Source organism: Malania oleifera, chromosome 3 (genome assembly GCF_029873635.1).
Source record: "Malania oleifera isolate guangnan ecotype guangnan chromosome 3, ASM2987363v1, whole genome shotgun sequence".
NCBI lineage: Eukaryota > Viridiplantae > Streptophyta > Magnoliopsida > Santalales > Ximeniaceae > Malania > Malania oleifera.
The window spans coordinates 54,100,765-54,244,943 of NC_080419.1; the positions used below are offsets into that span (position 1 = coordinate 54,100,765).

Sequence of the window (144,179 nt, forward strand, 5' to 3'; positions counted from 1 at the left end):
TATTAGATAATTTTTTTGTTTAAGTTCTCTCTCTCTCTCTCTCTCTTGTTCCTTTAATTATTATTTTTTTGTTAAAACTTAAATGTCATGTTAATATTTAATGGAACTTATTATTGATGGATTGATTTTCATTTAAGCTCATTTTAATATGGATTTAAATTGTTTAAGCATTTGGTTGAATTTAAAACTTTGTTTAAGTTATTTTATTTTTGTTTAGGCCTTTGTTTAAGTGTAGTTTATTTTTGTTTAAGACATTGTGGAGTAGGTTTATCTAATTGTTGAATGTCTTTATGAGATTAATGAAGTCTTCTTTCTTAGTTCATCATTTTAATGTTTAAAGAGGTGGTTATTTTGCTTGTTTAATCTCGTACTGTTTATTTGAATGATTGAATGAATTATTGAATGAATTGTACTAGGTTAGCATAGTTGGTTGGTTTGTTTAATTGCATGGTAGTTATTTTTCTGTTTAAGCATGTTATTTCTTTTTTTTAGGATTTACCTTGTTTTAATTCCATCACAAACTCTCAAAAATCCAAGAAATTGAATCTGAACTATGTTTAGTAAACTGTTTTTTTTTCCTCTTTTTTGTTTTAACGCAAGTTTGAATTTAATCTGCATTCATTGAGGAGACAATCTGGTCTTTTGGACTAATTATTACACGACAGAATTCCTATACTTAGGATAACCTTTGCGCTGCTCATTTTTTAGTGAGTCAGTCATGTTGCTTAATGTCTTGATTTATCAACAATTCTAAGATACATCGAGTTTTTCATGTCTCTTGCCTTAAGAAGAAGTAGCGAGTAATTTTGCAGCCCCACTTGCCTAATACTTGAGTGCGGTTCAAGTGCAGTCACAAACAATTTTGGATTTGCTGAGTGATGAAACGTACAAGTTAAGACATTGTAGAAGTTTTAGTTTATTGGTCTCACTTACTAGCTAAAGATGCAACCTAGGAAACTTATTGGTTCTTGTAGGAGAGTTTTTCGAAGGCAATTGCTGCTTAACCTTGATAACAAGGCTAACTTGAAGGAGTTAGGAAAGTTAGGACTCTTAAATCAATTCAAATTTCTAACTATTAGGATTTTCAAATCAATTAGAATTTCTATTTAATGCTATAATTCTCAAATCAATTAGGATTTTTATTTAATCTGTTAAGATTCCAAATCAAATGTGACTATTTAATATTATGATTCCAAAACAACTAGGATTTTTATTTACCCTTTGTTTGGTTTAGGAAATTAGGCCTCGAGTAGAATCACAATTCAAGAATGGAATCATATTCCTGCATTTGGTTTGCCGAATCAAGAACAGAATTATATTTTGCCTAGAATACTAATTCAATCATTTGGGGAATTATGGTTTCTCCCTAAATGGGCTAGAATTGTTTCTCATTCCATGAAATCAAATTCATTTCCCATAACATCCTCCCATCTCCTCCCCCTCTCCCTCCTCCAAACCCGTACCCATCAAGTTATCTTGCCCCCCTCCCAATTCTAGTATTGTGGCGAGCCATCACCCGTCACCCATCTTGTCCCCGTCTCCATTATATGGTCAATCCATCCTCATCACTAAAGCTCATAGATGACTAAAGTTCCACCGTCTTCTTCAATAAAAAGTAGTTTTTTTTTAATTGTATTTAAAAACAAAATTTAAAGTAAATAAATTTATTTATTTAAAAAATAAATTAAAATATGAAATGCAGTAATCAAAATAAAAAAATATGAATTTAAAAGAGTATTTTTAGAAATTATCATATCTTTCGTTTAATTCTTATGATCATTTTGGTAAGTAGCCAAACATAGCAGTAATCAAAATAAAAAAAATATGAATTTAAAAGAGTATTTTTAGAAATGATCATATCTTTCATTTCATTCCCATGATCATTTTGGTAAGTAGCCAAACATAGTAATGATATTCCGATATTGATTCCATTTTAGTCTCGCTTCTATTCCAATATTGATTTCATTCTAACTTTATACTCATTCCGCAAACCAAATGGGGGTTAATGTGTTAGGATTCTCAAGTCAATTAGGATTGAGTCCATCAAAGATACAGACTTGGATTGAGATTTTTTACATTCTTAACATGAGAATGGTTCAACACCTTATATATATATATGTGTGTGTGTGTGTGTGTAAATTCATTAGACCTTTCATCAAACTAATAACATAATTCAAAGCCTTTGGCTAATTTGGAAGATCTTAGATCCCCTTGAGATGATCAACCCTATTTTTTCTTTTTATTTCTATAATTTCAAATTTCCTACGATAAACCTAGGGTCTCCTTATCACATTCGATGATTAATTAGTTGATATTATAATAAAATCAAACGTTTATTAGTTTATTTATAAATAAGTTAGTCAAATTGAATTGAGCAATGGAATGTTTAGGTTATTAAAAAATTTTACATTCTACTAGTATTACAAAAGTTTTAAAATATTTAAAATATAATTTTAAAAACTTTATAGAACCCAATTGAATTTTGTAATCCCAAGGTAGAAAGAAAGGCATACAAAATAATAACTTTTATATTATTAATTTCAAATTATTTATATTTAAAATTTAATATTTTAAAAATAATATATCTAAAAAAGTATTTAATGAGATACAATATTACACATTGCTCAAAATTCAAATTGTACTTTAACCCAATGATAAATTATCAAAAGAACTGCGAGACTACTCAATCATGCCAAGTTTTGCAATCAAAAATTATTTTTCATATTAAAATTTATATATATTATAAATTCAAATTTTAATATTAATATTTTTTAAAATTAATTTATTTTAAATAGAAATTAATAATATCTTGGGATGAATCTCTTTTCTGTAGTTTCTTAGACCATACTATTTTTTTAAAAATTAGTTTCTAAATTTATTATTCTTTGATTTTATCAGTTTTATCAACACATCAACATTTAAGTTTGACTGTTAAAATTTGAAAATGATTAACTGCTTACATATTAGTTAGAAGTTAGAAGAATGCATTGCGCGTGGTGGGTCACTAGTCTTCTTCAGGAAAATCGAGAGGCCAGACAGGCGCAACCTTCACTCTATTTCCTCCCACTCCCGCCCAACTATTCCAGCTCCACAGCAAAGAGAACGATACCTATGGAGGACTCCGCTCACTCAGACTGAACCTGTCTACTGTCATTCCATCATCATCATCGTCGACGTCGTCACCATCGCCGTCTCCATTTCAGAATTCGGGGTGGGTCCGAATAATAGTTAAAAGAACAGCTACAAGATGAGCACAGTGGACAAGATGCTAATAAAAGGCATCCGGAGCTTCGATCCGGAGAACAAGCACGTCATTACCTTCTTCAGGCCGTTAACCCTAATCGTTGGCCCCAACGGCGCTGGCAAAACTGTATATCCCCTCCTATCCCACCTCTCTCTCTCTCTCTCTAAATGATAAGTACTCAAATGCTTTGCTCATTAATGATCTCTCTTATTCTCTGCGTTTGTATCATTTTTGCAGACAATTATCGAGTGCTTGAAGCTTTCCTGCACCGGGGAGTTGCCTCCGAACGCAAGGTCTGGCCACAGCTTCATCCATGACCCCAAGGTCTGTTCCCTCTCTCTCTCTCTCTCTCTCTGGCTTCGACTTGGGGTGATTGGATGTTTGCACGTGTGTCTAGGTTGCAGGGGAGACGGAGACGAAGGGACAGATAAAGCTTCGATTCAAGACTGCGGCGGGTAAGGATGTGGTGTGTATTAGGTCATTTCAGCTTACGCAGAAGGCATCGAAGATGGAGTACAAGGCTATTGAGAGTGTGCTTCAGACGATTAATCCTCATACAGGAGAGGTAGCATTACCAACAACTTTTTATTTTTATCTTGTTTTGGTGTTTTGTGTACGTGGCTTATTTATTAGGGTACACTGTGTTAATTTGACGTTGTTTGTTTTTAATGCTGTCGTTGCCATGGTAAAAAATTATATTCCATTTGGTTTTAGTGAAATTGGGTCTCTAGAGACAAACGGACGCCTCAATTCAGATTTTTTTTTTCCAGTTTGTTTGCTTTACAGCAGTGATTTTAAACTTGAATTTTAGTGTCATGAAAGCCAAATATGCAGTAAAAGCAAATATTTTTTTGAATTCCCTAGAAATGGATTTTTTCTGATAAGTAATATATATATAAATATATATTTTTGCACTACCAAAGCTTTAAAATTTTAAGCTCATCTTGAAGCGCTAATGTATTGTATTTTGTGGCATGAAATTGTTTCTTGAAGGTGGAAGGCAGACAAATAGGCAACCTCTCATTTTTGTGGTTTGTGTTAGGATATGTTGAAATTTATACATTGGGTTCAGTTGGGTTGCCCAGTGCATAAAGACTTGACTTTTTTACATTGTTTTTGTTGGAAGCTAATTTTCTGGCATACATGCATGTACACATTTGCCCTTGTGTGTGAGTTTTTAGTTTTGGTTTTGCCCTATGATTTAGGTTTGGGATTGGAGCCCCATCTCTAGTGCTCCAATGTCTTGGTTGGAAAGGCCCTTTGAGGAGGAGGAGGAACTGAGATTAGTCATGTTGATTTGGAGAGAGACAAAGCTCCTTGTCCGGATGGATGTAACATTGCAGCAATTTTCAGGATTGTTGGGATGTCGTAAGAGTGAATTTGCTGAAGAATTTTGAAGAGGTTTTAAAAAATGGGGATATGAGGAAAACTATTAATTCTACATTTAGGTCCCTAAGAAGAATCGCGGCTAGTTTGGTTCATGGAATAACTATTCCTTGGAATAAGATGGAATATAGTGTTGGGATGTAGGTAATAGCTATTCATTATGTGTTCTTTATTATTTGATTCAACATGTAATAAGAAAAGAATATACATTCCCGTGGTGAAATTTGAGAATGATTATTCCTTATGTATTCCTTTTTAGAGACTCAAAAGTTTCACATTGTTATTTGTTTTATGGTATCAACATAATATTTTGTATAACTAAATGTAACTAACCTATCATAGCTAATCTATTCCTACAAATAGACAATCCGCGAACCAAACTTTGGGTCATTCTATTAAGGTTTCGGATTTTCCTCCTATTAGCTTAGCCAATGTTTATAAGATTATTGCTAAGGTTCTTGCGTATAGGATGAGTTTGAGACCAATTTAGATGCTATCTAGTAGATAAGTGGTGGAGGATGTTTGTTATATAAAACTGGCAGGGATTAACATTAAGCTGGATTTTATAAAAGCAATGATCACGTCAGTTAGAATTTTCTTGATGAGGTCCTTATCAAGAAGGGTGTTGGTGAGGGGTGGTGGTCTTGGATGAAGGGGTATGTTTCTAATGCATCTTTCAACTTGATTTGTGGTAGGCCTTTGAGAGGTGTTAGCAAAGGAGATCTGCCATCTCCTTTCATATTTTTTCTTACGGTAGATGCTTTGAGTAGGTTAGTAAAAGGGCAGTGGATAGGGGGTTTGTGAAAGGTATTGGGACAGGAACGAGGGGGAGGTTGTGTCTCATTTACAGTTTGTGAATGATGCATATATCTTTTTTGATGATCACTTAGAGTCTTTTTTGAAAATGTCCTTTTTATTATTCAAAAATTTGAGTGGGTTTTTGGGCTAAGAATTAATTTGGATTGGGTTATTAATCTTAGTTTTGATTGGGGTTCTAGAGTTGTCTTCTTACTTGTTAGCGGGGTGTGGGGTCTTAAGAGTGGCCCATAGTGTATTTAGGAGCTCCTTGAGGGGTTATCCTAGATCTTTAGACTTTTGGATCTTGTCGTAACTAAAGCGTCTAGGGGATTCAATGGGTGGAAAGGTGTTTTATTCTCTTTAGGTGCATGTAATCACTCTCATTCTAGTGTGTCTCTCTACTCTCCCTTTGTTCTATTATCTTTGTTTAGAGTTTTTGCTGGAGTAGTTAATAAGATTGAGAAAATTATGAGGGATTTTTTTTGGTTATGGGTAAGAGAAAAGAGGGATCATTTGTTTCGTTGGAAGGTGGTTTGTTGGACTAAGGTGGAGGTTTGCTCGAGTCTTGGAAAGTTGATGCCTAAAATATGTATTTGTTGGTAAATGGTTATGGCGATTTTCCTTAAAGGTGAACTCCTTGTCGACACAGGGTTATCAAACAAGAATTTGGCATGCAAGTTAATGATTGATATGCTAACTTGGGTATGAGATTGTTCCTTTAAGAGTCCTTGGAGGTTTTATTTCACAATTTAACCTTTTATTCTTTCCTTGCACTGAATATAAATTGGGCGAGGGGTCTCATATAGGGGTGAGCAAACGGTTGGTTCGGTTAAATTTGGGTAATTAACCGAATTAACCAAAAAATTCGGTTAATATAAACCATTAACCGAACCGACCGAATTGACGAAAGAAACCGAACCGACCCTGACCGAATTGCCCATTCAGGTAATTCGGTTAACCGATTTTAATCGAAATCATTTAAAATTAATTGTTAGAAATATAATACAATTATAAATTTTTTTTAAAACCAAATCCAACTTAATTAAATACCTTATTTATTAATTTTATTAATGAAAATAATATTTTACCATAGAACAAAGAATCCAAATAGGTTAATTAAACTCCTTAATGCACTTACATAAGCAAAATTTATATTCATAAATTATATTTAAAATCTAATTAATTAGTAATTCAGTTAATTTGGTTAACCGAAATTTTTTTTACCCTTAACCGAACCGAAACCGATTAACCGAAATTTTGTAGAATTATAACCGAACCGACCGAACCGGGATTTTTACCCGAACCGAACCGACCAATTTCGGCCGGTTAATTCGGTTAATTCGGTTTTCACCGAATTTTGCTCACCCCTAGTCTCATATTCACTTTTAGGAGGATATTTGCTTGAGGGATTCAGCTTTATCTATTATTTTTCCCCGTTTTTATCGTCTTTCCGTGTTTCACGATGCTATCATTTGTTCCCTTTTGATCTCTAGTGGTAATACATGTTTTTGGGATTTTCATTTTCAAAGAAATCTAAATGATAGGGTGGTAGAAGAGCTCTCTTCTTTGCTAACTATATTGGAGCATGTCACTCTTCTAATAAGCAAAATGTTTGGACATTTGGATTCTTTGTGAACGATCTAGAAGTGGGTGGGGAAGAGATCATGGTGTCACAGCTTCAATTTGCGGATGATATTATCTTTTTCTTGGAGGATCATAAGCCTTTTTCCTAAATATATTGGGGCTTCTTCAAATTTTTGAAAGGGTCTCGGAGCTTAAGACTAATATGGGAAAGAGTGGTATTGTGGCTATTAATGTGCTTGCAGAGAGTGCTAGGGAATTAGCCTTGGAAGTTGGGTGTGCTTCATTGGGGCGGTTGTTGTCCTATCTTGGGCTTCCTTTGGGGGGTAATCCTAGATCAACTAGTTTTTGGGATGTGGTGGTGGAGAGAGTGTCCAAGTGTTTAGATGGGTGGAAGGGAGCCATTTTTTCTTTGGGAGGAAGGATTACTCCAATTCAGGCTTGTCTTTCTAGTATTCCATTGTATTTCCTTTCTATCTTTAAAATTCCAAAGGGAGTTGCTAGTTAGTTTGAGATAATTATTAGAGGTTCTCTTTGGTCTAGGGTAGGGGGTTTTAGGGATCAGTTGGGAAGTGGTTTGTATGGCTAAGAGGGAGGGTGGGGTCTTGGAAATTTGGTGCCTAAGAACACGATTCTTTTGGCTAAATGGCTTTGGCTGTTCCCTCTAGAAGTTTCTTCCTTGTGGCATAAAGTTATCAAAAGTAAATTTGAACTTGATGGGAATGGGTGGGATCCTAATTTGGGTTCCACATGTTCTCCGGAAAGCTCGTGGAAAGCTATTTCCCAAATTTACCCTCTCTTTATTCCGCCATACCAAATTTGTTTTGGGTAAGGGCTGTAATTTTTTGGAGAGACCTTTGGATGGGGAATGTTGTATTGTCCACCTTTTTCCCTCGCCATTTCGCTTGATCTCAAGGAAAAATGATTTCATTTCTTCTTTTAGTGTAGACCCCGAAGGTGTTTTGCCTTCTTGAGATTTTCACTTTAAGAGAGCCTTGAATGACAGTGACTATTGAGTTATCTTCTTTGTTGGTTATGTTGAATAATTGTAGGGTTTCTTCCTAAAATGATAGTCGATCTTGGTTATTGGATTTGGGTGTTTATTCTTATAAAACTTTCTATGAATTCTTGGTTGGTACCAATTTCTCCTTTCCACTCTACAAAGTTATTTGGGAGGTCAAAATCCCCCCTAAAATCAAAGCTTTTCTTTGGTCGGTTGTACTTAATAGGATAAATACTAATGACTTGTTGCAATATTTTTGCTCATTCTTCCTTTCAACAACTCTTTCATTCAACTAACTTCCTGCTTTAGGAAAGGAACTCTCACTTCATGATAGCTAAGTGGCTTTATTTCAGGACTATATTGCCCAATCGATTCAAGTGCCACTGCAAAGCTGCTCAAACGTACAACATTAAATGGTATTCCAGCATCATACATCCACCTGGCTAAATCTGCCATTGCCTTTTTTCTTAATTCTTTCTTGCATGCCTCATTTATTGATGTTTGCTTCATCTTCCCTTCTTTCCTAGCTTGAATCGCTTTCTTTGGATCAGAAGTAAAAAACAAGTCTATAGGTCCCTTCTGTTTTGATTTCTTCAAGTTGGATTGGTATGAACTTTGACTTCGGCTTCTACTTCCATCAGTAAGCACTCTCTTGCCATGAGTGTCAATTTCATGAACTTCATCTTTTTCATCTTCACCATAATGATCTATGTCATCAAAGTTGGGCAATAACTCATTTTCCTCTTTTTCTATGTCTTTCTTCAACATATGCTCCTTAATATCCTCACATACATGAGCAAGGCACTTAGAGCATTCTTTTACATTTCGAAATCCTCCAACAATATGTTGTTTTGCTCAAAATATTCCTCCCCTTGTGACTCTGCCACAAAAATTGCAAGTCAAATTATTTTTATTTTTGTTATCAGCCAAATGTGCATACTTCCATGCAGGATATTTCATTACAAAGGTACAATTTCCACTTCCAGAATCCATTTAAGATTTAAGACTTGGTATCCTAACTGCAAAAACAATGTATTATATATTTTAGAAAAATGTATAGTTTGTATGATGCATTTTCAAACAACTTACAAAAAATAGCTAAATTCAGTAAACAAAGTATTATGTATTAGTTATAAACTTGCAGGCAGCAGGCGGAAGGCAGCAGGTTCAAAGGCTTGCTGCTGGCTCGAAATGTATGAACTCACTCACGAAGACGAACTCACGCTGCTAGTTTGAAGGCTCTTAGACGAACTCACGAAGGCTCCTGTTGGTTTGAGTTGAATGAGGGCTAGGGCTTCGGTCTTTGGCTATTTCTTTATTTTACACTAAAAAATTTCCAGGCACGCCTCCCGTCGCCTGATGCCCCCTGCGCCTCATCGCACCTCACTGCGACTCTTGCAGGTCGCCTCGCCTTGCGTGGGATGAGGCGCTGGCCTCCTCGCCTCGTGAAGGCTCCTGTTGGTTCGAGTCGAATGAGGGTTAGGGCTTTGGTCTCTGGCTATTTCTTTATTTAACAGGCTCAAAAATTTCAAGACGTGCCTCACGTCGCCTGACGCCCCTCTACGCCTCATTGCGCCTCATTGCGACTCTTGCAGGTTGCCTCGCTTTTAACAACTATGTTTACAACGGCGGCTCCAAGGAAGAGAGTCCCCTCGAGCTTCTACTACCATGCCTTTGGTTTGCTCGTCTAATGGTCATATTTCCCATGATGTTGATCCTCCCATTGCTGTGTGGAAAGGTAAGCACACATGTACTTAACCTCCCATTTCCAACTATGTTTTTTATGACTTCTTATCACCCTTCTATAATTGTTTTGTTGCTGCCCTATCATTTATTGCCCTTCGTAAATTTGTTTCGAAAGGCTTAGCCCATTCTGGGTCATAGTTGTAAAAGGCGCGCTTGAGGCACGAGGCACAAAGAGGCGAGGAGGCCAGCACCTTATCCCATGCAAGGCGAGGCGACCTGCAAGAGTTGCAGTGAGGCGCAGAGGGGTGTCAGGGGACGTGAGGCATGCCTTAAAATTTTTGAGCCTGTTAAATAAAGAAATAGCCAGAGGCCAGAGCCCTAGCCCTCATTCGACTCGAACCAATAGGAGCCCTAGCCCTCTTGGACCCTTCCAAGCCCCACGACCCTTCGCGAGTTCGTTGTGCACATTTCGAACTAGTAGGAGCCTTTGCGAGCCTTCGAACCAGCAACATGAGTTCATCCAACTAGCAGGAACCTTTGCGAGCTTTTCTTCAAGCCTTCAAACTAACATCGTGAGTTTGTATTCAACATTTTGAACAAGCACGACCCTTCGCGAGTTCGTCTTCCACATTTCAAACCCACTGGAGGCTTTGCGAGTTTGTCTATGAGCGTTCAAACTAGTAGCGTGAGTTTGTCTTCGACATTTGGAACCAGCAGTGGGCTCTTCTTCTTAGAGAAGGAAGATGAAGCAAACATCAATAAATGAGGCGTGCAAGAAAGAATTAAGAAAAAAGGCAATGACAGATTTTGCTAGGTGGATGTATGATGCTGGAATACCATTTAATGTTGTATGTTTGAGCAGCTTTGCAGTGGCACTTGAATCGATTGGGCAATATGGTCCTGAAATAAAGCCACTTAGCTATCATGAAGTGAGAGTTCCTTTCCTAAAGCAGAAAGTTAGTCAAATGAAAGAGTTGTTGAAGGTCCATAAGGAGCAATGGGCAAAATATGGCTGCTCGATTATGTTTGATGGTTGGAGATATTCGGTTGCTAATAAGGACATAATAAACTTCTTAGTGAATTTCCAAAGGGATTAGTGTTCATCAAGTCTATTGATGCTTCTAATCCTGCCAAGAATGCAGATAGAATGTACAAATTGCTTAATAAGATGGTAGAGGAAATTGGAGAATCAAATGTGATTCAAGTAGTTGCAGTAGGGAGATTGTTGGAAGCAAAGAGGCCACATTTATATTGGACACTATGTGCTGCCCATTGCCTCGATTTAATATTGGAGGATATTGGGAAGATGCCTTCAATTCATACAATTGTGAAACGGGAAATGTTTTTGAATGGTTATATTTATAAGCGTGTTGGTGTGGTGAACTTGATGAGACAGTTCACTGGAGGAAAGGAGTTACTAAGGCTTGCAGTTACAAGATTTGCAATTGTCTTCATCACCCTTCGTTCAATCCACCTTCAAAAGAACAACTTGAGGAAAATGTTTACTTCTGAAGATTGGAATATTACTAAATGGGCAAAGGAGGCAGTTGGCAAAAGAGCATTTTTGTATTGTTTTGATGCCTACCTTTTGGAGTACACCATCGTCTATGCTCTTAAGTTGACAGGCCCACTTGTTTGTGTACTCCGTTTGGTTGATGAGGAAAAAAAACCTGCAATGGGATACATTTATGAACCAATAGATAGGGCTAAGGAAGCCATAGCTAAGGCTTTCGGTGAGAGAGAGGATAAATTCAATAAGGCATTTGAAATTATTGATACGAGGTGGGGATGCCAACTCCATCAACTGTTGCATGTAGCTGCACACTACTTGAGTCTGGAATTTTTCTATTCAAACCCCAACATTTTGCAAGATGAAGAAATTATGGCGGGTTTGTACAAATGTATTGCAAGGTTACTGCCAACCCTTGAAATGCAAGATAAAGTTGTACATGAGTTGGCAAAATACAATTGCGCTAGTGGCGTCTTTGGAATTAATTTCATAGTGAGACAAACGAAGATAAAAGCACCGGGTAAAGTGGCATTTTTACTACCTCTTTCTTTTTAAAATTAATTTTGCTATTTACCTAGTAGGTATTCATTTAAAAATTATTTTATAACAGCGCACTGATGGATGTCATTTGGATCATCAACTCCAAACTTGCAAAAGTTTGTTGTGAAAATTCTTAGCTTTGCGTGTAGTACTACTGGCTGCGAAAGAAATTGGAGCATATTCCAACTTGCAAGTCATTAGTATATCGTGGATTAATTATTAAAGAATATGAACTACCAGTCTATTGCTTTTTAGAATCATTATTTACCATATTACTTTAAACCTTTTCGAGCTTTATAGCAAAAGGAGAAATAGGCTATCCCAACAATGCTTGAATGATTTGGTATTTGTGAAATATAATCGAACTCTAAGGCGTTGATATGACAAGCGTGACACCATTGATCCCATCCTCCTAAAAGACATTGATGATGGTAATGAGTTGTTGATTGGTAGGATGGATGGCGATTCCGATTCCGATGATGAACTTGTGTTTGAAGATGATATTTTGACTTGGGATTCTTTTGCTAGAGCTGTTGGACTAAATAGCCCCCTGCATCACACTAGATCAAGGATAAGTGCAAATATGTCACGATCGTCTAGAGGAAGAGCTTAATCTAGCAGTGCAACTAGTGCTAGGGGTTGGACCGCAATGTTGGAACTTGTAGATGAGGATGAAATCCAAGTGGATAGCGTAGAGGAGACAGAAGAGGAAAAAGATGTTGGAGAAAACAATTTTGATGATGAAGAGGACGATGATGATATCTTGGCAAACTTAGTTGATGATGAGTGATGACTGATGATTGAGGAGGATTTTTAGATTTTATACTTTGAAATCTTTTATTGTACTCTTTTATTTTGATGTTGAACTATGTTGAATTGTTGATGCTTTTGGCCTTTGCAATTTCATTAAATTTCCAATTTTGCTATTGAATGTTTTGGCATTTTAAATTCTAATATTACTAGATATTCATATGTTCATATATCAATTACCCCAAATAGGCATTTTACAGCATTTTAATAGTTGTGCATCTCTCCTCGCGCCTTGGCTTCAAATACCCTGTGCACCTCGGCTTGCCTTGCACCTCTGACTACTATTCTCTGGGTGGAGGGATTCTATAGTGGAAGAAAAGAATGCTTTACAGGACAATGGCACTTGGGACTTGGTATCTCTTCCTCATGACGAGTCTGTGGTTGGTTGTCACTAGACATATACTATGAAAGTCAACAGTGATGGTTTTGTGGCTTGTTCAAAGGCTTGTCTAGTTGCTAAGGGGTATACGCCGGTGTATGGTTTGGATTATTTTGACACCTTTTTTCTAGTTGCCAGACTTACATCAGTACGCCTATTCATCTCCTCGGCTACTGTTTGTCATTGGCCTCTATATCAGTTAGATGCAAAGAATGCCTTCTTGCATGGTGATCTTGAGGAGGAGGTCTATATGGAGCAACCACTAGTGTTTGTTGCTTAGGGGGGGTTGGCTTAGTGTGTTGGTTCAAGAAGGCACTATATGGTTTAAAATAGTTTCCTAGAGCATGGTTTGGTCGTTTTAGTGCTGTAGTACTTGAGTTCGGTTTTTAGATGGTGTGCAGTGGATCATTCTTTGTTTTATCATCATACTTCATTGGGTAATATTGTTATTAGAGGTGATGATGATAAAGGTATTCAGAGTCCCAAACTTGTTCTACAAGCTAAGTTTCAAACCTAAGATTTGGGACCGATGAAATACTTTTTGGGTATCAACTATCTGGATCTCATATTGGAACTATTTTGTCAGAGTGGAAGTACGTTCTTGATTTGTTGGATGAAACTAGATTGTTGGGATCTAAATCGGTTGATACACCCATGGATCCTAATAGCAAGTTAGTGTTAGATAAGGGTGATTTGCTGCCTAATCCTAGACAATATCGGAGACTTGTTGGAAAGTTGAATTAACTCATCACTCGGCTAGATATATCTTTTGCAATAAGTCTTGTGAGTCAATTTCTAAATTCTTCGAGAACAAGTCATTCGGACACAACAATTTGCATCTTGAGATATCTCAAAGGTGCATCTGGGAGAGATCTTTTATATCGTGATCAGGGTTTCACTTATATTCATGGATACACAGATGCAGATTGGGCTAGATTGCTTTTCAACCGGAGATCCACAATCGGAAATTGTATCTTGGTTGGTGGTAATTTGGTTTCTTGGAAGAGTAAGAAACGCCAGGTTAAGTATTGAATTAGAATATAGGGCTATGGCTCACACTACTTGTGAACTTGTTTGGTTGAAGAACATGTTGGAAGAGTTGAGTTTTTCACATTCTCAGCCTATGAATTTAAAAAAAGGTCGTACCCAGTGCACAAGCCTATGAAGTTGATGTCTGATGATCAAGTTGCTTTTCATATTGCCTGCAACTCGGTCTTTTATGAGCAGACAAAACAAATTGAAGTTGATTGCCACTTTGGGAGAAACTTGTGCAAGAGCTCATTACTACCGCTAATGTGAAGTTTGATATGCAGCTCACTGATTTGTTTATCAATGTTTTAGGGGGTGCTGGTGTTAAATTTATTTGTAGCAAGCTAGGAGCATATTACATTTATGCTTTAGCTTGAGGGGGGCGTTAGAGGTTATTTATGTCTTTTAGTATTATTATAAGTGTTTTAGTATGTTAATTAGTGAGAGTTAGTAGGGGTATTATTGTCATTAGAATGTATTTGATTTGAATTATAAATAGAGGAAGAGACCTATCTTCAAGTTAGGTCATTCATTTAATCAAAATCTCGACAGTGATAATAACTGAAATCAAAATTTCTAATTATCACTTTTTGTGGCAATTTGTGTGCTTTAATATTCAAAAATTTATTTGTGTGGTTCAACATTATGCATGTATATATTTTTTTGATGTGGAACAATTAAAATCTGAAGAGAAAAGAAAAATAATCCAAGACATATTTTCACAATTTTCAGCCTTCATATAAAATGGGATTGTTCTTGAAGTAATTCAAAGTGGGTTTTAAAGTATAATTTAAGTAAAGTAACTGTTGAGTAATTCATATTTTTTCTTATATATTCTAAAACTACCCTTGTTGATTTGGGTTTTGCACTTATTTTTTTATGTTTGATTTATTTTTAATAAAGAAGAAAAATATTAAGAGAGAAATTTCAATTTGGGTTTTGACTCACAAATTTCAAATTCAAGGAAATTTTATTGCAAGGTCGATTTTGTTTTCAAGAGTTTCGTTGAAATTTTGAGATTTTGACAAAATTTGGATGATTCTTGGAAATTTTGACAGAAATTTTGTTAGATAGAAACTGATCACCAATTTGAATTTGTGGTGGTGAAAAGCATAAATTTTGACAGAAATTCTTGGAACATTATGGGAGAGCCCTAATTCACATCACATAATCCGCTATGGTCCAATGTGATAATGTTGAGATATTTGTGGTCCATTACATGCTGTTATAGTTTATTACAGGGTTATGCCCCTAGACTTGTTTTGTATTGTATAAAACAGTTTTACACCATTTTTGTACTTCTTGAGAGCATTTGAAGCTTTTAAAACATGAAATATTTACCATCGAGGAATCAAGAATTAAACTCAAAATTAAAACTAAGATTTATACCAACAGATTGTCAGTTATTTGGTAGTGTGAAAATCATATTTAGAAGTTTTTCCTTTCATTTTAAGAAATTATATCTATAAGATACATCTTCACCCTTCCTGTGCTTAAAAAAATCAAAATTAAAACTTGAATTTGAAGGTAGGTAGCCTGTCGTCTTTGTTCCATATATCTTGCTTATTTGTTGATTAAAAGTTTACACATTTATATGGTTATGCTATAAATTATGAAATATGCATATGTTCTAGCATTTATGATTTCTTAGTTTAGATTAGATTTATACTCAATAAAATATGAACAATAACAGCCACCAGGCTTTCTTCTCTTTAGCGACAAAAAACCAAATAGCAGTCTATATGTTTAGTAGATGTTATCTGCCACCTGATTTAAAATTTTAGTAAAAATCATATACGGCATTAGTATATAATATTTTGGAGTCAAAACATGTAAATGTATGTGCTTTTGGCAAGTTTGCCAATTTGATAAATATATTCATGAATGTGGTACCCACTACACCCTCCTAACATCGACTGTGCGAGTATGGGTTATGTAACATCACTACTGCAACACCCTGACCATCACTGTTATGGAATCACCATCGTTTTTTAAAACTACGTGAATTTTTTATTACATTATTTAATCCAAAATTTGTCGTTCATAGTAGTTTTATGCTTGTATGCTCATTTAAATAATACAAGGGGAATTATTTTGTTTAATCTCTACTTCCAGAAATAGGCGCCTTGCTAAAGTAATAATTTTTTATGCAGCATGTTGATTGGACATCTACTTCATCATTTGCTTTTTTTTTTTAATTTTTTTGTTTTGCTGCACTGCAGAAAGTTTGCCTCAGCTATAGATGCGCTGACATGGATAGGGAAATCCCTGCGCTAATGGGTGTTTCAAAGGCTATTCTTGAAAATGTTATATTTGCACACCAAGATGATGCTAACTGGCCGTTGCAAGATCCTTCCACATTAAAAAAGAAATTTGATGACATTTTCTCTGCCACTCGGTAGTTTTTCTTAGACTACTCTATCCTATGAGCATGCATTTTAGTTTGTTTAGTTTTGTTGAAAATCTGCCGCATATGGAAAGCTACCATTATTGGCAACTCTAAATATAGAGTGTGCTGAGAATCATAATTAGTGTGTCCTAAATTAGATTTGCCTTATTAGCTATAATTTCCTAGAATTAATTGTATAGAGTGTGAGTTGATTTCTATCTATTTACAGGCACCTGACTTTATGTATAAAAGCAGCAGTATGTAATGGCATTACACACAACATAATACAAAAAAGTCATTCATTAGTTTTCTACTTGGTATCAGAGCCTAAGATTCTTAGCACCCTAGCATCCCATCCCTAGGAAAACCCTAGCTACCATCAGCTTCTCGAGCACACAGACTCAGGCCAAGAAAGAGGTTCAGCTGCCACCCTATCAGGCCCAGAAAGTCCAGCCACGAGGTTCAGCTGCCACCCTCTTAGGCTGAGAAAGACATTCAGACGCCACCCCCTTCTCAAGCAAAACCCTAGCTGCTGCACGTCCCTACCCACCTGCAACCAAGAGCCTCACAAATCACCATGTCTGTTGACAGTAAACATCTTGTGTCAGCTATGAATTCAACAGCCAACATGATCAATCCAACCTCCCGATGGTGTTTGAGAAGCTGACTTCCACCAAGTATGTCAATTGGGCACAATCAGTCAAGATGACCATCAGAGGGAAAAGAAAATTGGGATATCTAGATGGCTCTAAGAAGCAGCCAGAAGAAGATGAAGCTGCAGTAGAGGGATGGGAAGATGAGAACTCACAGGTGTTTGCTTGGCTGATCAACACTATGCAGCCAAACATTAGGCATAACTACCTATTCATGGAGAAGGCAAGTGATCTATGGGCATTTGCGAAAGGGGAATTTTCAAGTGGAGGTAATAATGGTTCAATGTATGAGTTGGAGAATTAGATCCGAGACACTAAACAAGGTGATTCCGATGTTAACTCCTATTTCAATACTCTAAAGGGATTATGGATGGAATTGGATTATTATCAAAATTTAGAACTTGAGAGTACTCATGTGCCAATTAAAGTTACTTGCCTTATGGAGAAGGTTACGATGTATAAATTCTTGGCTGGTTTACAATCTGAATTTGATAATGTGTGCTCCATTGTGATTAGTAGAACTCCTTTTCCTTCCCTTAGTGAAGCTTTCTCGATGGTATGAAGTGAAGAGACCAGAAGAAAGCCCATGACTAAGGATTGGAGCGGAGAATCTTTGGCTATGGCAGTCAACAGAGATTGTAGGCCTTCAAAAAAGAGGAAGTAATAAGACAAGGACAATCTTTGGTGTGACCGATGCCATAAATGGAGGCATACTATTGACACTTGTTGGGAGATACATGGAATACGTGGAGCTAACAGAGATAAAGGTAAAAAGGTGAGTAAAACACATATGGCTGAAGGTGCTCAACAACAAGAAGAGACTGAGTCATCTTTTACCAACAAGCAGCTTGCAGAACTAATGAAGTTATTAGAAATCCGTGCCGAGAATGCTAACTCCTTAGGGGGTGGTAAAACTTCCTATGCTCTCTCTACTATTTCAAATAACTGCGATGCTTGGATTGTTGATTCAGGTGCTTCAGACCATATGACAGGAAGTAGCTATGTTTTTATCTCATATAAACCTAGCCTTGGTAACCATAAAGTTGAAATTGCTGATGGTTCAGCATTAGTAGTTGCAGGAAAAGGGAAACTGACATTACCTAATGTTCTGTCTGTGCCTCAACTATCAGCAAACCTAATCTCTGTTCAAAAGTTATGCAGGCAACTTAACTGTTTAGTGTGTTTTTCTGAATCTGGTTGTTTTCTTCATGATCTGACTTCAATGCAGAAGAGTGGTTTGGGTGAGAAAGAAAATGGATTGTACCTGGTGAAGATGCACAATGGGCACCAACAGCAGATACGATCCATAAGTTTTCATGGAATGCAACATCCTCATAATCCTCCTGAAGCTTGGCTGTGGCGTATGAGACTTGGTCATCCATCTTTTCTTGTTCTTAGTAAAATGTTTCCTAGCCTATTTAAGCCATTTGATGTATCCCAGTTTCATTGTTTTACTTGTGAATTAGCTAAACGTCATAAGAGTGTCTTATCCTTCCAAGTACTAATAAAGCATCTACTCCTTTTTCAGTTATACATTCAGATGTGTGGGGACCTTGTCGCATATCTTCTGTCTTTGGTCATCGTTGGTTTGTAACATTCATAGATGAGCACACTAGACACATGTCGGTGTATTTGATGCGTGACAAATCTGAGGGTTTTTTTTTTCCACTATTTGTTATTTTTTATAACATGATCCAAAATCTCTGACACAAAAATCAGAATACTTCATAGTGACCAAGGTAGAGAATATGTCAATAATGACTTCAAAACATTCTTTACCGAAAAAGGCATTATTCACCATATGTTGTGTGCACACACCTCCTCAGAATGGTATGGTAGAAAGAAAAACCCGGCACCTTCTAGATGTCACTCGCATCTTACTCTTTAATCATAATGTTCCTAAGAATTTTTGTGGTGATGCTCTTTTAATTGCTACCTTTCTTATTAACAGGATACCTTTTAGAGTTTTAGACTTTGAATCTCCACTATACAAACTCAAAGCTATTTACCCCACGGTTCAGTTCTATTCTGATCTCCCACTACATGTTTTCGTGTGTGTTTCCTTTGTTTAGAATGTGTCCGACAATATTAGTAAGTTAGAACCTTGTTTTCGTGTGTGTTTCCTTTGTTTAGAATGTGTCCGACAATATTAGTAAGTTAGAACCTTGTGTGACAAAGTGTATTTTCCTTGGGTACTCGATGTTTCACAAAGGGTACATGTGTTATTGTCCGCGGACTCGTAAGCTGTTTATTAGTTAGATGCCACCTTCCACGAGTTGGTTCCATTTTACCTCCCTACTGCTCAGCAAGGGGAGAATAAAGTCAATCCTGAGCAGTTCTGGAGTCGTAATCAAGGTCTAGATCAAGTTTCTATGCTAATTGTTATGCCTACTAACATGCAGGAATATGAAACTATCATTGAATACCTTGACCTGTGGACTGAACAACTTGAACCTGCAGCTTGAACACCCTAACCTGTGGTCTGAACAGCCTGACCACCCTGACTTGCGGCTCGATCTCCTGCAATCTGAACATGCACCTGGAGACATTCTCCCACTAGACACTTTCCGACTTGAACCTGAACCCACTGACAGCCTGCAACAAACTGACTCTTCTAAATTGCCAAAAACAGCATAGTTTTGACATACCAAAGAAGGAGAATGACACTACCGATACCATACAAAGAACCAGGCACAACTGAACCCATTTATTCCTCATAAGATCCCTTGGATGCAATAGAGGAAAGTATATCTGAAGGTACGAACTCAACTTTAGATTTACATAGTGAACTTGATATGCCTAAAGCTTTTAGGAAGGGGGTTCGAACATGCACTAAACACCCACTATCAAATTATGTATCCTATCATAGACTTGGATCAGTGTTTAAAGCTTTCACTACCAGCCTAACAATTCTTTCTATTCCAAAGAATGTCACAAGAGGCACTTCAACAGGACAATTGGTGGAAAGCAGTATTTGAAGAGTTGGGAGCATTAGAAAAGAGTTAGACGTGGAAGTTGTGCACACTACCAAGAGGAAAAATGGCAGTTGGTTGCAGGTGGGTATTTGCAATAAAGTATAAACCAGATGGAAGTGTTGAGAGGTTCAAAGCACACGCCTAGTAGCTAAAGGATATACTCAAACTCCAGGTGTTGATTACTTTGAAACTTTTTCTCTAGTGCCTAAGATTAATCAGTTAGAACCCTACCGTGTCTAGTAGAAAATTTGGATTGGGAATTGAAACAGTATGATGTTAAGAATGCATTTCTTCATGGAGAGCTTGAGAAAGAGGTCTACATGGAATTTCCACTAGGTTAACATGAGAAGATGTGAAGGGGAAAGTGTGTCACCTTTATAAATCCTTTTATGTACTAAAGCAGTCACCTAGAACATGGTTTGGGAGATAAAACAAGGTTCATGAGAGGAATGGGTTTTAGGCAGAGTCAAGGTGATCATACTTTATTCATCAATCACTTTACAGGTAACAAGATTGTTGTCCTGATTGTGTATGTAGATGTTATTATTGTTAGAGGGAATGATAAAAAGAAATGGAGAATCTGAAACTAAGGATGGCACGAGAATTTGAGGTCAAAGACTTCGGAAATCTAAAGTATTTTCTGGGAATAGAAGTTGCTAGATCTAGACGATATATTTTTATCACCCAAAGGAAATATGTTCTTGATCTATCAAAAGAGGTTGGTATGGAAGGAAGTAGACCAATAGGAACTCAAAATGAAGCAAATTCCAAGCTAAGAGTGAATGAAGGGGGTGAAGTGATAAGGGAAGATATCAGCGGTTAGTTGGTAGATTAATTTACCTATCACATACTAGCCTTGATATTGCTTTCGCTGTAAGTTATGTGAGCAGGTTCATGCAGTGTCCTGGTAAATAACGTATGGAAACTGTGAATCGAATCCTAAGGTATTTGAAGTCATGCCGAAGAAAGGGCATCCTATACAAAAAACATGATACACTGAATGTAGAAGTCTATACTGACTTAGATTAGGCAGGATGTTTGGATGATAGAAGATCCACTACAAGATACTGTGTGTATATGGCGGCAAACTTTGTTACATGGAAGAGTAAGAAGCAAAATGTTGTTGCTAGATCCAGTACAAAAGTAAAATTCTGAGCCATATCTAAAGGATTAGATGAGATACTGTGGATTATACTAATCCTGAAGGACTTGCGAATGAACATCAATGGAACCATGAATCTCTACTGTGACAACAAGTTAGCAATCTCATTGGCTCACAATCCGGTACTACATGAAAAAACTAAACATATTGAGATTGATAGACACTTTAGTAGAGAGAAAATTGAGTATGGAGAAGTGTGTATGTCATATATCCCTAAAACTCAACAAGTGGCAGATTTGTTTACTAAAAGGTTAGACAGGAAGACTTATAAAGCTTTGGTGGACAAGCTTGGAATGTTTGACATCTATTCGCCAGCTTGAGGGGGAGTGTTGAAGATCTGCCGCATATGGAAAACTTGGTGAAGATCCGCTGCATATGGAAAGCTACCATTCTCGGCAACTCTAAATATAGAGTGTGCCGAGAATCATAATTAGTGTGTCCTTAATTAAACTTGCCTTATTAGCTATAATTTCTTTGAATTAATTGTATAGAGTGTGAGTTGATTTCTTTCTATTTATAGGCACCTGACATTATGTATAAAAGCAAGTAATGACATTGCACACAACATAATACAAAAAAGTCATTCGTTAGTTCTCTACTAGTTTAATACTGTAATTATTTTTGAACTTGGATCCCTGATCTTGTTAATCTCAAGATCATATATCGGGTATGCCGTTAGTTGTTTCTACATCTGCACATTTTCCTTTTACCAAGATTATTTGGCATTGTACAATCTTATCTTAATGGGAACAGTATTACCATGACAATCAAAACAAAAGTTTGAGGCTGTTTCTTTTTCTTATTGTTTATTTTCATAATTGGTTTTATACACAGACTTATCATCTAGCTGCATGGTCGAGTGCTTTTGTGGCTAGGAGTTTTATTTATTTATCAATTTTCTAGATTGGACCATAGAGCATCTTTCTATTTTAACTAGATGCTTGACCTGGCTTGGGGAAATTTCCTGGACTTTAATTTTGTGATTTAGTTCAGTTATGAACGTCCTCAAAGTTATTCTCAAGCTTTGGTAATCAAACCTCATTAAGCACCTTGTGTATGGGGAATATGGTTCGCAAGCATTGGAACTTGGCACCAGATATTCCCAAGCATAAAATGTGTTTAAAAGGGTGAGTGCACTAGTGCAGTTGAATTGAGGATATTGTGTAGTTGAAATAGGCGTAGATTCAGGATATTGGGATGTTTGATTTAGACTTTGGCCTTGTGTTTGATTTAGACTTTGGCGTTGTGTATTTTTCTGTTATGTAACTTATGTTGGGTTTATTTGTAATTATGTGTTTTAGATAAATGTCATGTATAATAAACTGGTATTTTTAAGTTGGTTGCAGTTTCTGGCAATTTGAATTAATTTTCAGAATCTCTTCGCGCTGTCTCTTGTATGAACAGCCCCCTTTCCCCTTCTTCTTTTTCTTATTCTTCTCTTTTTTTTCTCTGTTTTTCTTCCTCTCTTTCCTTTGTATTAGGTCTATTTTTTTTTTCTCGTGAATCCCTGCTCTCTGGCATTAGTTTGTTGGCCTATATGACACTTGAGGTGGGGGTGGGGGAGTTGAATTGGGTGTGATTTTACAATAGTGTTTAGAAACAAATTTTGAACCAAAGTTTGGAAGCAAGTAAGTGATTCACATTTCGCTTTTATTTTATGGTTCCAATAACCACATTAAGTGTCAGTTGTGATTGTTTACTTTCGACATTAAGTGCACTTGGTGGTTATTTATCCAATGAGTGCATGAATTAATAGTCTTATTAGTGATAAAGTTACAAACTCTTCATATTTGTTCCTTGATGGATGGAACTAATGAGGGAGCTCAAAAGTCATAAGAGTTATGTGAAGGGTCCCTAGTCTTACCTATAAAAGGGCCTCTGTATTCCATCAATCTATCCCATCAAGTCTAAGGTAAAGACTAGAAGACACTTCATAGAATTATAGTTCTAATTTTCTAGAGATTGAAATAGTTCTTAGTAGTATATTTACAAGTCAAGCACAATGGACGGAGGTACAAATTTCTTCCACTGCTCATGTTTTTAACATGTTATTCTGTTTGATATTCTTTCATTTGGTATCAGAGCCAAGCCTCTTAGCCTATGCTTGATTTGTAATATTGACTCTATTTGGAGTTGTTTTTGGGCCAAAAGTTTTTTCACCCAACAATTCCTAATCAATCTTGGAAGTCAATATAAATGTCATGTGGCTTGATTTAAAATTTTGGGAGTAGCCATAGCATCCCAATAAAGCAAGTCAATTTAAAAGTTTGTGCCACAATATGGTTATTGATATTAAAAATTGTAATTAAGTTATGAAGTCAGTGACCCGGCCCTATAGGGAAGTTGTTGATTTTATAATTTAGTTTGCATGAGAAAGTAAATTTATCAATGTGGTGAGGTTGCCCTAATGCCCTTAGGATAATGGGTAACTCTTTGTCATATTGATTAAATTTATTTGTCTTACTAGTAAATTCATGCGTTTTGCAATATTGGCCCATAGGAAGGTGGAATTTACTATATAAAATTTTAATATTTTATTTCATGGCATTAAAGTCATTTCTTGGTTTTGCAGTTTTTTCTTTAGTTAATAGTGCACAATATGTTCCAATGCTTGAAGATAATAATTTTTCTAATTGGAAGGGTTCCCTTATGTTTACTCTTGGGCACATGGATCTCGATTATGCACTTCAGGAAGTGAAACCACCTACCCCTAAGGATGGTTACGCACAAGAAGTCTTTGATAAGCATGCATGGTGGGAGCAAACCAATTGTTTAAGTCTAATGCTCATAATTTCCCGTATGGGAAAGAGCATTAGAAATGCGATTGGTGAGCATGAACATGTTAAAGATTTTTTGAAGGCAATTGAAGATCAGTTTGTCTGTTCTGACAAAGCTCTTGCTAGTACTCTAATGAAGAAAGTCACTAGAAAAACTTTTGATGACTCTAAAAGTGTTCGTGATCACATGATGGAGATGAGGGACTTAGCGGCTAGATTAAAATCCTTAAAGATAGAGATTGAGGAACCATTTTTGGTTCACTTCATTCTGAACTCTCTTCCACCAGAGTATGGACATTTCAAAATTTCATACAACACTCATAAAGAAAATTGGACAATAACGGAACTCATGACCATGTGTGTTCAAGAGGAAGAGAGGTTGAAGCATGACAAACCAGAAAGTGCTCACTTGGTGGCTCATGCGAAGTCAAAAACCAAAAAGGGCAAATTTGACCAAGGCAATAAGAAGCAAAATTTGTCAATAAAGAGAAATGACGATAAGGCACTTAAATGTTTCTTTTGTCGCAAGAAGGGTCATATGAAGAAGGATTGCCTGAAATACAAGAAATGGTTAGAAAAGAAAGGTAAACTCTTATCTCTAGTATGTCATGAATCTTTTTTGTAGAAGCTCCTAAAAATTCTTGGTGGATTGATTTCGGTTCTAAAATCCATATTGTTAATACCATGCAGGGATTTCTCAACCTAAGGAAGCCAACGGAAAATGAGCGATTTGTCTATTCAGGAAATAAAGGACAATCCTCGGTCATGGGTGTTGGGAAATTTATAATAATTTTGTGATCGGGCTTTGTTTTAGATTTAAATAATGTATTTTATACACCAGAATTTTCAAGAAACTTGATTTTTGTTTCGAGGTTGGCCATAATGGGTTATGGTTTCTTATTTGAAAATTTTGTTACTATACTTAAAAATAAAATTCCTATTGGTACTAGTATTTTAGTTGAAAATCTTTTCAAGCTTGACTTAGATCCTGATTTTGAGCAAAATTATTTATGTTTGAATGTTATTGTTGGGATTAAAAGGAACCTTTTAGATGAAAGTTCCTCTTTATTATGGCATAAGAGATTGGGATATATCTCTTTAGAGAGGATTAAGAGATTAGTAAATGAAGCAACATGCATGGAAATGGAGCAGATGAAAGACATTCCATATGCATCTGTTGTGGGAAGTTTAATGTATGCTCAGGTTTGCACTAGACTTGACATAAGCTTTGCCGTTGGATTGTTGGGTCGCTACCAGAGTAACACAGGATTCCAACATTGGGTAGTTGCAAAGAAGGTGATGCGATATTTGCAAGGAACCAAGGATTACATGTTGACTTACAGACACACTGATTTTTTGGAAGCAATTGGGTATTCAGATTCAGATTTTGCCGATTGTGTAGACAGCAAAAAGTCAACCTCTGGATATATTTTTCTTCTTGTTGAAGGAGCTATATCCTAGAAGAGTGTGAAACATAAAATTTTTGCTACGTCTACTATGGAGGTAGAATTTATAGCCTGCTATGAAGCATCAACACTGGCCTTATGGTTAAAATTTTTTATCAATGGTCTCAAAATTGCTGATTCTATAGAATGATTGATAAAGATTCTCTGTGATAATTCTGCTGCAGTGTTCTTTTCTAAAAACAATAAAAGCGGAAGCAGAAGCAGAAGCAAGCATATTAGCATAAAGTATCTTAGTGTGAGAAAGTATATCAAGAAAAAATTGGTTATAGTTGAACACACCACTACAGACTTGATGATTGTGGATCCAATGACCAAAGGTTTACTGGTTATGCAGTTTAAGGGTCATGTGGATAATATGAGCCTTTGTGGCATTTAGTTTTTTCTTTTCTTGTACTTGTTGACATTTTGTCACACAGAGAGTTATTTTGATGAATTATTCAATTTTACGCGTATAAAGATGAATTCATCATATTTATCGGGATATTAAGGTTGGACCTGAATGATGTTGATCATTCATGAAGTTTTTCCTAAAGTGCTTACTTATGAAGTATTATGCATTGTAACACATAGAAGGGAATGCTTGATAAATAAAGCGCTACCGCTATGGTTCCTTGTGTAGTATGACTTAAGTGAGTGAGAGCAATCACTATAAGGATTATGTGCATGCAATTAAAGTTATATCATGACTCATTTAGATAAAAAATCTGTGTTATGTGGACCAAGTGGGAGAATATAAGAAATATTTATATTTTTTTTTAAATATTCCCTTAAAGTGATTTACATTTCGCCTTTATTTTATGGTTCCAATAACCACATTAAATGGTAGTTGTGATTATTTACATTCCACATTAAGTGCACTTGGTGGTTATTTATCCAATGAGTGCATGGATTAATAGTCTTATTAGTGATAAAGTTACAAACTCTTCATATTTGTTCCTTGATGGATGGAACCAATGAGGGAGCTCAAAAGTCATAAGAGTTATGTGAAGGGTCCCTAGTCTTGCCTATAAAAGGGCCTTTGTATTCCATCAATCCATCCCATCAAGTCTAAGGTAAAGACTAGAAGACACTTCATAGAATTATAGTTCTCTTTTTCTAGAGATTGAAGCAGTTCTTAGTAGTATATTTACAAGTTAAGCACAATGGATGGACGTACAAATTTCTTCCGCTGCTCATGTTTTTAACATGTTATTCTGTTTGATATTCTTTCAAGTAAACGTTCATGAACAAAATGCAAGCAAGACGCGAAGGTTTATTGTGGTTCAGTCTAATGTGACTTATGTCTCTTTAAGAATTGGGTATTCACTATACCAATTACAATACAACTGCTCTCATCACACAGACACTCCGCTCACAATAAACTTGCTATGTAAAGCCAATGGACAACATCAAGAGATACATGATTCAAGTTCAATTAATTTAACAAACAACAATGAGTCTAAGCTCAAGTAGTTTAGAAAACAATAATGAATCTAAATCATGCAAGTACAGGATACTCATAAAACATTATATGTGAGATCAGAGCTTTCGATGTAAGAATTTTAGCACAGCAGTGAGTAACATCATCAGTAGTACTGTGAGTCAACTTACGGCTGTCTGCAGAGTGTGAATCGACTTTTGCAGTAACTCAGCGAGTCAGAATATCAGCACTTCAATTAGTTCAACACCAAACAATGTTTTGAGCAAGGATTACTGAGCAAGAGTGGGAATATGTCCATGAGCTATTCAACTTGTAAATTCGTGTTGTCCATTTTCAACTGTCATGCAAATATCAACAACAAATTGTTGTAATTTTCCTCAGGTTTCCCAATCCCAATAAAGTCGATAGGTGAAGAATAATCACACGTTGGAAGATGATTCAAGGCTTTGGGCCTACGTCATAAGCTTATCACAATTCAACAATTTCATCCTCTAAAAAGATCTTGTGTTGAATTGAATTCCCAATTTTAACATTGAATTTTGCTGCCTGCTCCTTGAACTCTTCTATTTGCATTCGCTTGCCCTTCAAGGAGAGCATCATGTGGTCTACCATCTATACAGTTGATGGAGCTTTTATTTCTGCATTGATAATCCATGACAACCATAAATTCAGGGTCACTTGAAATTTCTTTATTTCTGGGATCATGTGTAATGCATAACAACAACAATTTCTATTGCATCCTTGATGGGCTGTTTTTGGATTTCAAGTTCCCTTGCAATTTTCTCTTTTCTGTGATAATATGTGTAGTCCATAACAATTTGTGCTTCATCCTTGCTAGGCTGTTTTGAGATTGAAAACTCATTTAGTCTGAAATAAAAACTCTTTGCTCTTGAGATGGTAGATGATCCCATCATAACAGTCAGGGAAGAATTCTGATATAAACAAACTTTTCATCCTAAGCCAGAGGGACCTTTGAGTTTTGTCTTATTGTCTTTGGTAGTATCTTATTCTATCCCACTACTCAGCCGCATGGCTCAGAAGCTTACAAGATGCAAGTCTCATCCTTCTTGTTTCTGATATCTCATTGTATTCAAAATGAATATCAAGATAAGCAGCCAATATATGAATTCTGTCTTCAAAGAATTTTCATTGAAACAAGCAATGTCCTCGAGAAAAAGCATAGAAGCCCTCTTAAGTTGTAACATTTCCCAAATTCATATCTTGTCAAGAATTTGCTGGTCTACCAGTTCTAGGCTGTCCTATTTCTCAACAATAATTTTGAATATACAGCGTAAATTCCAAAAGAAATTCAGAATTAAACTGGACTCTAGTTGTTCGCAGTGCTGAATTTTCCTCGAAATGGCTCCAATTCAAATTTCTAAGTTCCAAGCAGTATTTCTGAATTTCTTGTTGATACTCCAAGAAGATTCCACTAATAAACTTGAAAAAAGGTGTGCTGGCACACTGATATTTTCCTCGAAAAATATGTATCGAAAAATCAAAGCTGAAGCAATTTCTAAATCTCAACGTCTAAATCTCATGAAGGAAAACTAATATAATGCAGTTAATCTCAAAACACTGCAGCTAGAAGCAATTTCTCACTAGTCTGGAGGTTGCAGAGAGGCCTGATGGTATTTCACATGTGCATTGCTGGCATATGGGGCACATGTGTTGCTGGAAATGCTCTTCTTGTGATGTACCTCTGGCCGGTAGTAGATCAAGGGGTGGTGGTTTGGGTGATGATGGTGGCATGTCAAAATAAAATTCAGGACGGGGCTTGGGAAGGGTGTTGGACAGATGATGTTTGGCCGGAACATGGTGCTTCTTCAGTGATTGGGCAGTGAAGGACTTCTGGGGATGGTGTTTTGGGGGGTTCTGTCTTGGATGGTGTGGGTGGTGTTATGACATGTTGGCTGCAAATTAGGGTTTGAATTCGAGGGGCACTGCCCAACTGTATTTTTGAAAAGTTGCAGATGAACATGGCTTCGAATTTCCAGTTTTGTGTTTGTTTTTTTTTTATGTCTTTGCATGAATGATTGGAAGTATCTGGTCTGAAGCAATGTGAGAAGAAATTAGAACTTGGATTGTTCGCTGGTTTTGAAATTGCGGTTGTTTTGGTTATTGGAGATCGAATGTTTGGATAATTCTTTAAGGGATACGATGTCAGAAAGTTACATATGTAGGACGGAGGAAGATTCTAAGTGAAGTGAACCTGCTTTGATACCAAATTGATATAGGTAAGAAGTAGAAATTCAGAAATCAGAGAGAGAATTATGGGAGAGAATCATAAAGAAGAGAAGAAGAGAAGGAGAAGAAGAACAGAGAAGGAGAGAAGGTAAATAGGCTGCTGGACAGCAGAGAGCCGGACAGAACAGATAATGAACAGAAGAAGCGAAGAAGGAAGAAGAGAAAAGGGAGCAGAAGAAGGAAAAAGGAGAAGAAAAGAGGGAGAGGCTGGTTGAAAGGGGGGGAGGGCAGTTTGGAATTCTGGGCTTCAAATCTGATAACTGATTACTAATAGAGAACAAACAAAGTATTTATACAGCCTCTATAAAAAAAGTACTTGTGCACCCAGCAATACAACTGAAACAAATAATTACAAATAACCCTAACGAAAAAAATAATTACAAAATAACCCCAAAATACTTAAAAGACACTAAATAACACTAGACAAAGTGAGAGCTTGAAGAGAGATCATGAGAAATTCAAAAGTACCGCAAGAAGTTGGGGGCTGAGCTTCGAACATCGCAGGGGTAAACTAAGATTGGGCGTGGGTTGTGTTTAAGTTACTTGCCTAATCCCTCTCGTAACCTTAAAACAACATTTAGACTCACTATTCACTAAAACCGAGTTGCTCACATTACACAAACAGCCTCAAATCAAATGCTGCCATCTCTCACCAAACCCTTTCCTCACAAAAATCTTATCCAGGAACTTCCAATTCAATCTATCATAAGCTTTTTCAAAACCCAACGTAAAGATGATTCCCTTCTTCCTTCCTTCTTTGAATATCCTCAACAACCTCATTGGCAACCAAAATGATAGCAATTATTATTAGTGTAATTATTATTTTTATTGTTGTTATTGTTGTAATTATGTCATTATTTTTACATTAATTATTATCCTTATAATAGTAATGATATTTATAATTATTTTTTTGTTTTATCATTAATGTTGTTGTTTTGTTATTATTGTTGTTGTTTTTATACTTTGAATAGTAATAGGTGTTATCATAATAATTATTGTTCTTAATAATAATTTCAAATCCATTCTAATTCGACAAACCATACAAGGAGGGTGGGGTTAAGATTTGATTTGATGAGTGTTAAAAAAGGTCAAAGGGAATTTAATAATTTAAGATCTTGCTTAATTATGATGGGAAGGGTTTGAAAGAGTTTCTTGAATATGCTATCTTAATTCCTTTGTTATTTTTCTTTTTGTTTTATTTTCTAGTCTTGTCTTGTCGTCCTTCAGTTTTTATTTTTTTTCTCACAAAAATTTTCTTTTGCTAGAAAAAACTTGCAGTTAATATTAATACACTTTCGTAGAATATTTAACATATCTTTAAAGATGTTCGTCTATGATTTAAGATGTAGTATAAAATGGATGTTTTTGTTTTTAAACCATTATAGAATTTGGGACAATATTTTGTGAATATAGAGGTCGTGCATAATCATTTTATGTACCAATCAAGTGTAAGAGGCTTTTAAAATGGCTTGTTTACGTAATCATTCGTATGTTGAGCAGGCAGTTATTGCCCAAAATCTTTTTGGAATGATTTTCATCTATGTTCTATTTGTTGTCCTTATGTTTCAGCCGTTTGCTAATCAGTGGTTACTGTTATTCATTGTTTCTATGCACAATATAGTTAATGAGTTGAAAGAAATTGTTTAATATTTCAACTCAGATACACTAAGGCTCTGGAGGTCATTAAAAAGCTTCACAAGGATCAGGCCCAAGAGATAAAGACCTATAAACTGAAGTTGGAGAATCTTCAAACCTTGAAAGATGCTGCATACAAGGTTTCTTCTTTTTCTCATTTTTTTCTTGTAGGGCAATTTTATTAGTTCCAGCATTAACTTGTGTGATGCATAAAAAATGCATATAAACTAAATAAAATATGCAGTCAATTTGATAATGATTGTGAAATGTGTGCATTTAATGCTATTGTAAATATTTATGCGATAAATTTAAGCATGAAAAATTTGTACAGCTGTATGAAAAGCTGTACAAGCTTGATCGTTGTTACATTGTCATTAGAATATGGTTTTACATTATCATTAGAATATTAGGTAGTTGGATATAATGAGATAAGATGCTTGACTAGGCAATACTAACCCCAGATGAGCACTTTGTTTCTTTTACACTCATTGTAAATGTTGAATAACTGGGTAAAATGGAAGACCCAATCACAATGATTGGTCTCTCCCTCTATTCACAATATATGTCAAAAGAAATACCAATGACCATAATACCTTTACTAATTCTCACTTGTTAACATAACACTCACGCACTAGCAATGCTAAATGACTAAGACAACCATCAACACTCTCCCTTAAGTTGGAGTATATATATATCATATGTTCCTAGCTTGTTATAAATGAATTTAACATGAGCACCCCCCAAGGCTTTAGTATATAAATCAGCAAGCTGCAAATTAGAATTCACATTATTGGTGGTAATGAACTTCTGCACAAGTTCCTTTAGAACCAAGTGGCAATAAGCTTTAATGTGTTTTGTTCGCTCATGGAAGATCGGGCTGGAAGCAATATGAATGACAACTTGATTATCACACATCAGCTTCATAGACTGAGAATATGGAAAACCTTGTTCTTCCAACATGTTCTTCAGCCAAACAAGTTCACACGTAGTGCAAGCCATGACCACGGTTTTAAATCGCAGTAGTAGGTAGCGTAACGTAACAGTAACGGCTGTAACGGGAAGTGGGAGTAGAGGATGTTACATAACGGGAAGTGGGTGTAACGGCTGTGAATTTTTTGAAGCACGCTTGTGCATATTAGCATACTTGCATGTTTTAAGCTTTTAGCCCTTCTTAGAAATAGTTTTAGTGTATTTTGGATCCTTTAGTTCAAGTAACTAAGTTATTTGGTAAGGGCAACAAGTTTACATTTGTTTTCAACCACCATGGATAGAAATATTACATGTGTGCGCATATTTATACTTCTCATTGTTCTTATCTGTGATAAAATTCTTTTGTGTGCTAAATTAATTAATAAAACAAAATACATTATACACTCCATTAATCTATTAGACACATAAGACATACGAATAAAACAAATATAATATAACTAGAAAGGAACGAAGGTTGAAGTTGAAAAATATATAACATAAATATCACATTACTAATATTATCAAAATGAAATATTTTCCTAACAAGTTAGTATTTTCAAATTGTTAATTAATGCATCTCTTATGAGTATTTAAAGAAATAGTAAATTTTGTATCATTGTCATCCTCATTATAATCTTTTCTCCCCCCTCGCCACATGGTATATGATTTATGAAAAAGAGGGAAAAAGTGAGAAGAAAAAGTAAAAAAATAATATAATTTTTTTGGTGTTATAGTCCTGTAGCGGTTACCTAACGGCCGTAGCGGCCTTTATGTAATGGTCACAGTCCGTAATGGCTGCTACAGTCGTGATTTTTCTTCCCACCAATTTCGCGGTGTGTAACGGTATTGGTATCCCATAAAACCGTTACATAACATCGTTACGTAACAATCGTAGTCGTTAAAACCATGGCCATGACCCTATTCTCTTACTCAACACTTGATCTGGCCACCAAAGTTTGTTTTTTACTCCAACAAACCAAATTTCCACCAACAAAGTAAGTAGCCGATTGTGGATCTTTTGTCGGAAGGTGACCCGGGTCGATCTGCATCAATATGTCTCTAAATATGAGTGTGACCTTTATCCCTGATATAAGAAACCTCTCCCAAATTGCTGCATTCTAGTGACTTGTTCTTGGAGCATCAAGAAACAGACTTACAACACTTTTTGCGAAAGATATACTTGGATGAGAGGCTATGAGGTAATTCCCCTTTCCAAGAGGTGTTTGATATCGTCTTGGGTTGGGCAACAAGTCACCCATATCTGATACTAGCTTATTGTTAGGATCCATAGGTGTATCAATGGGTTTGGATCTCAATAGTCTAATCTCATCTAAACGATCTAGAACATACTTCCTTTTCGGACAAGACGGTTTCGATACAAGATCTTAAAACTTCTATACCAAAGAAATACTTCAATGGTCCCAAATCCTTTGTTTGAAACTTATTTTGCAAGGAATACTTTAGGCTCTAAATACCTTGATCATCATCACCATTAATCACAATTTCATCCACATAAACAATAACCAGAATCCTGTTGGATGGAGTATGACAATAAAATACATAATGATCTACTGCACACTATTAAAGACCAAACTTAAGTACTATAACATTGAAACGACCAAACCATGCCCTCAAAGACATTTTTAAACCATAAAGTGACATCTTGAGCCAGTGCACTAAGCTTGACTCCCCTTGAGCGACAACTCAGGTGGTTGCTCCATATAGACCTCCTTCTAAATATCACCATGTAGGAAAACATTCTTCATGCCTAATTAGTGTAGAGGTTAGTGATAGGTGGTGGCTAAGAAGATGAACAAACGTACTGAGGCAAGTTGGACTATAGGGGAGAATGCGTTTGAATAGTTCAAGCCATAGACCTGAATATATCCTTTAGCACCAAGGTGGGCCCTCAATCAAGCGAAGGAACCATCTGGGTTAAACTTTGCAGTATACACTCAATGACAACCAACCTCGGTCTTATTAGGAGGCAGATGTACCGATTCCCAACTATCATTATTCTGTAGAGCATGCATCTCTTGTATCATTGCATTCATACACCCAGAATGGGATAGGGATTCAGAAATAGACTTGGGAAGAGCAGTAGAAGACAAGGTACTTACAAAACAGTAGTATGAGGTTGACAAGAAATAATAAGAAACAAAATTAGAGATTGGATGTTGGGCACAAGTGCAGTTACCTTTTCAAACAACAATAGTTGTATTTAGTGAATCAAATTTGAAGGGAACTTTTTTGAATTTTGTTGGAATTGGTGTATTCACAAGAGGAGGAGGAGGAGGAGGAGGAGGAGGAGGAGGAGGGGGGGGGGGGAGGGGATGAATTGGGTATTTAAAAATTTATGCTTAGGTTCGGTTCAAAGCATAATTTAGTAAAACACAACCTAGGGTCTGTCAAAGTATTTCCCAATTTCACATATATTCTATTGAGCAGATATTTAAGTAGATAAAGCAAACTCAATATATGAAACAATTAGAGCAATAAATAATAACATACATGTGCAGTAAATAAAGTGCGGAAATTGAAAAGTGCTAATACTGCCTTCATCCTCACCTCAAGTTAACAAGCAAGAGGATTCCACTAGTTGCTCACTTGTGGGTGGAGCGACACCATTTACAACCTCCCTTTCTTTACTAGGTAAGGGAATACCTCAGGTTAGATTAACAGGGCTGACTCAACCTTTACAACACCTTACCAGGATTGTCCTCCTAGTTCTCCTAAATGGGTCTGAACCAGTCCGGTGCTCTCCTAACCGAGCCTGAGCAATTCGGGACTATTCACAGGGCTAGTCTTCCTCTTCCGACCACCCGTCGGGAATACAACAAATATTCAAATAATTTTTGTGTACAAGGAAGTGCTTTTACGACAAGCAGATGTGTACAACAATAAGCACAAATACACTCATGTATGATATGCAAATAAGCTCAATGTGAGAATGTATATTTTTCACTCAAAAATATTTCTCAATAAAGACTGAGTGTGAAAAATAATCTTCTTACAAACAAAGAGTAAGAGACCTTCCAAGTAAAGATATTATAGTTTAAAATACGCTCAAGGCTTTTCTCAATAACCCATAAATTTTCTCAAAAATGATTTTTCAAACACAAAGCTTAAGGGAAGCAAGGGTTTTTGCTTTCAAATGAACTTACAAAAATAATATGTGTGTGTGTAAGCATGGTTGCAATAAGACTTTCCTAGCACAAAATATATGTGCTCAAGTCTTTCAAAGTAACTAATATAAATTTTATCCCAATTATATATATCAATAAAATATATGAGAGATTCAAGAAGCTTACTCTAAAAAAGAATGATATTCAAAGTATGAATATTGAGAGTAAATGCTTTGAATAAAAATGCCCTAAATAAAACCTCTCTTCCAAAAGAGATTTTTCAAATGAAGAATGACAAGAGAGTATGAGTAGTATGCTTTGAAAAGATAGAAAGAATTTGAGCAATAATAGGGTTATGAGTATTAAAAATTTCAGAGAATTTTTCTTAATTTTTCCTAATTAAGACAAATGAAGAGGTACATATAGTTTTTGCAAAAAATTTAATCGTGGGGACAGCAAGGGCATTTTGGAAATTGTTTAATTATGAAATTTTGCCAACTTGAGAGGTTCTGTCGACCATTTTCAAGGTTTGGTCGACCATATTGCTAAGTTTGGTCGACCGTGGCAATTTTGAACTGAAGATATGGTCGACCGTCTTAAGGCGATTTTGAACCCTTAGTGAGTTTAGTTGACCATGGCTAGAGGTTCGGTCGACCATTCATAAGGTTCGGTTGACCGTGGCCAGTTTGAACTACACAAACGGTTGGCCGAACAGTTGGGGGGCCAGACATGTTCCAGTTCGGTCGACCAAGGATGATACGTTCATTTTAGAACGGTTGATCGTGAGAAGTCAACTTGTTGACTTCTCTCCGATTCGGTCGACCAATGCTTATACACTGCCAGGGATTCGGTTGACCGAGGCTTAGTCAACTTTGGACTTTTCAGCCATCAAGGTGTTTGGTCGACCAAGCTAGTTATTACTAGAATGGTTCGGTCGACCGGGGCTATTCAAAAACACATTTTTGGCCCTAATTATGACCCTAAATTTATGTGAAAAACCTATATGATTTTAGCACTTTTAGAAAAAGGTTTTGTGTGAAAACTGTTGGTCCCTAGGGTCTGTCTACAGTCATTGAGCTTACATCCACATCATGCATGTCATGCATTTATTACAGACCAAATTAAAAACTAAAATGCATTTACAATCAGAATAAATATCTCCTTCTTTGCTCTTCCGTCTTTTGTGGAAAACGCCAGTTGATGTGAGCTTTAAGGTCTTCTGGCTTCCACTATCCATTCCCTTATGTGTGCGCTAACATATTAAGTCTGCTCAAACACTAAATAGACACATAAGAACCTTGCGGTTTGTCATTATCAAAACCAGGGATTGGACTCAAAAAGTCAACAAATTTGGTGGGAAAATAATAAGAGATCTTTAGAAGAAGGAGATTTAGTGAGATTACAACATGGGATGAGATGAATTGAGCCATGTTGGAGCAATTTGTACCTTCCAATCACCAGCAGCATGCTCATCTGCAACTCTTTGATTTGAAGCAAAAAAAAAGACAATGGTACACTACACTAATAAGTTGTATCATTTGGCTACTTGTGTTGACATAGACTGGAAATAGGATGTGATGATGGCTTTGTACATGTAAGAATTGGAGCGAGCTATTGCCTCCATGCTTTCTGCATGCCATCACATTACAGTCATGAATGCAGTACAAGTTGCCACTCTTATCAAGGACAGTATGCATCACAATCCTCCTAGAGCTACATCGACCCTTGGTTTGAGAAGACTATTAGTGGAGTTGTGTGTGACAAGTCAGCTGAGCAGTTGGGTAAAGAAGCTCAGCACACCACATCCTGGAAGACTCCTAAGCATTTAGGAACACCTTCTAAGGGCCATCCATCAATCAAGTGCTTCAAATGTCAAGATTTTGGGCAAAGTGCTGCACGATGTCTTTACCAAGTCACTGCTATTGCAGAAAAAGAAGATGATGATTATACCATCCAAGCAACTGAAGCTGAGATAGAAGTCCCAAGTGACTTAAATGATGATGGCAGTGTGAAAAACTATTTAGTTATTTGACCTATCCTCACTTCCTACAAGGTTGAAAAAAAAAAGAAGATTGGATTTGGAGCACACCAAAATCTTCAGACTCAGGTGATTTGTCATAAGCTGCTTTGTGCTTTGGTTGTTGATCCTAGAAGTTGCACAAATGTAGTTTCTAAACAAGTCATGAAGAAATTAAATTTGGGAGTTGAACCTCATGCAATCCATGCAAAATCACTTGGGTGAACAATACCAACTGGAAGATCCATGATTGTTGCTTGCTTTCCTTCAAGTTGGTCCAATTGTTGGGACAGTGCAGTGTGTTATCCTTCCTCTTGAAATTTCTCATACCCTTTTACCAACTGGAAGGTCCATGAGTGTTGCTTGCTTTCCTTCAAGTTGGTTCAATTGTTGGGACAGTGCAGTGTGATATTCTTCCTCTTGAAAATTGTCATACCCTTTTGGGCTATCCATGGTCATTTGATATGAGGGTTAAGCATGATACCTACGAAAATTTTTATACCCTTCTCATTCACAAGAAGAAGTACAATTGGTGCCATCTCGAGTTCTTCCACTTACGAAATTAAAGCATGCTGCTGGTTTCTTTCTTGTGAAGCAACATTATTTTATTTGTGGTGATGGACTTCTTGCTGCTCACCCCCACTTGACAGAGTTGATGGGGTTGAGTTTTTTTTTTTTTTGGAGGAGGGAATTAATGTAGGATTGGGTGAAATGGGCATTTGGACATGGAGTTGCTGTTCTGCATCATAGACTCTCCTGAAATTTTTGTCCATGATATTCTACTTTAACCCACTAATTTTTGTTTAATCTTTAAGTCCACCATGCTAATTTCCAGTAATCCAGGGTTTATATATAATCACATTTTAATGGTCATATTTGGTAAGCCTAAATTTTGCTGCACCATCATTATAGGGATTAAGATTCACCTCAATGAACTTATTCTGTGTCTGAATTAACTGAAAGACCTGCAATCTTCTTCTCTGCACTCAATAAGGAGACCCAAAACCTAAAAAAAACTCTCCAGATCAGCATCAGAATCATGAGCCACATTGCCCACATCAGCCTTGGAATCACTGCTACCAGAGTCCGGCTGAATCAACTGTGATCACCAACCCTTAATGCACCATGTATTGTTGAAAGGACCCTGTGAATTGGAACCTTCCAAGTAAACTGGTGTTTGGTTCATCATATCATGAGTTCTCCAAAAATTATCCCACCATCACCGGAGCTAGCCTTCATAGATTTCCCTTGATGGAGAACAAAATTTTCCTGACTAGTTCTTGCCACCTGAATGGACTGGACTCCCTTAGAGCCAGAGTTTCTTTTGTTCCCTTGACAAAGAACAAGGCCAGAATCATGAGAAAAATTTCAGGGAGCAAGGGATGCTGCCCTCTAATCCAATTAACTTTGTCAACTGTAGCAAATTTCTCTCCTGCTGTGTGGCCTTTGGGTCCTCTCAAACTCAAGATAGCTTTGAACAGCTCCAAAGCTCTGGTCTGGCCAGTCTAAAGGTTGTCCTGCCCATCACCTAATGCAATGTGGACTGTGGATTGTGAAAAACACCCTTTGAACAGGAACCGCAGATTAAGCTGGTATTTGATTCATCCTATCTCGGGGCTTCCAAAACAATTGCACCCATCAAACTGGAAATTCCCCCCGTCACTGGAGCTAGCTTTCTAACATTTTCCTTGATGAAATACTAAGTTCTCCTGGTTGGTTTATGCCACCTGAACAGATTCCCTTCCAGAGCGGGAGTCTTCCTTTTAAAGGAAGCAAATTTCTCACCTGCTGCATCACCTTCAGGTCCTCATCAACACAAGATAGCTTTTAACAGCTTTGGAACTCTGATTCATTGAAAGGCCTCTTTGATTTGGGCTCATTTCTGTTTAGAGTGAATGCCTGTGACAATATCATACTTCAATCTGAAATAATGGCTCTGATAATTATTCTGTATGGTCCAAACAAGTCAATCACTTGACCTATCCACCCTTACTTGGTCCATAATGCTTTAAATTTGAATTGGAGCTGAACTATTTTGGGGCAGAAATAATGTCCCTAATTGTTATCCCTTCCAAGCTTAGTACCCTTAGAACTATCTGATAAATATTTTTGATCGAATCTGTGAGGGACCACCATGGATGCACAGAATGACCGCCACTCTTAGAAAGATCAATGCATTGAGGCTTATCTTGTGTTCTCAAGTGCTCAAAAGATCCCTAACTAACTGACAATGATTAATCATGACCAACCCACAGCGTCCTCATAAACAGAATGATGATAAATTGTTGGGCACCCATAATGAAAAATTTTAAGTGTACAGATAGTGACTCCGTTGTTGCCATGAGATGAATATGCAAGAAATGACTTGAAGAGCAAAATATTCTAACCTAAGGATTATCACCCTTCTCAAACTAGCCATTTCTCATATTGCTCCATCAACCACCTAGATTCCCTCCTGTCGTAGCAACAGAGGAAGAACCAGCCTTTAATGATACAGGGGTTCAAATTTCCATTACAGACAAATTTGGACCTACAAACCTTTCTGTCAATAACTTCCAACCTATGGTTGCTTTTCATTGCGATCGATCTTGACTCACTGTAGTTGCTTCAGAGGAACCTCATAACCGAGACCACCCATGCCAGAAAGCTCTAGGAGTATAGATCAATTTCAAGGTCATTTAGCGTGATCTTAAAAATCCTTAGGGAAGTCCATTGGAAAAAACAATGGGTGTCCCTGGGTTTCAAGGATCCCTACTTTGTGAGGGTAGAGAAGTCTATTGATATTCATTTAAAATTGTAAGTCATTATTTCTTTATTTTTTCTCTTTATTTGTGTATGGTTTAGGATATTGGAAGAAAATCAAGTTTTGGGAAGTCCTTTTATGTGGCAGTCTGTCTCTAAAAATACCTTATATCAATGTTTTAAGAGGTGATGGCGTAAGGCGAGGTTTTTTAACCCTTGGGAGGTGAGATGTCACCCTTAAACCATCGATGTGTGAGCCTTTTAGGAAATTTTAATTTTTAGATAAGAATATGTAAATAAAAATCACTTTTTTTAAAAAAAAAAAATTAAGAAAATTACAAATAAAAATTTTAAAATAGATATAATTTGTAAACTAGTTGTTGGTCATTCCAAGAATACTAACTTCATTAAGTAAATTATGCCAAGAGATGGTTATATGATTGCATAGTCCAAATTATTTTCATGATATATGATCATAGTTCAAATTTTTTTCATGATATAAGACACAACTCTCGATTGTTTCGGAAAGGTTAAGGTTCAAGAGTTTTAGAGATCAATTCATGTTAGGGCATTCCTTTATATAAACACGTGGTTACAATTTTGTAGTTGAATCTAACTTGAGATTCACACATCCAAAATTTGTAAGTCTTAACTAAAATGGTGCTAAAGAGGTGGATGAAGGTCTCTAGTGGAGAATTTTGGGCATAAAATGGGGAAACTTCCTTTGAATTTTTGGGGCTGCCACTTGGAGCAAAATTTGAGGAGAAATCCTTATGGATGCCTGTAATTGAGAAGCTTGAAAGGAAATTAGCAGATTGGAAAGCAAGTTTTGTACCATGGGGAAGGCTTACCCTTATATTTTTAAGATAGAGAGAGAAATTTATTAAGGAAGAAGAAAAGAGATGCAAACTAGTGGAATGAGAAAAACTAGCATAACCTAATTAAGAAATCCCCTTCTTTGGTCCTCTACCACCATAAATCACAGAACACAGAAAATTAGCTAATTCCCTCTAGCCTTTCTTTCCCTTCTTGGCACCACCATCAAAATGAACTTCATTTCCTCCCAGATCAGATAGTCATAACCCCATTTTATCCAAAAGATGTTGAGCTGCCACATCCTTCCCATCCATTTTTCTCCATATGAATAGGAAATATCCCATCTTGCTATTTTTCCTAGATCAATTTCCTCAAAAAGAGAAATTCCTTTTAACCCCTCCTCCAGAGATTGAGGCATCTACCATAGGTCCCCATGTAAATCAGATGACTTAGACAAATACCCCTGCTGTTACTGGATTTCATCTAATAACAAACCACCATCACATGCAAACTCACTAGAGACATCACTTTTATCATCCATGTATCTCCCTATTGCATTTTCCCGTTGCGTATTCCCCTTACCATTAAAATAATTATCTTTGGAATTCCTCTTGTTCCTGCCCTGCTGCAGATGATGATGAGCCATAACATCCCTAAACTTAACATTATTAGTTCCCACATCTCTACTTCAATCCCCCACAACTTCAAGATCAATCTGGGCTTCATCCCCACAAAATGTTTTAGCCTTCGTGTCCCTGCCTTCATCAATATTACACAGAGGGTAATTGTGTGCCACTCTCCCAACATTCCCACTTAACACCCATTATTGAATTAGAAACATTGTTTGTACCCAACGTACTACCTAATCCATTCCTGCCCTTTATCAAGAGTTGCCTTATGTTACCTACGGTTCCATGAGGTTGAGAAGACGAAGCCATCCCACTCTCTGATTGCAATTCAATCTGTCTAGGATGATTTGAGATTTGAGACACCCTTCTAGGAACTTGAGGAGCCACCCTATGTAGAGAGGCTGTCTTCTACTCATTAGTACATTTTGCTCCTGAAAATGAGCCTGAATATTTTGAGACATAATAGGATGCAAAAGCTTTGGGCCTTTGTGCTCTGTGCTAATTGAATAAAGCCTATTATCTACATAAATGCCATTTTGAATACCCAAGATGTTGCTCAAATGATGTGTAATGTTTATAATGCCTGACCCAACCCATTTTAGCCCAATAAATTTCCATTTAACTCGTCAATCCCACTATTTGCGAGGCCCAACTCTTTCCTATCCATCTTCTTCATACTGCCATTTTTAGAAATCCTGGTTGCCTGTGCATAGATTGTCACTGCCCTAAAACAAAGCCCAGGCATCGCAATTTTGATCGCATTCCTATAACGATAATAAAATTGCTTCCTTCTTGTCGTTACCACCTTTGAACCCCTTGCCAACCTCACCTTTACCATAATTATTTGCCATCACTTGAAATCCCTTTGGTACCACTCCAAATTTCAGAATAAACCTTTGCCACCCCTCTCCTTTAGTCCCATTAGGAATGGAAATAAAATATTTTCCCCTTCCATCCCAACTTGTCTCGAAAAACTTCCCGATCTTCTTGTAATGAAGAGACGGCCAATCCTTGACACTTCTAACCTTCATGCTTCAAAAATCTCTTCCCAATCATCCAAAAATACCGACAACCCTTCTAGAAACGATTTTATTGACGATGTTGACAAACTAGAGAAACTAATTGATTTTTCTTAGGGTTATGCTTGAGCATGAGTTGAAATTCCCTCTTCCCCACTCTATCCAGTCTCAAATGGAAAGTTTCCCTTCGATCTTGACTGATATTCTGCAGTCTCCTTCCCTCATGGTTTAGAATTACCATAGCAGTAAATTCCGATGAGCATGGAGAGAAGGGGATAGGTTTTATCAGACGTCATTTGTTCTGTAATGTAACTAACATAAATGCTGGGTAGTTTCTAATCAGTGATAGGATCTTAGGAATCACATGCAAGAGATACGCATCATGGTCAAGCCGCCAATTTTTTCATGTCTTTCTTTCCTTTTCTCAATGACTAGAAGGTTAGAAGGTATTAAAAGAAAATTTCATTGGGGCTAAAGTGTGAGGGATTTTTAAATATTGCCTTGTTAATTGGGATCCTATTGAACGACCCATTACCCAATGAAGGTTGGGGGTTAAAGATTATGTCCTTCAACAAATCTGTCCTTGGGAGGTGGGTTGTGTTTTATGGAGGAAAAGAATCATTTATGGCAGAAATTCATTGAGTATGGGCTTGATAGAAATGGGTGGTCTACTAGAGAAGGTAGAGTACCATATGAGATGGGGTGTGGAAGTAGGTAGGAAGGGGATGGGAATATGTGTTCATTCAAGAAGAATATAGTGTTGGAAAGGGAGAAATTATTAAATTTTGGGAGGGAATATCATTGCAATCTATCTTCCTGGATGTTTTTTTTCTTCCCCCTATGGTTTCAAACAAAGAGATTCCGTTATATGCTGGCACTAAGACTTTTTGGGCTGTCAATTTTGAGAGGATGGCACACGATTTGAAGATGAGGCTATTTTCAAGTTTCATGATTCTCTTCGTGGCTATGATTAGAGAGATGAAGTAGAAGATAAAGTAAAGTGGTAGCTGGAGGGCAGAGGCAGGTTTAAATCTTATTGTAGGAAGATCTTTTTTGCAGTGGGAGTTGGGGTAAGGTCTTAAATATTGATATTGACTAAAATTTTGAGGCCTCAAAACTACGGAAACCAAATGTTGGTGTCAATTTAAGAAACGATGGAAAAAACATGGAATTCTCTTATGAACCTTCGGAGCCTATTAAAATACAAAACAACGAAAGATGTAGAACTAATATATTACATACAAAATCCATTAAAGACATCCATATGGTGTATAAGACGCAACTAATATATTATATATAAAATATTAAGGACATGGATGTGGTATATAAGACGCAATAACTGTAATGTAATAGTGGTATTAAACATATTAAATTAATATAAATGAAATTCATAAATAAATTAAATATTATTTATTAAACAAACACAGTTACTTCAGATATAAATGGTCAAATGAAATGGTGTAGCTAACATCTAAGTTTAATTTTTCATATAATTTTAGAAGTCGGAATGCCCTTTTGTGATAATCTTTAGTTTCAACAAGAAAAGAAGAGACAGAAATTTCAATTTAAGTTTTGAATCTCAAATTTGAATTTTAAGGAACTTCCATTCTATTGATAAAATTCTGAAATATCGAGATTTTGATACATTTTGGGTTATTTGTGGACATTTTGGCTAAAATGGAAATCAACTGCCATTTTTGATTTTTTGAGGGTGGTGGAAAGGGAAATTTCAACATTTTTGTTGAAGTTTTGAGACCATGGATTGGGGGAACAGCTGCATTTTCCTTGAAAGATGATTTGGAAAACCAGCAGCTCTACCTGGTGGGGCTCGAGGCTTCATTGTTGTTGCATCAGCTCAACTAAGGTTGCTTTCCTGGCTTGGTAGGGTTAAGCTGGCGGAGAGTTTTAACTTTAGAGAATCTGCAGAAAAGAGAGCATCATTTGGCAAATAGATGCTTCTTGTGCAAGGAGGAACTGGAAAATGTTTGTACTTGTTCCATGAATGTAGGTGGCCAATAAGGCTATGTAATGTTGCTTGGAGCATAATTAGGCAAGAATGAGTTTCTGTTAAGTCAGTTTCTAAGGAACTATTTGCCTGGTCTGAAATTAAAACTAGAAAGGAAAGAAAAAGTAGCCTTTGATCTGATCACTTTATCTATTTTTTGGAAAGTTATGGAGGGACAGAAATAGGAGAGCCTTTGAGGGTATAGATTTTGTAGGAATTTTGCAGATCAATAGCTTAACTTTTATATTATTGGGATAAAGCTGACAGCAGTGAATGTGTAGATGAACTTTTTCATATTGTTGATTTCCTTTGTTGTTGACCTTTCTTTTTGGGTTGCCACCCCCTCGGTGCTCTTTTGTATATAATTCTTATTTACTTATGAAGAAGAAAGAGATATTGATGCTTTAGTTCCATTTGACAGTTCATTGGTTGTTGTAAAGCTCACTGACTGTCGTCGGTTAAGAGTTTAAAGAATAATTCAATATTTAATACCTGATTGGCGTCTGCTTCAAGTTAATGTTTCCAATGATTTGAGTTTGTATTATTACAGCTTCGTGAAAACATTTCTCAAGATGAAGATAAAACGAAATCACTAAAAAGTCAAATTCAGGAGTTGGAGAAAAACATTCAAAATGTTGATGGTAATATCCATCAAACAGAGATTACACTAAAAGACTTGCGAAAACTACAAGATCAGATATCAACCAAGACTGCAGAAAGGAGGACTCTGTTTAAAGAGCAGCAGAAACAGTATGCTGCTCTTGCTGAAGAGAATGAAGGTCTGTCAATGTATGACATCATTTAGCTGATCTTTGCCTTGATTGTCTAGTTTTGTTTTTATTTTGTAACATAATGTTTGCACCCAGGGTATCTTATTGTTGTTTGTACAATAATCTCTATGTGGCACTAGGCAGAGGCTGCACCATTTAAGTGCAGTATTCAAAGATTTTAGTCTGTAACTATGCATTTTCTCTCTGTTGGTCAGACACCGATGAAGAATTGAAGGAATGGAAAGCTAAATTTGAGGAAAGGATTGCACTCTTGGAATCTAAAATTAGCAAGTTGGAGAGGGAACTGGAAGACACAGAGAACAAAAGTTCTTTTCTCATGCAGACAATCAATGAAAATATCCGGGAGATTAGCAAACTTCAAACCGAAGCTGAAGTAAGTTATTGATATTCTAACAGTACCTAATATGTGTGAATTTGTTACTAATGCATTCCAAATTTGGTATTAGGCTCATTTGTCCCTCAAGAATGAAAGAGATTCAACCATACAAAAGCTTTTTGCGATAAATAATTTGGGACCTCTTCCAAATTCTCCATTCAGTAATGAGGTTGCTTTGAACCTAACTAATCGAATCAAGTCAAGGTTAATGGATCTTGAGAGGGACTTGCAGGATAAGAAGGTGAGCTTCTTTGTTGCTGTAGTTGTAGTTGTCTTGAATTTTCTCCTGTTTTGTGCAAGACTGGCATCCATCTCTATTGCAGCTCCATATTATGCTTATTGATCAGGTAAAGGCCAAATATTCAAGGATTGTCATTGCCTATTTTGATGACATTATGGTGTTGAAGATGAAATATTTTCCTGGGCATTCAACCACACGAAAAGATACATGAGTTGATTAGATTGAACATCCAGGACCTGTTCTCCATTTATTGTATAAACATGGATGTCTTTTGGATTTTTGCATTATAAATACATTTTAACATAATATGATCACCTTATGTTTGCAAAAACTAATGCTTGAGTTTATTTTTATTTTTCTATTTTTATTTTTATTTTTATAATGCTTATGATGTTGGTTTGTGATCTTATTGTTTCAGGGGTATTTTTGTTATCAATGCTTCATATATAAAATGGATGGATGGTTTATCGGTCTATTGAGAATCATACTTTGTCTACTGAAACTTGTCTTATCTTATTCTCTTTTTCCTCATCATTCTCAGAGTCTAGCAATAATTCTCTTTGTTGATAGACCTTTCATCTTGCAGCACGGTATCAGAGCCAACTTCATCAATCCCATGCGTTTTTTTGTTTTTTTTTGTTTTGTTTTGTTTTTTTCATTGTATGTGATCACTTTTCAAAGCTAGTGTACAGCTGTACTGTTTGGTCTTTGTCAGCATTGTTCATCGTCATTGTTCAGTCACTATTTATTGCAACTGTTCACATACTTTTCTTGATTCTGTTCACTTTTACTGTTCTTTGCAACTTTTAATTGATACTGTTCACAGTCTCCTGCCTTTTTCTCTTCTATCCCTGATCTTTAAATTACAAGTTCCCTGGTTTTGGGCTCATTTAAATTTTTTTATCACTTCTTTTCAAGCATGTATCAGTGCTGTGTCTGTGATTCCTATGTTATGTGAGGGCAATTGCTTAGTGTTATTGGGAAAACAGATTCTTTGTCATGATGCTTGCTTGATTCATAGTAGCTGTGGATGATCTTGTGAGATCCAGTGGGCTTACTGCCTATAATCCCTCTTTTTTGCTGGTAGATTGTTGGGGTGTGGTGTTTCATTCATTTTCATTCCTCGTTTCTGGTGGATTCATTTTGCACCATGCAGTTGCTGCTGTTTTGTGGTTGTGACTAATTTTTGTAGGCCTAAACTGCCATTTCAAGCCTACAATTTACCCTGGCGTGCTGGTGCATGTTGCCATCGCCACTGTGTTTTCTTGCGGGGTTGCACTTTTTTGAGTGTTCTCTGTATTCTTCAAATCTTTCTTGCCATGGGCGCTCTTTTGTTTGAGTGAGCAGCATATTTTGTGTCTTGTGCTCTTTAGGTGGCTTGCCTTTTTTTCATGGATTTAACTGATATAAGTTCAACTGATAGTGTTAATGTTGTGTGTGTGTGTGTTTTTTTTTTTAAATATTAAAAGATTTAACCAATAAAAGTTCAAATGATAATGCTAATGTGATTTGCAAATCACAACTCTAAAATTGTTTTGGGAAGGTTTTGGTACAGGTTCTAGTTATTGTGGTCCTTGTGCTTGTATTTACTGCAGGAAAAAAATAACATTGTTAATGGTTTCAGGGATCTCTAGAAAAACCGGCCTGGGCTTGCATTCTTTTTGCTAGTGGTGAAAGTAAAGGGAATTCTTCTAGTACAATTGGTCTTTCTGCTAGGAGGATGAGCACATCATCCACTGTGTCTTGGGAGGAGTTTGGGGTCTGCTATTGTTTCTGTTTTAGTATCTGTACATTGAAGAAACAGGCTATGACAATGCATTTGTTAATGTCGCCCCTTCTGCTGTTAATTTTCAGTTGTTTTGGGAAAAAAAAAAAAAAACTGAATACCAGATTTCATCTGTTGTTTTGGCAACCTAGCCAGAATACTTTAAGAAGAGAGAACAAAAATAGCCTTCAAGAGTGAACAAATAAAAGTCAAATAGATTTTTGCTAACTAGGAGGGTAAATCCTGTCATGTAGGGATTGTAAAGTTATTCAAGGTGAAATTTTGGACTATGCAACAGAGTTCTAGGGTTAGATATATGTTTTAAAAATGAAAGAGAAAGGGTAGCATAAGTCACTGCAAGAGAACTAGGTGGTGGAACCTAAAGGGAGAAAATATAATAAAAATTTAAAGGTATAATGATCAAAGGCGGTAATTGGACAATAGAAGATGGTGTAAACTGTAGATGCAAGCACTCTTTGGAGTAGGATAGATAGCTCGATTAAAAAACATTTTAGGTGAATCTAGAGGAAGATTCTCGGCTAGTAAAGAAAGTTGGTGGTGGGATCAAAGCCCTAAAGAGAAAAGAATTTGGTATAAAACATGGCAAACATATAGAAATATGAAAAAATTTTGAAAAGTATAAAGAAGCAAGAAAAGATGCAAAAAGGTCTGTAAGCTAAACGCATATACTACTTTATAAGCTAGATTAGACACAAAAGGAGGTGAAAGTGAGGCCAATAGTGTCTTGGTTAGAGAAGACAGCATAAAAATCGGATAGTGAGCTTACTTTATTAAGCTATTTAATGAAAAACCAAGTTGAAGGCTTAAACCAAGGTTTGGAAATTTGGTGTCTAAAAACACAGTTCTCTTGGCCAAATGGCTTTGGCGGTTCCCTCTAGAGGATTCTTTTGTGGCATGAAGTTATTAGAAGCAAAGTTTGAACTCAACGGGAATGGGTGGGATACCAATTTGGGTTCTAGATGCTATTTGGACAGTCGTGGAAGACTATTTCTTTGATTTACCCTCTATTCTCCATACTAAATTTTGTTGGGTCAGTGGTGTAATGTTCATTTTTGGGAAAACATTTGGTTGGGGAATGTTGTTTTCTCCACCTCTCTTCCTCACCTATTTCATTTAAGCTTAGATTAGAATGATACCATTCCTCATTCCTTGTTGTGCTGGTTGGTCCTTTACCTTCTTGAATTTTCATTTTAGAAGATCCTTGAATGATAGGGAAACAGATGCGTTATCTTCATTGTTGGCCCTGTTGAATAATTGATGGGGTACCCTCAAATGCTGATAGTCGATCTTGGTTGTTGGATCCCTTGAGGGTTTTTTGTGAATTCTTGGTTAGTACTGAATTTTTCCTTTCCATTCTAATAAACTATTTGGATGGCCAAAATCCACCCCCACCCCCACCCCCACCCCCCCAAAAAAAAGATCAAAGCTTTTCTTTGATTGGTTGTTTTTAATAGGATAAATACTATTAACTTGTTGCAGATTAGGAGAACGTTAAAGGCTCCCTCTCTAGATATATGCGTGCTTTGTTTTTAACTGCTTAGAATCTACTCCGCATCTTTTTGTGCAGTGTAATTTTGCATGGAAGGATTGGAGCGAGTTATTTTGTTATTTTGGAGAATGTGGGTCTGTCTAGGGATAATATAGGAGTTTTTGCCTATATCTTTTGTTGGGCTTGGTAGGAAGAAGGAAGGAGTAGTGCTATCAATTAGTGCTTAATTGTAGTATTTTAGTCTTTATGGAAGGAACGAAACACATGTATTTTTTTAGGGAAGAAATTAGCATTTTTTTTTTGTTTTTTAATGTAGGAGAAGATTCATTTTCTGGCTTTGCTTTGGTGTGTGGTAATGATAATTTCAAGGGGATATGCGTTTTAGATATTTAGCACGATTGACATTCTTTGTTGACTTCTTGGGCTGTGCTGATTTCCTTGGGTTGTTATTTAAACTTTTTGGTTTTCTTTTGTTCTCTTTGGATTTCCTATATTTTGTTGAGGAGATGTCTCTTCTCCTGATTGTACATTCTTACTCTTTCTAATGAATTTCTTTTGCTATCAAAAATAAATAAATGAGGACAAATCTAAAAATTTGAGATTTGTTTGCAAAATTAGTTAATGAAGTTAAGATTTGCATTAAAAAAAATGAAAAATGAAAAGCTATATGACTGGATGACGTCCCAACAGAAATTTTGAATTGCCTCGGTGATAACAGTTATATGGTTAATTAATTTATTTAATGCAATTATAAAAATTAATATGAATGGTGGAAAATCACTTTAATACCTACATATAAATAAAAGAGATATTAAAAATTGCAATAACTATTCTGGAATTAAACTTATGAGTTATGCAATGAGACTATGGGAAAAAGGGTAATTGAACAGACTAAGGTTAGAAATGAGGTTCTTAAAAAATTAATTTGGTTTTATGCTTTGGAGATGAACTGCAGAAGCTATATATTTTTAGAAGATTATTAGGGAAGTTTAGGGAAACTAAGAGGGACTTGAATAGGTTTTTTATTAGCTTATAGAATGCCTATGATACGGTACCCATGTAAGTTTTATGGTGGGTTTAAAAAAAGATTATGTAGTAGGTTTATTAATGTTATTAAGGATATATATGATAAGTAATGACTAGCTTTTGGACAATAGTGGGAGAGTCTAGGGAATTTCAAATTACAATAGGTGTACATCAAGGATCATTTTTAAGCCCTTATTCTTTTGCACATGTGATTAATGAACTTACTGAGAGTATCCAAAATGAGATTCTATGGTGTATGTTGTTTTCATATGATATTGTCTTGATTGATGAATCTAAAGGTGGAGTAGAATCTAATTTAGAATTATGGAGAAAAGATTTAAAATCAATGGGTTTTAGGATAAGTAAAAATAATATAGAATATATGAAATGTAATTTCAGTGATAGGAGGCATATTGGAGAAAATATTGAACTTGATTGTCAAGAAATTAATAGTACTACTAGATTTTGATACATTGGATTTATTATGCAAGCTGAAGGAGAAATTGAAGGTATGTTATAAGAGCTAAAGTAGAGTGAGTAAAATAAAGAAGTGCTTCGGGCGTGTTAAATGATTGTAGAATACCCTTAAATTAAAAGGAAAATTTTATAGGACGACTATAAGATCAACTATGCTTTATTGATCAAAATGTAGAGTAGCTAAGAAACAACATATCCAAAAGGTAAAAGTTTGCCAAAGTGAGAATGCTAAGGCAGATGAGTGGTATAATATTAATGATAAAATTGAGGAATTAACATATTCGTCGTAAGTTAGATATTGTACTAGAAGAAAAGATAATGGAGGACAACTTAGACTATTTGCAACATAGGCCAAATAATGCACTATTGAGGATGAGTGAGCTAGTTATCCTTAGTAGTAGTAGAAAGGGTAGGGGTAGACCTAAATAACTCGAAATGAAATAGTGAGTGAGGATTTAATGTCCCTTAAATTATTGGAGGAAATTGTCCAAGTTTGTATAAACTATGGGGCAAAGGAGGTGATTTAGCCGAAGGGGCTGTTGAGCTGAATTGAAGTCATATCAAAGAGAGTTGGGAAATACTAACAGCACCAAGAAACTTTCCAACCGAAGGCTAATTGTATCCCTTTTTAAGGAGATCGTTGAGTTGTAGGGAAGAGGCTTGTAATTCTGACAATAAATTTTGTTCTCTGGTAAGGTTTGACTTTTGGGGAGCACACAAGGGTGTGGATTGTGGAGATGTAGAGGAGGTTTCACATGTGGAAGACAATTTAAGAATCTTCTACAATTCTGAGAAGGGATTTTTGGTTCATTAGTTGAGAGCCAATTTTGATTTGGAAGGATAGGATGTCTAGGCACAATTTTCAGAGGGACTTTGTGTGAGTGAAAGAGAGGAACTGTTAGTGAAAATTGATGATTCTTAACAAGAAATTCAATAGCTTAAGGAAGAGTGTCTTTAAATGTTATGACATTGTGCAAGGGGGTGTAGATGCTTTGTGGCATAATTCTTACCAGATGAAAGTTTTGATTGATAGGATATCTTTGTCACCCGTTTATGACCCTATTCCTAAAATGATGGGCTTTGTTGATATTCCTTTTGATGTTGGGAGGGATAAAGATGAAGAGGTAGTTGTACCTATGGTTGATCCAAATTCTTTTGAATTTGAAAATGGTATTCTTCCCCTTCTTGTTTAGACCATATTTTCTTTTGACTCTTTATGCCACTAGAAGGGTCCTAAAGGAAGTAGTGCTTTTGAATTTGGCATGCGGGTTAAAGGAGAGAGACTATAGAGACCCAAATAAGATTTTGAATGACCTAAGTTTGATATTAGTGTCTTGCTGGAGTTGAGGTGAGGTTGGGCGTGAGTCCTAGAATCTATAAGCAAAAGAAGAAGAAGGTTCAGACAGAGTTAAAAAATTTGGCCTCTTCCATCAATTATGGGGGTTGGAACGGTGCAAGGAGGGCAAGTAAATGCATTAGATTATGAAGGTTGTTAGTTAAAATGTTAGAGGCTTAGGAAATTTTATGAAGAGAAGCTTGATCAGGGAGGTTTTGTTTAGATATTCATCTGATATTGTGTAGATCTAGGAGACCAAGCTTGGTAATGTTGGCTCAAGGGGTGGGGTTGTTAGAGGGATTTGGGATGGGCATTGTATGGATTGGGCTTTCATACCTTCTTGGTGGTTAGTGGATGGCATTCTTGTGGGACACTTCTCTATTTTTAGAATGGGTAGTCTTGTAGGATTTTTCTCCCTCTTTGTTTTATTAGAACTGAAAGGTCAGGGTCAATAGTGGGTCTCTTCAGTGTATGGTCCTTCTAGAGAAACTCTCACGAGGTTTTTTTTTTTTTTTTATTCTTTATTTTTATTTTATTTTATTTTTAGGATGAGCTTTATTTTTTGTTTGGTTTTTGCACCCCTAAATGGATTGTAGGAGGTGATTCTAATGCTGCGAGGGTTCTATGGTAGAAGAAGGGGGGAAGCAAGGTTGCTACAAATATGCATAATTTTGATACGTTTATTAGGGAGTGTGGCTTGACAGATTTTGGGGAATGCTAATTTTACCTAGTCGATTGGTGGAGCTAGGGCGTTTGCTAGTAGGCTTGATAGATTCTAGTGGGAGGATGAGATCCCTAATCTCTCCCATATTGTTTTACCTAGACCCACATTAGATCACTTTCCTATTTTGTTGGAATCGAGTAAGGTTTCCTGGGGTCCTACTCCTTTCAATTTGAAAATATGTGGTTGGATCACGATTCCTTCTAGCCTTTGATCAGTAATTCTTGGGTTGAGGAAGTGGAGAGGGGCAAGGAAGAGTTTAGATTTATGAATGAATTGAAGAGGTTGAAAGAGAAGTTGAAAGGGTGGAAGAGGGGGGGGGGTGTTGTTTGGTGATATAAGGTTTATAAAGGCAAGTATTTTAGGTGAATTGGGCACATGGTTCGAAATCGCGGTCGTGGGTAACATCGCGTAACGGTTGTTGGAGACGCGGGTGTTACGTAACGGGAAGCAGGCGTACCGGTTGTGAATTTTTTTCACGCATGCACAACCATGCCAAAATCGAAAAATAAGCATGAAATCCATTAATACATGTTTTTTTAATGAATTTTGAAGGCTTTCATTCAACCTACAAATGCTTTTTAATAGGCATTATGATTTTTATATTAATTTTAGTACGCTGTTTACAAAAAAAAAATCATATTTTTTTTATAGTTTACCTTACTTTAATGAGTATAATGATGTAGAAATGTAATTAAAATGAATCAAAGGCTTAATACTCAATATAGACATTACACATACATGGATTTAAAAAGTGATTAATATTAAATATCAATGAATAATTGAAAATACATGAATACAATATTACAAATTTATAACATAACACATCTCACCACCAAAAAGAATGACGTGAAGGGTCTTCATAATTTGCATCTCTATCTTGAGATTGGGATTGAAATTATCTCCCCATCCTTGTGGAAATACATAGCTGAATAAACCCAAATTTGCGTCATTTCATTGTTACTCTTGAAAATGTACTGGTGGTGAAAATCTAACTGATATAAGGGGTGCATAATCACCTATTTGACCATATCCTGAATAATGTCCATAAGTTGGGGCTGTGGTTGGCTCTGGGTAGTGTGTAGAAGAAGACTCACTAGATCTTGAGATTCCTGATCCACTAGGATAAAAACATGAGTCATGAGATGCATGATGTGGATATGCTGGATGAGATTCATATGATTGTGATGATGAACCATCTAAACCAAAGTCGCCAAAACTACGAACCACACCATATGAATCTTCAGCAGAATCACTAGGGTCACCACGAGCACTCCTTCTCATGGGTTGTGAAGATCGGTTCCCTGGAGGAATATCCAAGTCATAATTTTCAGGTATGTCATGTAGTCCATAACGATCAGAAGGATGTATATCCTTTACAAATGATGTCCTTGTGTCATATCCATAATTATATTCTACACCGCCGCCTCCACCACCACCACTACCACCCCCCCAACCCTAGCTCCAGCGTCACTATTGCCATCATCATCACTTGGTGGGCTCAAACCAAGATTGTCATCACTTTGTCTACATTCAAGGCTTGAACTTGAATCATCATGCACGTTTATTGGTGGTTGATTACCTCCTTCTGTAGTACCACCAACTTCTTCATTTAACCAATTTGAATTGTCCTGACCGTCGAGTAGTGGCGTCTCTCTCTCCTTTAACCATTGACTTAAAAGATCATCTTCTTCGAAAATGTAGTCCAAATTGATAGGATTGAAACCTTCTTCAATTTCTCGTTGGCTTCTTCTCATTGTACGTCTTAATTTTAACTTCATGTTGTAATGTACGAAAACAAGTTTTTGTAGTCTCATGTACTATAATATATTTCTTGTTTTCGTATGGATGAGGCTAAAGGTGCTCCAATTACGAAGTTGATGTGGTCTAACTAAGAACTCTGATTGCTTCTTTGGAGCTCAGGAGCACACAAGCCATAATGAATCCACCATTCAGCTGCATGAATAATTAAAAAGAGTTTTATGTCAGTATAGCGTATATTTCAAAAGTCAAATTTGAACATAAAGAGAGAAAATAGAGCCATTGATCCATTATTTAGCTATATAGCCTATATTTACAAGGATTTGTTTGTTTCACTGTCGTTTGAGCCAACAGGGTTCCAAAAGTCTCCTGCCTATCTCGATATAGCAACAACTAAAAAAGGATGATTGTGAAATATAATTAATTAATTAGATGTGTTAATAATTATTCTTGAAAGTATTACAGAATACTAGAATAATTCATTATTCAATTTAATGGAACCAACACTTGATTAATAGCCCGAATTTGAGTATCTATATCGGGTACCAACTTGGTTATCACTTTTTTTACGCCATCCATGACTTCTCTAGCAACTTCAGGAAAAGGTGGGGCACCATGAAGAAATTGTGCGTTAAAAAAATATCCTACAATTAAATTTAGAAACATATTAATCAATAGTTTTGTAATGCAACTATGCATAATTTAAAAGTTAAAATAATAAGAAATTGTATTTGATTTACACTTACCAGCAGCGTGCAAATCTTGGTGCAACTGAAAACTCCACCGGTTGTCAATAACTTTTCAATAGTCTTTGTAAAATCGATAATCTTTTTCAATGGCCAACTTCACCCTATCAATTGCCTCGTATATGAAACCCATGGTTGGTTTTTCATTACCATCAACCAATTTAAGAACTTTTACTAAGGGTTCTTGCACTTTAATTATATCAGAGGCCTTTTGCCAAAACTCTTTGTCTAAGATTATCTTCTTCGAATCATATGCTGGGCCTGATTTTGCCATCCCAAACCTTGAGTTTTTCCAGGCATCAGATATAAATATTTTCCTTAATGCTTGTTTATGCCTGAAAATAGTCTTCAAAGTAATGAAGTTGGTGGCAAATTGAGTGATGGCAAGGTGAAGTAACTTTCTATTATTTGTGAATTTCTTCATGAAATTCACTGTCTATGTGTGGCTGTAAATAAAAGAGGTTATTATTCTTGCATCTTCTAAGACTTCACGTTACTTTTCTTACCAATATTTTCAAGAATAAGGTCTATGCAATGAGCTGCACATGCTGTCCAATAGAGATTGAGCCTCTTCTGCATTAATAATTTTCCTCCTGCCTTCTTGTAGCTTCATTATCAGTCACTATTTTAACAACATTCTCCTCTCCAATTTCTTCAATCACCTCGCCCATTAATCTGAAATGAAATTATAGATTCAATAATTACTATTATTTAATTAAAAACATGCAAGTCCATAATACTATATGCATATAAAATTAAAATTAGAAAATTACGTGAAATAATATTCAGCTGATCTGTTTGGCACATCAGAGGCATCGACTGATTTATGAAATACGGTGCCTCTATCGCAATAAACTAAAAATTTTATAATGTGTTTTCTAGTTGGTCCTGACCAACCATCCCACATAAGGGTTACATCTCTCTCCTTCCAAATTCCAGTAAAAGAAGCTATATAATTTTTCATTTCCTGATACTCTTGCTCCAAATAAATTTTAGATATCTCATAGGGTGATGGACTCTTCACCCCCTTTACAACCTCTGCAGCAATATCAAGTATAGGCTGCACAAATGGAGAGTCAGCCACATTCACTGGAATTTGATTATAAATTAGGAATTTTTCAACTGCTTTTCCTAATTTACTTCCTAAACCTTTCAGTAACTTAGTGTTGATTTTTGGTTGTTTGACACTCTTACTTCTTTCTAAAATAGGATTCATTGCCTTTAGTCTAGCTTCAAGGGCATTAGGGTTGATCCATTGTTGTCCACTACCTCCAACTTCTCAACCACTATAAGATCGAGCTCCTGCTCTATTGAAACCACTGGTAGCACCACTACCAGAGCCACCTCCCTCTTCATAAATATTACCCCCTCCAGTTGTTCTTGCTCGAAATCTTTGTCTCTCTTCCCATTGTTGCTATGATTGTATGCTTTCTTGTCGAGCAAATCTCATACTTTCTTCTTCCAAGTCTTCTTCATCGCTCAAATTCTCAAAATCTCCTCTAATTTGGGCTTCTGCTTCTTCTTGCCTTTTTTCTTTATCTCGTTTCTCCTCATCATACTGTTGTAGATGTTTCATCATTTGTTCTCTTATTTGTGTGGTCACATTTGAGCATCCAACTACTTAACCCTTTTTATGTGCCAAGTGTTGTTTCAAGCGTGTAATGACCCCTTTAATTATCTTCCCACATAACTTGTACATAATAACATGTCTATTACCGTCCACCGCAGTACCAAAATGCCATCCAATATCCTCACTAGGTAAGTTCCCATTTTATCTATCATGTGACTTAATTTGATGATCTCTACACAAAACATAGAGAAAATACAAAGTTACAGCCTTTTTAAAAAAATGAAAGGTATAATATAATTAGTAATTTAGTAAATATTAAATAATAAGTACTAAATAGTCCTTCTAATTTTAAATACTTATTACGTAAACATAAAATATAATATTTGATTAAAAATAATAAGTATATTTAAAATATTTAAATAAACAAAATTATAAAATATTAGATATTTTATTACAAAAAAATATATTCCTTTTATCTTTAAAAAGATATTTTCATTATTTTTTATAACTTGATTTTATTTTCATTTATAACTATAAGAAATTAACATTGTAATTTTAAAGGTGAAAAAGACTTTTGCTCTACTTTCATATACATCATAGCGTCACTAATAGAGATCCATACAATACAAATTGACTATTTAACTTTTTAAGCATTTTCTCAGTATATGGCTTGAAATAAAATTTTTCTACAAATTCCAGTAGTAAAAATCAGAATTATTAATGTATTAACTATTAGGTTAAAATTTTGCTTATTAAATTATCAATTTTTACTTTATCTGATAACTAAAACCAAAAAATAGATTATGTAAAGATTTATTTTACCTAATTTTAAATTTAAGGTCAAAATGATGTTTTAAAACTTAAAAAATATTAATAAACAGGAAATGATGGAACAAGATTTTCATAATTACCTTTCAAAAAATTAAAGACAATTGAAATATTTATAAATTTAGAAAATTTTATTTTACATAATTGTTATTGATTTCTAATTTTTTACTCTATTAAATTACCTTTTTTAAAATTGAATTTAACATACATAATTTACAACAAAATATAATTTAAAAAAAAAACATAATGAAAAGTTTAAGACTAAAGTGCAGTGGGTGTTGAGTGTTGACTGATTTTTTAAAGCTGATCTCATACGCTAGAGATGAGCAGAGAGTCTAAGACTGAGAGAGGGGACTTGGAGGAGCCTCGAAGCCTCGAAGGAGTCGAAGCACGAACGGCCGATGACTCCAAGCTCCGAAGCCGAAATCGAAGGGCTGGCTGGTGGCGAGTGACGACGACTGGCGGAGGGAGCTGCCGAAGGGCTATTGGCGACTCGCAGAGGTAGCGGAGCTGCTGCAAACCTATCGTCGGTGACTCTCCAAGTTGTTGCAAGTCTGCAACTCCTGCAAGGCTGTGAAGATGAGTAGATCTGCTCACTCTTAGGCTTCGAAGAAGTGAAGCCTTCTTATTTAGCTTCGGCCAACAAAATTTCAAGGTAAGTTTTTTACTTTGTAGTTTGCTCTTTGAATGTTAGACTTAGATAGTTAGATTGAATGGCAGATGGGTGGTTGGGAAAGGGGGAAAGCAGCGCTGCAGCAGAAAGCCTGCTTTAGGGATTCAAATTTTTGCAAGCTGTTGGCCATGTAATGGTCCGTAACGGACCGTTACGAAGTGTAACGTTGGTTAACAGCCGTTACGACTGTGAATTTTATCCGAACCGCATTATTGGCTCGTATTGGTTTCAGAGCCTTCAATTTCCATTACATATCGGCGTAACGACTGTTATTTAAAACCATGGTTGGGCACGTTTAGGCAGGAAAGAAAACGATTTTAATCTCTTGGAGGATGGGGAAGTGAAAAAGATGTTGTTCAAAGATGAATTTGAAGAGGTGATTTTCAAGGAAATGAGAAGTAGGAGGTAGAAGACAATGTTTAAGTGGATTAATGACTTAAGACGATGACTGCAATTCTCGATTTTTTCGTAGAATAGCAAATGGGAAAATGAGGAAGAATTTGATCAGTGATTTGGATGTGGGGTACAAGGGAGATTATTTCTAATTCTAGTGGGATTGCTTATGAGATCATTAAGTTTTATTATATTTTGAGGAGGATGTTTGTAGACTGATGGTTGAAGGCTTAGAGTGGGAATGTGGGATCCTTTATCTAGTGATTATGGCTTAATTGGAGAGACCTTTTGAGGAGGAGGAAGTGAGGGGTCACCTTCTTTAGGATGGAGAGGGATAAAGCTCCAGGGTTGAAAAAATCAATTTAGCCTTCATTCAAGATTGTTTGGAGGAGGGAGTGACTTGTTTAACGTTTTTAACGAATTTTATTGGAATGGGATTTTGAGCAAGAGTATTAATTCCACTTTCGTAACTTTGGTGTTGAAGGAAAGTAGGTCTATCAAGATCATTGACTATGGAACTATTAGTCTAGTTTCCAGTGTTATATGAAATTATCACTGAAGTACAAGCTAATAGGTTGAGTGTGATGCTTGATAAGATTATTACTAAGGCTCTAAGTGTGTTTTGGGCGCCGGGGGAACAGATTGTGGATGCCATTACGATTGCTAATGAGGCCATTAAGGATATTTGGAGAAGAATGAAGGGCCTAATCTTTAAGCTGGATTTTGAGAAAGGCTATGATAGGGTGAGTTGGAAATTTTGGATGAGATTTTTGTGAGGAGGGGTTTGGGAAAGAGATGGTGTCGGTGGATGAGGAGTTGCATGTCTAATGTGAGCTATTTGGTTTTATTAAATGTTGAGGCTAAATATTGGTTTAGGGCTTCGAGGGGGACCGGTTTTTGTTCGTTTTAGCGGCCGATGTTTTGTGAAATGGTTGGATGTGGGGGAGGAGGGGGTGATGGTTTCACACCTTCAGTTTGTTGACTATACTATCTTCTTGTTCTTCTTTTTCTTCGTCTTCTTCTTCGTTCCTTAGAGAACCGCAAGCCTTCATTTTTAAATATTTCTGGTCTTCTCCATATTGTTGAGAGGGTTTCTAGGCTTAATATTAACATGGGGAAAAGTGGTATTGCGGCTATTATTATGTTTGATGAGTGGGTCAGGGAGCTGTCTTTGGAGGCAGGGTGTGGTGTGTTGGATTTGCCATTGCCCTATTTATTGGTTCCTTTGGGGGTAATCCTAGATATGTTAGCTTTTGGGACTTGGTTGTGGAGAGGGTGTCCAAGCGTTTAGATGGGTGGCGGGATGCTACTTTTTCTCTTTGAGGTAGAATAACTCTTATTCAAGCTTGTATTTTTAGTATCCCTTTGTATTTTCTTTCTATATTTAAGATTCTTGTTGAGGTTGCTAGCAAAATTGAGAAAATAATGAGAGATTTCATGTGGTTGGGGGTAGGGGTTTTAGGGATCATTTGGTGAGTTGGGAGGTTGTCTGTAGGTCTAAATGGTAGGGTGATTTGGATCTTGGAAATTTGGTGTCTAAAAACGTGGCTCTCCTGGCCAGTGGCTATCATGATTCCCCCTAGAGGATTCTTCCATGTGGCACTTATTTGTTAAAAACAAGTTTGGTCTAGTTGAGAATGGGTGGGATAATAATTGGGATTTTGATTTTCTTTGGAACATCCGTGGAAAGCTATTTCTCAGGTTTATCCCTTCTTTATTCCCTAGACTAAGTTCCTGTTTGGTTAACTTGTAAGATTTGTTTTTGGAAAGATCTTTGGTATGGGGATGCTCTGTCCACCTCTTTTCCTCATCTCTTTGATCTGAGCTTAGGGCAGAATGGTACCATTTCTTCTTTTGTTGTTGATCTGGGTGGTCCTTTGCCTTTGTGGGATTTTCAATTTTGGAGGCCCTTAAATGATAAGGAGATGAAAGAGTTATCATTTTCGTTAATTTTGTTAAATAATTGTTGGGTTTATTGGAAGTGATGGTTGGTCTAGGTCCTTGGATCCTTCATGGGAATATTCTTGCAAATCATATTGTGAATTTTTGATTAGTTTTGATTCTTCTTTTCCTCTCTACAAATCTATTGGGAAGGCCAAAGTTCCCCCCTAAAATCACTTTTATCTGGTTGGTTGCACTTAATAGAATCAATACCAGTACTTGTTGCAGATTAGGAGACTGTTGAAGGCTCTCTCTCCAGATGTTTTTGTGCTTTGTTCTGTTCAGATTCTGCATCGCATCTTTTTATGCAATGCGATTTTGCCTGGACGGTATTGAATAAGTCATTTGGCTTTTTCGGAGAATATTGGGTTGTCCAGAGATAGTAGAGGATTTTTTGGCAGTTTTTTTTTGTCGGTTTTGGTAGGAAAAAGGACATGGCAATGCTCTGGAAATGTGCGTTCCTTGCAGTAATTTGGGGGTATGGCTGGAATTAGATGCGCATATTTTCTCAGGGAAGAAGTTGTTGTCTCTGCTGGTTTGTGATAAGATTCATACTTGGCTTCTCTTTGGTGTTTGGGTCATGGGAACTTTAAGGGGTGAGATTTTTGGATACAGTGCGATTGACGGCATTTGTTGGATTGATGATCTGTGCTGGTTTTTTGTTTTGTTCTCCTTTATTTCTTTGTTTCTTCTTTGTTTTTCATTTGTATTGCCCCAGATTTTGTTAAGGAGATGTCTCATTCTCCTGGTAGTATATTTTTAATCTATCAATGAACTTCTTTCTTTGCTATAAGAAAAGGATTCATGTAGTTGCCTAGTGGAACTTAAGGCTTGATTTGTTGTTATTTTATTTTATACATAATTTTCAATTAAAGTAAAGATAAAATGATTATGTGAATTAAAATAAAAAATATCCATAAAATTTCTAAAAATTGAAAAATTGATTTAAAAAATATTTTTGTTAGTTTTCAATTTTCATGAACAATAATATTGTTCTTATAGCACTAAAAAGTGAATTTGGAAATAGAAATAATCAGGTACAATAATTATAATAATTTGTAATTTTATTGTAATATTTTTTTAATTTGCATTTTTATGATTTAAATCATATTTGTTAATTGTTATTTGTTTCAAGGACAAAAATGAACATTTGTTCAATTAAGTTTTTAATTTGTTTTAGTTTTATGAATATTATTGAAACAAGTTGTTGGTTTTCAGTTTTTAGTTTTCATTTTCGGTTTTTATTTTCATTATTTTTGTTAGTGAGACCAAACAACCAATTTTAATAATATGGCCCCAATGTTTACTCTGACCTATATAGGTTTGGAGGTGCTTCTAGCTTCTTAGTCATTTAATCCTTGGGTTATTGATTTTGGTACCTATCCATATGATTGCTTCAACACAAGTACCCCCACTTCCTTTTGTTTCTTTTTCCTTTGTACTATATGCTTCCTTTAAGTTTGTCATTTGTTAGTGTATTAAGTGAGTTTTTTAATTGCTCAGACACATTCCATGCATCTTGTTGATGAATTAAAAGATAGGTGGAGGGCTTGATGCCTTGATGTACTGTTGGGGTATGTATGACTCTTCCATGCTGTCTTCATTTTTGACGCATGATGTTTCTTTGGGTTAGTGGAATGCACGCCTGGGTCACCCATCCCTTGTGAAAATACGAGTTCTAATTTTTAAACATCTACCTGTCATCTTGAATGCCAAACCTGTTAGGTAGGGAAGAATGGAAGGTCTTGCTTTTGTTCTAGGGTCCTCATTTTCTCTTGTATATTCGTACACCTCCATGCAGGGTCAAGAATCATCTTACCAATATTTTGTGTCTTTGGGGTGATTTTTCTTGTATGCTGGTAATATATGTTAAAAGATAGGTCGTCCGACTCTTCCTTAATGTTTTGTACAGTTTATAATGAAATAAAGAACTGATTTGCATCAGTTGGACTCTTAATTTTTTAAAATTAGAATTCTTGCACTACTGATGGATGAACTACCAATGAGTATCCAAAATGAGGTTTAATGGTGTATGTTGTTTGCAGATGATATTGTTTTGATTGATGAAACTAGTGGTGGAGTAGAATGTGAGTTAGAATTATGGAGCTTTAGAATCTAGAGGTTTAGGATAAGTAGAAATAAGACAAAATATATGAAATGTAATTTTAGTAATAGTGAGAGGAATATTAGAGAAAATCTTAAACTTGATGGTCATAAAATTAATAGCACTAGCAGATTTCGATGCCTTGGATCTATTATGCAAATCAAAGGAGAAATTGAGGAAAGGTGTAACACATAAGCTTAAAGCAAGTTGGGTAAAATGGAGAAGTGCTTTGGGCGTGTAGTGTGATTGTAGAATACCTTGAAATTAGAAAGAAAGTTTTCAAGGATGACTGCAAGACTAGTTTATGCTATATAGATCAGAATGTAGAGCAACTAAGAAACAAGTTGCTGAAATGAGAATGCTGAGGCGAATAAGTGGTATGAATTTAAAATATAAGTTAAGCAACGTTCATATTTGCAGTAAGTTGAGCATAGCTCTTGTAGAAGTTAAGATAAGGGAGCTATTTACTGTCATGGGACGTAGAAGTGATAGGGGGTAGGCCTAAAATAACTTGGAATAAGATAGTAAGGATGTAATAGCCTTGAAATTGTTGGATTAAATTGCCCACGATCATGTAAATTGGTGAGAAAGGATTCATGTAGCTGACTCCCACCTAGTGCGACTTAAGGCTTGGTTTGTTTGTTGTTGTTCTAGGCAATATTCATCAAACTACCAGTGTCTATATTTAGCAGAATGATGTCGTTGAAAAGAAGAATAGACATTGATATTGTCTAGTCCTGGCTTTTTTATGGGTATGTTCCAAAATAGTTTTGGGCTGATGTACTTCTTTCTGCTATATTTCTAATCAATAGGATGCCTTTAGGTGTTGTAGGGGGGAAATTTTCCTTGTTTGTTGTGTACCTTGCTGCACCTATGGTTCCTATTGTTCCTTGTGTTTTTTAGTGCAATAGTTTTGTTCATATTTAGCATGCTGGTTAGGATAAGTTGTCTTCTGGAGCTATTGAATTTATCTTTGTTGGGTATTCTCAAACCCAAAAGAATATGGTGTTATGATCCTTAGACTTGGAATGCAATGTCAGTGCTAAAGTGACCATTTTTAATTGGGCACCCTGTTTTCCTAATGTTGGATATTCTTTGGATGATACTGTTGCTGGTATATCAGCTATTAGTCATTCTACTTTTTGTCCGGACCATCTTATTCCTGTCTTCATTCCTTCATAGGATACCTATAGTTCCAAGTGAAACATGTCACTGCTTCAGAGAAACATTTGAAGGTGCATGAATGTTGTGAAAGGGGAACTGACACCTGCAGTCATCCAGCTGCCTCTTCACCCCTCTACTGTATCGGATTTTGGTTCTTGTGATCAGTCTTAACTGGAATAGGATTTTCCAGTTGCTCATCGAAAACCTACCAGATCTTGTACTAAGATTTCCTCTTTGACTTCTCCTATTGACCATTATGTTTCCATAACTCGCCTGTCTCTTTTTTTGTGCTGTTCTACCTTTATTTACATCATCTGCTTACATCCCTTCTTTTAGGTCCTCTCTAATCTTGGGTTGAAGCATGCTATGGATGAGAGGTTGTCTTGATGCAGCCCTTGACTTCTAATCTTGGGTTGAAGTATGCTATGGATGAGAGACTGTCTTGACATTATGGGATACCCTGATGCAGATTAGATTGGTTAGATTGACGATAGGAGATCAACTACTGGGGAGTGTACCTTTGTGGGCAGTAATTATTTTCCCACTTGGAGTTGGAAAAGCAAGAATCAAACTACTGTAGCAAGATGAAACAAGATATTTGAGCTTTGAAACATAGAGTCTGAGTTATTGTGGTTGAAGTCGCCTATGTTATAGATGGATTTTCTCATGATAAAACTGATGAATGTGTTTTGTGAGACTCATGGTGCTATCTATATTACAAATAATCCTATGTTCCATGAGAAGATGAGCTGATGAAGCATATTGAAGTGGACTATTTTGTGAGAACTGCTGTAATGAGAAGGCTTTGACTTCCAAGTAGGAGATTTATTCACAAGGGGCTTGTTTAGATCTGCTTTCTCTGTCGCGGTTGGGTGATATTAATACATGCCTGACTTGAGGTTGAGTTTTTGAGTGGTGGCAGCTTCTTGTATAGAGCATTACTATCTAATTCTTTCAGGTGTTCTTTTGTCATCACAACTTCATATATAATGAATAGTCTGCCAGAATCACTGTCCAGACTAAAAAACTTCTCTAATAAGCTCCTCATTCTTCTCTTCTATTTTATAACAATAGACGTAATTCTCAAATCTCTTAACCAAGTTAGATCTTTTACGTTTGCAACATACTAGTTATATTAATTAGTTATTGTTGGTAAATGGTAAACTAGTTCCCTTTTAAAGAAGGTAGTGTTTCTTTGAACTGGGATGAATGAGTTTTTGTGATATTGAGGTGTCAGTAGGTTGTTCTATGGCGCCTATTGGGAATCTTGTGGTCGTAGGGCAGGCTCATGGCACACAAAGGTTCCTAGATTCAAGGTTGTGTGTTTTTAAACAATATTTATTTTTGCAGCTAGTTTGTTTTTAATGTTTAATTTTTTTGGCATTTTACAGCAGATTTTCATCCTGCATATATTGTTTAACTTGTGGAGGCATTTATCTTTTATTTAAAGTTAATAAATGAATCATGAATATGTCCAATTATGACATAATAAGTTTTATTACCTCCACCTAGTGGCCAAAATGACTGGCTTGTGCTTTCATTTTTTGCATTGAACTATTAAGCAATTGTGCTTGGTGTGATTTTCCTCATTTCATATAAAAATAATTTTTTTATTTTTATTTTTATGCATGGTTCCATTTTGGTTTTTTAAAGTATGTTTACTTTGTGTATTATTTGCATCTATGATTTTCCTTCTTATTCCTGTAATTTTCATAATAAATTATTGTCAGTTTATTGGCCATCATTATGAGCATTGATTCAGAAGGATTCTATTTCAGAAATCAAATGAAATAGAGCTTAAGGCAGCCTGGGATCAGTACATGGATGCTAATGAGCGGTTGAAAAATATTGAGGCTGAAAAACATGCTAAAATACAGATAAAGGTTTGTATTTGGTTAAGCATGGTATTCATCTTTGTCAGCAACAATTAGTTTATATGCCCTATGCTGAAATTTAATACTTGTAATTATTGCAGAATGGTATTATCAGACGCATTGAAGATAAGGAGCGTGAACGTGATTCATTTGAACTTCAAATTTCTAATGTTAACCTGGCTCACCTTGATGAAAGAGAATCGTGTTTGGTAACTGCTTCCATCACTTTCTTGGATTTTAAAATTTTAGTTTTATGATATGATATCTGAATGCATGCAATTGAAGCTTCTTTATCGCAGCGAATTGAGGTTGAGAGAAAGACAAATCAGCTTGCCGAAAGAGATTTTGAATCGAACATACGACAAAAGCAGAGCGAGCTATTCGGCATAGAACAAAAATTAAAAGCTCTGAATCGAGAGAAAGACATCCTGGCAGAAGATTCTGAGGACAGAGTGAAATTGTCTCTGAAGAAGGCAGAGTTGGAGAACCACAAGAAGAAATATAAAAAAATGTGAGCTAGTCCACTTTGCTTGATAGCAAAAAGAAAAAATCCTTTGGTTCTGCTTTTAGCATTGTGTGTGTGTTTGTGAAACTGATGTGTTATTTTGTTTTCAGAATGGATGAATGCAAGGACAGAATCCGAGGAGTGCTCAAAGGGAGGCTTCCTCCTGACAAGGATTTAAAGAAAGAAATCATGCAAGCTCGAAGGTTGTCTAGTAACTAATTCACAATTACACCCTGTTATATCATCATAAGAGGTTTTAAGTACTATAATGCCTTCCACTCTAGAACATACTATTAAAATGTGGCATTTAACAACTGCATATATTGGCCAAGCTTTCTTGGTTGTTCACAACTTTGGCTTTGAATCATCTGGGCCTCAAATCCATTTTTTGACTTTGTACTTGAGTTGATTTTTTGTTCCTAGTGCAGGGCTGTTGGAATGGAGTACGATGACTTGAACTCAAAATCACGTGAAGCTGAGAAGGAGGTGAATCTGCTACAGATGAAAATGCAGGAAGCCAATAACAACCTGTCCAAACTTCACAAGGATGTGGAATGTAAGTCTTGTTTTGTTGCTTGCTAAATTTAGTATTCAAGGGTGTAATGATTAATTATTTTAATGATTATCTGTTGAATAACTTGATAGGCATTGTTGGCTCATCGGCTAATCGGTTAAGCTTTTAGGTAGAAGTGGTTGCGTAACATGGTATTAGAGCCATGGTGACCAGGTGTTCCTGGGCTTTACTCTTGTTGCCAGCATTTGTTGTATAATTGTTATATATTATCTTATTCCCTATAATGGATGTTATTTATTGTTTGTTTATCTTTCTTGTGCAATTGGCAGCATGTGCAGGGGAGTGTTATGGCTTGATATGCATTTCTGATCCACAACCTATCAACTTAAGCTGTTTTAAATAATTTTTAATTATGTATTTGATTCTTTTGAAGCCTTCATCCAAGTACTACTTCTGCAAACAACATATGTTATATTATTATATCTTCAATAGTTACTAATTTTCATTTTTTAACATTTCACTGTCCCTCATCAAAACAATGATGGGCAAATGTAATGTATTACTGTGAGCAGGAGTTATGATCCAACTCGTCCTAAAAAAGCATGAAGGTAATCAAGCATTAATAATGCAATGTCCAAGGATTGTATTGAATATTTGAATCTAACTTTCTTATTATGCCAATTTAGTTGGAATAGTTGAGTCATGTTTGACCTTTTCTTTTCAACGCTTAAATATAATGCTAATTGAATTAAGTCAAAGTGTATCATCATCCATAAATTGACTGGAACAACATGAGTACTCTTTTGAGACCAGTGGAGATGGAATATGCTTTTAAAGTGGAGCTCTTGCTCATTTGGAGGGACTCTGAGAGGTTCTTCCGTTGCTTTGGGCCTCTCAAAGATAGTGAGAGAGAGACTCATTTATTGTTGTTTGTTGGGGAAAAGGAAAAAACTAGTTTTTATTGCAATTTGGTGATATGCAGGAGATTTGGATTGTTTCCATCAACAGGAGTTGGAGGTTGTTTATGTTAGTCCTCAGACAATGAGTAGATGGAACATCTGGCCAAAAGAGGCAACATGCACTGAAAGTTCTGTAGGCAGTTATTATTCTCCAAAGAGGTGCCATTTAATTTGTTTTTGATTGTCATGCAGCTAGGAAGAGATATATTGAATCCAAACTCCAGTCCTTGGACCAGCAGTCTTCGGATATTGACTCCTATCTGAAAGTGTTGGAAATGGCCAAGGAGAAAAGGGATGTCCAGAAAAGGTTTTGATTTTGACCTTATACACTGCTATTTATTTTCCTTTTGATAAGTGTACTGTGTGTAAATTTATAGATGGACAAATCGAAGGTGTAATATCATCTTTATGGATATTAATGTATGATCATATTGTATCTTTGGTTCATTTTATGCAGCAAATACAACATTGCAGATGGTATGCGGCAAATGTTTGATCCTTTCGAAAGAGTTGCCCGTGCTCATCATGTTTGCCCCTGCTGTGAGCGCCCTTTTTCTGCAGAAGAGGAAGACGAGTTTGTAAAAAAGGTACGCATGCTTTATTGTTTAAGTTCTTTGGGCATTTTACTTTAGCTTGTTCCAAAAAACATTTACTCAGGCACCTTATTTTATCTTTTTGCTTCCTATAGATCTGATATTTTCTGTGCCTTGCAGCAAAGAGTGAAGGCCACTAGTTCTGCAGAGCATATGAAAGTGTTGTCCATGGACTCATCTAATGCAGACTTGAACTTTCAGCAGTTGGACAAGGTTCGTTTGGTATACGAAGAGTATGTCAAAATTGGCAAGGAAACAATTCCTCTTGCCGAGAGAAATTTGAACGAGATTAGGGAAGATTTGGATCATAAATCTCAGGCCCTTGATGATGTAAGTACCTACTCTGGTACTATATTTTCTTAAAAAATGAATTTTAACAATAACGGCTTTGACATTGGTAGTACACAATCACTCTCTATCTGTTATCTGTTATTGTTGTACAGGTGTACTGCAAAATTAGATTTTGTTGCCTTCTCATGATTGCATTCCCTATATTTCAGGGAATTGTGCATGTTGTGCTTTCCAAACATTGCCTCAATTACTAATCATTTTTTCTGTTAGTATGCATGGCTTGAGGATGCCATGGTTATGTTTAAACTTCTTTAATAAAGTTTATTTTTTTTCAGTAGTAGGATTTATTATTTTGTATCCACCTTTTGATTACTGTAGATGGCATGCTAGTGATTAACTTCATTATAGTGTGCCTGTTGTCAATGCTGTGCTCTGAGATCAAATATTGATGTTTAGTTATTTCTACAATTTGCTGAGATTCTGTATGTGGCAGATGGTTGTCCTAGGATTTTTCCTTTTTATTAGACTTTTCTCTTGCTTCTGGGGCTGCCCTTCTGGATAGGTGTTTGCTTGTGGATTCTCATTTTCCCAACCTGGAATTTAGTCCTGTGGAACATTGCCATGGATTTGTAAAATCCCCACTGTCCATGCATTGCATGCTGTTACGGTCCCACATCGGATGTGAACTAGGGAGATCTTTGGCTTATAAGGAGGGTTTGGGCTCCAACTAAGTGAGGCGCCTTTTATAGGTCAAACCCATAAGGTCAGTGGGCCAAAGCGAACAATACTTCACCGGAGTTGGGCCTAGGACCGTTACATTTTGTATTAGAGCCTCCCTGGGGGTACTATCATGTAGTGGATCTGCCCTGGCGGTACTATCATGTGAGTGGATTCTACATAGAAGCGTAATCCACTTTGACGAGAACGTTAGAGATCGGACGAGATGGCCTGTTCCGGTCACACATCAGATGTGTACTAGGGAGATCATGCTGACGACTATGTCAAAAATCGGACGGAAGAGCTTGTCACGAATTCACATCGGATGTGTACTAGGGAAATCACGTTGACGAGTATGTCAGAGATTAGACGGGAGAGCCTGTCACGGTCCCACTTTGGATGTAGGGAGATCTTGGGCTTATAAGGAGGGTCTGGGCTCTAACTAAGTGAGGCGCCTTTTAGGGGTCAAACCCGTGAGGCCACTGGGCCAAAACAAACAATACCTTACCAGAGTTGGGCCCAAGACTGTTACACATGTGCAAGCGCCACTGTTCATGCACTGTGATCATGATCACATTGTCACCTTGTGTCTGTGCTTAGCTCTGAATGTGCATACTGTAGGAAATAGGAGCTGACACCAAACAAGATATTAACTGCCTGTTTTAGGATTTCATGAAATGACACAGTTCACTGTTTTACTATAAACTCTGATGATGCAGCCAGTATGAGACGGCGTGTCATGAATGATAAATTGTTGACGAAATGATACATGGGGCCAATTATGTTTCAATTGGATGTCCAATCAAACGTTCAGTTTTTGATTATTTCTACGACTGAAATATTGATGTGATTACATGGATTTAGTCTTGTGCACAGAATGCATTGCCTTTATGGTTTGTTGATTGCATGTTGAAACATGGTAATTTGAAATTAGCTTTTGCCTAAAATTCCAATTCATGATACAAAATTTATGGTATTGACAGAAGTCAAAGAATGCATATTGTTCAAACACCTAATGATTAAAGCTATGAAAAGAGAAACTAGGTTTTTTGAATAAACCAGATGAACCTTGAATGGTTGAATATTAGAAATGTGGAGGTTTTAGTAAAATCTGGAGCATACAGAAGGGAATAGTGACTTAAAACTGAAACCTTAATAACAGAATTTTCAAATCATTCCCTGGCCTCTCAAGATTTAAGTTCTTCCTCAAATATAAGAAGTCCATATTTGCAATTTGATAATTCAATCACTCCAAGCATCTTGATTTACCAAGAATGATAAAGCTGGTTGAAATAATTATTTTATGAAGAGCTGCTTTCCTGTATCTTCAAAAGGCATTGTTTTCTTGAAAATATATCTTGAAATTCCTCCATTTTGTGAATTCATGAATAATTCTTTTTTTTTTTTTTGTTTGGGCATTTACAGGAACACAAGGGGGCTTTATAGATTTATAACTGTTACTGCCCATTTCTTGCATTGAGAAGGGGACTTAGGGATTGAAGAAGGCACTGTCCATGGAATAAGTGGAATGCATAAAGTAGAAGCATTTCTTGTCTCTGTAAAAAAGGAAGCCATCAATATAAGATGAGTCCTTGCAGTATGGGTACTAGATCCTGGGCATTTTAAAACTTTGTTTGTATGAGGAGCTTAGCTTGAAAAGATGTGCAGTTCTAGGTACAGGATGGGAAAGGAAAAAGATGTACTCATCTTGAATAATTCTTTTTTTTCTTTGTTTTGGCATTTACAGGAACACAAGGGGGCCTTATAGATTTATAACTGTTACTGCCCATTGCTTGCATTGAGAAGGGGACTTTGGGCTTGAAGAAGGCACTGTCCATGGAATAAGTGGAATGCATAAAGTAGAAGCATTTCTTGTCTCTGTAAAAAAGGAAGCCATCAATATAAGATGAGTCCTTACAGTATGGGTACTAGATACTGGGCATTTTCATACTTTGTTTGTATGAGGAGCTTAGCTTGAAAAGATGTGCAGTTCTAGGTACAGGATGGGAAAGGAAAAAGAGATCAGAGGTTAAAGAAACAGAGGAAAAGCTAAGAGAAGTCTGGCTGAGGTATTTTGTCATGTGCATTGGAGATCTATGATTTTACAAGGTTTAACTGTTTTAAGTTAAAGCTTTGATGTGAGGGGGACAAAAGGGAAAGCTAAAAGAATATGGGTTGTGGCTTTGAAGAGACACATAAGGGTTAAAAATATGGGTTGGGCCTGTGAAAAGAGATGTATGACCTATAATTGGTAAAAATCATGGGAATAGTTTTATCAAAATGGTTGAGATGGAGATATGTTGAGTTTTGTCAGTTGTCCTTAATTTTCTCGGTGTAAGATATGGTCTGGTTATTTAAGTAGAATCCATGTACTGTACTGAAGATCAACTAGTATTTTCAAAGGAAAGAAGACTTGTTGATTTTTGATGTGGGATAAGATTCATTATTTGGCTTCATTTTGGGACTTGCTGTAGGCTGTTTCAAGGATTTATCTTTTCAGGCTGTTTAGCATGATTGGTTTTCTGTTTTTTATTAATTATTAATTTTTTTAAAATTTGGTTTTCTTGTTCTTCTTAGGTTGATTTCTTATTTATTCAGCCTTGAACTTTCTTTCTTTATTAATATTATTCTTCTTTATCAATTGAAAAAAAAATGAAGCTCAACTGGGTCTTGTTTAAATGGTTATTGAGGTGTTGCTTTTACCTTTTTCCCTTTTTTTTTTTATTTTTTATTTTTCCCACATCCTCTTGCGTCTATCTTTTCTCTACTTCATGCATGGGTGGATGTCTGACTCGCCTGAGAAAGGATGGTTTTTGTCCCTGGAGTATGTAATATTTTGTGTGTTTGTGTGCATGTGTGCGTATTTTGATAATTGCATATGATGATTTCCTGGTTTTGGCTGTTGAAGGACTGTTTTTTCTCTTGTAGGTGTTGGGTGTTTTAGCTCAAATAAAGGCTGACAAAGACTCAGTCGAGGCCTTGGTACAGCCAGTTGAAACTGCTGACAGGCTTTTCCAGGAAATGCAGATGTTGCAAAAGCAAGTTGATGATCTGGAGTATAAGCTTGATTTTCGAGGGCAAGGTGTGAGATCTACAGAGGAAATTCAATTGGAGTTGAATACTGTGCAGACAACAAAGTACTTTATTTTTAACTAATTCACTCTTTTTTTTTTGTTTTGTTTTTGTGTGTTTTTTGCTGAGATGATATGTTTAGCCTGCTTGATAAACCAGCAGTTAGTATGTCCATCCATTATGAACGCTATGATTTGGAATTATTTTAATTTTATTTTCTTGCTGGTACATAGGTTCTTGTATTTTTGGATGGTGACTACATTTTAATATCAGTTGAATTCTTATTGATCAAATTTTTTTATTTTTGTACATATTTCTTTTATTCTTTTCTTTTTTCACCATTCTATTCCATTTCGTTAACCAGGGATAATTTGCATAATGATCTAGACAAATTGAGGGAAGAATGGCAGTACATGCAAAGTGATTTAACTAATATTCAATTACGGTGGCACAACGAAAGGGAAGAGAAGGTGAAAGCAGCTAACATGTTGCGTGATGTTAGAAAGGCTGAAGAGGAGCTAGATCATTTGACTGAGGAAAAAATTCAAGTAGATCTTGATGAGAAGGTTGTTTTTGTATCCATTATATCAATTTTTTTCCTTCTCTCAATTATTTATAAGTTAATTGTGCATGCAATACTATAATTTATCAATTGTTATTTGTGTTATGACTGACAAAGCTTCTTTACATCTTCCTGATTTGTATTGCTCAAGTGAGCATATATGGGTACAAGTGCGTATCTGAGTGTTGGGATTGCCTTTATTTATTTCTATTGTTTTTGGGTTTTTTGCATTATTTTCAAGTTTTCTAGTTGGAGTGCTTTGGAGTCTTATGTCTAAAAGCACCGACCCCAAAATGCATTGCAGGAAAGACACAACACAGAAACTTTAAAACAACTAGGATGTAAGACAGCCGGAGCACATCAACTAATGTATTGAAAACATGTATATTTGTGCATATTTGAAAATGATTCCCTTTCGGAATGCAAACTGTATACAAACCTCAAGGTGTTGTATTCATACAAAAAAAAAAAAGGAAAAAAATTGACAAGTAAAATTGGGGGAAAAAAAAGGAACTCATAATATCTAGGGCGAGTGGGCATTTGGTGATAAGTTTCTTAGCAAAGAATGGAGAAACTCATTTTTTAATCGAATGAAGCTATGAAAAACTTAGGTATTCTTGTGAGGTTTTAAGTAAAAAAAAATATACCAAAGGGCCCGTTTGGGTAAGGATCCAAAAAACGATTTTTTGTATTGTTGTTTTTGAAAATGAAAACAAGGGATTGTATCATGTATTTTTCATACCCAAAAGTGCATCTGGTTAGCTATTTTTGAAATTGTTTATGAAAATGAAAAAGACAGTGGAACTATGTTTGGTTGAGGTTGATCCAAGTGGCGATTTTTTAATAAAATAATAATAATAATAATAATAATAATAATAATAATTATTATTATTATTATTATTATTATTATTATTACGACTATTACTAAAAAGTGTTTTATATCCCATAACCGATGTTGATATTCTATCTGGAAAAATGTATTTGAAAACACTGGAAACACCTTAAAATTGTTTTCTGAAAACTTGTATTTTTTAGGGGTCTGTTTGGATATGTTTTTTGAAAAAAACTGTTTTTTGAAAACAGTTAACCAAATGTGAGTTTTATGTATTCTTTGTATCTTTGTATCCTGTGTTTTGAGATATAGAAAACTATACGCTATGCACAGAACCTTAACCAAATGGCCCTATGGTATCCAAAATGATTGAAGAGGGAGGTTATATGTCTGTTAAACACCCTAACCTTGGCAAGACAATGTTTAACTAATGTGCATATCTAGTCATGTCTTGCACATGCTTGTTATTTGTCCAATGTGTCCAAGACATGTTTGGCACTTGGCCCCATGTGTTGGAGGCATGTATAGAACACACACCACATAGAAACGTCAAGGGATTTTGAAATGTTGATGCCTCTTAATCTCAAGTTTGGGATGCAGTGTACTCTAGGGTCCAAGTACTGTAGTATAGTATATGGATTCAGTGCAAAGCTTAGACATAGTTTTCCTACGTTGTTATTTATTAATAGATCTAATGAATAAGTATATACAGAGCATCTTATATGAAAGTTACTATATCCCACTTTTAGAATAATATCCTGGCCTAGGACATGCCATGGTAGGGTTCATGGACCACCTAGGATGCAAAGAAGCCTTCCAAAGGAGTGGAATTTTAGTCCCAATGTCAAATGACCATAAATTTTGATCTAGGATGAGTTATGTGATCTCCAATAGAAAGCTCCAGATTACCACAATTCAGCATGGCTGGCTTCGCGTATGAGATTGGAGTGGTTTTATGCTCCAAATTTGGCTATTTCAATAAAAAGTCATAGTTTTATTTCTATTTCTGGAAACTTGCCATTTTAGTTGATCTTCATTTCCCATTGAGACGTGATTAGAATTTTCTGATATTTTAGGCCTGTTCTTATTTGAGGTTTTAGGCTTATTTTAAGTTTTTTTAGATTTTTCAAGTTTTTTTGGGTTAGTGCTAAAATTTTAAAAATTCTGCAGTATAAATAACCTTGCAAGGCTACGAGCCTTTTTTAGACTTCAATTAACTTTGTTTCTCTGATCTTTATTTTGTTGGAAATCATAGAAATGTTCTAGGAATAGGATTTATTGCTCTGGTGTAGATACCATTTTATTTCTAGCTATGCCACGTGGTACCTGACTAGGGTTAACACCAACTGACAGGCACCAGTGAAGACATGTGGTGCATGCTGTGTCGGTGTTTAGGGTTGTCTGGTTGTCTAGTAAGAAGAGCTGAACCAGAGCCCCTGTATCCATGGTGAAGTGGTTCAATGGTCATTTAAATTAGGAAAACAATTATGTGTGGTTAAGGCGGTGCAACAGTCATCATTATACCGTGCAGACTATTTTATCAAACTGAATTTACCCAGTTTCAATGGGCACGTGGATATAGAGGAGTTCGTAGATTGAATCTATGGTGTTGGGAATTTCTTTGACTATGCAAATATCCCTGAAGATAAAATGGTGAAGTGTGTGACATAGTAACTTAGAGGGATTCTGCAGTGTAGTGGGAGTTGTTGATCAATTGATGATGGAAGCAAACAACCTGTGGCAACATGGTGAAGAATGAGGCAGTTGCTGCAGCCTTCAGTTTTCTATACAATATTAAGTTTCCCTACACATGCTCAAGGTCTTAAGTTTCGATTTTGACTCAAATTTTGAAGCTCCAAAAGTACGGAAATTTCGATTTCGATGTCAAGTATGGAATTCTTTGTGAAACTTTAGAAATGGTTAACCAACATAATAATATAAGTTTTAGGACTAATATATTACAAATTAAATACATATATGGTTTATATGAGGTGGAAAAGTTACAAAATAGTGTGTATCAAACATATTTGTAAGATAATGTACATTAAACATATTCAGTAGTACAAATGAAATTCATAAATTATTTAAAAAATATTAATTACACAAATAATGATAATTTAGTCATGAATGGTTAAATAAAATGTTAATGTAAGTTTATTTTTTCGTATAATTTCAAAAGCACTTGTAATTATTTTTTGTTTTGATAAAATAAATAAAATAAATTAAGATTGAAATCTCACTTCACTCCTAAATTTCTCATTTGAATTCTGACGGAATTGCATCGTAGAGTTAAAATTTCGACAAGTTTCACTAAAATTTCAAGATTTCGATAAATTTTGGATGATTTGATGAGATTTTGAAGGAAATTATGCAAGATGGAAATCGACTGCCATTTCGATTTCGAGGGTGATGGAAATTGGAAATTTCGACGGAAATTTTGATAATTTCGTGGAAATTTAAGACTATGCACATGCTCTGTAGTCTATACGCTGTATGACTGGCCATAAAAGATGATATTATGAAAGATAAGCTACTTTTTTGTGGTTTGTTTTGAATGTTAAAGAAATCATTGGGGACGAAGAAAAGGTTTGTGCAATTTGAGACTGCCCCCCTGATGTAGGACAAGAAGCCAAAGCATGGGTTGACCCTTGTTGGAGAATGATGGAGAAGAATTGGGCAGGGGTGGTTGTGTTTTATTAATTAGTTTTTTATGTGTCTAGTTTAATTAGTACATGAGTATGTATTTGGGGCTTGTTTGTAATATTTTGTTAGGGGTATGCTTGTAATTTCTAGTTTGAGGGGTATATGTTTAATTTTATTCATCAGAGGCTTTCTTATAAATAATGTTTGAAAGCCTTGTAGATGTGGTTGTTAATTTTGTTAGTGAATTTGTGATTCCCCCTTGTATTGCCTCTTCCCTCTCTTCCTTCCTTCTTCCTTTTTATTCTTCCTTTCTCCTCTCCTACATTCTTTCATGGCTGCAGTTCATTGATGCTGCCCTGCATCACCCTCTCTAGAAACTGCTAGTGTGTTAAAAGCTTCCACGGTTGAGCAACCTTCTATGATAGAATCTTTCAACATTTTAGTCCAATCATGGTCCTAATTGCCTTGTAACTAAAAAAGGGCAAATTCCAGTGGGGGATAAAGCAAGTGAGGAGTTTGGTGAATCACAGAAAAGCAATCTGCCTCCCTAACTCTTGTGTTGCCAAGATTAAGATATTTTTGTTGGAGTGTGATGCATCCATCATAGGAGTTAGTGTATTTCTTAGCAGAAAGGCCAACTAGCAGCATTCTATAGAAAAGACGTGAAAGCCACACAGAAGCGAGCCACATATGAGTTGGGTTTTATACAATTTCAAAAGCCATCAAACACTGGGAGTAGTACTTATTCTAGCGTATTGTGCTCAACACAGATGACTGTGCCTTGGAATACATGAGTAGTTGGAAGAAATTTGAGTAGGATGCATCCTCGATTGGTTTGGTGCATGCAAAAGTTCACCTTCGTTCTTGTTAATGGTTATTTTAGTATTTTAGTATCATTAGTGTGTTAGTGTAATGTAAATGAGAGTTAGTAAGGGTATTGTAGTCATTAGAATGCATTTGATATCTATTACAAATAGAGAGACCTATCATTGTATGTGTGTTTCATTTTACCAAAAATCTCAACATGGTAGCAGAGCAAGATCCAACCAAAACCCTACGAGCAAACCAAACTCTGCTGTTGCAGGAAACATCCTCCTGTTGCTGCCCTTCTCATTACCACCACAACCCCTTAATATTTCGCAAAACCAACCACATAGCCAAAAACAGAACCCTTCGAACTATAGCCCTGTAAAATGCCATCGCTGGAGACCATCCCACACACTTACGTGCGGGCTGACTGCTGGCATGCTGACCCCATGCACTGGCGCTTGAGACAGTTTCCAGCAGCCTTTTTCTGATTTTTTCCTCCAGCCTGTTCTGATTTCTTCCATAGAGCAAAATATCAGGCTGTTGGGCATTTGTTTTGTTCAAAGATTAAATCTTTTTCGACCATGCACTCATGACGATCTTTTAGTTGTTGTTCGGTGTTAGTAAAGGCCATTGGTGATTCTCTTGGAGCAGTGCTGAGTTGATTTTCTGAAGCTGTGGCAGCGTTGTATCAGTTTTTTGTTCACCTTGTTTGTGGTTTGTGGTTGTTCCGGTTATTTTGTTTGTTCTGCTTGTTTGACAATGGTCTAGTTTGCGAGTGTTAGAATAGAGTCTATGAATCCCAAAAACATGTTTCCTTCATCGCTGCCACAGATTACTGCTGGAAAGTTGGATGGAAAGAATTATGTTAAGTTGTCTAAGGTTGTTAGGGTTTGTTTAACAGGATTAGGAAAATTTAACCCCTTGTTTCATTTCAGGGCTTTTGATGAGAAGAGAAAAGACGTGTGGATTCATGGAAGATGCTTTGATTATTTTCCTCTTGTGGAACATGATAGAACCCCCGATTGCACAGAAGTGCATACATCTGTATGCATGCAAGGAGATTTGGGATTATACCAAGCGTCTATACTCTAGTAACATTACACGTATGTATAATTTATCCCTGGAGTACTATCAATTACAACAGGGAGATAGGAGTGTTACAGAGCATTTTGGAGGGATGAAACATGTTCATGAGAAGCTTAACGTCGTGCAACCTATAACTATTGATGTTCATGAGATGCAGAAGCAGTGGGAGCACATGATAGTTCTTCGGGTTCTAGCGTGTTTGAAACCTAAGTTTGAGGTGGTCCATTCCTACATACTTGGTAGTGCAAAGTTGCCATCCTCTGCCGATGTTTATTTTTGCGTCCTTTGTGCTTCCTCCAGCCCATTCTTTTGCTTTTGCATATGGGTCTGAGAGGAAAGCCTTTGCCATGCAGGGTGGTTCTAGTTTTCAACCATGCAACCACATAAGTTATCGAGGTGGTTTGAGTGGCCGTGGTGGAAGAGATGGGCGAGGTAGAGGCACTCCTTACAAGTGTGCTTATTTTGGACAAGGTGGTCATACTATTAGGCAGTGTTGGGATCTCCATAGTAAACCTTCACGTGTTGCCGACATAGCCAACACTGGCTCCATAACTTTAGGGCCAAGTGGGGAGCAACATACAATATCTATGTTGGAGGAAGAGTATTCCAAGTTCCAGTAGCATCAAGTGTCATGGAAAACTTATTTTCCATTGCATCCCTTGCCCAATTAAGTAGCCCCACACCTTGCTTGTCATCCAGTATTTCTCATCCTAGTCCTTCAGTTATAGACTCCCCTAATTTCTTCTTTACTCTCTAGTATCTTGAAAAACTTACCTCGTATTATTCTTGCTAATGGATCTATGTTGATGGATCTGCCGTTGCTATTAAGGGAATTAGGACTGGAAATCCCACTTCCACTATTTCTCTTCCTTTGGTTTTGTATATTCCCAAGTTTCCTTTCAATCTTATGTTCGTTAGCATGACTACCACCGCCATGAATTGTTCAGTAGCATTCTTCCTTGATTTTGTGGGCATTTAGGATTTGAAGACGTGGAAGACGTTTGGCGGAGGGCGTGAAGCTAGTGGACTTCATCACTTTGAGCTGCTATCTCCTTCTACTGCTTGTATTGCTGCTGCCACACTTCTCCAAATCCATTGCCGCCTTGGCCATCCTATGTTGGAAAAGTTGAAACGTCTAGTTCCGAATTTTTGAGTTACGTGTCTGGCCTTGATTGTGAGTCTTGTCCATTTGGAAAGCGTCATTGTGTCCCTTTTGCTTCTCGAGTCAATAAACAGGCAGCCCTTTCATGTTAGTCCATTATGATGTTTGAGGTTGTGTCCAAGTTGGGTTTCAGATACTTTGTAACCTTTGTGGATGATTGTTCAATGATGTGTTAGCTCTATTTAATAAAAGATCGTTCTGAGTTATTTTATATATTTGATCCCTTTTATTATGAAATAAAGACTCAATTTGGTTTTCCAGTTTGAATTCTTCGGAGTGATAATGCTATAGAGTATTTTAGTACACAATTCACTTCTTATATGACTTAGTTTGGTATTTTTAATCAATCATCTTGTCCCCACACTTAACAAATGGGGTTGCATAGAGGGAAAAAAAGGTATCCTGGAAATCATGTGTACCTTACTTTATCAGATGCATGTACTAAGTGTTTTGGAGTGATGCTGTACTAAATGCTTGCTATCTTATCAATAGGATGCTATTCTCTGTAAAATTCCCCACTTTGTCCTCTTTCCAAGTTCTCCTTTGTTCTCTTATCTAGGGTGTGTGGCCTTTTTTTATCAGCTAACTCGTGGGATGGTTAAGTTGGATCTTCGTTCTATCAAATGTGTATTTCTGGGCTACTTGTGCACTTGAAAAGGGATATCATTGTCATAGTCCCACTGTGCATCGCTTCTTGGTTTCTGCCAATGCTCCTTTCTTTTAGTCTACACCATACTACTCTTAGTCCCTGAGTGCTTCTGATCTCATGAGTCTCTTCCTCTGCCTAATCTTCCAAATTCTAGTTTGCTACCCAATCATCCACCCATGTCTCCATGTAGTTTTAAGTCCTTCTCATTGTATTGATCGCCCTAATTTGCAGGTGTATTCGCGACGACCTCTCTAAGGAAGAGAGTCCCCTCTAGCTTTTACTACCACACCTTTGGTTTCCTCGTTTGATGATCATAGTTCCTATAATGTTGGTCCTGCCATTGCTGTCTGGAAAGGTAAATGCACATGTACACAATTTCCCATCTCCAACTTTGTTTGCTATGACTTCTTATTTCCTTCCTATTATTGTTTTTTTTACCACTTTTGTCATTTGTTGCCCTTCCTAAATCTTTTTCTGAAGCCTTAGCCCACTCGAGGTGGAAGAATGCAATGGTTGAAGACATGAATGCTTTATATTACAATGATACTTGGGAATTGGTGTCTCTTGCTTCTGACAAATCCATGGTTGTTTGTCGCTAGCTATAGATTGCGAAAGTCAATCTTAATGGTTTTGTGGCTCCTCTGAAGGCATGTCTTGTTGCTAAGGGGTATACTCAGGTGTATGGTTTACATTATTTGGACACCTTTTCCATGATTGCCAAACTGGCCTCAATATGTCTGTTCATCTCCTTGGCCACCACTTGTCACTACCCTCTACCTCAGTTAGATGTGAAGAATGCCTTCTTACATGGAGATCTTGAGGAGGAAGTCTATATGGAGCAACCGCCTCGGTTTGTTGCTCAAGGGGAGTCAAGCTTAGTGTGTACACTCAAGAAGGCATTATATGGAGCATGGTTTGATTGAGTTAATGCTATAGTACTTGAGTTTGGCGTTCAGAAGTGTGCAATGGATGACTCTATGTTCTATTGTCATATTTCATTGGGTACGATCCTTCTTGTTGTATATGTTGATGATATTGTAATTATAGGTGATGATGATCAAGGTATTTAAGCCTAAAACATTTTCTATAGACTAAGTTTCAAACTATACACTCCTTGGGTATAGAAGTATCTAGGTCTTATATGGGAACTGTTTTGTTACAGAGGAAGTATGTTCTTGATCTTTTGGACAAGATGGGGCTATTAGGATCCAAACTAGTTGATGCACCCATTGGATTCTAATAGCAAGATAATGCCGGATATGGGTGATTTGTTTCCTATTAGGGGCAAAATTGAAGTTTTACGGGCAAGTTGAATTGTCTCACAGCCACTCATCCAAACATATCTTTCACAACAAGTGTTATGAGTCAATTTCTGAATTCTTCGAGGAAAGTCATTGGAGTGTAGTAATTCGCATCTTGAGATATTTCAAAGGTGCAAGTGGGAGGGGTGTCTTATATTGAGATCAGGGTCACACTTGTATTAAGTTAAGGGATATACTGATGCAATTAGGCCGAATCACCTTTAGATAGAATATCCACAATCGGGTATTGTGTCTTTGTTGATGCAGCTTGGTTTCCTAGAAGAGTAGAAAGCAAATTGTAGTGGCAAGGTTAAATGCCAAGTCAGAGTATAGGGCAATGGTTCACACTACATGTGAGCTTGTTTGGTCGAAAAAGCATGTTGGAAGAATTGGGTTTTCCATAGTCTTAGTTTATGGAGTTGATGTGTGATAATCTAGATGCTCTTCATATTGCCTCCAACCCAGACTTCCATAAGCAAACAAAACGCATTGTAGTTGATTGCTACTTTGTTTGGAAGAAACTTGTGCAGAAGCTCATTGCCACCACTTATGTGAAGTCCAAGATGTCGCTTGTTGATTTGTTTACCGAAGCTTTGGGGATTGCTCATGTTAAATTTATTTGTAAAAATCTAGGAGCATAAGATATCGATGCTCCAACTTGAGTGGGAGTGCTAATGATTATTTTAGTCTTTTAGTATCAGTAGTGTGTTGGTGTAATGTTAGTGAGAGTTATGAGGGTATTATGGTAATTAGAATGTATTTGATATCTATTATAATTAGGTGGAGAGACCTTTTTGTTAGGTCTTTCATTTTAGAAAAAATCTTAACAGTTTTATCATGCTCCTTATGTCTATCAAACATAAGTTAGGACAACAAAATAGGGTTGTTGATGCACTTAGCTGTGGTGCATCTCTTTTTGTCACCATGTTATTAGTAGGGTTTGAAGGTTCTATGTATAGTATGGAGACTTTCAAAATTGGTGGAAAAAGTTCTAGTTGAACTTGTCCACTTGATTAGACACTCTACAAGATGAATTTTTGTTCTTTGGCAACATGCATGCATCCCTCATGGGTCATTGGGATTTGGGAGAGAAAGTGGTTTTAGAATTTGATAGAGGTGGCCTAGGGGAACACTTGGGTTAGGACAAGGTTGTAGCACTAGTGGAGAAGGGATATTCCTCGATTGAAACAGTAGATTGAAACAATGTATAGTTTGTGAAACCTCTAAGTTACAATCCCAAAACATTACATGTTGTTGCATCTCCCAATTGGACTTTGGGAGTTGGGAGGATGCTTCCATGGATTTTGTGTTGACTTGTTGAAATTCTCATGAACTCAATGAGGTGCAGATTTTGTTTTAGAGACTATAATGGATTAACTTGCAACATAGCAACTCTTTTTGTTTTCAAATTGATGGCGCCATTGAAGTAGCAAATAAGACTTTTAGCAATATTATTGCGTGTCTTAATAGTGGCATATGAAAGGAGTGGGATCATAGTCTTCCTACAACGGAATTGGTACATAGTAACATTGTAACAAAACCACCGAGAAGATGCCTTTCAAGATTATTTATTAGTGAACCACGTACCATACTTTAGATCCTGTTCCTCTACCGAAGATTCCATGGTACAATATTGCATAGACTAAATGGATCACTGCATCAGTTTTTTAGTATGAAGTGAAATTGAAGCCTAAAGAGTCTTATGCATAGTACAAGAACGTTACAGACAAGCATAGTTGCAAAACGGTACTTAAAGAGGGAGACTTGTAGGTGGTACTTTTGAGAAAGAAGTGGTTCCAACAAGTACTTACTGCAATTTGATGCGTTTTACTAAAAAGACTAATAACACTACCTATGTGATGGAATTACTCAAAGATTTGGATATTTTCCTACGTTTAACATTGCTAATCTCTTTGAATATCATTCTCGAGATGTTCTTTTTTAAAATTCAAACATGAAATGGTGAACAATTATACACTAGTATGTTTATGATCATGCTTTACCATTTAGTTTATTGAAAAGTCCTTCGTTTAAATAGATGATTGATGCGGTTGGTGAATATGGAAAAGGGTTTAAGTTTCCCTTGTGTCATGCATCTTGAAACAAGGTTACATTCTTGAAGAAAGATGTTGAAACATGGGGGCATTGCTCTGGGTTCTTATCTGAATGATAAAGTTTTGCAAACATTTGGGAATTTGCTTAACTAGTAGTGACTAGGTTTGTCACAACATATCTAACTTTGAAGTGCATAGGGACTAAGGGCTATGCTTGTTTCGGGATAGTCCTATGGGTTCATATTCAAAGAATAATGATGCTTTAAGGGTGGAAGCAACAATCAAATTTTCTTTCTCATCCTCAAGTATAACCATTAAGACTTGTTGATGGAGATGCAAAGCCAACAGTGAGATACTTTCAATGAATAGAGTATAGGAGAAAATCAAAATGAATTTCAATCATGTTAGGAGTATGTATTCTTGTGTGTGAGAAATTGACAACCATTGGAACTTGATGTTTAAGACTTCATATGCTCTTTAATGTGGCAGTGTATTATCTTAATCCAAAGTAAGTTACTAGTTCAACGATGCAATCTTTAGGATGTTAGTTGTTACTCTTTAACTTGCTCTTTGTGGTAGGTTTCACTATGATCCTGACTTTATAACTCGTAGAGTAGTGACGACTTGACATGTGTACTACCATTGAAAGGATGTGAATAAATGGAGAAATTTCATGAAATAGAGTGCCTATATGGAATGAGTATGGTCATCATTATTAGAGATAAAAATAGTTAAGTAAATAATTGTTCTACTCTATTCCTTTTCGTAATCCCTTGTAAATCTATTATGGCCCCTTTTTTGTTATGACTTACTGTGATTGTGGATTTGAGCGTAGCCTTATGGTGGAAGTGTTATGAGAGTGAATGCAAGGTGCTTCAATGTGGGTGCTTAGCTTTACTTATATTACTATGAGTTGGGAGAGAAATCGAAGTACTTTTGATCATGTTTACATAAGGAATGTAATTGTTTGAGGAATAGAAGATCAATGCTCCTTTTTTTTTTTTTTGGTGTGTGTCAAGTATAATATCAATTAGAGGCAAACCAATTTAATAGGCGAGAGAATGGAGAAACATATGACTCTATTTGCTTATCCAACATTGAATCCGATAGTGAGTAGATAATGGAGAAAGGAGATGCATTCCTTTGAGGGGACACTTGTCATATGATGCAATCTTAAGAATGAGAGTTGAAACCCATAATATGCCCTTTATTATATGTTATCACAACAAGAACTTCAACCTTGATGGTGAATTGAAGATAGGCCTATATACTACCGTCAAAAGAATGCAGCTTGATATACTTACATGATGCAAGGTTAATGCACAATTAGAGAAGTTTTATGAATCATAAGGTATATTTGGAATGCTTGGCCACTATCACTGCGGGACCAATATGGTAAATCGATCCTAATTATGCTCTTACTAATGTTTCCATAATCCTTTGTTTATCCTTATAGCCCTTTTTACTATGATTTTTTTTTTTTTTTGTTATTGTGAATTCGAGTCTAAAACTATGGTGGGAGAGATAGAGGAGTGAATGCATGGAGCTTCAATGGTTATTTGAACAAATGCTTTGTTACTTTTAATTCTATGGATTGGGAGGGAAATTGGCGCACATTTTGATCATGTACATTTTTAGAAGTGGTACCATTCTAGAAATAGAGATTCAATGTTTTTGTTTTTATGATATCAATTCAGAGTTGGACATATTAAGAGGAAGAGAAAGGAGAAATATAAAACCCTATTTGTCTATTAGACATGGAATTGGATGGTGAGTGGATAATGGAAAGAGGATTCTAGCCTTTCTGGGGACACTTCTTGGATGGACATCAAATAATGCTTTGAGTTTAATGAAATAGTAAGAAAAGTGAGGTACCTAATCTAATGTTTTTTATATATTTATCATCTATGTGTTGTTGCTTAATGCTTACTACTTAATATTTACTAATTTTTTTTAATTAGTACTTACAATTAATAAATTAGTTAGTTAGTGATAGTGTTTTGTTGTTGGTGGGTTATTTAGACAAACAAGAGATATGTAGACTAATGAGGGAGAGGGTGGTTCTTAAAGAAAATGAAGTGGAAGAGGGATTTCCTGGTGATGGGACAAATGAAGTCAACATTGAAGATATTATTGACATTTATCTTCAAGATGATTGTGATGATTGATAGAGATCGAGGATGATGTTTATAGGGTTAGATGGATTATTTTTAAAATTCTAGTAGTACATCTTTTGTTCATAGTTTATACAAGTTACTCATGCTTGTAAATGCTTATTGACTTTTTGATACATATATTGTGAGGAGGGTTGGCTGTCTTTACATTTTTGGAACATGTATGTAGCAATGCTAGATTGCAACTCTTTTGCATTTAGTATAAATGAAACATTGTTTTTTGTTAGTTTTTAGTCCATTATTGCTATACGGTTCTGTTCTCAAGTGCTGTTACGTTTGTTTTAATTAAAATTCTGTAGTGTTTATTTACTTATCATCTCATTTTTCTGATAAAAAAATGACACAATATGATGCACAATGCATGAGAAATGGAAACAATGAAACAATATGATTTTCAAGTTGACAATTATGCCTATAATAAATGCACGACAAGCCCGTAACAAACCCTACAACATGGCCAGTTTCATCTGCAAAACTATAGGCTCCATTGTAGACCCCAAATTTGGCTGTTTTCATAGTTTACTACAGTTCTAAACTATTTTTAACCACTTTACAATTTTTCCTTGATTTTCATTTTCTATTGAAATGTGATCTGTATTTTATGATATCTTACTTCTGATCCTATATCATGGCTGTAGGCTTAAATTAATTTTTCCAGTATTTTCTGTTTTTTAAAAATATGCTGAAATTTTTAGTTTTTGGTGTATAAATGGCAGCCTTGTAAAATTAATGGCTTATTTTATCCCAATTTTCACAAGAAACGGTAGAAATTGTCCTAGTCAATGTACTTTTCAACATTTTCGAGCTAGCTAGATTGGGCTGATGACTGTGACCTGGGTTGGAGACTTGGAGTAATAATTTTGCATTAGCTCTGTGTGTGCACATGCAACCATGTACACATGCAAATGATGGGCTGGAAAAAAAGTTTTGGAACACCAAGGTCATGCAATTGGTGCACTCTTGTTGGGTTGAAACAAAATTCTTGACAGAAGGGTGTTGGGATATATCATAGGAAAGGAAAATCTGAATTTTTTGGAACTGTTGGCCAAAGTGGCAACCCAAGAAGGGGTTGAATTGGGTTTAACTAAAATTAAATGCTTGATATCAAATTTAAAGAAAATTAGTGAAAACAAGCAAACACACAAATATTGAAGCAATTAAAGTAAAAAATAAAAGAGAAATGTCAACTCTTTTATAGTGGTTCGACTATCCCCACTTGCATCCACTCTCTCAACACCAACCACGTTGAGGTTCTAGTATTCCCCTTGCTTTAACTGCGACAAGGTCACCAATTACACCCTTGTTTTACAGGGTGACAAGGAAACCAAATACGAAGAGATTACAATGGAAATTTATCAATATACAGGTTGAAGCTCAATCAATACAACTCTTGAAGAATAATCAAAGTGATGGTACAATAGTTTTGTATGTTGTCTTTCAAAACGAGCAAGTTAAATCGTGAAAGTGATTAAAAGAGAATAAAGAGTTTAGACACTTAAAAAATTTAATATAGATATGTGCTTTAATGTTATTTAGGATTAAAATACAAAGAAGAATAGAGATAGAAATTTGTCCTCAGAAAGAAGAATATACAAGTTGAAGCTCAATCAAGACAACTCCCAAAAAATAAACAAAGCGCTGGCACAAGAGCTTTGTATGTGATCTCTCAAACTGAGCAATTTAAGGCATAAGAGAGATTGAGAATTTAGAGTTTGGGCACTTGAAAATTTAATATAGATATGGGCTCTAATGTTCCTTGGGCTTTAGAGGGCATATTTATTGAGTTTGAAAAAAAACTATCCGTTTTCTAATCATTAGAGTTAGTTCTTTGTTAAAACTGGTTGACCTGGGTCACATGCCAGTCAACTAGGTGCTAGCTGTTAGAGAGAAAAGCTGACAGTTGAAGTGTTGATTGCTTCATGCGTACTTCGTAGGGGTCGACCTGCTCTCGTGGGGCGTCGACCACTTGTGCATTTTACCTACTCCAGACAACCACCAATCAACTACCTCTCTTGGTTGGTTGACCACCCTGGTAAGGCAGCCCAGAACAGTCTCAGTTTTTTTTTTTTTTTTTGTTTTTTTCCGGTTTAGTTGTTTTTGTGCCATGACCATCATATTCTTAAGATATGCAAGTTAGAATACAATATAATTAAGAGAAAAACAACTCCAAAAAATGTCAGAAATAAGCTTTTCAAGTTCTTTCAGTTCTCCAATTCTCATGTCTTGACCTATTAGACATATTTTTAATTACAAAGCCATTAGTCCAAAATTATTTTTTATCATCAAAACCAAGTTAATGGAACGAATTGCATGAAGAAACTCTGTTTTTTGGCAGAGAAAGAAATTTATTTAGTTACTAGAAGAAGGTACAAGAGTGAGGGGACTAAAAAGAAACAACAAAAGAGCTTCCCTCAATCCCTTTGCTGATAAATCAAAGAAACAACCTAGGACACCCTCATAGCTAAAGCTCAAAGAGAATCTGGAAAAGCCACTATATAAAATTTAACAGCCGGTGCAAAAAGCTCCCACACCATCATGCATCTCCGGGTAGGGCAAGATGATTGCTGCCTTACTTCCTTATGTGGAGAGACTGTTTCTGCAATTTGAGCCTAATGTGTAACACCTCTACTACTGAGCCAAGGCTTGCCATCAAGCACCTATAACATTACAAATAGTAAAGCATAACATGAGCTTTTAAAATTCTAGATTTTCTTCTTTTCTATTACTTGTTTTTTCCATATGGCTTCCACTTGGGCACTCCCAATATCATCCCCCCCTACCCTCTGAAAATGCAATTCCTTCACTTTGGAATGATCAAACCTTGGTCTCTATGTGTAGCCAATGCCTGCAAACATGCAAGGAGGCGCTGGGCAAATTCATTCCTTTTGCATAACTTCAAAAAGTAGTAAACTGGGCACACTGCCATGATGCCTTCCCTTTCCGATTCTTACCAAAGGGCCAAAATTTCACCCACAAGGTATGTCCTGCACCCCTTTATTTAGTGTGCACACCCAATTTTCCCTGAAAATGGTGAAAAGCATGCACAAAGCTGAGTAGCCATTAGAAATTAAGAAACAAGTGCTTGCTTGTCTCATTGGAAGCTAGCAAGCATGTATATTAGGGTTTGATTGCATTGTCAGACCACTACACATAAAAAATGATAGTGTTAATTCTGTTAAAAACCAAAGTCCAGGTAAATGCATTAATTTCAGACAGTACCCTGTCCTTCCAAATTTCTTTCTCCAAAAAGAAGAGAAGATATTTTGACAACTGCACCAGAAAATATTAGAATAAAAACGACAAGAATTATCTCCTTTTGTGGTTCTAATATGACATCTTTCAATGGTTAATGGGTCATATTACACTTTTTTTCCTTGCTGACCAAGCAAAATTACACTTAATGTTTCAATGGCAGTGCATTACCAAATTTTCAATACTGTTCCTCGATACAGTTGCCATTGTACATTAGCATGCTGAAGGAGCACTAAGATTTTTAGTAGACCTTGTGTCCTTGTATATGATTCAACTGCAATGATAGACAAGTTGGAAAATCTACTAACACCATGTACTAGTACTAGTAAGAACTTCAAGTATTAATGAGTAAAGCTTTGTTAAAAATGTTCAAGAATATAGGTAATCTCTGGCTGGGTAAAACATATGATGCCAAAGAGTAATTTTTCACTTTAGTATACTTGGTTTTTGTACTTTTATTTGAATATTACATTTTTTATACAAATTGTAACTGATTTGTAAGTACTGAAACTTGACAGCGAATGACTTTATTTAATTTGGGTGCAATTAAACATTTTTGAAAATTTAGGGGTGCAGTGTGCCATAATTGAAATTTCATGGGCATACCCTGACAAATTGCATTTGTAAATGATCTGTTAAAGTATATGGCAGAGCAACTATTGATGAATAAGGGCATAAGTGCGTCCAATCTAAATGGAGAAAAGCTGCAAATTTTCTAGTAAGTAAAGTTTCTCATCTTTAAGAAGTTGAGAAGGAGTACCAGTTGGTTAAACATTTAACTGTCACCTTGAAGTGCCATCACTGCATTAGAGATTGTGCTGTGTCTTTTAATAATCAGACTGGATGGGCCTGTCTGACCACTGGTCGGTTTACGGGCCTGTGAATATCAGACTACAGGATTTGAAGACAACTGAGGTTGACCCAGCTGAAATCAGGTTATCGACTCGGCTGGACCTCATTGAAGGTCTGGGTTGATCTGCTCACTTAAAAAATGGATATTATGCTCACGGGATTTTAAACTGAAACCTCTTCAAAGATGAGGTATGTCTTAGTATCATACTGGTTTAGGCCTTGGTATAATTACTAAACAGTATGCATGCACAGACATACATACATTACACAGATACAACAAAATATACTTGACATGTATATATATATATTAACACGCGTATGAATAAAAAATTCTCATCTTTTATCTTAGTGTAATTTTTTTTTATTGAATCAGACATTTTTCCTCGCCATCTTTTCATATTCATTCAGCTATCACCTTGGAGGCTGTTCTTGATTTTTTGGCCCAAATAAATAATTATAGTCAGCATCTTTGTACTATATATGTATATATATGTGTTTATGTGTGTGTGTATATATATATATATATATGTATAACTGTTGGTTTTTCTGAAGCCTTTTCCTGCTTTAGACCTTTATTTTTTACCTTGAGGAGTTTCTTTTAGACTGAATACAACACAATGTTGATACAGCCTGTCTGAATAAGCTTGCCACATTTGTTTTGTGAGATTTATGAATGATTATAGAGCACTTAAATATCTTCACAAGATAGCTCTGTGGTAACGGTGAGGTGTCAACTCAGATATTTTGGTCTTGATACCTCATAGGATCAAACCTGAATCTAGGTCAACAGGGGGTCGTGATTTTAAGTTTGACTTTTGGAGGCTTCAAAAACACAGAAATTCCAATTTTAATTTCTATTTAAAAAATGATGGGAAAATGTAGTAAGGCATGTTATCTTTTATGAAGCTTTAGAAAACTGTTAGCAGATATGATATTAAAATATTGCATATAAAATACATCAATGACAAGCATGCGTTGTATAAGGTGCAATAGCTGTATTGTTAATGCAAATGAAATTGACAAATCTGTTAAATATTACTTATCATGCAAATACAGCTATAAATGGTTGGATAAAGCCTTGTAGTTAATATCTAAGTTTTGTTTTGATTAAAATTTCAAAAGTCATTGATGTCCTTGTGACAATAATTATGTTTAGTTAAAAAGAAGGTTTACTAAGAAATTTCAATCTGGAGGATTTTAATAGCCCCAAATTTTAATTTCTAGGAAATTTTATTCCATTGTCAAAAAATTTTGAGATTTCAATAAACTTTTATTAATTTGTCGAAATTTTGTAAGAAGGAAATTAATGATTTTCCCAGTTAAATTTTGAATGGAAATTTAAACAAATTTCTAGAAATTTAAGAGTTTAGAGCATGACGTGAATTTGTTGCATTAGGTGTTCTAAAAGTAACTGGTCAATTTACTCAAGAATGATACTTTGGTTGTTGCTGTGGTTGTTTGAATTGATAGAATTTTCATTTGGCTGGAAAAAAATTGTTGAAGAAAGTTTCCTGTGGATTGAACTCTGGAATTTGTGGGCTACTGAGGTGAAGTCTGTCATCTAAGAAAATGTGTATTTACTATTTAGAATTACCATTACAGGTGCCTACCTTTGTTTATCTGGTCACTTTATCTTCCTGTGCTTTTTCTTTCAACAGTGCTTTTGTTCTATTATTTGGGTGAGATGCCTAGGTTCTCCTTGTTTGATTTTCGTTAGAGACACCAAGTTTAAGTAACCAAGAATTATTAGCTCTAGTAAGTTGTTTTTACCATTTAAATATGCATTTGTTGTTAACATTGAAATAAAATCTGCATTCATGATTATTTTATGATCCATTATTGATTGATATTCTTCGAAATTTTTAGCATTTGGCGGAGGCTCTGGGCCCTTTATTGAAGGAGAAAGATAAATTATTGAGTGACCACAATGATTTGAAAGTTAAACTTAACGGTGAGTATGAGGAGCGGGCTGAACTAAAAATAAGTTACCAACAGGAGGTTGAGACTGTTCTTAAAGTTGCTTCGAAGATTAAAGAGTATGTTTTTTGAACCTGAGGATGGACTTGTGTAGTTTGCACATGTCATTGTATCTTGATTATTATTTTTATCCATCAGGTATTATGATTCAAAGAAAGGAGAGAGGTTGAAGGAACTGAAAGAAAAGCAAACTCTATCAGAGTCTGAGCTTCAAAGTTGTGATATCAGGAAGCAAGCAATTTTAGATGATCTAAACAAAAGTAAAGACTTGATGCGGAATCAAGATCAATTAAGACGAAATATTGAGGATAATTTGAATTACAGGAAAACAAAGGCTGAGGTGGATGAACTTACTCGTGAGATTGAATCTCTAGAAGACAACATATTAAAGATTGGTGGGGTTTCCACTTTTGAAGCTGAACTTGGAAAGCTCTCTCGAGAAAGAGAGAGACTTCTTTCAGAGGTACTTCTGTCCCTTGCTGACATCCATGCATGTTTTCTGTTACATTTAAGTAGCCCGATAGACAGATTTTTATTTTGTTTCAATGCTAACTGCTCTCTCTCTCTCTCGGAACGCAGAACACTACACTGTGGTCTGTCAACCCTGTGGTTTTTTTCTGCATTGCTTTAGTTTATCTTATTGGTGTTTCGTTGCACTCATGGGTATGGGTTATTACTTTTCAATGATGAATATGTGCAATGTAACGATCATGGTTACCTGGATCACTGCACCACCCTTTGCAAGCACTCTTGATTGTGGTGCTTTTGGATTCCTTGATCATGGTTGTACGCAATCTGGATCACTAAAACTGGAATCAAATTTCTTAATGTGTCAAACCAAAGAAATGAAGAACTAATGGAAAAATTGAAGAGATTTGACAAGATAGTTATTGAATAGATTTTGCATTGGTTCAATAATAGGAGAACTTTAGGGCTTCAAAGCTGTGGGCATTTCTACCCTAATACCCAACATAATGGATGGAGAGAAGGGGGTGGGGGTTGGCAGAGGGGCATGTTTGATAAACTTCTGAGGCCCTGTTTGTTTGTACTTAACTGTCTTTAAGTTGAGGCTGTGCTCTTAATGGTCTAAAATTCAGTGAACTAGTCTTGTTTGGGGAACCCTTTATTTGATGTTCAATTAACTAGAGATCTTGTCATTGCTGATTTAATAGAGGTCTAGTCAGATTTTTTGGACATTTTTTCCACTGAGAATATGTAAATTCCACTATACTGTGACACATTTCTCCTAATCTCCCTAATCCTATCTTACATATATTCATGGTAGTATCAAACAACTAAAAAAATATAGCATTCAACACTTCATGCTTAATTTTATCAAATGCCCCATAGATGAGTTGGTTCGGAACCAATATCGTTATCTGAACACACATTCCTTTATATCAATTTGATAATTGAACTAGTTCTGAATGTGCATTTTTACCATTTTAACCATGTTTAATAAATTATGAATTAGTAAAACAACTTATTTTTCTTCTCATTTCTCAGCAATCAAATTCAATTTAGAGATTGCTAACTGTTTGACGACTGGTTGGCTATTGTCGGTTCCGGCAGATATGGGTCAGAAGGTATGATTCTTGTTTTGGACCTGGCCCAACTTATTGATAAGAAGGGTATTTATTTTTCATATAAACTGGGCCATTTACCTGAGCAAGCCCAAGACTTGGGTTTATCTAAGTTGGGCTCTAATGAGGACTCTAGGGGAGGTCCTCATTCCTTGGGCTCTATTCAAAGGTAAATGGCAAAGGTCAGGATGCTGGGCAGGGAAACAGGGAATCAGACAAGTCAGAGCTGGATTTCAAGAACAGGAAGGACCAGTTTCCAGTTCTCAAGAGTTTAGGAAACAAGCCATGGGAAGGAGGAGGTTAAACTTCACGTTCAGAGTTCAGCATTCCAAACTTCAAGTCGGGTTGATCAAACTCTGGTACATACCCAGATTATTAATATTTCGAAGCTAGAATTAGACTCTGGTATTAAAAATGTTCATCCTGCCCGGAAGGTTTGGAGGGAGTGTCTATTTTTGAAAATGATGGTTTAGTCAACAATTCACAGCATAGGGGTGGAATATTGCCTACTCACTGTGGAGGAAATTCCCAAGGGGGATTTAGGAGCTCATGATCTTTTGGGTTAGTTGGATTTAGAGTTGAGTGATATTTGAGGAAATGACGTCCACTTAGATGGTGTCAAAATTCATAAATTGAAGGGTCATAGAGAATTAGAAAATTTGAAGAGTTCGGTAAATTATTATGGAAAGGGTCTGAAAATGCGTTTTCTTGATTAATTTTATCTAGTTTCATGGTGTGATCTTCAGTTTATTTATTTATTTTTATTTTTCCTTCTTCATTTTCTGTTTTTTTGGCGGACTCCTTGTTCCCACACGTTGTACCTTCTTTTTTCCCTACTTAATATACTTTCTTAAAAATTACCCACAATTGAAACCTGCAATGGAGGGGCTGTTCGCAGATGCCTAGGGGTAGATGTGCAATAAAAATTACCCACATCTTGTATCTAATGACTGCATGACCTTTGATTTCAACGAGCTGTTGAGACCTGATAGATGTAGGAGAAGATAAAAAACCAGATACCAACTTGCCATAATATTTGAGTCCCCCAAGGTCGGATTGTGTTTGCCAAATCCGTGTGAGACCCTACTGATGATCATTACCTTTTGAACATGATCAAACAGGAAAAAGATCTCGTTCAAGAACAAGTTCAATCACTCTAGGCTTCATGGGATTGAGAATTTGCTTATTTAGAATATGGACATTGTGGATGCTGAAATGGCCAGGTTTTGGGTAAATCTGCCATTGATTTGAAAGCTTCTGTTGTCATATTTGGAGGCTGACAGCCAAGAAACATGATTGGTTTCTTGTCAGAAGTATTCATCAACATGTAGAAGTTATATAGCCTTCAATGCATAGAGGTATGCTGAGTGTGAGGGGTGCAGATCGATAATTCATTCATAGCAATGGGGAGAGAAGGGAGGGCGGGGAGAGAAATGTAGGTGCTTAATTGGTCAGCAACAGAGAAAATTATGAGCAAATAAGAGGCTTGATGCAGTGGGTTGGTGGTATTAACAAACAATGATCGGTTGACTTAATTCTGGCCTAATAAGATACTGGTCTTATAAGATACTGCTAGTTATAAAAAATAAATTTATATTAAATGTCAGAGAAAATAATCTAAGAATGATTTCTTAATAAAAAAATTTACAAACAAAAATAAACCAACTTAAAATTGAGTTTCTAAGATTCAAGAGAAGGAAGAGAGGGAAAAATGCAAAAAAGGACTCAAAACCTATTTTAGTCATTCGCAGTCATTTTGATGGTGTAACAACCATAACGGCTTGTAATGGCCCGTGATGGCCATTATGGTACTGTAATGGCTGTTATGGTTGTGAATCAAAGGAGCTCCAAAATATCGCCTTGTAATGGTCTCAGTGGCCATCAATACTGTTACACAATAGCTGTTATGCACCTATTTTTAAGATTATGTGTTGAAGGGTTGTGGAGAGATACATAATGTCTGCACTCAACTTGGAATTTAATTTTTTTATTTTTATTTTTTATTTTTGTATAAGTAAAGAGAAAATTCATTAAAGGGTACCAAGGTGATGCCACCCAAGTCCGAAAGCAGTGCCCAAAAAAGAAACCCCTCTAAGACAAGGTGTCAAACAAGTTGAGAACAGTTTGGGAGTCTATCATGTACAACCAACTATGCCAATTAGTAATAGTGCTTGTCCATCAATCTGTGATCATATTCAACAGTGTAGTTGGTTCTTCGAAGGCTCTTCTATATCTTTCCCTGACAGAATCCAAACATTGGCAAGGGGAATAGGGGTCAAACCTGTCTTCCTTTCTTTACTTAATTGAAAGCCTTTCCAAGCTTGGATTTCTTTCTCCACTGTCGTACCAATGACCTGTTACTGCCTGGAGTGGACAATCTGTTGGCCAAACCCCAGAGGTGCCTGCTCCAATAACAGTGTTGATTGTTTGAGCATCTTCCTTGCTCAAATAGTATCTATTAACCAGGGGCAGTCCCCTTTTCTGCAAGTTGTTTATGGCTTATTAAGGATGTTTTAGAGAAATGAATTGTGTTCAGTCTGCCAAAGAAATCCATGAAGCTCGAAATCTTCCATCCTTAGGCAAACTCAGAAGAGGCCCTTATAATTCTCATGAAAATACCATGAATACTCAAATATAATGTATAATCTAAATCTCTCTTTAAGTTGGTGCATTGCTATCTCTCATGCCCCCAACTTGCACGCAGTTGGATGAAAAACTTTACTGCCAAGATCCTAAGTGGAAACATGTGCTAATTGCGCTTCTGATATTATCCAATGAATACATTACAAGCTTTTGTATCAAAAGAAAGATCTTCCAAATGGCTTTCTAGTGAAAAACGTTATCCAAGGTCCCACAACCCTCATTGATGATTGTATTATAGAAGATTTTTACCTCAGAAAGAACACTCGTGGAAAGTTTACAAATCACACCATTCTCCCTGTCATGAGAAACCCTACTCCCATATATTAGATACAAAAACTGGAAAATCTTTCGACTTCCCAGTCTCAAGCTCTTCTAATGAAAGCAGCATTTGACAAAATCCTGCCATTCAAACTCTCTGGCCAGGATGAAAGGTCAAGAAACTGGGGAAACTTTCCCCACTCTAAATCTCCTGCCAGAAAGAAATGAATTTACTAGTACCCACTTCAAAGATAATATTACTGAAAAATTGATCCCAACATTTTCTGATGTTGTTTCCAAACTCCCACCCATAAGCATTCTGGGTTTCTTGATGGTCCAACTCTTAGGGTCAAAGCTGTATTTGGCCTCCAACAGGATCCTCCCAATCTATGCATCAATTGATACTTCATGAAAAATCCTAGTTAAAATAGTTGAGGCATTTGATACCTAACCTTCAAAAAGTGGATGTTTCACTACGGCCTGTTTCACCTAGTAGATTTTGAAGTTATCCTCAGTCCTCACTATTACCGCAAAAGTTCTGAATGCCCTCCAAGCTTTAGCCACAGAGCAAAGAATAGGAAAAAGAGACTTAAAATACAATGGGAGGTTGGAGAGAGTGCTCTTGACAAGAGTGAGCCTACCTCTTTTTTGAAGGAGTTTCTCTACCAACCCACAAATTTCTTTTCAAACCTCTCCACCACCAAATCTCAACTGTCCTTGTCTTTGAATTTTGTGCTTGAGGGAAGGGCCAATTACAATAAAGAGCACTGCCCAACCTTGCATCCCAAAGCATTTTGATTAAATGGTCACTCCTAATAGGTACAGTCTCGCTCTTCTCCATGTGATTCTTGAAAAACTAGACAGCATCAGCGTACAGAAAACAAAAACAAAAAAAATGGTTTTAGGATTCACAATCTCCTCAAAATGGTCCCCCAAAATATGGGTGTTGTGCGTAGGCAGCAGATGATTTGCCACTTCCTACCATGTGAGTCTTGTTTCTCAGAAAAACAAAAAATATGACCATTAGCCTCTGCTCTAACTAGCGTCCAGCTAAGCACTTTCATCACCAAGATGAATAGGAAGGGGGAGATAGGGTTAACTTGCCTCTGTACTCTTGATGGGTTGAAGAAGCCAGATAGAACACTGTTTTTGGAGATGGAAAGCATGGTACAATACACACACATCCTAATCCAATTCCTCCAGCGCTCATTCTCTCTCAGATGGAGAGAAGGCCCCAATAGATATGGTCGATTGCTTTTTCTATGTGCAGATTTCATTGTCACCTCATTGCTTCCGTCTGTTTTATTGTTCACCTCTTCATCAGTGAATAGAACTACATCGAGAATTTGATGACCGTGAACTAAAGAACTTTAAATGGGCCCCACTACTTATTGCATGAGCCTTTTTAGCCTATTTGCTAAAACCTTGGTTATCAATTTGTAAATGCACGTACGAGGCTAATAGTTCTACAACCCTAATGTTGATCGCTACATTATTCATTGTGATGAAGACAATGTACGTATTGTTGATATAGAACATCCCCAAGATGTTGCCTGAGGACCTTCCAGTTCTTTTGGAGGAAAGCTATAGTAAAACCACTATGTGTGCATGCACTTGTGTTGGTTTTGCAGTCTGTGTGTGCACATGTGTGCAGGGTGTCTATATACACATGGCACACATGGATATGCATACTCAATACACACATGTATTAACTAAACTCAGTGCAATGTAAGGATTTGTTTTTCACTAACTATTCCATGTGTGGCATGAAGAAAAATGTGGTTGACTTGAGTCAGTTATACCTAAGATATATTCTGGGTATCAGTTCATAAAATTTGTTAGCCACTGGAATGGAGCAATTGTGTTAGCAATTTCTTTCAAAAAATACAATTACTGAAAAAATGCAGAGTTTTAAAAATGTTTCGAACATTTGAAATACTTAAATGATCAATTAGGCATCTAGGGTTGAGCTTTTGTAGTACGACACTGGTATAGTAATGAGATCATTTCTAACTGCTGAATTGAAAAATTATAGCATATTGGGGTACATTAATGTAGGAAAAAACCAGAGTGTGTACATGCTCTATATAATGGGGCAGTAGATGTATCTAAACTCTTTGCGTAGTCTAAAAGCACACAAGCAACCTGATGGAGAACCACCAATGGAGACTTTAAAATGTTCATATTGTATCTATATTTTTATATTTTAGTTTGGGAAAACTCTTGTTATTTTCGAAGCTTATTCAATTTAGGTTTATTTTTTATATTTAAGTACTTTAGGGTTATTTTGTAATTTCTTTTTTAATTGGGGCTTTTATGTAAATATGTGTTCTAGTTAGTAGTGGGTATAAGTGTTGGACATGTAAGTTATTGTATAGTTATTGTTTTGAATCCATTGCAGTTTCTCTCTCTCTCTCTCTCTCTCTCTCTCCTGTAGATTTATGTTCTTCTTCTATTCTTCTTTCTCATCCTTTCTTTTTCTTCTTCTTCTTCCTTCTCTTATCGCCCTTCTAATTCTGTCTTTAACCTCCATTATGTTATTTTCCTTCTTTGTCCTTCTCTTTTTGTTACGTTCTTCTCTATCAGAGGCTCAGAGCCTAATTTGATTCAGTCCCAGACTTTCGTGTTGCTGTTCTTTCATCAGATTTGTGACTCCTACAATAATCTCCATTCAGGTTCATCCAAAATTTCAAACTATATCCACCACAAGATTGCATTCTACTCTAACAAGCTTCATTGCTGCAATAACAGGTCAGAACTCACAGGAAAATACCCAGAAAATAGAAATAGAAGCATTCATCAGCCTGCCCAGAAAATAGAAATAGAAGCATTCATCAGCCTGCAACTTCTCCAGGAAATTAGTTATGCCACTGGTTTCGAAACCTTCCAAAAGCTCAAACCACATCTACCACACAACCACATTTACTCTAACAGGCTTCGTTGCTGCAGTAAAAAGTCAAAAGTCACAGGAAAATCCCAAAAAACATAAGCATTCATCAGCCTGCAACTTCTCCAGGAAACTACAATCAGCACTTCACTGTTCCTCCTTCCTCATTACAGACAGACACCACCGAAACCCCTTCCCCTTCAATATCATCTCCATCTGACAAGGGGGTGGCCCCCACGCGCCACCAGAATCTACCCTAGTCAGTGGCCCCTCTTAATTCCCTATTTCCTGCATTTTGTTTTTGCTACACCTCCACCCTTACTGGAATCGCCACCCCTGATTGACCTCCAACTAGAACCTCATCACTAGAGATCCATTGCTAGAGCCGGACATGAGCATGGGGAAGTTGGCAGATTTCCCCTGTTTTGCTCAGACTCGAGGGAAATTGTTTCCAGCTTCGAGAATTTTTATTTTTTCCTGATATTTTGAAGCTTTCTGAGTTAGTATTGAAGTATCAAGCTTGATTTGCATTTCTAAGGTCAAATATAGCCTAATCTTCGACTACAAAGCAAATTTCTGAGTTTTGAAGATCTGCCAACATCCAGGTTGAGGCCTATTTGCTATATTTTTAGATTTTGATGCAAAAAATTAGTTTCCTTCCGTGCGATTTTGATGGTGATTTGAAGAAACTAATCTAGGACTGCTTAGTACATATTTTTGGAGTGTAAAATCAGTGTGCTAACATAGTTCTTGAAGCATTTGTGAGAAGTTGTAGTGAAATATTTGAATATCTTGAAACTGCAAAGTCAGAGCAAGGACATTTTGGTAACATTGTATGGACTTACACTACTTGGACTTCATAGAAATTTATTTATTGTTGCTTATCTATTTGGTACTTGTTGGAGTTTGCATTGGTCCATGTTTACTCTCCAGTTGAAGGAAAAAAATGAGTAAATTCTGTATATGCGGTTTCTACTTAGTTGGCAATTCTCAACAATTACTCGAGGAACTGTGTAGTCTTAGACAAATTTGTCACCAATTATTACCTTAAATTTAGAGACCTTATTTATCGGCGTGCTCTTTGTAAGTAACCTAGATTGGTAATTTTGTTCAAGGAAGGGTTGAGGGAATAAGAAGGTTTATGATTATGCGAATTCAAAAATATCCTACTACTCTATCCAAGACTTACCAAATGGCTTTGGAGGCTAAGAGATTTCTCCAGCCACCAACCTATAACACCAATTCTTATATTAAAGAATTTCATCATTCTAGATTATCCATGGTCACATAGTACTCCTAGATCCTCACAAGATGTTCAAGATAGAACTCAAAATTGTTGAGAGTAAACAATCAAATATCAAAAGTGCCAATGCAAATGCATGTGTAATTGAGTATCATGACTTTATAATTTGATTCTTCATTGGACATGACTCATGAATCTTCTCAATGGTCAGAAGGTAGTCCTAGGCCCACCCAAGATGTTCAAGGGAAAACTCAACTTGTTGAGGATATCAGAAGTGCCCAACCAAATTTTTGCATAATAGAATATCATGACTACATGAATGACATGCATAAGTGCTGGACATGTAAGCTATTGTACAGTTATTGTTTTGAGTCAACTGCAGTTTCCTTCTCTCTTTCTCTCTCTCTCTCCTGCAGGTTCCTGCTGTTCTTCTTCTTCTCTTCATCTTCCTCTTCCGTTCTTCTTCTTCTTCTTCCTCCTCCTATCTCTCTTCTGATTCTGTCACTCACCTCTGTTCTGTTCTTCCCCTTATTTGTTCTTCTCTTTCTGTTGTCTCCCTGCTGCTGCTGCTGCTGCTTCTCTTCTTCAAATCTAGATGATCTATGTATATCTCATTAAGCAAAAAGAAAAGATTCCCTTTAATATATGTAGATGGATCTCATGCAATGGGTATTACTCAGGTTATTCCATTGAAGGATAAGATAAAAATAAACAAACCATAAAGATCATGCTTGGACATTCTTTCCACAGAAAAACGTTCAACCTCGAAGAAGGTGCATCATGTATATAGGGGGAATACGGAAAAGCCTGTAATTCCTAGTCATGAAAATCCCGACTTGGTCTCCTGCCAAGTGCCAACCAAGGGCACACTATTTGTGACACAAGCATTCACATCCACATCTAACTTAAATATTTCTAGTTATTTTATGCCAAAACCTCTGCATACCCGCACATATTACTCCAAATAGCCACCCATGGTCACCCACTATCTTGAGTATGTGTTGGGAGAATTTCTTCCAGACTTTTCGCAATTTTTTTTTCACTAGCCCACTCCATGAAGATCCCATACCTCCTTGTAGATATTGATCATGCCCAGTGCTTACATTGGTAACTCTCGTACACTAGTTTCCTCTTGAAGGAACATCTCAACAATCACTCCCTAGTAGTTTTATGCCAGAACCTCTGCATACCCACACATATTACTACAAATAGCCACCCAAGGGCCATCATCCACTACCTTGAGTATGTGTTGGGAGAATTTCTTCCAGACTTTTCACAATTTGTTTCCACTAGCCCACTCCATGAAGATCCCATACCTCGTAGATATTGGTCATGCCCAGTGCTTACATTGGCAACTCTCCTACACAAGTTTCCTCTCAAAGGAACATCTCAACTATCACTCCCAGAAAAGGAACTATTGAGACAATCAAAGCCTCTTGATCCTGTAGTTGTGATCCTTAAGAGGTTTGCACCTTTTATAGTCATCTAGGAAGTTATATTTCTCTTTCTACTAACAACCCTTTAAAAGATACTGCTATAGTTTATTAGTGAGTGTTAGAATAGGGAGCAAAGGCATGAAATCTGTGGGAGATTAGCAACATTGTAGTGTGACCTATTGTTTTTTGGAATTTCAATTCTTATTTGAAGGGACAACGTCTTCCCATTTAGTATTTTCTTGTGCCTTTGAAATTTTGGGAAACCATTTTCTATTTAGTTGCATTTGTATTTACATTTTCTGAATTTGATGTGCTTTATTTTGTTGCATTTCCATATGGAGAAGATCATTTCATTTTCCGAGCAATCTATATGCTTTTTTTTTTTTTTTTTCATCAGTTAAACAGGTGCCATGGAACAATGTCTGTTTACCAAAGTAATATTTCAAAGCATAAAGTTGATCTTAAACAGACTCAGTACAAGGACATTGACAAACGATACTTTGATCAGCTAATCCAGTTGAAGGTGCGACCTTTTCATGTTTCCTTTTATTATTATTATTGTTCACTTGATATTTGATCTATTGTATTCTTACTGAAATTTTGTTTCAGACGACTGAAATGGCAAACAAGGACTTGGATAGATACTATAATGCCCTTGACAAGTAAGCTCTTTGATTATCTTTTAGTTTTATTTTATTTAAACAATGTTACCTATTTTATATTATTTAATGATTTGATGCTTCCTTAAATTAGTTTGTGGTACCAATATGAATAAACTATTAGGATAAAACATGAAATCAACAAAACAATTAAGCAAATAAACACACAAAGAAAGAGACTCCACAGAGAAAATACCAAGATTTACATGGTTTGGCTTTGAAAGCTTAAGTCCACAGGCCAAGGAGAAGAGAAGTTTCACTATCTATCAAATTGAATCACTCAAAAGCTCAAACCTTGACCCTAATGTTCCTAACCTTACAAAGAAGAAAAACTATCCAAACCCTACAAATATGACATGCACTTACACACATAGCCCCCTTATGAGTGGTCCTAGGGAAAGAATTTAAGAAATTTTCTCTTGGATGCTCAATTCACCACACCTTCAAATCCCACCTTGTTGAAGTTCATTAGGCTACTTCCTATTGGCCATTTTGCCCTTTCCATTGTCATGTACATTTTTTCAAATTATAGGTCCCCATGTCTTTCCTTACTGCCTAGTCATCTATTTTTGCTTCTTGAAATCCTTGTGAGGCCTTCAACTTTTCAAAATTTTCCTTTGTAGCCATTGTTTACCCACCCAATGTGAACAAGACAAGTATACTTGGATGCCATTATTGTCTATAGTTCCAGTATGGAGGAACATAAAAAGTATCTACAAAAGGTGTTCGATAGGTTGAAGGAGAACAATATTTATGTGAAGAGGGAGAAGTGCTATTTCACTTTGCTGAGTATCAAATTCCTTGTTATTGAGTAAGATCATATCAGGATGGATACGGAGATGGTGAGATCTATTCAAGATGTGAAGGTCCCAACAACAATGAAGGAGCTACTTTCCTTTCTTCAACTTGCCAATTATTATCAGAAGTTCATGGAGGGGTATTTGAGGAGGGCTGCCCTATTAACAAAATTGCTGAAGAAGGGTCATAGATGGAATTAGAGAAAATAGTGCTAGGGAGCCTTTGACAACTTGAAGGATGTCATGATGAGAGATTTAGTACTTGCTATTCTGGATATCATGAAACCTTCAAGATACAAACATATGCATTTGACTATGCCATTGGTTGATTCTTGTCACAAGATGGGCTTCCTATTGTGTATAAGAGTTGTAAGCTTAGTGAAGCTAAATGGAGGTACACAACTCAGGAGAAGGAGATGCTAGCGGTGATACATTGTCTTTATGTGTGGCAGCATTTCCTACTTGGGTCGAAGCTTGTGGTTAGATGACTCAACTATTTGTCACTTCTTTACACAACCAAAGTTATCACCCAAGTAGGCTCGTTGGCAAGAAATTTTAGTGGAGTTTGATTTCTTATTTGACGACAAGGTGGGGCGAATGAACTAAGTCGTAGATGCATTGAGCAGGAGGGTCGAGCTTGTGGCCTTACAGATGATAGCACATTTGATAGTAAGATTACCATGACAATGCAGGAGTGCATTAAGTAGAATCCTGCCAAATATCCAGTTGCTCAAACCTTATAAAGTTGGCGGAAGAGGGCAAAGCGCACCAATTATGGTTAGAAGACAAATTGCGGATGACATAGTAAATAATTCTTCGTGCCTCGCGTTGGAGATCCGAGGACATTGTTGAGAGGTTGTCATGACACCATATGAGCAATTCATCTAGGATATCATCACACTTAGGCATTGCTAAAGCAGAGGTATTAGTGGGCACACATGCATGATGATGTGGTCAAATATACCTAAACTTGTCTCACCTACCAACAAGACAAGGTGGAGCAGAAGAAGATTGCAGGGCTGCTAGAGCCTCTTTAGGTACCAACAAGACCATGGGAGAGTGTCTTACTTGATTTCATCACCAGCTTGCCCAGTGTGGGAAACGCAGGGTCTATACTTGTGGTTATAGATAGGTTTTCAAAGTACGGTACTTTCATACTTGCACCAACGTACTGTTTGGTAAAGGAGACACCACAATTGTTCTTTAAACGTACTGTGAAGTATTGGGGTGTTCCCCAGGACATTATCAGTGAGCAAGACTCAAGATTCACTAACAAGTTTGGGACAAATTTTAAGAATCTTCAGTTCACAATTGGACATCTCTTTGAGCTACCACCCATAGATAGATGGACAGATGGAGAGATTCAATGGGCTACTAGCCGTAGATAGATAGACAAATGAAGAGTACTTAATCCATTTCATCATTGCCAATTAGAAGAATTGGACGTTACTCCTCGATGTAGCTTAGTTATAATTCAATGCTTGAAAGAGCTCAACAACCAATAAGAGTCCTTTTGAGCTTGTTGCATGCTAGCAAAACAGCACCTTGCATAGTGGACGAGTTGTACAAAGGAAAGAATCCAAGCGCATATATTTTGACCAAATAATGGAGACAGAATATAGAGATCTCCTAAGCCTACCTGGAGAAAGCTTCCAAGTGGATGAAGAAGTTGGCAAATCAAGGGAGAAGATCATTGCACTTCAACATGGGTTGCTTGGTGTTTGTTCAGTTGCATAATGAACAGATCTGGTCACCATAAGGTCGAGATAGGAGACTGCTTTGCAAATATAAAGGACTAGTCCCCATCTTGGGTAAAGTTAGGAAGGTCTCGTACAAGGTTGATCCACCAATTTAGATTGTCAACTTTCTTAAGCCATTAAATGCCAACATTGAAGATCCAAGAAGAGGTCAGCAAAAGCCTAATAAAATAGAAGTTGAAGCCATCTTTGTAGATAGAGCGTTCACATCTTCAAGAAAAAGAAACATTAGTTCTTAGTAAGATGGAAAGGCCTTCGAGTGATAGAAATCTACTAGATTTTAGAAGAAGATGTGTAACTGTTTGTGGAAAAAATTGAAGAGTACCTAACGTCAAAGTCCACGAGGATGTTGACCGTATAAGTGGGGGAGCATGTTATGAGTCAAGCTTGTTCAAGACATTATGCTTGCCTATGATCATTTACCTTGTGTGCATGGGATGGGTCACCATCATTGAAATAGTATAGGTGTTATGCTTTGCATAGGTGTAAGTCTTAGTGTATAGTGGGAGTATGATTTCTTAGAAATTTTGATGTTTCTTAGTGCTTGAGCTAAATTACCATATAAAGCTCTTTTTTTTGGGTGGGGGAGGGTGTGTTTATCATACTTGTAAAACTCTCTAGCTTTTGTAAACATGTTTATCCTACTTGCCTCCCTCTCTAAATACACGTTGCTTACGGAGGTGGTGTTAATCAGTTGCATTGCTTCAATATTTACTGCTTTCTTGCCATGTGCTTTTATGAATTTCTTATTGCTTTTGCTTGCTTTTCATTCAACTATTGTAACTGTGTACTTACAATAAACCTGACTAGTTAAAAGTGCTTTAGCTGGTGCCATAGGGCACTTCACAAGGTGTGAAGTGTTCGGCTCGTGAAACCCAAGCAGGCCCATTGGCAAGAATTCCTAATGGAGTTTATTTTCTAATTTGAGCACAAGGTGGGGCAAATAAATTAAGTCACATATGCACTATGAAAGAAGGCAGAGCTTGCTGCCTTACAACTGGTAATAATTGACTATAGTAAGGTTACCTCGGCAATGCAATAGTGCATTAAGGAGACCCTTTTCAAAAATCTATTTGCCGAAAACCTCGTGAAGTTGGTGGAAGAGGACGAAGTGCACCAATTTTGGATGATGGAATGTTGTTAGCAAATGTGGATGGAATTTTTGTGTCTCAAGTTGGTGACCTAAGGAAGACACTACTAAGAGTGTCATGACATCATATGGGCAAGCTACCTAGGGTGGCATTGGACTAAAGCATTTGTTGAAGCAAAGGTACTACTAGCCGCACATGCGACATGAGGTGGTTAACTATACTCAAATTTGTCTCACTTGCTAGCAAGATATGGTCGAGGAAAAGAAGGTTGTAAGGTTGTTGGAGCCTCTTCAAGTACCAAAGTGACCATCGGGGAGTATTTCACTTTACTTTGACACCAACTTGTCTAGAGTTGGTGAAGTAGGGTCTATACCCGGTGGTTATAGGCATGTTTTCAAAGTATGGTACTTTCATACCTGCATCGAAGTGTTATTCAGTAGAGGAGACAGCCCTTTTGTTTTTCAGGTGCAGTGAAGCATTGGGGAATTCCCTAAGGTGTTGTCATTGACTGAGACACAAGATTCATAGGGACTTCTGGATATAACTTTTTAGAATCCTTGTGAACAATTTGACATCTTTTCGAGCTACCATGGACAGACAAATGGATTATTAGAGAGTTCAACGGGCTACTAAAGGAGTGTGTGCGCCATTTTGTCACGGCCAACCAAAAGAATTGGGTGCAACTACTCGATGTGGGTTCACTTCTATTTCAACGCCGAAAAAAGCTTAACAATCAACAAGAGTCCTTTTGAGCTTGCAACAGTGTATAGCAGCCACTTTTACCTCATAGTGGACAAATTGCATAATGGAATGAGTCCAAGAGCATACATCTTCACCAAATAATGGAGACAAAACATGGAGATTGCTCGAGCTTACTTGGAGAAAGTTTCCAAGTGGATGAAGTGGGTAGATCAATGGGGAGGACTATCGCACTTCAACGTGGGTAACTTGGTACTTGTTAAGCTTCATCTGAAATAGATCAAGTCATGTGGTTGAGATAGGAGTACTTCACAAATATGGACCAATTCCCAATCTTGGCCAAAGTTGGGAAAGTCTTTCTTACAAGGTTAATCCTCTGGCTTGTATGAAGGTGCATCCTATGTTTCACTTTAGTTGCTTCAAGCCATTCATCATTGACTCTGATGATCCAAGCAGAAGTTAGTTAACTGGAGCACCTTTGAAGACATCACAACTTGATAAATGAGAAGTTAAAATCATCCTTGCAAATAGTGAATTCACATCATTAGGGAAGAAGTGGCATGAGCTTTTGAAGTGGAAAAGCTTAAGAGATGAAGAAATCAATTGGATGTCAATGGAAGACATGGATCCACTTGTGGAGAAGTTGAAAAATACTTTGCGTCAAAGTCTACAAGGGCGTAAACCACATAATTACGGAAGAATGTCTTAAGCCAAGCTCGTTCAGGGCATTATGCTCGCCTCTAACCACTTGTCTTGTGTACATGGGATGGATAACCTTCATGTAAATAATAGTTTTGGGCCAATAATGTATATCAAGCTTTAACATTTGTAATACATCCAATGTACAATAAATTATGATGATACCCTTTTTGACTACCCTTTCTGACATGCTAATCTTTAAAATAACCAAATGCCAAATCATGTATTACATTTCCTACGCATTTAGTTAGTATAAGATTTACATTTGCTTCCTCATTTGCACACTTCCCAAAGCTTGTATATAGGTCCAACGCATTTAGTTAGTATAAGATTTACATTTGCTTCCTCACCCACACACTCCCAAAGCTTGTATATAGGTATAGCATTATTCATTCCACATTATGTGGGTTGATGTTCTATGCTTGCAGAGCACTCATGCGCTTCCATACAATGAAAATGGAGGAAATAAATAAGATTATTAGGGAGCTGTGGCAGCAAACATACAGGGGACAAGATATAGATTATATTAGTATTCATTCGGATTCTGAAGGTGCCGGTACTCGATCTTATAGCTACAAGGTATGGCAGAAAATTTCTTTTGTTTTACTTGGCAGTTTTTATTTTGTAATTTGCATTATTCCGAAATAGCATTTATTTATTTATTTTGTTGCGTTTCATACAGGTTCTTATGCAGACTGGTGATGCAGAGCTGGAAATGAGGGGAAGGTGTAGTGCAGGTCAGAAGGTTCTTGCTTCGCTAATTATACGGTTGGCATTAGCTGAAACGTTTTGCCTCAACTGTGGAATACTTGCACTGGATGAACCAACAACCAACTTAGATGGCCCAAATGCTGAGTCTCTTGCTGCAGCTCTGTTGAGGTATGGGCACTTCATAATTTGGTCCAAGAATCTTTTATGAAGCATGGCCTCACATTTACCCTTCTATTGTCTGTACCCCTTCGGCAGAATCATGGATGATAGAAAAGGACAGGAGAATTTTCAACTCATAGTGATCACTCACGATGAGCGGTTTGCTCAATTAATCGGTCAACGCCAGCATGCCGAAAGATATTATCGAGTCACAAAGGATGATCAGTAAGCTTAATTTGTCTTTTGCTACACTTCAATTTTATTTGTTGACATTTTGCTCTTGCATGTGTATTTTTGCCTAACTTTTTTTAGCTCTCCTCTCAGTCAGCATAGTATAATTGAAGCTCAGGAGATATTTGATTGAAGTTGCTCCAAACAGAGACTCCTGCGGTAATGGCCTCTATTCAGATAGCTGCACATTCATGGCTTGATTTGGAATATGGGTATGGACCTATAAAGCCATGTCCGTTGTGTGTATATCCCTATTGTAAAATTCAATTTTTCAGTAGAGTTTCTTGAAAGTGCATTGCGTCCTTTGCATTGTTGCCATCAGCTGTCCCACATTTATGTTGTAGATGTAGTTGTCTGAGATATGGTTGTTGGTAGCCCGTCTTTTGTTCGAGAGGCTGCATTGCTAATCGCTGAATGTACTTCGCACTGACATGTCCAATTGTGCAGTATTGTTTGATACAACGGATGCAGTTTGTTAAATGTATTGTCAAGCAAGATTCTTGTCGTGGTTGGTCACTGAAATTTGTGGATTACTACAAGACATTGTATGTTTGAAATTAAGAAATTACCAAATCCAACTACTTATGATTTGTACAGTTGAAAGCATAATATTTCATGTCTATTTTGTGCAACGAAGATTAGATCTCAAAGGATGTTGAACCTAGTGCAGCCAATAAATAAGGAAGTACTACAATTTAAATAATAATAATAATAGTTTACACTAATGCAGGGAGAATATTATGGTTTCGTTTTTGGCCAAGTTGTCTTCCCTTTCCAGCAGTTGTAAGTGGAACATGGTAATTAAGTTTTGTATCCCAGCTCACGTGTATTTAGAAATACTTGGTAGACAATAAACTAGTTTTTTTTTGGGAATTTTACCTATTATTTATTTATTTATTTATTTATGGGAGATGAGGCTGGAGGGGGCTGGTGGTGGTGGTAGTGGCAGAGCAGGTGGGGGGTTGGTTTCTATTGGAATGCAGCAATCTTGCAGGTAGTTGCAGATTTCACAAGTTCCAAATCTTGATGTTTTCACATTCACAATCCTTGAAGAGTTCAGTGGAAGATCACGTTACGTAAGCCAAAAAAGAGTATATGAAGATACCAATGTGGATATGGGTTAATCCCTTTATTATTGAGACGTCAAAAGGCGGTTAAGGAATTTGGGAGTGAACATATCCATGGAAGTCTTTTGGGGGGCACTATGCCATAAGCACTCAAGATGACTGCGTGAAAGTGCACATGTTCAAGCAATTGTATATGCTATGCTATGTTATGCTCCCCAAATTTCTTTTGATCTTACCCAAGCTCTTGTTTATAGTTGAGCTCCTCTATTCAGTTTTGAGGGAGGATATAATTATAACAAGAAGAAGAAGCCTTTAATTATACCATGTGAGGTTGGTTAATTTAACTGATCAAGAACATTTTTCATCTATTAGATTAAGGGTTATTAAATCTTTTTTGACTATCTAATTTTAAGTTATTTCAGACGTGTCTTTATCCCTTTTCATGTCAGTAACAATAATTAGCTCATACCAAACTTACGTTTCAAATGCGTAAACCATTTAAGCTGTCATTTTCTTATTTGTTCATGTTTCTTAGTTGTCCGATATTTTTGAACCATGAAACATAAGTCAGTCTTATAGTCATCTTATAAAACTTTTCTTTTAATTTTAAGGGTATTTTATTATCACACAACACACTTGACATGCTTCATTTTTCCTTAACCTATTTTAATTCTTGATTAGTGCTATTAATTTCTTGATTTCAAGTTTAATATCCTCTCCACTACTACTAACATTATTGAAATTACATTGCAAATATTTTGTTATATTCTTATCTGAAATCCTTTAAACTTTAATGTAATTTTTTAAAGTTCTAGTTTAGATTCCACTATGCTCCTACTTTGATCAGTTAACAAGATAATATCTGCAAACAACATACATTAAGGGATTTCATTTTGAATATTCCTAATAAGTTCGTTAATAACTAATGTACAAAGATAGATAAAATAAAACTTTGATGTACACTTATTGTGATTGGAAAATTACTAAATTTTCTTCATATAGTCTTAACGTTAGTTATTACTCTATCATACATATCCTTAATGACCTCAATATATTTACTGCAAACTCCTTTCTTTTCTAAGACCCACCAAAAAACTTCCCTGGATACTTTATCATAAGCTTTCTCTAGGTCAATAAAAATCATTTGCAAATCTCCTTTTTTTTTTTCCCTCTAAAATTTTCCATGAAGTTTCTTAAAAGATAAATAACTTCTGTTATTGATCTCCGAAGCATAAAATAAAATTGAATTTTATGAATTTTTTGTTTGTAGTCTTATTCTAAGTCTAATTATTCTTTCCTATAATTTCATTATATGACTCATAATCTTAATTGCAAGATAGCTATTTAATTTTGAATATTGCATTTGTTTTTGTAAAAAGGTACTAACGTACTTTTCCTATAACTTTCTAGCATTTTCTTGATCTTTATAATAATGTTGAATAGATTAGTTAACCAAATATTTCCTTTATCACCTAAAACATTTTCAAACTTCAATTGGTATTTTATACAATCTTATTGATTTCCTATATTTCATTTTTTAATAATTTGACAAAGTTTTACATTAATTGTCAACTATCTAATACAACTTTGCTCCTTTATCTGAGTTTGGGACTCACTATATGTACAAAGATAAATTGTGTTAGACAAGTGAAATTCACGTTTGAGTTTTATATTTTTTTAATGCAAATTTGTTTCACAGAGCACAATTTTGCACTGATTGTCAACTCTAATACAACGTTGCTCCTTTATCCGAGTTTGGGATTGACTATGTATACAACGATAATTTGTGTTACACAAGTGAAATTCAAGTTTGAGTTTTTTGTTTTTTTATGCAAATTTGTTTCACATATGCAATTTTGTAAAATAACACTCTACAATTAGTAGAAATCTTACAAACAATGCAATGCATTTAAAAAGAATCTAAAGTGTACAATTTTAGGTTTAAATCCAAGCTAGACTAACAAAAAAATGCAATAGTACCTTTTGAAAAAAAAAAATTGTCTACTCCAAGATTTGCAAATGGAAAACACAAACATGCATATATTAAGCTTACAAATCATAAACAAAAAATCTCCACTACTAAACAACTATTGAAAAGAAAAGAAATAACAGGGGAGGAGAAGATTTCATCGATGGCTGAAACTAAAAGATAATGATAATTGATTGAAAATACTACAATAAGTACTCTTTGGTGCCAAAAATTTGATGCTGCTAATAAAAAATCAATCTAAGAATATTGAAGCAATAAGGAATTGTAAGAATTCTTCAATGTAAATTCAAGATTTACATTCAATATTGATGGATGATATAATTGTCTCTATTATTATATAAGAAAATCAAATAGTGTAAATTATTTTATGGACAAAAATATCTTGTTTGCTAAAAAACAGACTAAAATTTTTTAAAAGTTGTAATTGTAAATTAATATATAGATAAAACAAATAATAAAGCGGACAACAACACATAAATGCATGTATTAAGCTTACAAATTATGAACACAAAATCTCCACTACTAACCAACTATTGAGAAGAAGAAAAGAAAAACAAAAAGAAGAGAAGATCGTAGTGGTGGCTGAAACTAAAAGGTAATGACAACCAATTGAAAATACTAAAATAAGTACTAAAATTTGTTGCTGCTAACCAAAACTCAATCAGAGAATATTGAAACAATAAGGAATTGTAAGAATTCTTCAATATAAACTTAATATTCACATTCAATATTGATGGAGGATAAAATTTTCTCTATTATTATATCAAAAATCAAAATAGTAAAAATTATTTTATTGACAAAATATCGCATTTGTTAAAAAATAAAAATACAAAATTTTAATATAGTTGTAAATTAATATGTAGATAAAATAAAGAATAAAGCGGACAACAACACTAGAACTCAGAACCTCGACGACTTTGATATCATGTTAAATTACCACTTCACCTGAAAGTTAAACTTGTTATGGGCCAACAACATTTATCAAGCTTTAAAATATACATATGCAGTAAATTCATCAAAAAAATAGATAAAATTACATGTAAAATGTATAAAAGTTAATGCTTAAATTAAAAAAAAGTCATTTGATTAAAAAAATAAACTAACATTATTTATAGATATTTATATCTATATCTATAGTATAATAAGTTAATAAAAATATAAATTAATGCTGGACGGGATGGAAACACCCCCAAGATGATGTGTAATGGGAATGGGTGACCTAGTCCTACCAATTTCAACCCTCACAAGCAAGGCTACACACTCAAACACTTTAAATTAAGAATTCAATTAATCAACATAAACACAATAAAACATGCCATATCTCACATGTTTCGGGATTTTGAAAAGGTGTATGATGCAGCTTAGAAATAAGTCCCAAATGATTATTTCAAAAAGATATCAAGTTAAAATGTGGAAAGATCTTATTTCAATATTTCAAGAATAAAATTCTAAACTTAGCAAACAATATTCCTAATGATTTACAAGCTAGCAAGTATCGATATTGAAATCTAAATAGCTCAAATATGCTTTCTAAATCATGGAAATTAAAGTTTCAAGCATAGGCTTACACAAGGTTAAGCAAGAACTCAAACAATGGAAATAATATTGAAATTTCAAAATCTAGGTAACTACAGTCGACTGTGGATCAAGGGTCAATCGCTTGAAGAATTTAAAATAGATTTCTAGAGTAGCAGTGTTGGGTCAGCCAACTGATAGAAGGACCTTAGGCGACTGACTGAAATTTCAAACAAAATACCAAGAGTCAGTACAAGGTCAGTTGACTGGTTGGAATTGGTGTATTCTCAAGAGGGGGGAGGGAGGGTGAATTGGGTATTTAAAAATTTTTTCTTAGGTTAAAATAGATTCCACAACTAGTATTACACAAACCTAGAGTCTTTTTATATATTCCTAAACCCAATCAATCTCAATAGTAAAATATAAACATTCGAGTGTTGGAATTTAAAACGCGAAAATTAAAAGCAGACACAAAAAATGTTATTGAAGTTCAGCCAACTGTGCCTACGTTCCCGCCTCAAGCTCATAAGCAAGAGGATTCCACTAAGGGCTCACTTCACGGGTGGAGCGACACCTAATACAATACCTTACTAGGATGGTACACTTAACTTTCCTAACAAGTTTAAATCAATCCGAAACTTTTCACAGTTCAAGTCTCCCTCTTCCGACCACACGTCTGGAATACAACAGATATTCAAATGAAATACAAATTTATGTACAAAATATATGCTTCTCACACTAAGAAAATATGTTCCAATATGCTCAACCAAAGAATGCACTCATATATGATAGGATATTAAGTTCAAGTGAGATTTTGTTAATTAATATGTTAACTCTCAACAGTATGTATGTCAAAGTGTGTGTGTGAGAATAAGACTTTTGATTTCAAAATAATGTGCTTGTAATGTGATTAATCAAAAGCTCTCTATAACCCTAACCAATTATCACAATAATGTTTTTCAAATGTAAGACACACAAGAGAATAGGGTTTTAAGCTTGCTAAAGATATTTTTGTTAAAGCACAAAGCAAGCTTATGAACCTTGCAATGAGGGTGCAAGATCGTAAGCCAAGTAAGAGTTTTTTCCAATCAAATATTTATGAGTGAAATATTATGGGAAAAACTTTAAGCAATTCTCCAAAAATCAATACACAAGCAAATATAAATGAGGGAGAGTTTGAGCTTGTATAGTGAATATGTAAAACCAATCTCACTCAAATAAATGGCTAAATAAATATAGGAAATGGATTTTGGAAATAGATTTGAAGAGATATAGAAGTATAAATAATTTTGGCCAAAAAAGATTTTTAGAGAAATTTGGCTAATCTCAAAATCCTAATCATCTGTTAATTTTGCAAATGAGGATGTATTTAAAGAGTTGGGAAGAATTATAGCCATTAAGGATACATTGGGTATTTTGGAAAAAGATTAAGAGAGTTTAATTACAAATAACCCAATTTAAACTTGATAAAATTCGAGCAACCCGAGAGGGTCGGTCGATCCTTTTTAAGGTTTGGTTGACTGGGGTGTTCAGTTTGGTAGACCAAGGTATATTTAAACTAAGGAGATGGTAGACCAAGCTTAAGGTGATTTCAGAACCTCCGAGGTTCGGTCGACCAGATTGAGTTCGATTGATCGAACTTAGTTGTTCAGTCGACCAAGCTATATTTCTTCTTAAAGTTCGGTCGACCAGGGCATTGGGATTTCCCCACGTGCCAGTTCAGTCGATTAGGGCATTGATATTCATTTTAGGATGGCCGACCAACTGGTCAACTTTTTGACCTTGGAGAGGTTCGGTCGACCGAGTGTCTTAGTGTATTTTGGTTTGGTCGACCTACCAGTCAACGGTCGACCCTGGGGAGGTTCGGTCGACTAAAGTTACTATGTATGTCTGAGTGCGATCGACCGAGCGAAGTAAACAATTGATTTCTACTTGGTTCGGTTGATTAAGGAATTTACACGGCCCAGGTTCGATCGACCGAATCTGTTCAAAAATCATTTTTGGCCCAAATGAAACCCAAGTTAAATCCCTGTTACTATAAGTTATTAACCTTATTACTTGGGGGATTCCTATAGTCATTTTATGGTCCTTAAGCTAACCCTAATAATCCGGCGTTGGTCGACCAAGGGTGATCCCTAAGGTCCATCTATGGTCTTGAGCTTATAGTCCCTACTATGCATGACATGCATTAATTATTACAGACCGATATATTATTATAGACCTGAAAGAAAATATAATACAAAGAAATTAAACACTTTAGGTCTTCTTTTCCCTTCAAGTTTCCATGTGACGCTCTATGATTTTGTCAATACATGCAAGATTGATCTTCCACACAAACTTGACAAACAACATAAATAGATGAGAAATGGAATCTTGACAAATTTATAGATCTTCTTCTAATAAAATCATGACATTAACGTGAGGATACCCAGTTCAATCAGGCATGATTTGTATTCTACTTATAATTTGTCATGAAACTAACTATTCTTTCAAACACATGTATAGAATATAATTAACAAGAATGTGATTGAATTTGATATTTATTTTTACATGTTTATATATTTATTACATATAAATACAATATAATTAAAAAAATTTAAACTTACATTGCCACGTACTTCTATGTATTCTTCATTAAAGTTTGGACAGTTTTGTAAGTTTTTATAAAACTTATTTTTAAATTCTTCAGAAATTCTTATTAACTACAATTTGAGAAGTTTTAAGTCATTTATATAAACTCATTTTGAAAAATATAATTCAATTAGCACTTTATCACTTTATGCACAATATGACCTAGAATTATGAAAAATTATTATCTCATTGCATGCTTCTTAATTTGTCCTCTCCCCCCGCACTATATTTTATAACATGTTATATATATACATCAAGAATAAGATTATTTTTTATTACATCATAATATATTTATTATTATCATTTAATAAAAACATTTTAATGTTAGTTAAAATAATAAGAACATAATTATCAATTAAAATTTTAATTAAAAATATTTTTAATTTTAGTGTATAACATATTAGAAACTAATCATATATTTTAACATATTAATTAGTGATGCAATATAATCCAATTTTAAAATTAAAAAAAAAAAAACCATCTATTAATTATTGGATCTAAAATTATTAATATATCATCTCATGATTGTTATATATATAAATTTCCAATACACTTATAATAAAAATTGCAATAGAAAAATTAAATGGAAACCGAACAAAATTAAAATACATACCTCAAATTTGGGAGTTTGAAATAAAAACCTTCAATCAACGATTTGAAGGTAATTCGGACTAAATAATGCACACTAACAAATCAACCAATCAATCAAAGAATATGTATTTTCCTCTCAAAAAATAATGAGCTTAGGGTTTCCAAGGCCTTACCCCATCTCCTCCTTTTATAATCTTCCTCCTTAAGCAACTCCTGCCAGTAACGGTAACCCAGCAACGGTCGTTCGCCAATGGTAATATGCAATGCGAAGAAAATTGTCTGGCCTCTGCTCTCTGCTTTGCAACACGAAGAAAAATGAAGTAGGAAGGGGCTGAAGAATGGGTGAAGGAAATCTTGTAGGACCAACTTGCCAGATTTGCCACGCGTCAGCTTAGTAAACTTCTGTGCAGCAAATCTCGTAGGTTGGTCCTACAAGATTTGCAGAATCTCGTGCCACGCGTCACCTTCCCGCTCACTGGTCGCTTTAAATCTCGCAGTTTGGTGTTACGAGATTTGCTCAGCCACGTGCCATGCGTCACCTTCCCACTCGCCCATCAGTTTAAATCTCGCAACATCAAGCTGCGAGATTACATGAGCATCAGTTTGGGAAATTTTTTCCCAATAAGAGTATTATTGAATATATTATTTCTTTTTAATAATAAAACGGGAAAAAAACTCGATTAGGTGGGCTGAAGTAAATATTGTCATGCATTTACCATTTTGGCCCTCATTGAGTTTAGTAATTCACTTTAACATTGCTTTTGATAGATGAAATGACATATAAATAGAATCACCATAATATAATAGTATAAAAATTGTGTAATCGTTACATTACAAATGATCATTAAAAAAGGAAAAAAATCATTAACCCATACATCAATAAAGAAATGATTATTCCAAAATTTTATAAATGTTTATTTAGATACTACGTAGGAACCCAAATCGGAAAAATAAAAGAAAATATGTATAAAAGGGAGAAATAAGGAAAAATAACGGAAAATAAAAGAAAAGGAAGGAGTTCTGTGTGTCAGGGCCAAAACTGACGATGATTTTAGAAGGCAGGAGAAAAACCATTGCCAGTTTTGGGTCAAATGGGCGAGTCAACCACAAAACCATCGACGGTTTTGTGGATACAAGGAAAACCATCGACGGTTTTCTCCTCGGCTGCCCACCTATAAATAGAAGTGAGCTCATTTTTTTTAGACAAACCAAAAAATCCTCTGTTGAGCTTTGTTAGGATTTTAGGATTTCTTCACTATAAGACTCTTATAGGTTCCCTTTTACTCCTAGTTCACTCTCTCTCCTCCCAGCTCATAGGATCTCGTGTTTCTACCAATTCGAAAAGCTAGGGTTGTGGATTTTTTGGTCCGTTTCGGTTTCTTTTTAGAATCAGGTAAGGGGATTAAATGAGAGGTTCTATATGAAATGAGTTTGAAATACAATTTTATTACTTAAATTGCATGATATGCTTTAGGAACCCTGAGGACCAGTTATGTTATGAGTACGATACCATTGCTAGAGATTCAGTATTTGGCCATGTGCGCCCATGCTGTTCTAGATAGCAGTGTAGGGTGGTTTTAGCCGATTAGCCTCGGTAGAGGGTGTACATTCTTTGGAAGTCCAGACTTTCAGGATGTGGCAGGGTAATCGGAACCCCGCAAGTAAATTGCAAATGCCTGCGTAGTTGGAGTTAGATGCAAACGTATGTTTTGACTTCATCTGGGTTGATCACCCCAAGCTTAGTCCTACCTTCGGGCCGCACAACCCGTGCCATGGGGGAAGTAAATGGCGTTAGTCATAGGGATTGTCTTTTATGCATATCTGTTGATTTATGTAAATGATGTTACTTATTCATTAATCTGTTTATACTATGGAAATGAGGCAAACATTTTCAACCATGAAAAGTAAGCATAATGTAAAATAGCTATTTTCAGTTAAATGAAGGATGAATGTTTTCTGTAAACACTAAAAGCATGCTGACCACACACTGATATTAACTTAATCTTCCTTACTAAGAGTTATCCCACCCCAATATACAAATTATCTTTTCAGGACCATCTCGAGGTCGAGTTTAGCATACTCCGGGGTAGGTTGATAGCTAGTTAGATTTTTTGTGAGTGACAGTAAGAACTCTACTGTATTTCAGCTAGATTTGGAACACTGAGTATGTATTATAATTGTATAGACTGAGATGGGTTTTGTTGTATTATGGAATGTAATATGGATGTTTGGAAACCTTTATGTATATAGAAAATTTAGAACTCTGGTAATGTATGTTTGGAGAATGTTTCATTACTTTTGCTGCATTTATTTATAATAATGTAGTATCAAGCACAGACGTCACTATAGTAGCTCCCCGAGCCCACATGGCGGGTCGGGGCGTTACAGGTGGTATCAGAGCCTAGGTTTGCTAGGTTTTGCATACTTTTACAGTAGATAATTACTAGAGTATATGCTGAGACAATTTAAGGATGAGAGTGGGTAAGTTAAGTGAGTCTTAGTCTGGAAGCTCAGAGACGGTAACCTTTTGACGGTCTTATGTGTTTTTCCTAGAATGACAATTTCAGGAAAACCATGGAAAATCCATCGATAGTTTCGTTTCCGGGTTGAGAGACTAGAACTTTGGAACTTAAGTGGGAATGTTAGGATTGGGTGAGTAGATGTTAGTCCTAGAGTTGTGGTTAGGGACCGATATGTTTATTTGACTAAGTGTTTACGAGTATCAGAGGGTAGTATGGTTTGCAAGAGGAAAACTGTTAACGGTTTCTAGGGGGAAATATAAAACTGTCGATGGTTTTCTTCAAAGGAGGCTCTCTGTAATTTAGGTTTTCCATCAACGGTTTTGGAATCCCTTCACAAAACCGTCAACGGTCTTGTGCCAAGAATGTGTGAATGCTTCTTTCTAACTATGAACTCATATTTTATATTATCTGTCATTCCATACTTGCATCAACTATGATAAATGTAGAATTTCTAAGTCGGTTTCTATCCTATCTTCAACATGGATCCCAAAGGAAAGGAGATTATGGCTAGAGGGGATAATCATGTGAATACCTCTAGCGAAGATGACATTAAGGCCTCGGTAGTGCTGCGCAGTATAGTACAGCAGGCTAAGAAGGAAACTCAAAAGGATTCTTGAGAGCAGGAATAGCGAGCGGCTGATAGAGGCTGCACATTTCAACAGTTTACTCGGACGAATCCGTTGTCATTCTGAAGTTAGTCTACCCAGATGATTGAGGAGTACCCTCAGAAGTCTGAAGATACAACCTTAAACAACTGAAGTTTTACTCTAGATGTCTGAAGAATTTCTTCAGAAGACTGAAGAATTAATTCATTCATCTAAAAATTTAATTGTTGAAACACAGAATAGGTAGAACAACTTCAGACGTCTGAACCTTTAGTTTAGCCGTCTAAGTTGGGACTTCAAAAAACTGAACCCACAGTTCAGTCATCTAACCCTGTATTCAGACTATATTTTTCAGTGCTTTAAGGAACATCAAACTTCTGAACCTAAATGCTCAGTCGTCTAAACCTGTTAGAACTTTAACAATCTGAACTTTAGAGAGCAAGTTATTCACTCGATCAAATTGATCCAACGGTCAGGACTTATCCTAAGGCCGATATTTCTTATATTAACAACATCTAAACCCTAGTGCCTCACTTTTGGCTTGTGATTGGGAGCCTTGAACGTATACACAACTCTGAAAATCGTTGAACTCATTGCTAAGCTCTTGTCTGCGATTTCAAAGTGTTTATTACATATCTAAGCTTGGGCTACATTGATTTTCAAAAAGGAGATTCAGCAAATATTGTGCAAACAACTTGGGTATAAAGGTTTGGTGATCAAACTAATTATTTGCTTATTCTCACAGATTTTTTCATCTCACAAACTTATTCTTGAATATTCATTATGAGAAATTGATCTTGAGTTGTTATTCACATATACATTTTGTGAAAGATTACTACTTGAGAAATTTTTTTTTTTAGAAACTAAAATCTTAAAGAAAGTGTTAAATATATCTTCATTCAAAGATTTGCTATTTGATTAGTGTAAGAAGTATTTGATTGCAAATCCTAAGAGCCTCTAAATACATATTCTTGAGGGATATTATTTTTGAAACATAGTGTTTAAATCTTTGCCATATTCAAAGTTGTATATTTATTCAAAGATTCAACTTTATAGGTTATTGATAGCAAGAATATTGATCTGCGCATTATTAAAGATTGTTTTTGAAAAGATCTTATTTTCTAATCTTGCATAAAGTATTCTGAGATCAAACCATACGTTTCTCCAAAGCATTTATTTATAAAATCATTTTTGGGAGATATCGATTTAAAGAATTGATTTGTGAAGCATATCATTCATATAACGATATCATCGTTACATTCATATTGAGCTTCAAGTTTTATCATATGAATATGTGTTAGGATTTCTATTATACTCACTAGTTTGGTTAGAAGCAATATATAGTTTTTGCAAAATTGGAATTCAATATTGTAATCACGGTTCGGGTTGTGAACTGAGTGAGGAGGAAGTTGTGCCTCTTGTAAGCAGCGGATTGTAAGGGAAGCTCCATCCCGTTTAAAGGAGCAGTGATTTAGTGAAATCCTTGAGTGGGTTGCTCAAGGCGAGGACGTAGGCGGGGTTGGCTGAACCTCGTAAAATAATGTTTACCTTCTCTTTTCCTTCAACTTTTTAATTTCCGCTTGGATTTCATTATCAGCTTTTGCATGTTTGTATGTTGATTAATATTACATGCACTTGATAATTAATTGGGTGTAATTGAATTTATTGAGATAATAATTTGAATTAATTTCAAGCCCCTACAGTTATTTTGTTAAATATTGAAAAAGGGATTAAGTGGTAAAATGAACTTAAATATTTTTGAAATACCCAATTTACCTCCCTCTTGGGATAATATCGTAATTCACATTTGGTATCAGAGCGGGTTTACATAAACTTAACCGTCATTTTTGTAAAAAGATCACATGACACATATTGGTGTAACCCTATTCGATGAGGGACACTCATCCACTAGACCACCTATTTTTTGCGGTGTAAATTGCACCTACTGGAAAAGAAGAATGAGTATATATCTTTTAAATGTGGATTGGAAAGTGTGGAAAATTGTTTCCATGAAAAACCATGTCCCTATGAAAGTAGTTGATAAGGTAAATGTACCCAAAACTAAAGAAGATTGGAAATCTGTGCAAATAAATGCTACTGCAATGAACTTGCTATTCTGTGCACTTGAGGTAAATGAGTTTAATAGGGTGATGTCCTGTAACACTGCTAAACAGATTTAGGAAAAATTAGAAGTCAGGTATGAAGGTACTAAGGAAGTAAAAGATAGTAGAACAGACATGTTTACTTGTGAATATAAAGCATTTAAAATGATTGTTGATGAATCTATTCAATCCATGTACACTAGAGTCACACACATCACGAATTCTTTAAATGCTCTTGGTAAATCTTACTCTACTTATGAGTTGATCAGGAAAATACTCAGGGGACTATCACTAGTATGGGGAGCTAAGGCTACTGCAATAGCTAAAGGAAGGAATCTGAAGGAGATGTCAGTTGATGAACTGATCGGATCGCTCATCAGTTATGAGCTAGCGATAAATGAGAGGAAGAATGCACAAAATAAAGTAAAGAAAGTTACAATGAAAGAAGTGACTTAGAATCGGATGATAATATGACTCTTCTCACTAAGAAATTTGGAAAGTTCATAAGAAAGAACAAGAAATACACTAGAAAATTTAAGGGCTCAAAAACAGAAAAGGGAGAGACAAGCATAAAGAAGCAAAAGGAGGATCTTCCTATGTGCTATAACTGTACAGAAGTTTGGCATATCAAGCCAAACTGCCCCCAACTGAAGAAAGCATCTAAGAAGAAGAAGAAGGCACTAAAGGTTAGTTGGGATACTCACAGTACTAGTAGTTTAGAATCTGAATCCAGTGATGACGAGATTGCAAATCTGTGTCTGATGGCTTATGAAGACCACGAGGTACTATCCTTTTGTTCTATTTCATCTTATTTCCAACGATTCATAAAATGAAAATGGCATGCTCTCTTATGATGAACTGCAACAAGAGTATTTATATACACTTAAAATGCTTGAGAAAATGAATAATAAAAATTCTTTTTTGAAGTTAAAATTGAAGGAACTTTCATAGTCAGTAGAAAGTCAAAATGAATTTCATGCATCCTTAATGAGAGACAAGGATTTGAAAATCGAGGAGTTAGAAAAGAATTTGAAAGATAAATCTAAGATTATTTGTAAATTTACAAAAGGTCAAACTAATTTTGTTATTCCACATGCACTTAATAGTTGATTAACAAAATATTCATTCGTCAATAAAATTAAATTATAAGAAATTTTTTAATATTTTTTGAAAATTCAGGGGTTAAGAGTCATATTTAAATTTTTTTTTTGGATTTTATCCAAATTTTTATGACAAAATACTTGTTTATAATCAATAATTTCTTTTATGTGGAGATTTTTTTTTATTGATCAAGTTGCATTTGGCAATAATTAATTATTGGATAATCACTTTTTGAATGTATACAAACACTTCCATAATAAAATACAAATAAGTACTTTTTAATATCATAATAATATATTATTTAAATTTAAATTTTGCAAACACAGTCGGTAAATCTCGCAGGACTAACCTGCGAGATTTACTCAGTGCCACGCGTCACCACCGTATTGGACAGAGCCTTTAAATCTCGCAGTTTCATGTTACGAAATTTTCTCTACAACCGTACCACGCGTTAATTTCTCACTCGCTGGGTCTTTAAATCTCGTAATACCAAACTGCGAGATTACGTAAACATTAGTTTGATAAAATTTTTTCCAATAATAGTATTATTTAATATTTTACTTTTTTTAATAATAAAACAAGAAAAAACTCTCACCTAATAACCGTGGACTTGAGGACCGGAGTGAATTTTCCATTCTTTTATGAAAAAAATTATTTTTTTAAGTTTCAAAAGAACCCAAAATTTAGAAAATAGATTAACTTAAATTAATATTTTAAACTCCAAATTTTTAAAAATGATGTAAAATATTTTTAAAAAAATAAAAAAAAAACTTTTTTTCATGTTTAATTATCAAAAAGATAAAATAAAAACAGAAATAAAATATATAACAAATCAAAGAGAAAATATATTTACATTCTTTTTGCAGTCAGGAAGAAATTTGTTTTTTTTCTCAAGCGGACCTGTTTCAGATGATACTAGTTGAAAAAAAAAAAAAAAAAAACCCAAATTGTAATTTCTGTCATCCAAAGGCGGTGGCATAACATTTTGCTTCTTAACCAAGGAAATTAAAATTATAGAAAAGAAGAACCAGTTTCGAAAATATCATTTATAAGCAACGGTATAATAATACATCACATGCTATTGCACCAGCCATTTGGTTCTTTTATTTCTCAGGAAAGAAAAGAAATTCAACTAATACATTAAGTCGTCGAATGTTACCTCCAAATCTCGTAACACAAAAAATTCCAAGCAAAACACAATTCAACTACTGCTAATTCTTTTTCTTTCGAATGGATGCTTCATTTATGATTTGTTGACCTGTGATGGGTGATTTTTGACCTAATCCTTGTATTTCATCTCAGAAATGAGGAAGCCAGGCATGTCGAATGAGGATGCAAACTTTTCAACATCAACCTTTAGGTTCTCAATATCCTTGTTGTTTACGAGACCCTTGTTGAAGTCCTTCAAGAGCTTCCCGTGTTCCTTTTGGACATTCAAGGCAATGGTCACAGCACGGTGGAGGAACTCTGCTATCTGCTCAAAGTCCTTCTCAACCAAACCTCTGGATGTCATGGCGGGTGCACCTGCAGGCAGAAAGCTCGTATCACTCATGTCAGATCAAGGGGGCTACTTATTTACAACAGAAGAATATCTAAATAATTTCCCATACTAATATAATCCAGCACAATGATTGCATGAACTGGAGGATCTCTAAAGCCCTGATGTGTTCATCAATCCAAAGTGGTTCAAGGTCAAATGCAACATTGAACTTTTAAAATTATTAAGATATTTTTTTTGATGTCGACAAAGATACAATTCTGAGAAACGTATCCATATTCAAAATTATAATTAAGAATTTTACTAATTAAATTTGCTCAGCAAAGATGAAGGTGGTGGGATTTGAACCTAGGGTCATCTTACAATGTTTTTAGACTCCCTTTTCTTCTCTAAAATGACATAATAAATTCTCCAATTATATCATTCCAGGGTCAGGTAGAAAGCATGCTCCTGGGTGCTATTGCGTATTTTAAATCGGATTTCCATGTTAAACCTAAGATTTTACCAATATCCTGCAACTTAATAATAGACAATAAAATCAATTTCATAATGCAGGTTTACCAATTCGTACGCCTCCAGGAGCCAAGGCACTGCTGTCACCAAATACAGCATTCTTGTTCACAGTGATGTTGCATAGGTCGCATAGCTTCTCAACCTTATTGCCTGCAATAAAGACAACAAAAAAGGAAAATGTGCTTGTGAAAATTTGCAACCCAAATCATCAAATTACTCAAACAAAATACAGTTAATCAATTTACCAGTCAACCCAAGGGGTCGAAGATCCCATAGAACAAGGTGGTTCTCAGTCCCACTCGTGACAAGTTTATATCCCTTGTTCATCAGGTAGTTTCCAAGGGCAACTGCATTGGCCTTAACTTGCTTAGCATATGCCTTGAACCCTGGCAACATGGCCTGTTTCAGGGCAACAGCAAGGGCACCAATCTGGTGATTGTGCGGACCGCCCTGGAGGGAGGGGAAAACAGCAAAGTTGATCTTGTCTTCAAAGTCATAAACAGCATTTTCTGGTTGACCCTTCTTGGGTGGTTTAGGGCCCTTCCTGTAGAAGATCATACCAGCCCTGGGCCCCCTCAAGCTCTTGTGGGTTGTGGTTGTGACGATGTCACAGTACTCAAAAGGATCAGCAGCTTCCTACACCCAAATGCACAAAAAACACGCATTACATTAAATTAAGGACCTCAGAATCAATAAAAATTAAATAGAGATGTAATTTGTTTAAGAATGATAGATATTCCAATGTTGGACACTGAGAAAGCAAAGAGTCTGCATTCCACCCCCTTTTCCTTTTTCTAGAAGGAAAGAGAAAACTAGAAACGCTCAACTTGGGTCTGCTCACTGTACCAGATACCACATTCAATCCAACTGAAGTCACAACTTACACGAGTAACAGACTTAGATCTATCATAGAAACCAAGAGAATGCAGACAGAGACAAGTTTACAGAGAGAAGCACCATGATTCTGTTCAGAACAAACGGCATTAGATCAGATCCACATCCAAGCACCAAGCATCTATATCTTTGGTAAGATGAAACCACTGGATCTGAACATGAATGTGTTTTGCATGCTACATTTAACAAGGAATTATAGCCATTTTTGGAAAAGCCACCAATTTTGATTATATATTTTTCCAGATCCCATGTTGCAATACCAAACAATGATAAAAAGGGAACACTAGTTGGCATGCATTTTGCTACGCATAACAGATGCAATTTATCAACAACAGAGAGAACACGAACCCGCACTAAGATTTTGAATTCCGTAATATGTAAATCAGAAACAGAAGTTTAAGAGCGTATGATAAACAAGACATGGACACAAAAAGCAAACTCTGCCTGGTAGCATCCTTCCATAACAAAAACCGGCTTGATCTACGAGATAAACAGAGCGAGCAATGAAAGAAACAAAGCCCACGCCAAAAAGATCAATCCAGATTTTAATAAGTCAAAATTTTAAAATCTCAAACGTAGATCTCACCACGCATTCAATCCAACAAAACTAGTATTTCATGCAAACAAGCCCACAAAAAGTAAAGATCCAACAAAACCAGTTAGGAAGACAAGGAACAATGTGCGAAAAAATTCACCTGAGCAGCAACGAGACCGCTAATGTGAGCCATGTCACAGAGCAACAGCGCGCCGCACTTATCAGCAATAGATCGGAACCTCTTGTAATCCCAGTCCCTGGGGTAAGCGCTCCCACCGCAAATGATCAATTTAGGCCTAAAGTCCAAGGCCTTCTCCTCCAATTTATCGTAGTCGATGTACCCAGTTTCAAAATTCACTTTATACGGCAAACTCTCGAAATATATGGAAGTGGCGGAGATCTTCTTCCCGGCGGAAGTGTAATAGCCATGCGTGAGGTGGCCACCAGAAGGGAGATCGAGACCCATGATCCGATCATGGGGATTGAGCACTGCAGTGTAAGCGGCGAAGTTGGCGGGGCTGCCGGAATACGGCTGAACGTTGACGCCCCACTTGGCGGAGTCCAAATGGAAGGCCTGGAGAGCGCGAGACCTGCAGAGGTTCTCGATCTCGTCAATGAACTCGTTGCCGCCGTAGTAGCGGTTTCCGGGCATGCCCTCGGAGTATTTGTTGGTGAGAGGGCTGCCGAGGGCTTCGATGACGGCGAAGGAGGTGAAGTTTTCAGAGGCGATTAGCTCTATACCCCTGCATTGGCGGCGCTTCTCCTTCTCGATTAGATCATAGATCTCTTCGTCTACGGCCTTGAGGGGTTGGTTGCCCCAAGCGCTTACAGACCCCATGGATGACGAAAGAGGAGATGAGAAGAGAGGAAAACCAGAGAATCGGGAGAGAAGCGGTGGGCGTTGGTTCGTTTCGGTTGGGAAAATGAGGGGCGAGGATGTATGTGGATTCTCACGGCTTTTAAAGAGTCCCTCATCTCTACGCAAATACCATAATACCCTCATGTGGTTGTTGGTATGTTATTTTATTTATTTATTTATTTATATTATTTTTTGTTTTTTACCCTCGCAACTCTTATTTTCTAAGAGGTCGTTTGATATCACTGTAAAAAATTAAAATTAAAAATAAAAATCAAATACTAGAAATAGAAAATAAAAACTAGAAACTAGTAACTTATTTAGTTAACATTTATAAATAAAAATCAAACACTAGAAATAGAAAATAAAAATTAGAAATTAGTAACTTATTTGGTCAACATTTATAAAACTAATACAAATTAAAAATATAATTTAAAATATACTCATTTTCATCTTTAAATCAAATGATATTATAAAAATGTAATTAAAATAATAGAATAACAAAAATGCACATTTAAAATTATTATAATAAAAATAAAATTTATTATAATTATTTTACTTCATTACTCTACTTTTGAAATATACTCTATAATAAAAATTTTATTAGACATGACAATTAAAAAATAGAAAAGGTATTTTGTAATTCGATTTATTATTGTTTTATGAAATTTATGTAAATTTTTTATTTTAATTGTACTTAAATTCATATGATAATTTAATTTTGATTTTAATTTAACAGTATATAAATGAATAATTTAATTCAAAAATAGATATTAAAATTTCTAGCAACAGGTTTCTAAAACAATAAAAAACCATAAAATTTAATTTTTGGTTTTTGATAAACAGCTAAAAACTGGCAATACCGAAAGCTGACAATATAAGTAAACGTGTTTTTATAATCTATTTCTTCATTGTGGAGAAATAAAAATAGAAAATACAAAACAGTAACAATGCCAAAAAGACTCTAAAATATCTTATAATTGGAGGGTTTTGTGCTTCTTTTTGTGATGTAACAGAAAAAAAATGACATTAATATGTACAACTATACAAAGTTAATAAAAGATAAATTTTAAGATAATAAATTGTATACAAAAAATTTTGAAGTTTTATTAAATCACATTTCATTATGTGAGATTTTGATAATAATATTTTGATCATTCTACTATTTATTTTTTTTTTTAGATTTTTTAAATTAGAGTTGAACCAATTTAGATTACAAATTTTTTTTTTCCTTTTGAAGATCATGGTGCCCTACCATCTACACAAAACAACCCCTAAATCCCCGACTCCAAAAGCCCCTTCCTCCTTTAAATTCTAGGGTGATCCTTTCGAAGGGCATTAAATCTTTGGATCTCCCAAAAGGGAGGCAAGAGACGAACCACCAACCTTAAGGCCAAGGTTCTAACCAACTCGATTACTTAGATATGAAATTTGAAGCATAAAAAATAGTTACAAATTAAATTTTAAGAATTAAGGTATAATTTAGTGGAACTTAGGATGTCGTGTTACAATTTATTCTTTTTGGTGTCTCCAATATTAAAAAGAAGTTTCTCGAAATTGATATGAATTTTTAAATAGCGAGAGGACTCTCCTAACTACCCATAAATGATCTCCTAATCAAATTGAATTGTCGTTCAACTTTTATTTATGGTTGTCCATCCCATGTATACAAGACACGAGATCACGAGTAAGCATAATGCCTTGAGCAAGATTCGCTCGTGACACTCTCCCCCACTTTGCTATCAATGCTCTTGTAGACTTTATTGCTAAGTACTCTTCAAGTTTTTTCCATAAATAGTTTCATGTCTTTTGTTGATATTAAGTTGATTTTTTCATTTCCAAGGCTTTTCCACTTCACTAAGAACATATACCATTTTTTCCTTAATGATGTGAACTCTTTATTTACAAGGATGACTATAAATTTTTTTTTCTGTTAAGTTGCGATCTCTTTAGTGGTGCTCGAGTTAATTGACTTCTACTTGGATCTTTGTGTTAGTGATGAAGGGCATGAGGTAGCTAAGGTGAAACATAGGATGTTCCTTTAACCAAACTAAAGGATCAACCTTATGAAACCAAGATGGGGATTGGTCTTTCATATTTGCAAAGTAGTCTCCTGTTTCAACCTCATAGTGGCTTGATCTATGAAGCTTATCAAGCACCAACTCACCTAAACTAGTCTTCCCTCCTAACCTACTCACTTCTTCATCCACTTGGAAGTTTTCTCCAAGTGAGCTTAAGCAATCTCCACGTTCTACCTCTATTCTTTAATGAAGATGTATGCTATCAAACTCTATATGTTTTGTCAATTATGTGAGGTAACAACGTCTATTGGCTTTTTACAAGCTTAGAAGGACTTTGGTTGATTGTTGGGCCTTTTGGGGCACTAAAACAAAATGAGCCACATTGAGTAGTTGCACCAACTTTTGGTTGATGGTGATGAAATGGTGCAGGTTCTCCTTTAATAGTTTGAATCTCTTTGTTTGTCCATTTATTTTCAGGTGGTAGCTTAAAGAGATGTCAAGCTATGAAATAAGGATATTGAGATGTTCTATCTAGAAGTTTCTTGAATCTTATGTCTTGATCATTGATGATACCTTAGGGAACACTTCTATACTTCACAAATATGTTTAAAGAACAATAATTTTTTCTCCTTTACGAAATAGCAATTTAGTGCAGGTGTGAAAGTATCATATTTCGAAAACCTATCTATAGCCACGAGTTTAGACCCTACATCTCCAACTTTGGGTATGTTGGTGATGATTTCAAGTCAGACACTCTTTTACAATCTCATTGGTACTTGGAGATACTCAAATAAGCATGCAATCTTCTTCCACTCAACCTTTTTGTTGGCAAGTGATAGAGGCTCTACTATACTCGACCACCTAATCACGTATATGTGTCCAGTAATACCTTTACTCAACAATGCCAAAGTATAACACCATCTTGAGTGCCTTGTGCTTCAAAAACAATTTCTATAAAACTCTTGATCAACTTCAGCACTTAAGCTTTAATCTAAAAGTCAATTTATCAATAACTTACCTCAAATTATTTACTTTCAATTCAAAGTTGTAAGCTTTTCTAAATGTTCAAATCAACGCTTTAATCATACAATTGATATATATTTGATCTCAAAAAAAATATGTTCAACTAGTTCAAAATATTTAGTAAGGTTCTTCTTTTCAACAAGTTCTTAAATATTCAACACAATCTCAAATATTTACAAAGATTCAATATTTAGCACTATTCAATAATCAGCAAGATGATAATGAAAATATATTCAAGCACGCATATTATATCTTGTAGAAAGTAAAGAAAGTAAGGAAGAAAAAGCTAAACAACGTTGTTTTTACAAGGTTCGGCTACATCCTACATCCTTGCCTCACGCAACGTGCTGTGAGGATTTCCTTTCTCAACTTCGTTACCAAGTGAAGTTACAACCTCTCTCCCTCAATGGTGGAGTTCACCTCTCTATTGAGAATCCCTTCTCGCTAGGCAACAATTCAATACCTGAACCATCAAATAATACAACAAACAACAACAATTGCTTGTACAAGAGAAGAGCTCCTCGAATGAGCATATTAGTACACAGAAGATTCAAAAAAATACTTCGAATAAACATTATGAAAATTGAAGTTCGAAAGTATATAACCAGAATTGATTCAAACGTGTAGGATTTGAAATATCAGATTAGTTTTCTTAGTATAATCACCGAGAACACAGCAGTAGTATAACCATATGTTTTTCAAAGTGTGAATGTGCTCGTTCACTTTCTTTTTGAAATTTTCATTTCCCTAATGTGCGAGAATAATATGTTTAAATAGTGCACTAGGGTTTTAAAAAGTTTCCGTATGGTTTTCTCTCAATTTGGAAACCAATCAAGCAAGATTTGGAAACAAGATTAGTGTTGTAACTCATTTAAACATATGCATTAGTTGTCTGTCCTTGAAGGGTCAGTCGCCTGTGCTCTTTTAAAATTAGTGTATTATGAAAGTCATTATGGGGTCAGTTGACTATGCCTAGTAGTTTAGTCACCTATGCTTATTCTATTTATATATTTTTCAAACTCAGTAGCACCACAATCACCTGATGATTTAACATCAGTCACCCATCCTTTCAGCAACACTTGTTTTTCAATATTTTTGGTTCCAAATTTAATTCATGTAATGGAAACTTAATCTGGACTTTAAGAAAACATTTTCCATGTATAAAAATAGGTATCTAAGTCCAATGACATATGCTAGGAGTTTCAATCAATCAATATTGAGTTTTAAAGTACTTACATGAGACTTTCATCAGACTATTCTATCTAAGTGCCTAAGTCTTCATGTTGTGAAGCTTCCAATATGTCTTTTGAGCTTTATGCACTGCTTCAACGAGCTTCATTTCTCACATAGCTTTATATCCTTCGTGAGTTGTGACTTTAAGTGTTCAAATCCATTAATCTTTTCAAGTATGCTCACAACAAAACTTAAGTCCTCAAACTAAAACTTACATAGAGATGTTAAGTAACCTTGATTTGTTATCATCAAAATGAGATTAAGCCTTGTTAGACCAACACTTTTCCTGAGGGCCACAAGCTTTGGGTTTTCAATCCCAAAGACCTCAACAAGTCCCTAATGCTTCACTTCCTTGCCCATATCAAAATGTTGAAAATCATTCTGACTGTGCCCCTCGACCTTCATCATTTCAACAACCATATCTTTCTCAGCCCAAATATGATACATTTCAAGAGATGGTGTTGAAAGCACTCAAGGGCATTGAATTTGATCGTCAAGTAGACCGAAAACTCCTTCACTATCATTTCCAATCTACTGCTAAGCTAGAGGCCACCATGGGGCAACTAGCTACCTCTTTGAGTAGGAGAGATGAGGGCAGGTTGCCAAGTTAGCCTCTCGTTAACCCTAAGGGCCAATACAGGATAGAATTTGAACTGGATGCTAGTTCTCCATCATATCATGAGTAGGCCTTGGCGGTGACCAGTCTTTAGAGTGGTAGGATGATAGATAATAGGGTAGAGGAGCAGTTGAGCAAGGGTGAGAATGAGGAGGAGAGGGGAGTAGAACCCAATGTTGAAACTTACGCCACTTCCTCCTCTAGTGTAGTGGACAATCCCAAGGCCTCCATGTCCATTGTTGGAGGGACCAAGCCACACTATGCCCCTCATAGGGAATTTCATGTCTCTCCAGCACCATGCCTTACAACTTTTCATGCATCCTCTTCATCTAAGAAGGAGACCACTACTGAGTCCATCCTGGACACATTTAGACAAGTCAAGGTCAACAAGCCTCTCTTAGATGCTATTAAGCAAACACCTACACATGCCAAGTTCCTTAGAGACTTACACATATTGGAGAAAAAGTCAAAGGTGCATATGAATGAACAAGTGAAGTAGGCCGAGCAAATGAGCTCAATGATATTAGGTCACCTTCCCCATAAATTAAAAGACCTCGACACACCAACCATTTTGTGTGTAATTGGAAGCTACACCATTGATGGGACTCTTTTAGATTTAGGGTCAAGTGTGAATATCCTTCTGTAGTCAGTTTACCAGCAATTCAACCTAGGAGAGTTGAAGCCCACCCCGGTCACCTTGTGTTTTGCAGACCGATCAATAAAAAGACTTTGGGGTGTGATAGAGGATGTTTTGGTCAGAGTGGAAGAGTTTTACTATCCAGTGGATTTCATTATCTTGGATATGGAACCTTCCAAGAATCCGATCCCTATCCTTTTAAGACAATCATTCTCAGCCACAGCTAATGCCTGCATTCAATGTAGGATAGGGATTATAGACATATCCTTTGGCCATATGCAACTCTGGTTGAACGTATTTCATGCTTCCCAACATACATCTAAAGCAGTCCAAGCTGTGGACGTTGACATAATCGATCAAAATGTTGAGGAGATTACTCCCTCAAGTCTATGGAGGGACCTATAAAGACCCAAAAATTATAATAATTAAATAATAGAGAGAAAAGGAAATTAAAAGGGGATTAAAGCAAGGTTTGTCGATGAATGCCCTAGTTTTGTCGACAAACTCCCATGTAGTGTTTGTGGATGAGTTTCAGCATTCGTCGATGAAGAGATACCGATGGGGGGTATTTCAGACCTATTAGTTCATCGACGAGCTCTTCACCTTCGTCACCGAACTCCCTTTTCGGTTCGTCGACGAGTACACATGGTTCGTTGACGAGGCTACGTGTCAAGTCACCTATAAATATGCTGAAATCAAGATTCAGCATAAAAATCTCTCTCTCTCTCTCTCTCTCTCTCTCTCTCTCTCTCTACCCTCGGTTCCTTCTCCTTATCTCTATAGATTCGGCTCCGTTTCTCCCCATTTTGATGATCAAAAGCTACCACGTTGATCCTGATGAGATTCTCTACAACTTAGCCGGAGCAGAATTTTAGTTTGAGGGGTTCAAGCATCATTCCAAAATTAGGGTGAGTGGGTTATTTAAGGTTTATTTGGTTAGTAGGCTTTTCTGAGCCCAAATTCTGTATTAAATGTTGATATACTGGTATTTGGGATGATTAAAGTAGGGTATTACAATTTCAAGGTTTGGGTTTCCAAACACTTTAGGCATGGATTGAGAAGCCCTGTGGGTATCATCTCAGGAAATTACAGTACAACATAGTACTTGAATATGATTACAGAGTATGGTTTTTAAACTAAATAAAGCATGAAAATTATACAGTATGGTTTTTAAACTAATTGTGTGGCATGAGGGAAATACTAGAATATTTACAGAATTTTATACAGATTTACAGGCTTATGATTATATAGTTTTTACAGAGTTATGAAATACAATTTTATTTATAGAACTACAGCTATACAGAGTTTTATAGAATTACAGTTTACATGGTTATACAGAATTGCAATATACAGTATTTTATAGAACCATGTTTATACAACATTATACAGAACCATGTAATACAGTATTTTACAGAAACATATTTATATAGAGTTTTACAGTACCATGATTATATTGAATGTTTTATAGAACCATGATATACAGAGCATAGAACCATGACATACATAAATACAGATTGTACAGAAGTATAGATTATATAGAATTACAGAGATTTGCAGCGTCTTGGTTAATATAGATGATACAGAATTATGGTAAAACAAATAGATCTTATATAGAAATAGTACTGTATAGTATCAGACTCTAATGGAACAAAGCAATTTACAGAGCACAGTACCGTAGCTATACAGGATAGATAGGTCAACCATATGTCTCAGATAAAGTATGGTACTGTCGATTACACCACAAGTAGAGTAGAGGACTCCCTGGCGTCCGGACCAGGGGTAGCGGGGCCTTTCGTGCTATATGTAGTAACCCAGAAAAAAAAAAAGAATAAATAAATAAATAAAATATTAATTATTAATTAATTAAATATTATTAAGGAAATTAATTAAAGGAATAAACAAATAAAAGGAATAGTGTGGAAAAAAAAAATTGAAATAAGGATATATATATATAAAGTTATTATATAATAAGGTAAAAGAAAAAAAAAAGAAAAGGAAAGGTAACGATAAAGGAAAGAAAAAAAAAAAGGAAGGATAAGGAAAGCTTAAAGCTTACCTAAGAAGCTTTTGAAGTCTGAAACTTCAATTGAATAGAAAGGGGCGCATCTCTCAGGCTTTCTCACATATGCTCTCTCTCTCTCTCTCCTCCATTTCTCCTTCTCTTTCTCCTCAATTTCTAGGCATTTATTCAGCCGATCGAAAATCCAAAAATACCACTGGCCTCCATTCTCCGCCACCGACATATTTACCGAAGTAGATTTGTTGTAGGAGCAACGTAGGCATATCTCTTGGAGTAAGGAAAATTCTCATTCTTACTTCAATTTTTCAAAAATTTTAAGTCAAATGGGCAATTGAACACCACCACGAGAATCTATGGATGATTCTCTACAAGTCTAGTGGAACAGATTTCTCGTGGGGTTGTTGTAGAAATAGCCCCAAAATTAGGATAAATGAGTTATTTAGTAATTAATTATTATTTAATTATTGTAAATTAGGAAAGGTTAAAATAATATTTTATTGGGATTGATTTGATTGAATTAGGGTTCGGGTGAGTGTCGCGGGTATAATTTTGGGAGCCCTGCAGGCGTGGTTCAGGGAATCAGGTAAGGGGGAATAAAATTATATCAGTATTTTATTAAGGTGAACTGGTTATTTACGAGCATACGAAATTTATTATTTATCGATATGATTTTTTTAGAACAGTTTGAGTACTGGAAAATGATGATTTTGTTTAAGGTTTATATTTGAGATAATTGCATATGATACTAAATTCGTGTGACATGGGAACAATTTTTCCGAATAAATTGAATATGAATTACTGTAGTATTTGCATTTACATGTGGAAATGTATTGATCTGTTGGATTACTATGTGGGGATGTGTTGATTTGTTGGATACCTGTGTGGTAATGCATTGATACGTCTGTGTGAACTAACTGGTGTGGTTATTCGTATGCATCTCAATATAACGTTGACATAAGGAGGTTGTTATATTGCCTGGATATAAATCATGATATGACGTTGGCAAGTCGAGGAGCTTGTCATATTGTCATTTATATGGGGTAGGATATTGGTTGGTTGAGGAGCTTGTTCTACTGATGTACGACGGGTAGGTCATGGGGATTGGATACTGATGAATAGTGGTGTCTGTTGGCCTTACAAGGCTTAAAATCTTGTTATCTTGTTTTGATGCTAACAAACAAGTGAAATTTAATGTATTTGTGTGAGTAATGATATTTTAGGGTTCATATATGTGAAAGTAAGGTCAAAGTGCCCACAAGGATCAAATATGATGGAAGCAAGGTCAAAGTGCTCACAAGGATCAAATGAAGCTTAAATGAGCCAAGACATGAATTACTTGTTGAAGAACATGAGGACATGAATAAGTTGTTGAAAGTCAAGGCATATTAAAGTCAAAAGATCCAAAGAAAGGCAAAGTAAGAAAGCTTAAAGAATATGAAAGCTTGAAGAAAAGATGGATTAAATCCAAGGATAAAGCATGAAGACTCAAGAACTTAGAATGTTAATATTTTAGAAGTCTCATGTAAGTGCTTTAATGTTTAAAATATCGTTTGAAGTATTTTGAAGCTCTTAGGTTAACTTCTTAGACCTAGATACTTTTTAAAATACCTGAATAATATTTTTACAAGGTCAAGAATTATTTTAAAAAGGTTAGAATCATTTTTGGAATAAAGAGCACCAAAAAGAGCTTTTCCCAAATGCTGTCAGTTTTTATATAGCCCCATTGGGGTAAATTTTTCTCTATCAAAAACTTATTATTTTAAAGAGTGGAAAGCATGAAAGCTGTAGGATTTTATCTTAGCTTTCTTTTGACATCAAGAACACCTAATTTGGAGTTATACAAAAAAAGTTATGGCCAAAACACTGAAATGGAATCACTGTTGTCAAACATTTAAACACTGTTCAACAGGCAAATTTTTAATATTCTAAAGTTTTAAATTATAGCCGTTTGAACCTTAAATATTCTAATAAATAGGGAAATTCTTTAAGGAAACTTTTGCAAGTTTGAAAGCCTATAAATACATGGTTTTGCAAAAAAAAAAAATAAAAACCTAAGAATTTGAAAAATCTGTTTTGAGGAGCTGAAAGTACTCTTGTTCTTCTTAAGTTCTCTTGCTCACTCATTGAAAAATTCTTTTGCTGAGAATTCTGAAGTGCTGATCCTTCTTCCTTTGAATTCCTACTGCTAATCCTCTTCTAAGAAGGATATTGGTGAATTCTACACTTGAGCTTCATTCTATTTCCTATTGATATTTTACATTTAAGTATATAGTGCTGAAATTGTACTAACTTGCTCTTTGAGAGAGTATACTTGTACGCAGATTTTATCTTATGTTTCTTGTAGTTCATTGACATTCCAAGGTGTTTGGATCGTTGGCTAAGCAAGGGGATATTGCTTAGAGAGGCGGACTCTAGCCTATGTAAGGAGTGACCGAACGAGAGAATATCGTTTGGAGAAGGCAGGTTCTAGCCTTAACCAAGGAATATTGTAATCGATTTTGTTCCACCTTTCAATGGAACAGGTTTAGTGAATCCTTTGGTGGTTTGCCAAAGGCGAGGACGTAGGCTGGGTATAAGCCGAACCTCGTAAAAATCTCCGTCTCACTCTCTCTTTCCCTATTTTTTATTTTCAGTACATATTTAAAATTGTGTGGATGATTTAAATTGAAAATCAAATATACTACGCATATTTGGAAATCAAGTAAACTTAAAGATTAATTTTGATTTGGGTTACGGAAACCGAAAGGGAGTACGTTGGTGAAACCATGTCTTGTGGAAACCATACGGGAGTACGTTTCTTGGTTAAACACTCAAAGATAAATTAATTGAAAGTTTATTTGAGTTTTGAATATTTGGAAAGAGTGTTTGAATGTTGTATTGAACATCATATTAAGCAAATCCACATATACAGGGCTTGATTAAAATTTATATCTAGGGCTTACTACAAAAGCTTTATTGTGTTTGTGAAAGGATTGTTGAATATTAAATTACCTTCTTCACAAGGTTTTCAAATTCATAATCACGTGGCTTATATAAACAAACAAAAAATCTCAAGATTTTATATTACCAAAGTGCTAAAAATTTTATATCTTGGTTTGGTTGTTTGATGTTTAACTTGTATTTGACAATTAAATTGATTGTTTGGTTTGAAGATTGTGTTTAATTGATTGGTTGTTTAATTGTGTTATTGATTGGACAAAAGAACTAAGTTCTTGTGTAATTGGTGAAATTAAACAAACAAGTTAAAGAATTGGTTAAGTGTTTAAAGAAGTTAAGGATTCTTAAAAGAAGTTAAAAGAAATTTTTAAAAGCCAATTCACTTCAGTGACTGTGTGGGCCATGTGTTGTGGAAGCTAGAGTGGTTCCTGTGTGGGCCACATTATATCCTGTGTGGATGATGACGCCTGTGTGGGCCATGTTATGTATCCTGTGTGGATGTTGGCACTTGTGTGGGCCATGTTATGTACCCTGGGTGGATAGTGGTGCCTGTGTGGGCCACGTGTAGATAAGAAGTACGTAGGTGCCTGTGTGGGCCACGTACTAAGGACATTGGAAGACGAGGTATGAGATGCATGATTCCTGTGTGGATGTGTTATGCGCATGTGAATTTAATTATAGCATAATAATAATGAAATAGCATATTGTGAATGCATGTGTGTACATGCGGCGAGGTAAACATACCACCGAGGGCTTGCTGAGAAAGGCGAGTGCTCTTCTAGGTAGTTTCTTGGTATCAGTGCAAAGGGATGCTACTTGTATGGGCGGGTAGACATCCCGATCTTCAGAAACCTTTGCCTTTAAAATAATAGATGTTTATACTGGCGGCGAGGTAATTCTTCACCTAAGGGCTTACTGAGTAAGGTGAGTGCTTTGGTAGGTAGTTTTTTAGTACCAGAGCAGAGGGAAGCTACTTGTATGAGCGGGTAATCTTCCCTATCCTCGGGGACTTTCGTCTGCCTAAAAATTATGTACTTGTGCATATTGAATGTGTATATGATATCAGATGTCAGTGATGTTATTAATGATATGTTTTCTCAGTTGTTATTGATATTGTATGAGAAGAAGTTTATTTTGTTATATAAATATTAAAACTCATTTGTCACACACTGTTATAATTTATTCCACCTTTTCTGAGAAGTGTCTCACCCTAGTGGATTAACAACTTTTCAGATTCTTTTGAAGATCGGGTTTGAAGGCCTAGGTTGGGACTGTTTTTGCTGGTTTCGTTTTGGGGTATTGTGAGATACTGATATATATAAAAATATATATTTGTACTGGTTTATGTTTTAAATGCTGGTTGTGGATACGGATATTTGGATGTTGTAGTATTCGTTTTTGGATTGTTATATAGAACTTTGGTATTTATTTGAGGTTATTTATTTATGTTCTGTTGCGTGCTTGTTAAATATGGTATCATATATTGGTGATTGGAACACATGGCACCCGGGCCCCACTTGGTGGGTTCGGGGCATCACATTATGGTATCAAAGCATTAGGTTATAGATTCTGCAGACATTAGGATTGATTAATACCAAAGTACAAGTACGAATAAGGATAACGATAGGAATGGATAGATTAGGATGTTGATAGGAGATTTTAAGTTTTTTTCCATAGCTTAGAGGAAGAAATCCCTTGATGGACTTCTATGAGTTTCTGAATCTGGCCAGTTTCAGAAAACCACGGTAAATCCGTTGACGGTGATGTTTCTGAGCAGAGAGATTGGAACTCAGAATTAGAACTTGAGGGTTAGGTTGATTTGGGGATAAGCTGGTTGTATGATATTTTAATTAAGAAATTAAATGTTAAACTGATTCGTTGTTCTATAAATATGCCTAATGTGATATGAAGGTTCTAAATTCGCTTCTATCCTATCTACAGGATGGATTCCAGGGGAAAGGACGTTGATGCTAGAGAGGAGAATGACGTAGGAGCTACCAATGTGGAAGAGGTTGAGACCTCCACTCTACTGCGGGGTTTAGCTCAGCAGGTTCGGGAAGAAATTAGGTGACACTTTGAAGTACAGAATTGTCCACCTGTGAACTAGGGCTGTTCAATTGACCAATTTACTCGCCTGAAACCTTCTGCATATGCGGGCGGTGTAGACCCACTCGTAGTAGAGAGTTGGGTGCAAGAAATGGAGAAAATTTTGGTAGTGTTATCTTGCATTGAGGCACAGAAGGTTCTCTTCGCTACCTTTAAGCTAACAGGGGAGGCCGAGCGCTGGTGGCAAGCGGTGAAGCTGCTGGAGGAACAGCGGGTAGTAACCACAGATATGACTTGGAGTCGATTTAAGGAGCTTTTCTATGATCGGTACTTCCCTGCCACCACCAGGGCTACAAAGGCTGAGGAATTCTTCCACCTGACTCAAGGGCAACTTACTGTGCAGCAGTACACTACGAAGTTCATGGAGCTCTCATATTTTGCACCTTTTATGGTTCCAAATGAGTTCCAGAAGGCAAGGTGGTTTAAGAGGGGATTGAAACCGAGAATTCACGAACAAGTGGCAGTTCTGAAGGTACAAAGCTTTTTAGAGTTGGTGGATAGAGCCACCGTGGCAGAATTGAGTCTACAGAGGAGTGTAGAGATGGTAGAGCAGAGGAAGAGGCCTATGCCTCCTAGTTTTTCTGATGATGCCAGACAGGGCTTGTGGAAGAGGGACAGATATGTTGGGGGACAGAGATTTGATAGAGGTGATCGAGGACGTCTGAGTGATTTGTCACCCCCTATTGTGCTCATTGTAAGTTGAGGCATTGGGGGGAATGCCTAGCCAGGAACATTAAGTGTTATCAGTGCGGCAAATATGACCACATGGCCCGAGATTGTCAGGGATTGCCGAACAATGCACCCACTCCTGATCAACACCAGAGGAATGAGCCACTGCCTCGTGGTGGTCTGGCGCGTGTGTACACTATGGTTCCGACTAATAAGGATATTGCTCGTGGTGCAAGAGCAGGTATCATTTTATATTAAAGATTGTTTTGATTTTAGATGTATATGCTTACTTAGAATTATGGAGTATATTGAATTTGTGGTATAATGATGGTTAAGTAATTTTAGAATTTTGTAAAAGAATTTATTAGCGAATTTCAAGGACGAAATTTCATAAGGAGAGGAGAATGTAGTAACCCAGAAAAAATAATAATAATAGAATAAATAAATAAATAAATATTAATTATTAATTAATTAATTAATTAATAATTATAAAGGAAATTAATTAAAGGAGTAAACAAATAAAAGGAATAGTGTGGAAAAAGAATTGAAATAAGGATATATATATTAAGTTATATATGTATATATATATATATATATATATATATATATATAGTTATTATATAATAAGGTAAAAGAAAAAAAAAGAAAAGGAAAGGTAAGGATAAAGGAAAGAAAAAAAAAAAAAGAAAAAAAAAAGGAAGGATAAGGAAAGCTTAAAGCTTACCTGAGAAGCTTTTGAAGTCTGAAACTTCAATTGAACAAAGAGGGGCGCATCTCTCAGGCCCTCTCATGTACGCTCTCTCTCTCCTCCATTTCTCCTTCTCTTTCTCCTCAATTTCTCGACAAATATTAGGCCGATCGAAAATCCGAAAATACCACTGGCCTCCATTGTCCGCCACCGACATATCTACAGAAGTGGATTTGTCATAAAAGTAACATAGACATATCTTTTGGGGTAAGACAAATTCTCATTTTTACCTCAATTGTTCTTAAATTTTAAGCCAAATGAGCGATTGGACACCACCACGAGAATCTAGGGATGATTCTCTACAAGTCTAGTAGAACATATTTCTCGTGGGGTCATTATAGAAATAGCCCTAAAATTAGGATAAATGAGTTATTTAGAAATTAATTATTATTTAATTATTGTAAATTAGGAAAGGTTAAAATAATATTTTATTGGGGTTGATTTGATTGAATCCGGGTTTGGGTGAGTGTTGCGGGTATAATTTTGGGAGCCTTGCCGGCGTGGTTCAGGGAATTAGGTAAAGGGGAATAAAATTATGTCAGTATTTTATTAAGGTGAACTGGTTATTTATGAGCATACGAAATTTATTATTTATCGATATGATTTTTTTAGAACAGTTTGAGTACTGGAAAATGATGATTTTGTTTAAGGTTTATATTTGAGATAATTGCATATGATACTAAATTCGTGTGACATGGGAACAATTTTTCCTAATAAATTTAATATGAATTATTGTAGTATTTGGATTTGCATGTGGGAATGGATTGATCTATTGGACTACTGTGTGGGGATGTGTTGATCTATTGGATACTTGTGTGGTAATACATTGATGCGTCTGTGTGAACTAATTGGTGTGGTTATTCATATGCATCTCAATATAACGTTGGCATGAGGAGGTTGTTATATTGCCTAGATATAAATCATGATATGACATTGGTAGGTCGAGGAGCTTGTCATATTGTCATTTATATGGGGTAGGACATTGGCAGGTTGATGAGCTTGTTCTATTGATGTACGATGGGTAGGTCAAGGGGATTGGATACCGGTGAATAGTGGTGCCTATGTGGGCCACATGTTGTGGAAGTTGGAGTGGTGCCTGTGTGGGCCACATTATATCTTGTGTGGACGATGGCGCCTGTGTGGGCCATGTTATATATCCTGTGTGGATGGTGGTACCTGTGTGGGCCATTTTCTGTACCCTGTGTGGGTAGTGGTGCCTGTGTGGGCCACGTATAGATAAGAAGTTCGTAGGTGCCTATGTGGGCCATGTGCTGATATGTACATAGTTGCTCTGTGTGGGCCACGTACTGAGGACATTGGAAGACGAGGTATGAGATGCATGATTCCTGTGTGGATGTGTTGTGCACATGTGAATTTTATTATAGCATAATAATAATGATATAGCATATTGTGAATGCATATGTATGCATGTGGCTAGGTAAACATACCACCGGGGGCTTGCTGAGAAAGGCGAGTGCTCTGCTAGGTAGTTTCTTGGTATCAGTGCAAAGGGATGCTACTTGTATGGGTGGGTAGACATCTCGATCCTTGGAAACCTTTGCCTTTAAAATAATAAAGATGTGTATATTGGTGGGGAGGTAATTCTTCACCTGGAGGCTTACTGAGTAAGGTGAGTGCTCTAGTAGGTAGCTTTTTAGTACCAGAGCAGAGGGAATTTACTTGTATGGGTGGGTAATCTTCCCTATCCTTGGGGACTTTTGCTTGCCTAAAAATTATATACTTGTGCGTATTGAATGTGTATATGATATCAGATGTTAGTGATGTTATTAATGATATGTTTTCTTAGTTGTTGTTGATATTGTATGAGAAGAAGTTTATTTTGTTATATAAATATTAAAACTTATTTGTCACACACTGTTATAATTTATTCCACTCTTATTGAGAAGTGTCTCACCCTAGTGGATTAACAACTTTTCATGTTCTTCTGGAGATCGGGTTTGAAGGCCTAGGCTGGGACTGTTTTTGCTGGTTTCTTTTTGGGGTATTGTGAGATACTGATATATATACAGATATATATATTTTGTACTGGGTTATGTTTTAAACGTTGGTTGTGGATACGAATATTTGGATGTTGTAGTATTCGTTTTTGGGTTGTTATATAGAACTCTGGTATTTATTTGAGGTTATTTATTTATGTTCTGTTGTGTGCATGTTAAATATGGTATCATATACAAGTGATTGGAACACGTGGCACTCGGGCCCCACTTGGTGGGTTCGGTGCGTCACACTATAGGCATATACAGATGCATATAGTTAGGCTGACATTGGAGGGCCAACCATTATATAGACTCGCCTACGGGCTGCACAACCCAGTTATGAGGGTTTAAATCATGACATGCAGCCATCCAGGGAAGTTTTCAGAGTTATGTATATATATATATATATATATATATATATATATAGATATATTTATAGCATTCATAGAAAATAGAGATTACCTGTTATAGATAGAACTATGATTGAATAGATAGCTCAGAAAATAATGTATTTTAAATAACATGGATATCGATCATTATACAAATACTTTTTTTTACATGATATCCTATTTATAGTTTTAATTAAACGTTATGTTTTATGTATAGACTCATATGCCACACACTGGTAGTAACATGTTTTTCCTTATTGAGAGGTGTCTCACCCCTAGCATTATAAATATTTCAGGTAACCCAAAGAGGCGTGCAAGGCTGGCTCAGAGAGAGGGGAGGCGGCTAAGTCAGCGTGGTTTTGGGGTGAGTTTTGGGTTGTGTAGTAGAGCCCATAATATTTTTGGGATTTTTGAGGAAAAGATGTATATATGTGTGTATTTATATACCGGTGGGTCTGTAGAACTCTACTATTGTATATTTTGGGTTATGTTTTGGATGTTATGTTTTTCTGTTGCATAGGTAAAATATAAGGATTGCATAGGTTACCACGACGCCTACTCTGGGTCGTGAAGGTGATAGGTGTTTGTTTACAGGGTATCAACGATTATGTTATATAGTTTAACATATAAATAAAAAAAATGGTTAGAAATTTTGGGTCTTTGCAATTTGGTATCAAAGCCTAGGTTGCTAGGTTCTGTAGACTATAGTGTGCAGCAGAAAAACAATACCAGAGTATATTAATAGATCAAGAATTCAGTGAGACAATGTTGGGGAACTAAGATGAGTATTTAGGGTTTTTTTTCATGATCGGAAAGCAGGTTTTTCGTAATGGTTTTTGTGTCTTTCCTGGGGTGACGATTTTAGGAAAGTCATAGTAAACTATTGTTGGGTTGTGTTTCTCAATTACTAAAATGGATCTTAAAATGAGAATAAGGACGATAGATTAATTAATAGTATGAGATTTCAATTAGATAAATATGTTAGTTATGTTATCCAGGCAGGGTCCTCAGATTATGTTTATTTTCCTTTTCAGGATAGACCCTGGAGGTAGTAGCGCTCATGCTAGTGGGGATGATGGGGGAAGCTCCTCTGGTGTGGGTAGTTGTGATTTAGATGTAGTTTTGCGTAGTGTTGCTCAGCAGGTTATGGCTGAGATTGCACAAAGCTCCAAGGAGCAGGGAGGCCCGTCTATAGT

General features: G+C 35.9%; 2 protein-coding genes across 2 annotated transcripts; one reads left to right on the forward strand and one right to left on the reverse strand.

The window, feature by feature from the left end:
- The first annotated feature begins 2,983 nt into the window (after window positions 1–2,983).
- Window positions 2,984–108,795, forward strand: LOC131152179 (DNA repair protein RAD50). The gene is made up of 26 exons (XM_058103894.1): window positions 2,984–3,370; window positions 3,482–3,568; window positions 3,642–3,809; window positions 16,189–16,364; window positions 30,716–30,830; window positions 44,563–44,791; window positions 44,998–45,176; window positions 45,250–45,420; window positions 65,214–65,318; window positions 65,411–65,518; window positions 65,609–65,820; window positions 65,925–66,017; window positions 66,243–66,370; window positions 67,480–67,594; window positions 67,745–67,874; window positions 68,001–68,210; window positions 71,817–72,025; window positions 72,325–72,526; window positions 91,204–91,373; window positions 91,453–91,777; window positions 101,762–101,887; window positions 101,974–102,026; window positions 107,495–107,645; window positions 107,749–107,945; window positions 108,033–108,161; window positions 108,261–108,795. Exons 1-26 carry the CDS (start codon window positions 3,248–3,250, stop codon window positions 108,298–108,300), a joined length of 3,951 nt encoding a protein of 1,316 aa, XP_057959877.1. The 5' UTR covers window positions 2,984–3,247; the 3' UTR covers window positions 108,301–108,795.
- A 14,527-nt stretch (window positions 108,796–123,322) lies between these two features.
- Window positions 123,323–126,686, reverse strand: LOC131151895 (serine hydroxymethyltransferase 4). Its single transcript, XM_058103363.1, has 4 exons — window positions 125,892–126,686; window positions 124,548–124,938; window positions 124,351–124,452; window positions 123,323–123,815 (listed from the first exon to the last, which is right to left on the reverse strand). The coding sequence occupies exons 1-4, from the start codon at window positions 126,567–126,569 to the stop codon at window positions 123,571–123,573; spliced, it is 1,416 nt and encodes a 471-aa protein (XP_057959346.1). The 5' UTR covers window positions 126,570–126,686; the 3' UTR covers window positions 123,323–123,570.
- Window positions 126,687–144,179: the final 17,493 nt, after the last annotated feature.

What these genes read in the sequence shown, in the direction of transcription:
- LOC131152179 (XM_058103894.1), top strand. Translation starts at nt 3,248, where the DNA reads ATGAGCACAGTGGACAAGATGCTAATAAAAGGCATCCGGAGCTTCGAT. An exon ending in AAAAGGGATGTCCAGAAAAG is followed by an intron (nt 67,595 to 67,744) that starts GTTTTGATTTTG and finishes CATTTTATGCAG; the next exon opens with CAAATACAACATTGCAGATG. An exon ending in CTCGATCTTATAGCTACAAG is followed by an intron (nt 107,646 to 107,748) that starts GTATGGCAGAAA and finishes CGTTTCATACAG; the next exon opens with GTTCTTATGCAGACTGGTGA.
- LOC131151895 (XM_058103363.1), bottom strand. Translation starts at nt 126,569, where the DNA reads ATGGGGTCTGTAAGCGCTTGGGGCAACCAACCCCTCAAGGCCGTAGAC. An exon ending in TCGACCCCTTGGGTTGACTG is followed by an intron (nt 124,453 to 124,547) that starts GTAAATTGATTA and finishes TCTTTATTGCAG; the next exon opens with GCAATAAGGTTGAGAAGCTA. An exon ending in TCCTGGAGGCGTACGAATTG is followed by an intron (nt 123,816 to 124,350) that starts GTAAACCTGCAT and finishes TTCTGCCTGCAG; the next exon opens with GTGCACCCGCCATGACATCC.